Source organism: Hydra viridissima, unplaced genomic scaffold (assembly GCF_058129835.1).
Source record: "Hydra viridissima isolate aposymbiotic clone 2 unplaced genomic scaffold, HvirCarnegie_v1 scaffold_13, whole genome shotgun sequence".
Classification (NCBI taxonomy): domain Eukaryota; kingdom Metazoa; phylum Cnidaria; class Hydrozoa; order Anthoathecata; family Hydridae; genus Hydra; species Hydra viridissima.
The window spans coordinates 4,550,082-4,694,260 of record NW_028324312.1 but is presented as its reverse complement, the minus strand read 5'-3'; the positions used below and the strand labels follow the sequence as shown (position 1 = coordinate 4,694,260).

General features: G+C 34.8%; 4 protein-coding genes, 3 long non-coding RNA genes and 1 pseudogene across 20 annotated transcripts; 4 read left to right on the top strand and 4 right to left on the bottom strand.

Moving 5' to 3' along the window:
- Positions 1–54,925: 54,925 nt before the first annotated feature.
- On the bottom strand, positions 54,926–63,675 carry LOC149880140 (uncharacterized). Of its 2 annotated transcripts, XR_016446430.1 has the most exons (5): positions 60,808–63,675; positions 59,320–59,444; positions 59,098–59,171; positions 58,908–58,948; positions 54,926–55,101 (listed from the first exon to the last, which is right to left on the bottom strand). It is a non-coding gene; the product is annotated as an uncharacterized LOC149880140 (long non-coding RNA). The 2 variants fall into 2 exon arrangements; XR_016446429.1 differs by having other exon boundaries at positions 59,320–63,675.
- Positions 63,676–73,080: 9,405 nt separating this feature from the next.
- Positions 73,081–79,073, bottom strand: LOC149880138 (uncharacterized). The gene is made up of 2 exons (XR_016446443.1): positions 78,565–79,073; positions 73,081–74,159 (listed from the first exon to the last, which is right to left on the bottom strand). It is a non-coding gene; the product is annotated as an uncharacterized LOC149880138 (long non-coding RNA).
- On the bottom strand, positions 74,182–77,775 carry LOC149880139 (uncharacterized). The gene has a single exon (XM_090070894.1). It carries the CDS (start codon positions 76,531–76,533, stop codon positions 74,959–74,961), a length of 1,575 nt encoding a protein of 524 aa, XP_089927020.1. The 5' UTR covers positions 76,534–77,775; the 3' UTR covers positions 74,182–74,958.
- Positions 79,074–79,918: 845 nt separating the features above from the next.
- LOC145194678 (F-actin-capping protein subunit alpha-2-like) lies at positions 79,919–107,672 on the top strand. Its single transcript, XM_090070866.1, has 12 exons — positions 79,919–79,996; positions 81,243–81,929; positions 83,404–83,467; positions 84,430–84,481; positions 86,417–86,480; positions 96,978–97,067; positions 97,161–97,277; positions 98,525–98,604; positions 101,465–101,552; positions 102,402–102,473; positions 107,157–107,219; positions 107,300–107,672. Exons 2-12 carry the CDS (start codon positions 81,891–81,893, stop codon positions 107,438–107,440), a joined length of 870 nt encoding a protein of 289 aa, XP_089926992.1. The 5' UTR covers positions 79,919–79,996; positions 81,243–81,890; the 3' UTR covers positions 107,441–107,672.
- On the top strand, positions 86,487–96,194 carry LOC149880137 (uncharacterized). Its single transcript, XR_016446428.1, has 2 exons — positions 86,487–92,352; positions 96,040–96,194. It is a non-coding gene; the product is annotated as an uncharacterized LOC149880137 (long non-coding RNA).
- LOC149880136 (uncharacterized) lies at positions 105,057–105,886 on the top strand. Its single transcript, XM_090070867.1, has 2 exons — positions 105,057–105,333; positions 105,426–105,886. The coding sequence occupies exons 1-2, from the start codon at positions 105,146–105,148 to the stop codon at positions 105,811–105,813; spliced, it is 576 nt and encodes a 191-aa protein (XP_089926993.1). The 5' UTR covers positions 105,057–105,145; the 3' UTR covers positions 105,814–105,886.
- A 1,794-nt stretch (positions 107,673–109,466) lies between the features above and the next one.
- On the bottom strand, positions 109,467–141,202 carry LOC145194931 (nischarin-like). Of its 12 annotated transcripts, XM_090070858.1 has the most exons (23): positions 140,854–141,202; positions 138,486–138,569; positions 133,939–134,118; positions 133,022–133,070; positions 132,309–132,404; positions 130,676–130,737; positions 130,225–130,314; positions 129,092–129,179; positions 128,197–128,252; positions 126,976–127,009; positions 126,640–126,752; positions 126,278–126,346; positions 126,065–126,191; positions 125,928–125,986; positions 125,362–125,490; positions 125,107–125,145; positions 120,783–120,929; positions 120,657–120,699; positions 118,746–118,870; positions 118,396–118,505; positions 112,073–112,147; positions 110,174–110,307; positions 109,467–110,052 (listed from the first exon to the last, which is right to left on the bottom strand). In XM_090070858.1, exons 1-23 carry the CDS (start codon positions 141,109–141,111, stop codon positions 109,883–109,885), a joined length of 2,337 nt encoding a protein of 778 aa, XP_089926984.1. In that variant the 5' UTR covers positions 141,112–141,202; the 3' UTR covers positions 109,467–109,882. The 12 variants fall into 12 exon arrangements, 8 of the variants coding, with proteins under 8 accessions (XP_089926984.1, XP_089926985.1, XP_089926986.1 ...); XM_090070859.1 differs by lacking the exon at positions 128,197–128,252 and having other exon boundaries at positions 129,084–129,179; XM_090070860.1 differs by lacking the exon at positions 112,073–112,147.
- Positions 114,529–117,626, top strand: LOC149880135 (uncharacterized; annotated as a pseudogene). The gene is made up of 9 exons (XR_016446427.1): positions 114,529–114,613; positions 114,739–114,879; positions 115,272–115,549; positions 115,952–116,060; positions 116,319–116,477; positions 116,583–116,786; positions 116,873–117,060; positions 117,133–117,212; positions 117,339–117,626. The product of XR_016446427.1 is annotated as an uncharacterized LOC149880135 (transcript).
- Positions 141,203–144,179: the final 2,977 nt, after the last annotated feature.

Genomic DNA, 144,179 nt, shown 5'->3' with positions numbered 1-144,179 from the left:
AATATGACAAAGACAGTCAACAGAGAGGCTGGCAAGTACCGGATTTGGCGACAAAACCCCGTTTTTGGCTCAATTTCCATACAAAACGTCGAAATTTGGGCCAAATGTGGCCAAATTCGAGTCTTTCACCGACTCCTCTTGGATCCCTTGGCCATATTTTGTTGTATCCTGTCAGGCTGAGCAAAAAAATGCCCAAGGGCATCAAGCAATTCAGTGGTAAGTACCGAATTTTGCGACAAATGCACAGAAATGCTTAGAATTTGCTTGTAATGTCAATTCTGTGATTATTTCGTCAAATTGGAGCCTTTCACCGAGATTTCTTGGAGCCTTTGGACATATTCTGTTGTAACCTATCAGGCTGAGCACGAATATGACAAAGACAGTCAACAGAGAGGCTGGCAAGTACCGGATTTGGCGACAAAACCCCGTTTTTGGCTCAATTTCCATACAAAACGTCGAAATTTGGGCCAAATGTGGCCAAATTCGAGGCTTTCACCGACTCCTCTTGGATCCCTTGGCCCTATTTTGTTGTATCCTGTCAGGCTGAGCACGAATATGACAAAGACAGTCAACAGAGAGGCTGGCAAGTACCGGATTTGGCGACAAAACCCCGTTTTTGGCTCAATTTCCATACAAAACGTCGAAATTTGGGCCAAATGTGGCCAAATTCGAGTCTTTCACCGACTCCTCTTGGATCCCTTGGCCATATTTTGTTGTATCCTGTCAGGCTGAGCAAAAAAATGCCCAAGGGCATCAAGCAATTCAGTGGTAAGTACCGAATTTTGCGACAAATGCACAGAAATGCTTAGAATTTGCTTGTAATGTCAATTCTGTGATTATTTCGTCAAATTGGAGCCTTTCACCGAGATTTCTTGGAGCCTTTGGACATATTCTGTTGTAACCTATCAGGCTGAGCACGAATATGACAAAGACAGTCAACAGAGAGGCTGGCAAGTACCGGATTTGGCGACAAAACCCCGTTTTTGGCTCAATTTCCATACAAAACGTCGAAATTTGGGCCAAATGTGGCCAAATTCGAGGCTTTCACCGACTCCTCTTGGATCCCTTGGCCCTATTTTGTTGTATCCTGTCAGGCTGAGCACGAATATGACAAAGACAGTCAACAGAGAGGCTGGCAAGTACCGGATTTGGCGACAAAACCCCGTTTTTGGCTCAATTTCCATACAAAACGTCGAAATTTGGGCCAAATGTGGCCAAATTCGAGTCTTTCACCGACTCCTCTTGGATCCCTTGGCCATATTTTGTTGTATCCTGTCAGGCTGAGCAAAAAAATGCCCAAGGGCATCAAGCAATTCAGTGGTAAGTACCGAATTTTGCGACAAATGCACAGAAATGCTTAGAATTTGCTTGTAATGTCAATTCTGTGATTATTTCGTCAAATTGGAGCCTTTCACCGAGATTTCTTGGAGCCTTTGGACATATTCTGTTGTAACCTATCAGGCTGAGCACGAATATGACAAAGACAGTCAACAGAGAGGCTGGCAAGTACCGGATTTGGCGACAAAACCCCGTTTTTGGCTCAATTTCCATACAAAACGTCGAAATTTGGGCCAAATGTGGCCAAATTCGAGGCTTTCACCGACTCCTCTTGGATCCCTTGGCCCTATTTTGTTGTATCCTGTCAGGCTGAGCACGAATATGACAAAGACAGTCAACAGAGAGGCTGGCAAGTACCGGATTTGGCGACAAAACCCCGTTTTTGGCTCAATTTCCATACAAAACGTCGAAATTTGGGCCAAATGTGGCCAAATTCGAGTCTTTCACCGACTCCTCTTGGATCCCTTGGCCATATTTTGTTGTATCCTGTCAGGCTGAGCAAAAAAATGCCCAAGGGCATCAAGCAATTCAGTGGTAAGTACCGAATTTTGCGACAAATGCACAGAAATGCTTAGAATTTGCTTGTAATGTCAATTCTGTGATTATTTCGTCAAATTGGAGCCTTTCACCGAGATTTCTTGGAGCCTTTGGACATATTCTGTTGTAACCTATCAGGCTGAGCACGAATATGACAAAGACAGTCAACAGAGAGGCTGGCAAGTACCGGATTTGGCGACAAAACCCCGTTTTTGGCTCAATTTCCATACAAAACGTCGAAATTTGGGCCAAATGTGGCCAAATTCGAGGCTTTCACCGACTCCTCTTGGATCCCTTGGCCCTATTTTGTTGTATCCTGTCAGGCTGAGCACGAATATGACAAAGACAGTCAACAGAGAGGCTGGCAAGTACCGGATTTGGCGACAAAACCCCGTTTTTGGCTCAATTTCCATACAAAACGTCGAAATTTGGGCCAAATGTGGCCAAATTCGAGTCTTTCACCGACTCCTCTTGGATCCCTTGGCCATATTTTGTTGTATCCTGTCAGGCTGAGCAAAAAAATGCCCAAGGGCATCAAGCAATTCAGTGGTAAGTACCGAATTTTGCGACAAATGCACAGAAATGCTTAGAATTTGCTTGTAATGTCAATTCTGTGATTATTTCGTCAAATTGGAGCCTTTCACCGAGATTTCTTGGAGCCTTTGGACATATTCTGTTGTAACCTATCAGGCTGAGCACGAATATGACAAAGACAGTCAACAGAGAGGCTGGCAAGTACCGGATTTGGCGACAAAACCCCGTTTTTGGCTCAATTTCCATACAAAACGTCGAAATTTGGGCCAAATGTGGCCAAATTCGAGGCTTTCACCGACTCCTCTTGGATCCCTTGGCCCTATTTTGTTGTATCCTGTCAGGCTGAGCACGAATATGACAAAGACAGTCAACAGAGAGGCTGGCAAGTACCGGATTTGGCGACAAAACCCCGTTTTTGGCTCAATTTCCATACAAAACGTCGAAATTTGGGCCAAATGTGGCCAAATTCGAGTCTTTCACCGACTCCTCTTGGATCCCTTGGCCATATTTTGTTGTATCCTGTCAGGCTGAGCAAAAAAATGCCCAAGGGCATCAAGCAATTCAGTGGTAAGTACCGAATTTTGCGACAAATGCACAGAAATGCTTAGAATTTGCTTGTAATGTCAATTCTGTGATTATTTCGTCAAATTGGAGCCTTTCACCGAGATTTCTTGGAGCCTTTGGACATATTCTGTTGTAACCTATCAGGCTGAGCACGAATATGACAAAGACAGTCAACAGAGAGGCTGGCAAGTACCGGATTTGGCGACAAAACCCCGTTTTTGGCTCAATTTCCATACAAAACGTCGAAATTTGGGCCAAATGTGGCCAAATTCGAGGCTTTCACCGACTCCTCTTGGATCCCTTGGCCATATTTTGTTGTATCCTGTCAGGCTGAGCACGAATATGACAAAGACAGTCAACAGAGAGGCTGGCAAGTACCGGATTTGGCGACAAAACCCCGTTTTTGGCTCAATTTCCATACAAAACGTCGAAATTTGGGCCAAATGTGGCCAAATTCGAGTCTTTCACCGACTCCTCTTGGATCCCTTGGCCATATTTTGTTGTATCCTGTCAGGCTGAGCAAAAAAATGCCCAAGGGCATCAAGCAATTCAGTGGTAAGTACCGAATTTTGCGACAAATGCACAGAAATGCTTAGAATTTGCTTGTAATGTCAATTCTGTGATTATTTCGTCAAATTGGAGCCTTTCACCGAGATTTCTTGGAGCCTTTGGACATATTCTGTTGTAACCTATCAGGCTGAGCACGAATATGACAAAGACAGTCAACAGAGAGGCTGGCAAGTACCGGATTTGGCGACAAAACCCCGTTTTTGGCTCAATTTCCATACAAAACGTCGAAATTTGGGCCAAATGTGGCCAAATTCGAGGCTTTCACCGACTCCTCTTGGATCCCTTGGCCCTATTTTGTTGTATCCTGTCAGGCTGAGCACGAATATGACAAAGACAGTCAACAGAGAGGCTGGCAAGTACCGGATTTGGCGACAAAACCCCGTTTTTGGCTCAATTTCCATACAAAACGTCGAAATTTGGGCCAAATGTGGCCAAATTCGAGTCTTTCACCGACTCCTCTTGGATCCCTTGGCCATATTTTGTTGTATCCTGTCAGGCTGAGCAAAAAAATGCCCAAGGGCATCAAGCAATTCAGTGGTAAGTACCGAATTTTGCGACAAATGCACAGAAATGCTTAGAATTTGCTTGTAATGTCAATTCTGTGATTATTTCGTCAAATTGGAGCCTTTCACCGAGATTTCTTGGAGCCTTTGGACATATTCTGTTGTAACCTATCAGGCTGAGCACGAATATGACAAAGACAGTCAACAGAGAGGCTGGCAAGTACCGGATTTGGCGACAAAACCCCGTTTTTGGCTCAATTTCCATACAAAACGTCGAAATTTGGGCCAAATGTGGCCAAATTCGAGGCTTTCACCGACTCCTCTTGGATCCCTTGGCCCTATTTTGTTGTATCCTGTCAGGCTGAGCACGAATATGACAAAGACAGTCAACAGAGAGGCTGGCAAGTACCGGATTTGGCGACAAAACCCCGTTTTTGGCTCAATTTCCATACAAAACGTCGAAATTTGGGCCAAATGTGGCCAAATTCGAGTCTTTCACCGACTCCTCTTGGATCCCTTGGCCATATTTTGTTGTATCCTGTCAGGCTGAGCAAAAAAATGCCCAAGGGCATCAAGCAATTCAGTGGTAAGTACCGAATTTTGCGACAAATGCACAGAAATGCTTAGAATTTGCTTGTAATGTCAATTCTGTGATTATTTCGTCAAATTGGAGCCTTTCACCGAGATTTCTTGGAGCCTTTGGACATATTCTGTTGTAACCTATCAGGCTGAGCACGAATATGACAAAGACAGTCAACAGAGAGGCTGGCAAGTACCGGATTTGGCGACAAAACCCCGTTTTTGGCTCAATTTCCATACAAAACGTCGAAATTTGGGCCAAATGTGGCCAAATTCGAGGCTTTCACCGACTCCTCTTGGATCCCTTGGCCCTATTTTGTTGTATCCTGTCAGGCTGAGCACGAATATGACAAAGACAGTCAACAGAGAGGCTGGCAAGTACCGGATTTGGCGACAAAACCCCGTTTTTGGCTCAATTTCCATACAAAACGTCGAAATTTGGGCCAAATGTGGCCAAATTCGAGTCTTTCACCGACTCCTCTTGGATCCCTTGGCCATATTTTGTTGTATCCTGTCAGGCTGAGCAAAAAAATGCCCAAGGGCATCAAGCAATTCAGTGGTAAGTACCGAATTTTGCGACAAATGCACAGAAATGCTTAGAATTTGCTTGTAATGTCAATTCTGTGATTATTTCGTCAAATTGGAGCCTTTCACCGAGATTTCTTGGAGCCTTTGGACATATTCTGTTGTAACCTATCAGGCTGAGCACGAATATGACAAAGACAGTCAACAGAGAGGCTGGCAAGTACCGGATTTGGCGACAAAACCCCGTTTTTGGCTCAATTTCCATACAAAACGTCGAAATTTGGGCCAAATGTGGCCAAATTCGAGGCTTTCACCGACTCCTCTTGGATCCCTTGGCCCTATTTTGTTGTATCCTGTCAGGCTGAGCACGAATATGACAAAGACAGTCAACAGAGAGGCTGGCAAGTACCGGATTTGGCGACAAAACCCCGTTTTTGGCTCAATTTCCATACAAAACGTCGAAATTTGGGCCAAATGTGGCCAAATTCGAGTCTTTCACCGACTCCTCTTGGATCCCTTGGCCATATTTTGTTGTATCCTGTCAGGCTGAGCAAAAAAATGCCCAAGGGCATCAAGCAATTCAGTGGTAAGTACCGAATTTTGCGACAAATGCACAGAAATGCTTAGAATTTGCTTGTAATGTCAATTCTGTGATTATTTCGTCAAATTGGAGCCTTTCACCGAGATTTCTTGGAGCCTTTGGACATATTCTGTTGTAACCTATCAGGCTGAGCACGAATATGACAAAGACAGTCAACAGAGAGGCTGGCAAGTACCGGATTTGGCGACAAAACCCCGTTTTTGGCTCAATTTCCATACAAAACGTCGAAATTTGGGCCAAATGTGGCCAAATTCGAGGCTTTCACCGACTCCTCTTGGATCCCTTGGCCCTATTTTGTTGTATCCTGTCAGGCTGAGCACGAATATGACAAAGACAGTCAACAGAGAGGCTGGCAAGTACCGGATTTGGCGACAAAACCCCGTTTTTGGCTCAATTTCCATACAAAACGTCGAAATTTGGGCCAAATGTGGCCAAATTCGAGTCTTTCACCGACTCCTCTTGGATCCCTTGGCCATATTTTGTTGTATCCTGTCAGGCTGAGCAAAAAAATGCCCAAGGGCATCAAGCAATTCAGTGGTAAGTACCGAATTTTGCGACAAATGCACAGAAATGCTTAGAATTTGCTTGTAATGTCAATTCTGTGATTATTTCGTCAAATTGGAGCCTTTCACCGAGATTTCTTGGAGCCTTTGGACATATTCTGTTGTAACCTATCAGGCTGAGCACGAATATGACAAAGACAGTCAACAGAGAGGCTGGCAAGTACCGGATTTGGCGACAAAACCCCGTTTTTGGCTCAATTTCCATACAAAACGTCGAAATTTGGGCCAAATGTGGCCAAATTCGAGGCTTTCACCGACTCCTCTTGGATCCCTTGGCCCTATTTTGTTGTATCCTGTCAGGCTGAGCACGAATATGACAAAGACAGTCAACAGAGAGGCTGGCAAGTACCGGATTTGGCGACAAAACCCCGTTTTTGGCTCAATTTCCATACAAAACGTCGAAATTTGGGCCAAATGTGGCCAAATTCGAGGCTTTCACCGACTCCTCTTGGATCCCTTGGCCCTATTTTGTTGTATCCTGTCAGGCTGAGCACGAATATGACAAAGACAGTCAACAGAGAGGCTGGCAAGTACCGGATTTGGCGACAAAACCCCGTTTTTGGCTCAATTTCCATACAAAACGTCGAAATTTGGGCCAAATGTGGCCAAATTCGAGTCTTTCACCGACTCCTCTTGGATCCCTTGGCCATATTTTGTTGTATCCTGTCAGGCTGAGCAAAAAAATGCCCAAGGGCATCAAGCAATTCAGTGGTAAGTACCGAATTTTGCGACAAATGCACAGAAATGCTTAGAATTTGCTTGTAATGTCAATTCTGTGATTATTTCGTCAAATTGGAGCCTTTCACCGAGATTTCTTGGAGCCTTTGGACATATTCTGTTGTAACCTATCAGGCTGAGCACGAATATGACAAAGACAGTCAACAGAGAGGCTGGCAAGTACCGGATTTGGCGACAAAACCCCGTTTTTGGCTCAATTTCCATACAAAACGTCGAAATTTGGGCCAAATGTGGCCAAATTCGAGGCTTTCACCGACTCCTCTTGGATCCCTTGGCCCTATTTTGTTGTATCCTGTCAGGCTGAGCACGAATATGACAAAGACAGTCAACAGAGGGGCTGGCAAGTACCGGATTTGGCGACAAAACCCCGTTTTTGGCTCAATTTCCATACAAAACGTCGAAATTTGGGCCAAATGTGGCCAAATTCGAGTCTTTCACCGACTCCTCTTGGATCCCTTGGCCATATTTTGTTGTATCCTGTCAGGCTGAGCAAAAAAATGCCCAAGGGCATCAAGCAATTCAGTGGTAAGTACCGAATTTTGCGACAAATGCACAGAAATGCTTAGAATTTGCTTGTAATGTCAATTCTGTGATTATTTCGTCAAATTGGAGCCTTTCACCGAGATTTCTTGGAGCCTTTGGACATATTCTGTTGTAACCTATCAGGCTGAGCACGAATATGACAAAGACAGTCAACAGAGAGGCTGGCAAGTACCGGATTTGGCGACAAAACCCCGTTTTTGGCTCAATTTCCATACAAAACGTCGAAATTTGGGCCAAATGTGGCCAAATTCGAGGCTTTCACCGACTCCTCTTGGATCCCTTGGCCCTATTTTGTTGTATCCTGTCAGGCTGAGCACGAATATGACAAAGACAGTCAACAGAGAGGCTGGCAAGTACCGGATTTGGCGACAAAACCCCGTTTTTGGCTCAATTTCCATACAAAACGTCGAAATTTGGGCCAAATGTGGCCAAATTCGAGTCTTTCACCGACTCCTCTTGGATCCCTTGGCCATATTTTGTTGTATCCTGTCAGGCTGAGCAAAAAAATGCCCAAGGGCATCAAGCAATTCAGTGGTAAGTACCGAATTTTGCGACAAATGCACAGAAATGCTTAGAATTTGCTTGTAATGTCAATTCTGTGATTATTTCGTCAAATTGGAGCCTTTCACCGAGATTTCTTGGAGCCTTTGGACATATTCTGTTGTAACCTATCAGGCTGAGCACGAATATGACAAAGACAGTCAACAGAGAGGCTGGCAAGTACCGGATTTGGCGACAAAACCCCGTTTTTGGCTCAATTTCCATACAAAACGTCGAAATTTGGGCCAAATGTGGCCAAATTCGAGGCTTTCACCGACTCCTCTTGGATCCCTTGGCCCTATTTTGTTGTATCCTGTCAGGCTGAGCACGAATATGACAAAGACAGTCAACAGAGAGGCTGGCAAGTACCGGATTTGGCGACAAAACCCCGTTTTTGGCTCAATTTCCATACAAAACGTCGAAATTTGGGCCAAATGTGGCCAAATTCGAGTCTTTCACCGACTCCTCTTGGATCCCTTGGCCATATTTTGTTGTATCCTGTCAGGCTGAGCAAAAAAATGCCCAAGGGCATCAAGCAATTCAGTGGTAAGTACCGAATTTTGCGACAAATGCACAGAAATGCTTAGAATTTGCTTGTAATGTCAATTCTGTGATTATTTCGTCAAATTGGAGCCTTTCACCGAGATTTCTTGGAGCCTTTGGACATATTCTGTTGTAACCTATCAGGCTGAGCACGAATATGACAAAGACAGTCAACAGAGAGGCTGGCAAGTACCGGATTTGGCGACAAAACCCCGTTTTTGGCTCAATTTCCATACAAAACGTCGAAATTTGGGCCAAATGTGGCCAAATTCGAGGCTTTCACCGACTCCTCTTGGATCCCTTGGCCCTATTTTGTTGTATCCTGTCAGGCTGAGCACGAATATGACAAAGACAGTCAACAGAGAGGCTGGCAAGTACCGGATTTGGCGACAAAACCCCGTTTTTGGCTCAATTTCCATACAAAACGTCGAAATTTGGGCCAAATGTGGCCAAATTCGAGTCTTTCACCGACTCCTCTTGGATCCCTTGGCCCTATTTTGTTGTATCCTGTCAGGCTGAGCACGAATATGACAAAGACAGTCAACAGAGAGGCTGGCAAGTACCGGATTTGGCGACAAAACCCCGTTTTTGGCTCAATTTCCATACAAAACGTCGAAATTTGGGCCAAATGTGGCCAAATTCGAGTCTTTCACCGACTCCTCTTGGATCCCTTGGCCATATTTTGTTGTATCCTGTCAGGCTGAGCAAAAAAATGCCCAAGGGCATCAAGCAATTCAGTGGTAAGTACCGAATTTTGCGACAAATGCACAGAAATGCTTAGAATTTGCTTGTAATGTCAATTCTGTGATTATTTCGTCAAATTGGAGCCTTTCACCGAGATTTCTTGGAGCCTTTGGACATATTCTGTTGTAACCTATCAGGCTGAGCACGAATATGACAAAGACAGTCAACAGAGAGGCTGGCAAGTACCGGATTTGGCGACAAAACCCCGTTTTTGGCTCAATTTCCATACAAAACGTCGAAATTTGGGCCAAATGTGGCCAAATTCGAGGCTTTCACCGACTCCTCTTGGATCCCTTGGCCCTATTTTGTTGTATCCTGTCAGGCTGAGCACGAATATGACAAAGACAGTCAACAGAGAGGCTGGCAAGTACCGGATTTGGCGACAAAACCCCGTTTTTGGCTCAATTTCCATACAAAACGTCGAAATTTGGGCCAAATGTGGCCAAATTCGAGTCTTTCACCGACTCCTCTTGGATCCCTTGGCCATATTTTGTTGTATCCTGTCAGGCTGAGCAAAAAAATGCCCAAGGGCATCAAGCAATTCAGTGGTAAGTACCGAATTTTGCGACAAATGCACAGAAATGCTTAGAATTTGCTTGTAATGTCAATTCTGTGATTATTTCGTCAAATTGGAGCCTTTCACCGAGATTTCTTGGAGCCTTTGGACATATTCTGTTGTAACCTATCAGGCTGAGCACGAATATGACAAAGACAGTCAACAGAGAGGCTGGCAAGTACCGGATTTGGCGACAAAACCCCGTTTTTGGCTCAATTTCCATACAAAACGTCGAAATTTGGGCCAAATGTGGCCAAATTCGAGGCTTTCACCGACTCCTCTTGGATCCCTTGGCCCTATTTTGTTGTATCCTGTCAGGCTGAGCACGAATATGACAAAGACAGTCAACAGAGAGGCTGGCAAGTACCGGATTTGGCGACAAAACCCCGTTTTTGGCTCAATTTCCATACAAAACGTCGAAATTTGGGCCAAATGTGGCCAAATTCGAGTCTTTCACCGACTCCTCTTGGATCCCTTGGCCATATTTTGTTGTATCCTGTCAGGCTGAGCAAAAAAATGCCCAAGGGCATCAAGCAATTCAGTGGTAAGTACCGAATTTTGCGACAAATGCACAGAAATGCTTAGAATTTGCTTGTAATGTCAATTCTGTGATTATTTCGTCAAATTGGAGCCTTTCACCGAGATTTCTTGGAGCCTTTGGACATATTCTGTTGTAACCTATCAGGCTGAGCACGAATATGACAAAGACAGTCAACAGAGAGGCTGGCAAGTACCGGATTTGGCGACAAAACCCCGTTTTTGGCTCAATTTCCATACAAAACGTCGAAATTTGGGCCAAATGTGGCCAAATTCGAGTCTTTCACCGACTCCTCTTGGATCCCTTGGCCCTATTTTGTTGTATCCTGTCAGGCTGAGCACGAATATGACAAAGACAGTCAACAGAGAGGCTGGCAAGTACCGGATTTGGCGACAAAACCCCGTTTTTGGCTCAATTTCCATACAAAACGTCGAAATTTGGGCCAAATGTGGCCAAATTCGAGTCTTTCACCGACTCCTCTTGGATCCCTTGGCCATATTTTGTTGTATCCTGTCAGGCTGAGCAAAAAAATGCCCAAGGGCATCAAGCAATTCAGTGGTAAGTACCGAATTTTGCGACAAATGCACAGAAATGCTTAGAATTTGCTTGTAATGTCAATTCTGTGATTATTTCGTCAAATTGGAGCCTTTCACCGAGATTTCTTAGAGCCTTTGGACATATTCTGTTGTAACCTATCAGGCTGAGCACGAATATGACAAAGACAGTCAACAGAGAGGCTGGCAAGTACCGGATTTGGCGACAAAACCCCGTTTTTGGCTCAATTTCCATACAAAACGTCGAAATTTGGGCCAAATGTGGCCAAATTCGAGTCTTTCACCGACTCCTCTTGGATCCCTTGGCCATATTTTGTTGTATCCTGTCAGGCTGAGCAAAAAAATGCCCAAGGGCATCAAGCAATTCAGTGGTAAGTACCGAATTTTGCGACAAATGCACAGAAATGCTTAGAATTTGCTTGTAATGTCAATTCTGTGATTATTTCGTCAAATTGGAGCCTTTCACCGAGATTTCTTGGAGCCTTTGGACATATTCTGTTGTAACCTATCAGGCTGAGCACGAATATGACAAAGACAGTCAACAGAGAGGCTGGCAAGTACCGGATTTGGCGACAAAACCCCGTTTTTGGCTCAATTTCCATACAAAACGTCGAAATTTGGGCCAAATGTGGCCAAATTCGAGGCTTTCACCGACTCCTCTTGGATCCCTTGGCCCTATTTTGTTGTATCCTGTCAGGCTGAGCACGAATATGACAAAGACAGTCAACAGAGAGGCTGGCAAGTACCGGATTTGGCGACAAAACCCCGTTTTTGGCTCAATTTCCATACAAAACGTCGAAATTTGGGCCAAATGTGGCCAAATTCGAGTCTTTCACCGACTCCTCTTGGATCCCTTGGCCATATTTTGTTGTATCCTGTCAGGCTGAGCAAAAAAATGCCCAAGGGCATCAAGCAATTCAGTGGTAAGTACCGAATTTTGCGACAAATGCACAGATATGCTTAGAATTTGCTTGTAATGTCAATTCTGTGATTATTTCGTCAAATTGGAGCCTTTCACCGAGATTTCTTGGAGTCTTTGGACATATTCTGTTGTAACCTATCAGGCTGAGCACGAATATGACAAAGACAGTCAACAGAGAGGCTGGCAAGTACCGGATTTGGCGACAAAACCCCGTTTTTGGCTCAATTTCCATACAAAACGTCGAAATTTGGGCCAAATGTGGCCAAATTCGAGGCTTTCACCGACTCCTCTTGAATCCCTTGGCCCTATTTTGTTGTATCCTGTCAGGCTTAGCACGAATATGACAAAGACAGTCAACAGAGAGGCTGGCAAGTACCGGATTTGGCGACAAAACCCCGTTTTTGGCTCAATTTCCATACAAAACGTCGAAATTTGGGCCAAATGTGGCCAAATTCGAGGCTTTCACCGACTCCTCTTGGTTCCCTTGGCCCTATTTTGTTGTATCCTGTCAGGCTGAGCACGAATATGACAAAGACAGTCAACAGAGAGGCTGGCAAGTAGCGGATTTGGCGACAAAACCCCGTTTTTGGCTCAATTTCCATACAAAACGTCGAAATTTGGGCCAAATGTGGCCAAATTCGAGTCTTTCACCGACTCCTCTTGGATCCCTTGGCCATATTTTGTTGTATCCTGTCAGGCTGAGCAAAAAAATGCCCAAGGGCATCAAGCAATTCAGTGGTAAGTACCGAATTTTGCGACAAATGCACAGAAATGCTTAGAATTTGCTTGTAATGTCAATTCTGTGATTATTTCGTCAAATTGGAGCCTTTCACCGAGATTTCTTGGAGCCTTTGGACATATTCTGTTGTAACCTATCAGGCTGAGCACGAATATGACAAAGACAGTCAACAGAGAGGCTGGCAAGTACCGGATTTGGCGACAAAACCCCGTTTTTGGCTCAATTTCCATACAAAACGTCGAAATTTGGGCCAAATGTGGCCAAATTCGAGGCTTTCACCGACTCCTCTTGGATCCCTTGGCCCTATTTTGTTGTATCCTGTCAGGCTGAGCACGAATATGACAAAGACAGTCAACAGAGAGGCTGGCAAGTACCGGATTTGGCGACAAAACCCCGTTTTTGGCTCAATTTCCATACAAAACGTCGAAATTTGGGCCAAATGTGGCCAAATTCGAGTCTTTCACCGACTCCTCTTGGATCCCTTGGCCATATTTTGTTGTATCCTGTCAGGCTGAGCAAAAAAATGCCCAAGGGCATCAAGCAATTCAGTGGTAAGTACCGAATTTTGCGACAAATGCACAGAAATGCTTAGAATTTGCTTGTAATGTCAATTCTGTGATTATTTCGTCAAATTGGAGCCTTTCACCGAGATTTCTTGGAGCCTTTGGACATATTCTGTTGTAACCTATCAGGCTGAGCACGAATATGACAAAGACAGTCAACAGAGAGGCTGGCAAGTACCGGATTTGGCGACAAAACCCCGTTTTTGGCTCAATTTCCATACAAAACGTCGAAATTTGGGCCAAATGTGGCCAAATTCGAGGCTTTCACCGACTCCTCTTGGATCCCTTGGCCCTATTTTGTTGTATCCTGTCAGGCTGAGCACGAATATGACAAAGACAGTCAACAGAGAGGCTGGCAAGTACCGGATTTGGCGACAAAACCCCGTTTTTGGCTCAATTTCCATACAAAACGTCGAAATTTGGGCCAAATGTGGCCAAATTCGAGTCTTTCACCGACTCCTCTTGGATCCCTTGGCCATATTTTGTTGTATCCTGTCAGGCTGAGCAAAAAAATGCCCAAGGGCATCAAGCAATTCAGTGGTAAGTACCGAATTTTGCGACAAATGCACAGAAATGCTTAGAATTTGCTTGTAATGTCAATTCTGTGATTATTTCGTCAAATTGGAGCCTTTCACCGAGATTTCTTGGAGCCTTTGGACATATTCTGTTGTAACCTATCAGGCTGAGCACGAATATGACAAAGACAGTCAACAGAGAGGCTGGCAAGTACCGGATTTGGCGACAAAACCCCGTTTTTGGCTCAATTTCCATACAAAACGTCGAAATTTGGGCCAAATGTGGCCAAATTCGAGGCTTTCACCGACTCCTCTTGGATCCCTTGGCCCTATTTTGTTGTATCCTGTCAGGCTGAGCACGAATATGACAAAGACAGTCAACAGAGAGGCTGGCAAGTACCGGATTTGGCGACAAAACCCCGTTTTTGGCTCAATTTCCATACAAAACGTCGAAATTTGGGCCAAATGTGGCCAAATTCGAGTCTTTCACCGACTCCTCTTGGATCCCTTGGCCATATTTTGTTGTATCCTGTCAGGCTGAGCAAAAAAATGCCCAAGGGCATCAAGCAATTCAGTGGTAAGTACCGAATTTTGCGACAAATGCACAGAAATGCTTAGAATTTGCTTGTAATGTCAATTCTGTGATTATTTCGTCAAATTGGAGCCTTTCACCGAGATTTCTTGGAGCCTTTGGACATATTCTGTTGTAACCTATCAGGCTGAGCACGAATATGACAAAGACAGTCAACAGAGAGGCTGGCAAGTACCGGATTTGGCGACAAAACCCCGTTTTTGGCTCAATTTCCATACAAAACGTCGAAATTTGGGCCAAATGTGGCCAAATTCGAGGCTTTCACCGACTCCTCTTGGATCCCTTGGCCCTATTTTGTTGTATCCTGTCAGGCTGAGCACGAATATGACAAAGACAGTCAACAGAGAGGCTGGCAAGTACCGGATTTGGCGACAAAACCCCGTTTTTGGCTCAATTTCCATACAAAACGTCGAAATTTGGGCCAAATGTGGCCAAATTCGAGTCTTTCACCGACTCCTCTTGGATCCCTTGGCCATATTTTGTTGTATCCTGTCAGGCTGAGCAAAAAAATGCCCAAGGGCATCAAGCAATTCAGTGGTAAGTACCGAATTTTGCGACAAATGCACAGAAATGCTTAGAATTTGCTTGTAATGTCAATTCTGTGATTATTTCGTCAAATTGGAGCCTTTCACCGAGATTTCTTGGAGCCTTTGGACATATTCTGTTGTAACCTATCAGGCTGAGCACGAATATGACAAAGACAGTCAACAGAGAGGCTGGCAAGTACCGGATTTGGCGACAAAACCCCGTTTTTGGCTCAATTTCCATACAAAACGTCGAAATTTGGGCCAAATGTGGCCAAATTCGAGGCTTTCACCGACTCCTCTTGGATCCCTTGGCCCTATTTTGTTGTATCCTGTCAGGCTGAGCACGAATATGACAAAGACAGTCAACAGAGAGGCTGGCAAGTACCGGATTTGGCGACAAAACCCCGTTTTTGGCTCAATTTCCATACAAAACGTCGAAATTTGGGCCAAATGTGGCCAAATTCGAGTCTTTCACCGACTCCTCTTGGATCCCTTGGCCATATTTTGTTGTATCCTGTCAGGCTGAGCAAAAAAATGCCCAAGGGCATCAAGCAATTCAGTGGTAAGTACCGAATTTTGCGACAAATGCACAGAAATGCTTAGAATTTGCTTGTAATGTCAATTCTGTGATTATTTCGTCAAATTGGAGCCTTTCACCGAGATTTCTTGGAGCCTTTGGACATATTCTGTTGTAACCTATCAGGCTGAGCACGAATATGACAAAGACAGTCAACAGAGAGGCTGGCAAGTACCGGATTTGGCGACAAAACCCCGTTTTTGGCTCAATTTCCATACAAAACGTCGAAATTTGGGCCAAATGTGGCCAAATTCGAGGCTTTCACCGACTCCTCTTGGATCCCTTGGCCCTATTTTGTTGTATCCTGTCAGGCTGAGCACGAATATGACAAAGACAGTCAACAGAGAGGCTGGCAAGTACCGGATTTGGCGACAAAACCCCGTTTTTGGCTCAATTTCCATACAAAACGTCGAAATTTGGGCCAAATGTGGCCAAATTCGAGGCTTTCACCGACTCCTCTTGGATCCCTTGGCCCTATTTTGTTGTATCCTGTCAGGCTGAGCACGAATATGACAAAGACAGTCAACAGAGAGGCTGGCAAGTACCGGATTTGGCGACAAAACCCCGTTTTTGGCTCAATTTCCATACAAAACGTCGAAATTTGGGCCAAATGTGGCCAAATTCGAGTCTTTCACCGACTCCTCTTGGATCCCTTGGCCATATTTTGTTGTATCCAGTCAGGCTGAGCAAAAAAATGCCCAAGGGCATCAAGCAATTCAGTGGTAAGTACCGAATTTTGCGACAAATGCACAGAAATGCTTAGAATTTGCTTGTAATGTCAATTCTGTGATTATTTCGTCAAATTGGAGCCTTTCACCGAGATTTCTTGGAGCCTTTGGACATATTCTGTTGTAACCTATCAGGCTGAGCACGAATATGACAAAGACAGTCAACAGAGAGGCTGGCAAGTACCGGATTTGGCGACAAAACCCCGTTTTTGGCTCAATTTCCATACAAAACGTCGAAATTTGGGCCAAATGTGGCCAAATTCGAGGCTTTCACCGACTCCTCTTGGATCCCTTGGCCCTATTTTGTTGTATCCTGTCAGGCTGAGCACGAATATGACAAAGACAGTCAACAGAGAGGCTGGCAAGTACCGGATTTGGCGACAAAACCCCGTTTTTGGCTCAATTTCCATACAAAACGTCGAAATTTGGGCCAAATGTGGCCAAATTCGAGTCTTTCACCGACTCCTCTTGGATCCCTTGGCCATATTTTGTTGTATCCTGTCAGGCTGAGCAAAAAAATGCCCAAGGGCATCAAGCAATTCAGTGGTAAGTACCGAATTTTGCGACAAATGCACAGAAATGCTTAGAATTTGCTTGTAATGTCAATTCTGTGATTATTTCGTCAAATTGGAGCCTTTCACCGAGATTTCTTGGAGCCTTTGGACATATTCTGTTGTAACCTATCAGGCTGAGCACGAATATGACAAAGACAGTCAACAGAGAGGCTGGCAAGTACCGGATTTGGCGACAAAACCCCGTTTTTGGCTCAATTTCCATACAAAACGTCGAAATTTGGGCCAAATGTGGCCAAATTCGAGTCTTTCACCGACTCCTCTTGGATCCCTTGGCCCTATTTTGTTGTATCCTGTCAGGCTGAGCACGAATATGACAAAGACAGTCAACAGAGAGGCTGGCAAGTACCGGATTTGGCGACAAAACCCCGTTTTTGGCTCAATTTCCATACAAAACGTCGAAATTTGGGCCAAATGTGGCCAAATTCGAGTCTTTCACCGACTCCTCTTGGATCCCTTGGCCATATTTTGTTGTATCCTGTCAGGCTGAGCAAAAAAATGCCCAAGGGCATCAAGCAATTCAGTGGTAAGTACCGAATTTTGCGACAAATGCACAGAAATGCTTAGAATTTGCTTGTAATGTCAATTCTGTGATTATTTCGTCAAATTGGAGCCTTTCACCGAGATTTCTTGGAGCCTTTGGACATATTCTGTTGTAACCTATCAGGCTGAGCACGAATATGACAAAGACAGTCAACAGAGAGGCTGGCAAGTACCGGATTTGGCGACAAAACCCCGTTTTTGGCTCAATTTCCATACAAAACGTCGAAATTTGGGCCAAATGTGGCCAAATTCGAGGCTTTCACCGACTCCTCTTGGATCCCTTGGCCCTATTTTGTTGTATCCTGTCAGGCTGAGCACGAATATGACAAAGACAGTCAACAGAGAGGCTGGCAAGTACCGGATTTGGCGACAAAACCCCGTTTTTGGCTCAATTTCCATACAAAACGTCGAAATTTGGGCCAAATGTGGCCAAATTCGAGTCTTTCACCGACTCCTCTTGGATCCCTTGGCCATATTTTGTTGTATCCTGTCAGGCTGAGCAAAAAAATGCCCAAGGGCATCAAGCAATTCAGTGGTAAGTACCGAATTTTGCGACAAATGCACAGAAATGCTTAGAATTTGCTTGTAATGTCAATTCTGTGATTATTTCGTCAAATTGGAGCCTTTCACCGAGATTTCTTGGAGCCTTTGGACATATTCTGTTGTAACCTATCAGGCTGAGCACGAATATGACAAAGACAGTCAACAGAGAGGCTGGCAAGTACCGGATTTGGCGACAAAACCCCGTTTTTGGCTCAATTTCCATACAAAACGTCGAAATTTGGGCCAAATGTGGCCAAATTCGAGGCTTTCACCGACTCCTCTTGGATCCCTTGGCCCTATTTTGTTGTATCCTGTCAGGCTGAGCACGAATATGACAAAGACAGTCAACAGAGAGGCTGGCAAGTACCGGATTTGGCGACAAAACCCCGTTTTTGGCTCAATTTCCATACAAAACGTCGAAATTTGGGCCAAATGTGGCCAAATTCGAGTCTTTCACCGACTCCTCTTGGATCCCTTGGCCATATTTTGTTGTATCCTGTCAGGCTGAGCAAAAAAATGCCCAAGGGCATCAAGCAATTCAGTGGTAAGTACCGAATTTTGCGACAAATGCACAGAAATGCTTAGAATTTGCTTGTAATGTCAATTCTGTGATTATTTCGTCAAATTGGAGCCTTTCACCGAGATTTCTTGGAGCCTTTGGACATATTCTGTTGTAACCTATCAGGCTGAGCACGAATATGACAAAGACAGTCAACAGAGAGGCTGGCAAGTACCGGATTTGGCGACAAAACCCCGTTTTTGGCTCAATTTCCATACAAAACGTCGAAATTTGGGCCAAATGTGGCCAAATTCGAGGCTTTCACCGACTCCTCTTGGATCCCTTGGCCCTATTTTGTTGTATCCTGTCAGGCTGAGCACGAATATGACAAAGACAGTCAACAGAGAGGCTGGCAAGTACCGGATTTGGCGACAAAACCCCGTTTTTGGCTCAATTTCCATACAAAACGTCGAAATTTGGGCCAAATGTGGCCAAATTCGAGTCTTTCACCGACTCCTCTTGGATCCCTTGGCCATATTTTGTTGTATCCTGTCAGGCTGAGCAAAAAAATGCCCAAGGGCATCAAGCAATTCAGTGGTAAGTACCGAATTTTGCGACAAATGCACAGAAATGCTTAGAATTTGCTTGTAATGTCAATTCTGTGATTATTTCGTCAAATTGGAGCCTTTCACCGAGATTTCTTGGAGCCTTTGGACATATTCTGTTGTAACCTATCAGGCTGAGCACGAATATGACAAAGACAGTCAACAGAGAGGCTGGCAAGTACCGGATTTGGCGACAAAACCCCGTTTTTGGCTCAATTTCCATACAAAACGTCGAAATTTGGGCCAAATGTGGCCAAATTCGAGGCTTTCACCGACTCCTCTTGGATCCCTTGGCCCTATTTTGTTGTATCCTGTCAGGCTGAGCACGAATATGACAAAGACAGTCAACAGAGAGGCTGGCAAGTACCGGATTTGGCGACAAAACCCCGTTTTTGGCTCAATTTCCATACAAAACGTCGAAATTTGGGCCAAATGTGGCCAAATTCGAGTCTTTCACCGACTCCTCTTGGATCCCTTGGCCATATTTTGTTGTATCCTGTCAGGCTGAGCAAAAAAATGCCCAAGGGCATCAAGCAATTCAGTGGTAAGTACCGAATTTTGCGACAAATGCACAGAAATGCTTAGAATTTGCTTGTAATGTCAATTCTGTGATTATTTCGTCAAATTGGAGCCTTTCACCGACATTTCTTGGAGCCTTTGGACATATTCTGTTGTAACCTATCAGGCTGAGCACGAATATGACAAAGACAGTCAACAGAGAGGCTGGCAAGTACCGGATTTGGCGACAAAACCCCGTTTTTGGCTCAATTTCCATACAAAACGTCGAAATTTGGGCCAAATGTGGCCAAATTCGAGGCTTTCACCGACTCCTCTTGGATCCCTTGGCCCTATTTTGTTGTATCCTGTCAGGCTGAGCACGAATATGACAAAGACAGTCAACAGAGAGGCTGGCAAGTACCGGATTTGGCGACAAAACCCCGTTTTTGGCTCAATTTCCATACAAAACGTCGAAATTTGGGCCAAATGTGGCCAAATTCGAGTCTTTCACCGACTCCTCTTGGATCCCTTGGCCATATTTTGTTGTATCCTGTCAGGCTGAGCAAAAAAATGCCCAAGGGCATCAAGCAATTCAGTGGTAAGTACCGAATTTTGCGACAAATGCACAGAAATGCTTAGAATTTGCTTGTAATGTCAATTCTGTGATTATTTCGTCAAATTGGAGCCTTTCACCGAGATTTCTTGGAGCCTTTGGACATATTCTGTTGTAACCTATCAGGCTGAGCACGAATATGACAAAGACAGTCAACAGAGAGGCTGGCAAGTACCGGATTTGGCGACAAAACCCCGTTTTTGGCTCAATTTCCATACAAAACGTCGAAATTTGGGCCAAATGTGGCCAAATTCGAGGCTTTCACCGACTCCTCTTGGATCCCTTGGCCCTATTTTGTTGTATCCTGTCAGGCTGAGCACGAATATGACAAAGACAGTCAACAGAGAGGCTGGCAAGTACCGGATTTGGCGACAAAACCCCGTTTTTGGCTCAATTTCCATACAAAACGTCGAAATTTGGGCCAAATGTGGCCAAATTCGAGTCTTTCACCGACTCCTCTTGGATCCCTTGGCCATATTTTGTTGTATCCTGTCAGGCTGAGCAAAAAAATGCCCAAGGGCATCAAGCAATTCAGTGGTAAGTACCGAATTTTGCGACAAATGCACAGAAATGCTTAGAATTTGCTTGTAATGTCAATTCTGTGATTATTTCGTCAAATTGGAGCCTTTCACCGAGATTTCTTGGAGCCTTTGGACATATTCTGTTGTAACCTATCAGGCTGAGCACGAATATGACAAAGACAGTCAACAGAGAGGCTGGCAAGTACCGGATTTGGCGACAAAACCCCGTTTTTGGCTCAATTTCCATACAAAACGTCGAAATTTGGGCCAAATGTGGCCAAATTCGAGGCTTTCACCGACTCCTCTTGGATCCCTTGGCCCTATTTTGTTGTATCCTGTCAGGCTGAGCACGAATATGACAAAGACAGTCAACAGAGAGGCTGGCAAGTACCGGATTTGGCGACAAAACCCCGTTTTTGGCTCAATTTCCATACAAAACGTCGAAATTTGGGCCAAATGTGGCCAAATTCGAGTCTTTCACCGACTCCTCTTGGATCCCTTGGCCATATTTTGTTGTATCCTGTCAGGCTGAGCAAAAAAATGCCCAAGGGCATCAAGCAATTCAGTGGTAAGTACCGAATTTTGCGACAAATGCACAGAAATGCTTAGAATTTGCTTGTAATGTCAATTCTGTGATTATTTCGTCAAATTGGAGCCTTTCACCGAGATTTCTTGGAGCCTTTGGACATATTCTGTTGTAACCTATCAGGCTGAGCACGAATATGACAAAGACAGTCAACAGAGAGGCTGGCAAGTACCGGATTTGGCGACAAAACCCCGTTTTTGGCTCAATTTCCATACAAAACGTCGAAATTTGGGCCAAATGTGGCCAAATTCGAGGCTTTCACCAACTCCTCTTGGATCCCTTGGCCCTATTTTGTTGTATCCTGTCAGGCTGAGCACGAATATGACAAAGACAGTCAACAGAGAGGCTGGCAAGTAGCGGATTTGGCGACAAAACCCCGTTTTTGGCTCAATTTCCATACAAAACGTCGAAATTTGGGCCAAATGTGGCCAAATTCGAGTCTTTCACCGACTCCTCTTGGATCCCTTGGCCATATTTTGTTGTATCCTGTCAGGCTGAGCAAAAAAATGCCCAAGGGCATCAAGCAATTCAGTGGTAAGTACCGAATTTTGCGACAAATGCACAGAAATGCTTAGAATTTGCTTGTAATGTCAATTCTGTGATTATTTCGTCAAATTGGAGCCTTTCACCGACATTTCTTGGAGCCTTTGGACATATTCTGTTGTAACCTATCAGGCTGAGCACGAATATGACAAAGACAGTCAACAGAGAGGCTGGCAAGTACCGGATTTGGCGACAAAACCCCGTTTTTGGCTCAATTTCCATACAAAACGTCGAAATTTGGGCCAAATGTGGCCAAATTCGAGGCTTTCACCGACTCCTCTTGGATCCCTTGGCCCTATTTTGTTGTATCCTGTCAGGCTGAGCACGAATATGACAAAGACAGTCAACAGAGAGGCTGGCAAGTACCGGATTTGGCGACAAAACCCCGTTTTTGGCTCAATTTCCATACAAAACGTCGAAATTTGGGCCAAATGTGGCCAAATTCGAGTCTTTCACCGACTCCTCTTGGATCCCTTGGCCATATTTTGTTGTATCCTGTCAGGCTGAGCAAAAAAATGCCCAAGGGCATCAAGCAATTCAGTGGTAAGTACCGAATTTTGCGACAAATGCACAGAAATGCTTAGAATTTGCTTGTAATGTCAATTCTGTGATTATTTCGTCAAATTGGAGCCTTTCACCGAGATTTCTTGGAGCCTTTGGACATATTCTGTTGTAACCTATCAGGCTGAGCACGAATATGACAAAGACAGTCAACAGAGAGGCTGGCAAGTACCGGATTTGGCGACAAAACCCCGTTTTTGGCTCAATTTCCATACAAAACGTCGAAATTTGGGCCAAATGTGGCCAAATTCGAGGCTTTCACCGACTCCTCTTGGATCCCTTGGCCCTATTTTGTTGTATCCTGTCAGGCTGAGCACGAATATGACAAAGACAGTCAACAGAGAGGCTGGCAAGTACCGGATTTGGCGACAAAACCCCGTTTTTGGCTCAATTTCCATACAAAACGTCGAAATTTGGGCCAAATGTGGCCAAATTCGAGTCTTTCACCGACTCCTCTTGGATCCCTTGGCCATATTTTGTTGTATCCTGTCAGGCTGAGCAAAAAAATGCCCAAGGGCATCAAGCAATTCAGTGGTAAGTACCGAATTTTGCGACAAATGCACAGAAATGCTTAGAATTTGCTTGTAATGTCAATTCTGTGATTATTTCGTCAAATTGGAGCCTTTCACCGAGATTTCTTGGAGCCTTTGGACATATTCTGTTGTAACCTATCAGGCTGAGCACGAATATGACAAAGACAGTCAACAGAGAGGCTGGCAAGTACCGGATTTGGCGACAAAACCCCGTTTTTGGCTCAATTTCCATACAAAACGTCGAAATTTGGGCCAAATGTGGCCAAATTCGAGGCTTTCACCGACTCCTCTTGGATCCCTTGGCCCTATTTTGTTGTATCCTGTCAGGCTGAGCACGAATATGACAAAGACAGTCAACAGAGAGGCTGGCAAGTACCGGATTTGGCGACAAAACCCCGTTTTTGGCTCAATTTCCATACAAAACGTCGAAATTTGGGCCAAATGTGGCCAAATTCGAGTCTTTCACCGACTCCTCTTGGATCCCTTGGCCATATTTTGTTGTATCCTGTCAGGCTGAGCAAAAAAATGCCCAAGGGCATCAAGCAATTCAGTGGTAAGTACCGAATTTTGCGACAAATGCACAGAAATGCTTAGAATTTGCTTGTAATGTCAATTCTGTGATTATTTCGTCAAATTGGAGCCTTTCACCGAGATTTCTTGGAGCCTTTGGACATATTCTGTTGTAACCTATCAGGCTGAGCACGAATATGACAAAGACAGTCAACAGAGAGGCTGGCAAGTACCGGATTTGGCGACAAAACCCCGTTTTTGGCTCAATTTCCATACAAAACGTCGAAATTTGGGCCAAATGTGGCCAAATTCGAGGCTTTCACCGACTCCTCTTGGATCCCTTGGCCCTATTTTGTTGTATCCTGTCAGGCTGAGCACGAATATGACAAAGACAGTCAACAGAGAGGCTGGCAAGTAGCGGATTTGGCGACAAAACCCCGTTTTTGGCTCAATTTCCATACAAAACGTCGAAATTTGGGCCAAATGTGGCCAAATTCGAGTCTTTCACCGACTCCTCTTGGATCCCTTGGCCATATTTTGTTGTATCCTGTCAGGCTGAGCAAAAAAATGCCCAAGGGCATCAAGCAATTCAGTGGTAAGTACCGAATTTTGCGACAAATGCACAGAAATGCTTAGAATTTGCTTGTAATGTCAATTCTGTGATTATTTCGTCAAATTGGAGCCTTTCACCGACATTTCTTGGAGCCTTTGGACATATTCTGTTGTAACCTATCAGGCTGAGCACGAATATGACAAAGACAGTCAACAGAGAGGCTGGCAAGTACCGGATTTGGCGACAAAACCCCGTTTTTGGCTCAATTTCCATACAAAACGTCGAAATTTGGGCCAAATGTGGCCAAATTCGAGGCTTTCACCGACTCCTCTTGGATCCCTTGGCCCTATTTTGTTGTATCCTGTCAGGCTGAGCACGAATATGACAAAGACAGTCAACAGAGAGGCTGGCAAGTACCGGATTTGGCGACAAAACCCCGTTTTTGGCTCAATTTCCATACAAAACGTCGAAATTTGGGCCAAATGTGGCCAAATTCGAGTCTTTCACCGACTCCTCTTGGATCCCTTGGCCATATTTTGTTGTATCCTGTCAGGCTGAGCAAAAAAATGCCCAAGGGCATCAAGCAATTCAGTGGTAAGTACCGAATTTTGCGACAAATGCACAGAAATGCTTAGAATTTGCTTGTAATGTCAATTCTGTGATTATTTCGTCAAATTGGAGCCTTTCACCGAGATTTCTTGGAGCCTTTGGACATATTCTGTTGTAACCTATCAGGCTGAGCACGAATATGACAAAGACAGTCAACAGAGAGGCTGGCAAGTACCGGATTTGGCGACAAAACCCCGTTTTTGGCTCAATTTCCATACAAAACGTCGAAATTTGGGCCAAATGTGGCCAAATTCGAGGCTTTCACCGACTCCTCTTGGATCCCTTGGCCCTATTTTGTTGTATCCTGTCAGGCTGAGCACGAATATGACAAAGACAGTCAACAGAGAGGCTGGCAAGTACCGGATTTGGCGACAAAACCCCGTTTTTGGCTCAATTTCCATACAAAACGTCGAAATTTGGGCCAAATGTGGCCAAATTCGAGTCTTTCACCGACTCCTCTTGGATCCCTTGGCCATATTTTGTTGTATCCTGTCAGGCTGAGCAAAAAAATGCCCAAGGGCATCAAGCAATTCAGTGGTAAGTACCGAATTTTGCGACAAATGCACAGAAATGCTTAGAATTTGCTTGTAATGTCAATTCTGTGATTATTTCGTCAAATTGGAGCCTTTCACCGAGATTTCTTGGAGCCTTTGGACATATTCTGTTGTAACCTATCAGGCTGAGCACGAATATGACAAAGACAGTCAACAGAGAGGCTGGCAAGTACCGGATTTGGCGACAAAACCCCGTTTTTGGCTCAATTTCCATACAAAACGTCGAAATTTGGGCCAAATGTGGCCAAATTCGAGGCTTTCACCGACTCCTCTTGGATCCCTTGGCCCTATTTTGTTGTATCCTGTCAGGCTGAGCACGAATATGACAAAGACAGTCAACAGAGAGGCTGGCAAGTACCGGATTTGGCGACAAAACCCCGTTTTTGGCTCAATTTCCATACAAAACGTCGAAATTTGGGCCAAATGTGGCCAAATTCGAGTCTTTCACCGACTCCTCTTGGATCCCTTGGCCATATTTTGTTGTATCCTGTCAGGCTGAGCAAAAAAATGCCCAAGGGCATCAAGCAATTCAGTGGTAAGTACCGAATTTTGCGACAAATGCACAGAAATGCTTAGAATTTGCTTGTAATGTCAATTCTGTGATTATTTCGTCAAATTGGAGCCTTTCACCGAGATTTCTTGGAGCCTTTGGACATATTCTGTTGTAACCTATCAGGCTGAGCACGAATATGACAAAGACAGTCAACAGAGAGGCTGGCAAGTACCGGATTTGGCGACAAAACCCCGTTTTTGGCTCAATTTCCATACAAAACGTCGAAATTTGGGCCAAATGTGGCCAAATTCGAGGCTTTCACCGACTCCTCTTGGATCCCTTGGCCCTATTTTGTTGTATCCTGTCAGGCTGAGCACGAATATGACAAAGACAGTCAACAGAGAGGCTGGCAAGTACCGGATTTGGCGACAAAACCCCGTTTTTGGCTCAATTTCCATACAAAACGTCGAAATTTGGGCCAAATGTGGCCAAATTCGAGTCTTTCACCGACTCCTCTTGGATCCCTTGGCCATATTTTGTTGTATCCTGTCAGGCTGAGCAAAAAAATGCCCAAGGGCATCAAGCAATTCAGTGGTAAGTACCGAATTTTGCGACAAATGCACAGAAATGCTTAGAATTTGCTTGTAATGTCAATTCTGTGATTATTTCGTCAAATTGGAGCCTTTCACCGAGATTTCTTGGAGCCTTTGGACATATTCTGTTGTAACCTATCAGGCTGAGCACGAATATGACAAAGACAGTCAACAGAGAGGCTGGCAAGTACCGGATTTGGCGACAAAACCCCGTTTTTGGCTCAATTTCCATACAAAACGTCGAAATTTGGGCCAAATGTGGCCAAATTCGAGGCTTTCACCGACTCCTCTTGGATCCCTTGGCCCTATTTTGTTGTATCCTGTCAGGCTGAGCACGAATATGACAAAGACAGTCAACAGAGAGGCTGGCAAGTACCGGATTTGGCGACAAAACCCCGTTTTTGGCTCAATTTCCATACAAAACGTCGAAATTTGGGCCAAATGTGGCCAAATTCGAGTCTTTCACCGACTCCTCTTGGATCCCTTGGCCATATTTTGTTGTATCCTGTCAGGCTGAGCAAAAAAATGCCCAAGGGCATCAAGCAATTCAGTGGTAAGTACCGAATTTTGCGACAAATGCACAGAAATGCTTAGAATTTGCTTGTAATGTCAATTCTGTGATTATTTCGTCAAATTGGAGCCTTTCACCGAGATTTCTTGGAGCCTTTGGACATATTCTGTTGTAACCTATCAGGCTGAGCACGAATATGACAAAGACAGTCAACAGAGAGGCTGGCAAGTACCGGATTTGGCGACAAAACCCCGTTTTTGGCTCAATTTCCATACAAAACGTCGAAATTTGGGCCAAATGTGGCCAAATTCGAGGCTTTCACCGACTCCTCTTGGATCCCTTGGCCCTATTTTGTTGTATCCTGTCAGGCTGAGCACGAATATGACAAAGACAGTCAACAGAGAGGCTGGCAAGTACCGGATTTGGCGACAAAACCCCGTTTTTGGCTCAATTTCCATACAAAACGTCGAAATTTGGGCCAAATGTGGCCAAATTCGAGTCTTTCACCAACTCCTCTTGGATCCCTTGGCCATATTTTGTTGTATCCCGTCAGGCTGAGCAAAAAAATGCCCAAGGGCATCAAGCAATTCAGTGGTAAGTACCGAATTTTGCGACAAATGCACAGAAATGCTTAGAATTTGCTTGTAATGTCAATTCTGTGATTATTTCGTCAAATTGGAGCCTTTCACCGAGATTTCTTGGAGCCTTTGGACATATTCTGTTGTAACCTATCAGGCTGAGCACGAATATGACAAAGACAGTCAACAGAGAGGCTGGCAAGTACCGGATTTGGCGACAAAACCCCGTTTTTGGCTCAATTTCCATACAAAACGTCGAAATTTGGGCCAAATGTGGCCAAATTCGAGGCTTTCACCGACTCCTCTTGGATCCCTTGGCCCTATTTTGTTGTATCCTGTCAGGCTGAGCACGAATATGACAAAGACAGTCAACAGAGAGGCTGGCAAGTAGCGGATTTGGCGACAAAACCCCGTTTTTGGCTCAATTTCCATACAAAACGTCGAAATTTGGGCCAAATGTGGCCAAATTCGAGTCTTTCACCGACTCCTCTTGGATCCCTTGGCCATATTTTGTTGTATCCTGTCAGGCTGAGCAAAAAAATGCCCAAGGGCATCAAGCAATTCAGTGGTAAGTACCGAATTTTGCGACAAATGCACAGAAATGCTTAGAATTTGCTTGTAATGTCAATTCTGTGATTATTTCGTCAAATTGGAGCCTTTCACCGAGATTTCTTGGAGCCTTTGGACATATTCTGTTGTAACCTATCAGGCTGAGCACGAATATGACAAAGACAGTCAACAGAGAGGCTGGCAAGTACCGGATTTGGCGACAAAACCCCGTTTTTGGCTCAATTTCCATACAAAACGTCGAAATTTGGGCCAAATGTGGCCAAATTCGAGGCTTTCACCGACTCCTCTTGGATCCCTTGGCCCTATTTTGTTGTATCCTGTCAGGCTGAGCACGAATATGACAAAGACAGTCAACAGAGAGGCTGGCAAGTACCGGATTTGGCGACAAAACCCCGTTTTTGGCTCAATTTCCATACAAAACGTCGAAATTTGGGCCAAATGTGGCCAAATTCGAGTCTTTCACCGACTCCTCTTGGATCCCTTGGCCATATTTTGTTGTATCCTGTCAGGCTGAGCAAAAAAATGCCCAAGGGCATCAAGCAATTCAGTGGTAAGTACCGAATTTTGCGACAAATGCACAGAAATGCTTAGAATTTGCTTGTAATGTCAATTCTGTGATTATTTCGTCAAATTGGAGCCTTTCACCGAGATTTCTTGGAGCCTTTGGACATATTCTGTTGTAACCTATCAGGCTGAGCACGAATATGACAAAGACAGTCAACAGAGAGGCTGGCAAGTACCGGATTTGGCGACAAAACCCCGTTTTTGGCTCAATTTCCATACAAAACGTCGAAATTTGGGCCAAATGTGGCCAAATTCGAGGCTTTCACCGACTCCTCTTGGATCCCTTGGCCCTATTTTGTTGTATCCTGTCAGGCTGAGCACGAATATGACAAAGACAGTCAACAGAGAGGCTGGCAAGTACCGGATTTGGCGACAAAACCCCGTTTTTGGCTCAATTTCCATACAAAACGTCGAAATTTGGGCCAAATGTGGCCAAATTCGAGTCTTTCACCGACTCCTCTTGGATCCCTTGGCCATATTTTGTTGTATCCTGTCAGGCTGAGCAAAAAAATGCCCAAGGGCATCAAGCAATTCAGTGGTAAGTACCGAATTTTGCGACAAATGCACAGAAATGCTTAGAATTTGCTTGTAATGTCAATTCTGTGATTATTTCGTCAAATTGGAGCCTTTCACCGAGATTTCTTGGAGCCTTTGGACATATTCTGTTGTAACCTATCAGGCTGAGCACGAATATGACAAAGACAGTCAACAGAGAGGCTGGCAAGTACCGGATTTGGCGACAAAACCCCGTTTTTGGCTCAATTTCCATACAAAACGTCGAAATTTGGGCCAAATGTGGCCAAATTCGAGGCTTTCACCGACTCCTCTTGGATCCCTTGGCCCTATTTTGTTGTATCCTGTCAGGCTGAGCACGAATATGACAAAGACAGTCAACAGAGAGACTGGCAAGTACCGGATTTGGCGACAAAACCCCGTTTTTGGCTCAATTTCCATACAAAACGTCGAAATTTGGGCCAAATGTGGCCAAATTCAAGGCTTTCACCGACTCCTCTTGGATCCCTTGGCCCTATTTTGTTGTATCCTGTCAGGCTGAGCACGAATATGACAAAGACAGTCAACAGAGAGGCTGGCAAGTACCGGATTTGGCGACAAAACCCCGTTTTTGGCTCAATTTCCATACAAAACGTCGAAATTTGGGCCAAATGTGGCCAAATTCGAGTCTTTCACCGACTCCTCTTGGATCCCTTGGCCATATTTTGTTGTATCCTGTCAGGCTGAGCAAAAAAATGCCCAAGGGCATCAAGCAATTCAGTGGTAAGTACCGAATTTTGCGACAAATGCACAGAAATGCTTAGAATTTGCTTGTAATGTCAATTCTGTGATTATTTCGTCAAATTGGAGCCTTTCACCGAGATTTCTTGGAGCCTTTGGACATATTCTGTTGTAACCTATCAGGCTGAGCACGAATATGACAAAGACAGTCAACAGAGAGGCTGGCAAGTACCGGATTTGGCGACAAAACCCCGTTTTTGGCTCAATTTCCATACAAAACGTCGAAATTTGGGCCAAATGTGGCCAAATTCGAGGCTTTCACCGACTCCTCTTGGATCCCTTGGCCCTATTTTGTTGTATCCTGTCAGGCTGAGCACGAATATGACAAAGACAGTCAACAGAGAGGCTGGCAAGTACCGGATTTGGCGACAAAACCCCGTTTTTGGCTCAATTTCCATACAAAACGTCGAAATTTGGGCCAAATGTGGCCAAATTCGAGTCTTTCACCGACTCCTCTTGGATCCCTTGGCCATATTTTGTTGTATCCTGTCAGGCTGAGCAAAAAAATGCCCAAGGGCATCAAGCAATTCAGTGGTAAGTACCGAATTTTGCGACAAATGCACAGAAATGCTTAGAATTTGCTTGTAATGTCAATTCTGTGATTATTTCGTCAAATTGGAGCCTTTCACCGAGATTTCTTGGAGCCTTTGGACATATTCTGTTGTAACCTATCAGGCTGAGCACGAATATGACAAAGACAGTCAACAGAGAGGCTGGCAAGTACCGGATTTGGCGACAAAACCCCGTTTTTGGCTCAATTTCCATACAAAACGTCGAAATTTGGGCCAAATGTGGCCAAATTCGAGGCTTTCACCGACTCCTCTTGGATCCCTTGGCCCTATTTTGTTGTATCCTGTCAGGCTGAGCACGAATATGACAAAGACAGTCAACAGAGAGGCTGGCAAGTACCGGATTTGGCGACAAAACCCCGTTTTTGGCTCAATTTCCATACAAAACGTCGAAATTTGGGCCAAATGTGGCCAAATTCGAGTCTTTCACCGACTCCTCTTGGATCCCTTGGCCATATTTTGTTGTATCCTGTCAGGCTGAGCAAAAAAATGCCCAAGGGCATCAAGCAATTCAGTGGTAAGTACCGAATTTTGCGACAAATGCACAGAAATGCTTAGAATTTGCTTGTAATGTCAATTCTGTGATTATTTCGTCAAATTGGAGCCTTTCACCGAGATTTCTTGGAGCCTTTGGACATATTCTGTTGTAACCTATCAGGCTGAGCACGAATATGACAAAGACAGTCAACAGAGAGGCTGGCAAGTACCGGATTTGGCGACAAAACCCCGTTTTTGGCTCAATTTCCATACAAAACGTCGAAATTTGGGCCAAATGTGGCCAAATTCGAGGCTTTCACCGACTCCTCTTGGATCCCTTGGCCCTATTTTGTTGTATCCTGTCAGGCTGAGCACGAATATGACAAAGACAGTCAACAGAGAGGCTGGCAAGTACCGGATTTGGCGACAAAACCCCGTTTTTGGCTCAATTTCCATACAAAACGTCGAAATTTGGGCCAAATGTGGCCAAATTCGAGTCTTTCACCGACTCCTCTTGGATCCCTTGGCCATATTTTGTTGTATCCTGTCAGGCTGAGCAAAAAAATGCCCAAGGGCATCAAGCAATTCAGTGGTAAGTACCGAATTTTGCGACAAATGCACAGAAATGCTTAGAATTTGCTTGTAATGTCAATTCTGTGATTATTTCGTCAAATTGGAGCCTTTCACCGAGATTTCTTGGAGCCTTTGGACATATTCTGTTGTAACCTATCAGGCTGAGCACGAATATGACAAAGACAGTCAACAGAGAGGCTGGCAAGTACCGGATTTGGCGACAAAACCCCGTTTTTGGCTCAATTTCCATACAAAACGTCGAAATTTGGGCCAAATGTGGCCAAATTCGAGGCTTTCACCGACTCCTCTTGGATCCCTTGGCCCTATTTTGTTGTATCCTGTCAGGCTGAGCACGAATATGACAAAGACAGTCAACAGAGAGGCTGGCAAGTACCGGATTTGGCGACAAAACCCCGTTTTTGGCTCAATTTCCATACAAAACGTCGAAATTTGGGCCAAATGTGGCCAAATTCGAGTCTTTCACCGACTCCTCTTGGATCCCTTGGCCATATTTTGTTGTATCCTGTCAGGCTGAGCAAAAAAATGCCCAAGGGCATCAAGCAATTCAGTGGTAAGTACCGAATTTTGCGACAAATGCACAGAAATGCTTAGAATTTGCTTGTAATGTCAATTCTGTGATTATTTCGTCAAATTGGAGCCTTTCACCGAGATTTCTTGGAGCCTTTGGACATATTCTGTTGTAACCTATCAGGCTGAGCACGAATATGACAAAGACAGTCAACAGAGAGGCTGGCAAGTACCGGATTTGGCGACAAAACCCCGTTTTTGGCTCAATTTCCATACAAAACGTCGAAATTTGGGCCAAATGTGGCCAAATTCGAGGCTTTCACCGACTCCTCTTGGATCCCTTGGCCCTATTTTGTTGTATCCTGTCAGGCTGAGCACGAATATGACAAAGACAGTCAACAGAGAGGCTGGCAAGTACCGGATTTGGCGACAAAACCCCGTTTTTGGCTCAATTTCCATACAAAACGTCGAAATTTGGGCCAAATGTGGCCAAATTCGAGTCTTTCACCGACTCCTCTTGGATCCCTTGGCCATATTTTGTTGTATCCTGTCAGGCTGAGCAAAAAAATGCCCAAGGGCATCAAGCAATTCAGTGGTAAGTACCGAATTTTGCGACAAATGCACAGAAATGCTTAGAATTTGCTTGTAATGTCAATTCTGTGATTATTTCGTCAAATTGGAGCCTTTCACCGAGATTTCTTGGAGCCTTTGGACATATTCTGTTGTAACCTATCAGGCTGAGCACGAATATGACAAAGACAGTCAACAGAGAGGCTGGCAAGTACCGGATTTGGCGACAAAACCCCGTTTTTGGCTCAATTTCCATACAAAACGTCGAAATTTGGGCCAAATGTGGCCAAATTCGAGGCTTTCACCGACTCCTCTTGGATCCCTTGGCCCTATTTTGTTGTATCCTGTCAGGCTGAGCACGAATATGACAAAGACAGTCAACAGAGAGGCTGGCAAGTACCGGATTTGGCGACAAAACCCCGTTTTTGGCTCAATTTCCATACAAAACGTCGAAATTTGGGCCAAATGTGGCCAAATTCGAGTCTTTCACCGACTCCTCTTGGATCCCTTGGCCATATTTTGTTGTATCCTGTCAGGCTGAGCAAAAAAATGCCCAAGGGCATCAAGCAATTCAGTGGTAAGTACCGAATTTTGCGACAAATGCACAGAAATGCTTAGAATTTGCTTGTAATGTCAATTCTGTGATTATTTCGTCAAATTGGAGCCTTTCACCGAGATTTCTTGGAGCCTTTGGACATATTCTGTTGTAACCTATCAGGCTGAGCACGAATATGACAAAGACAGTCAACAGAGAGGCTGGCAAGTACCGGATTTGGCGACAAAACCCCGTTTTTGGCTCAATTTCCATACAAAACGTCGAAATTTGGGCCAAATGTGGCCAAATTCGAGGCTTTCACCGACTCCTCTTGGATCCCTTGGCCCTATTTTGTTGTATCCTGTCAGGCTGAGCAAAAAAATGCCCAAGGGCATCAAGCAATTCAGTGGTAAGTACCGAATTTTGCGACAAATGCACAGAAATGCTTAGAATTTGCTTGTAATGTCAATTCTGTGATTATTTCGTCAAATTGGAGCCTTTCACCGAGATTTCTTGGAGCCTTTGGACATATTCTGTTGTAACCTATCAGGCTGAGCACGAATATGACAAAGACAGTCAACAGAGAGGCTGGCAAGTACCGGATTTGGCGACAAAACCCCGTTTTTGGCTCAATTTCCATACAAAACGTCGAAATTTGGGCCAAATGTGGCCAAATTCGAGGCTTTCACCGACTCCTCTTGGATCCCTTGGCCCTATTTTGTTGTATCCTGTCAGGCTGAGCACGAATATGACAAAGACAGTCAACAGAGAGGCTGGCAAGTACCGGATTTGGCGACAAAACCCCGTTTTTGGCTCAATTTCCATACAAAACGTCGAAATTTGGGCCAAATGTGGCCAAATTCGAGGCTTTCACCGACTCCTCTTGGATCCCTTGGCCCTATTTTGTTGTATCCTGTCAGGCTGAGCACGAATATGACAAAGACAGTCAACAGAGAGGCTGGCAAGTACCGGATTTGGCGACAAAACCCCGTTTTTGGCTCAATTTCCATACAAAACGTCGAAATTTGGGCCAAATGTGGCCAAATTCGAGTCTTTCACCGACTCCTCTTGGATCCCTTGGCCATATTTTGTTGTATCCTGTCAGGCTGAGCAAAAAAATGCCCAAGGGCATCAAGCAATTCAGTGGTAAGTACCGAATTTTGCGACAAATGCACAGAAATGCTTAGAATTTGCTTGTAATGTCAATTCTGTGATTATTTCGTCAAATTGGAGCCTTTCACCGAGATTTCTTGGAGCCTTTGGACATATTCTGTTGTAACCTATCAGGCTGAGCACGAATATGACAAAGACAGTCAACAGAGAGGCTGGCAAGTACCGGATTTGGCGACAAAACCCCGTTTTTGGCTCAATTTCCATACAAAACGTCGAAATTTGGGCCAAATGTGGCCAAATTCGAGGCTTTCACCGACTCCTCTTGGATCCCTTGGCCCTATTTTGTTGTATCCTGTCAGGCTGAGCACGAATATGACAAAGACAGTCAACAGAGAGGCTGGCAAGTACCGGATTTGGCGACAAAACCCCGTTTTTGGCTCAATTTCCATACAAAACGTCGAAATTTGGGCCAAATGTGGCCAAATTCGAGTCTTTCACCGACTCCTCTTGGATCCCTTGGCCATATTTTGTTGTATCCTGTCAGGCTGAGCAAAAAAATGCCCAAGGGCATCAAGCAATTCAGTGGTAAGTACCGAATTTTGCGACAAATGCACAGAAATGCTTAGAATTTGCTTGTAATGTCAATTCTGTGATTATTTCGTCAAATTGGAGCCTTTCACCGAGATTTCTTGGAGCCTTTGGACATATTCTGTTGTAACCTATCAGGCTGAGCACGAATATGACAAAGACAGTCAACAGAGAGGCTGGCAAGTACCGGATTTGGCGACAAAACCCCGTTTTTGGCTCAATTTCCATACAAAACGTCGAAATTTGGACCAAATGTGGCCAAATTCGAGGCTTTCACCGACTCCTCTTGGATCCCTTGGCCCTATTTTGTTGTATCCTGTCAGGCTGAGCACGAATATGACAAAGACAGTCAACAGAGAGGCTGGCAAGTACCGGATTTGGCGACAAAACCCCGTTTTTGGCTCAATTTCCATACAAAACGTCGAAATTTGGGCCAAATGTGGCCAAATTCGAGTCTTTCACCGACTCCTCTTGGATCCCTTGGCCATATTTTGTTGTATCCTGTCAGGCTGAGCAAAAAAATGCCCAAGGGCATCAAGCAATTCAGTGGTAAGTACCGAATTTTGCGACAAATGCACAGAAATGCTTAGAATTTGCTTGTAATGTCAATTCTGTGATTATTTCGTCAAATTGGAGCCTTTCACCGAGATTTCTTGGAGCCTTTGGACATATTCTGTTGTAACCTATCAGGCTGAGCACGAATATGACAAAGACAGTCAACAGAGAGGCTGGCAAGTACCGGATTTGGCGACAAAACCCCGTTTTTGGCTCAATTTCCATACAAAACGTCGAAATTTGGGCCAAATGTGGCCAAATTCGAGGCTTTCACCGACTCCTCTTGGATCCCTTGGCCCTATTTTGTTGTATCCTGTCAGGCTGAGCACGAATATGACAAAGACAGTCAACAGAGAGGCTGGCAAGTACCGGATTTGGCGACAAAACCCCGTTTTTGGCTCAATTTCCATACAAAACGTCGAAATTTTAGGTTAAATGTGGCCAAATTCGAGTCTTTCACCAACTCCTCTTGGATCCCTTGGCCATATTTTGTTGTATCCTGTCAGGCTGAGCAAAAAAATGCCCAAGGGCATCAAGCAATTCAGTGGTAAGTACCGAATTTTGCGACAAATGCACAGAAATGCTTAGAATTTGCTTGTAATGTCAATTCTGTGATTATTTCGTCAAATTGGAGCCTTTCACCGAGATTTCTTGGAGCCTTTGGACATATTCTGTTGTAACCTATCAGGCTGAGCACGAATATGACAAAGACAGTCAACAGAGAGGCTGGCAAGTACCGGATTTGGCGACAAAACCCCGTTTTTGGCTCAATTTCCATACAAAACGTCGAAATTTGGGCCAAATGTGGCCAAATTCGAGTCTTTCACCGACTCCTCTTGGATCCCTTGGCCATATTTTGTTGTATCCCGTCAGGCTGAGCAAAAAAATGCCCAAGGGCATCAAGCAATTCAGTGGTAAGTACCGAATTTTGCGACAAATGCACAGAAATGCTTAGAATTTGCTTGTAATGTCAATTCTGTGATTATTTCGTCAAATTGGAGCCTTTCACCGAGATTTCTTGGAGCCTTTGGACATATTCTGTTGTAACCTATCAGGCTGAGCACGAATATGACAAAGACAGTCAACAGAGAGGCTGGCAAGTACCGGATTTGGCGACAAAACCCCGTTTTTGGCTCAATTTCCATACAAAACGTCGAAATTTGGGCCAAATGTGGCCAAATTCGAGGCTTTCACCGACTCCTCTTGGATCCCTTGGCCCTATTTTGTTGTATCCTGTCAGGCTGAGCACGAATATGACAAAGACAGTCAACAGAGAGGCTGGCAAGTACCGGATTTGGCGACAAAACCCCGTTTTTGGCTCAATTTCCATACAAAACGTCGAAATTTGGGCCAAATGTGGCCAAATTCGAGTCTTTCACCGACTCCTCTTGGATCCCTTGGCCATATTTTGTTGTATCCTGTCAGGCTGAGCAAAAAAATGCCCAAGGGCATCAAGCAATTCGGTGGTAAGTACCGAATTTTGCGACAAGTGCACAGAAATGCTTAGAATTTGCTTGTAATGTCAATTCTGTGATTATTTCGTCAAATTGGAGCCTTTCACCGAGATTTCTTGGAGCCTTTGGACATATTCTGTTGTAACCTATCAGGCTGAGCACGAATATGACAAAGACAGTCAACAGAGAGGCTGGCAAGTACCGGATTTGGCGACAAAACCCCGTTTTTGGCTCAATTTCCATACAAAACGTCGAAATTTGGGCCAAATGTGGCCAAATTCGAGGCTTTCACCGACTCCTCTTGGATCCCTTGGCCCTATTTTGTTGTATCCTGTCAGGCTGAGCACGAATATGACAAAGACAGTCAACAGAGAGGCTGGCAAGTACCGGATTTGGCGACAAAACCCCGTTTTTGGCTCAATTTCCATACAAAACGTCGAAATTTGGGCCAAATGTGGCCAAATTCGAGTCTTTCACCGACTCCTCTTGGATCCCTTGGCCATATTTTGTTGTATCCTGTCAGGCTGAGCAAAAAAATGCCCAAGGGCATCAAGCAATTTAGTGGTAAGTACCGAATTTTGCGACAAATGCACAGAAATGCTTAGAATTTGCTTGTAATGTCAATTCTGTGATTATTTCGTCAAATTGGAGCCTTTCACCGAGATTTCTTGGAGCCTTTGGACATATTCTGTTGTAACCTATCAGGCTGAGCACGAATATGACAAAGACAGTCAACAGAGAGGCTGGCAAGTACCGGATTTGGCGACAAAACCCCGTTTTTGGCTCAATTTCCATACAAAACGTCGAAATTTGGGCCAAATGTGGCCAAATTCGAGTCTTTCACCGACTCCTCTTGGATCCCTTGGCCATATTTTGTTGTATCCTGTCAGGCTGAGCAAAAAAATGCCCAAGGGCATCAAGCAATTTAGTGGTAAGTACCGAATTTTGCGACAAATGCACAGAAATGCTTAGAATTTGCTTGTAATGTCAATTCTGTGATTATTTCGTCAAATTGGAGCCTTTCACCGAGATTTCTTGGAGCCTTTGGACATATTCTGTTGTAACCTATCAGGCTGAGCACGAATATGACAAAGACAGTCAACAGAGAGGCTGGCAAGTACCGGATTTGGCGACAAAACCCCGTTTTTGGCTCAATTTCCATACAAAACGTCGAAATTTGGGCCAAATGTGGCCAAATTCGAGGCTTTCACCGACTCCTCTTGGATCCCTTGGCCCTATTTTGTTGTATCCTGTCAGGCTGAGCACGAATATGACAAAGACAGTCAACAGAGAGGCTGGCAAGTACCGGATTTGGCGACAAAACCCCGTTTTTGGCTCAATTTCCATACAAAACGTCGAAATTTGGGCCAAATGTGGCCAAATTCGAGTCTTTCACCGACTCCTCTTGGATCCCTTGGCCATATTTTGTTGTATCCTGTCAGGCTGAGCAAAAAAATGCCCAAGGGCATCAAGCAATTCAGTGGTAAGTACCGAATTTTGCGACAAATGCACAGAAATGCTTAGAATTTGCTTGTAATGTCAATTCTGTGATTATTTCGTCAAATTGGAGCCTTTCACCGAGATTTCTTGGAGCCTTTGGACATATTCTGTTGTAACCTATCAGGCTGAGCACGAATATGACAAAGACAGTCAACAGAGAGGCTGGCAAGTACCGGATTTGGCGACAAAACCCCGTTTTTGGCTCAATTTCCATACAAAACGTCGAAATTTGGGCCAAATGTGGCCAAATTCGAGGCTTTCACCGACTCCTCTTGGATCCCTTGGCCCTATTTTGTTGTATCCTGTCAGGCTGAGCACGAATATGACAAAGACAGTCAACAGAGAGGCTGGCAAGTACCGGATTTGGCGACAAAACCCCGTTTTTGGCTCAATTTCCATACAAAACGTCGAAATTTGGGCCAAATGTGGCCAAATTCGAGTCTTTCACCGACTCCTCTTGGATCCCTTGGCCATATTTTGTTGTATCCTGTCAGGCTGAGCAAAAAAATGCCCAAGGGCATCAAGCAATTCAGTGGTAAGTACCGAATTTTGCGACAAATGCACAGAAATGCTTAGAATTTGCTTGTAATGTCAATTCTGTGATTATTTCGTCAAATTGGAGCCTTTCACCGAGATTTCTTGGAGCCTTTGGACATATTCTGTTGTAACCTATCAGGCTGAGCACGAATATGACAAAGACAGTCAACAGAGAGGCTGGCAAGTACCGGATTTGGCGACAAAACCCCGTTTTTGGCTCAATTTCCATACAAAACGTCGAAATTTGGGCCAAATGTGGCCAAATTCGAGGCTTTCACCGACTCCTCTTGGATCCCTTGGCCCTATTTTGTTGTATCCTGTCAGGCTGAGCACGAATATGACAAAGACAGTCAACAGAGAGGCTGGCAAGTACCGGATTTGGCGACAAAACCCCGTTTTTGGCTCAATTTCCATACAAAACGTCGAAATTTGGGCCAAATGTGGCCAAATTCGAGTCTTTCACCGACTCCTCTTGGATCCCTTGGCCATATTTTGTTGTATCCTGTCAGGCTGAGCAAAAAAATGCCCAAGGGCATCAAGCAATTCAGTGGTAAGTACCGAATTTTGCGACAAATGCACAGAAATGCTTAGAATTTGCTTGTAATGTCAATTCTGTGATTATTTCGTCAAATTGGAGCCTTTCACCGAGATTTCTTGGAGCCTTTGGACATATTCTGTTGTAACCTATCAGGCTGAGCACGAATATGACAAAGACAGTCAACAGAGAGGCTGGCAAGTACCGGATTTGGCGACAAAACCCCGTTTTTGGCTCAATTTCCATACAAAACGTCGAAATTTGGGCCAAATGTGGCCAAATTCGAGGCTTTCACCGACTCCTCTTGGATCCCTTGGCCCTATTTTGTTGTATCCTGTCAGGCTGAGCACGAATATGACAAAGACAGTCAACAGAGAGGCTGGCAAGTACCGGATTTGGCGACAAAACCCCGTTTTTGGCTCAATTTCCATACAAAACGTCGAAATTTGGGCCAAATGTGGCCAAATTCGAGTCTTTCACCGACTCCTCTTGGATCCCTTGGCCATATTTTGTTGTATCCTGTCAGGCTGAGCAAAAAAATGCCCAAGGGCATCAAGCAATTTAGTGGTAAGTACCGAATTTTGCGACAAATGCACAGAAATGCTTAGAATTTGCTTGTAATGTCAATTCTGTGATTATTTCGTCAAATTGGAGCCTTTCACCAAGATTTCTTGGAGCCTTTGGACATATTCTGTTGTAACCTATCAGGCTGAGCACGAATATGACAAAGACAGTCAACAGAGAGGCTGGCAAGTACCGGATTTGGCGACAAAACCCCGTTTTTGGCTCAATTTCCATACAAAACGTCGAAATTTGGGCCAAATGTGGCCAAATTCGAGGCTTTCACCGACTCCTCTTGGATCCCTTGGCCCTATTTTGTTGTATCCTGTCAGGCTGAGCACGAATATGACAAAGACAGTCAACAGAGGGGCTGGCAAGTACCGGATTTGGCGACAAAACCCCGTTTTTGGCTCAATTTCCATACAAAACGTCGAAATTTGGGCCAAATGTGGCCAAATTCGAGTCTTTCACCGACTCCTCTTGGATCCCTTGGCCATATTTTGTTGTATCCTGTCAGGCTGAGCAAAAAAATGCCCAAGGGCATCAAGCAATTCAGTGGTAAGTACCGAATTTTGCGACAAATGCACAGAAATGCTTAGAATTTGCTTGTAATGTCAATTCTGTGATTATTTCGTCAAATTGGAGCCTTTCACCGAGATTTCTTGGAGCCTTTGGACATATTCTGTTGTAACCTATCAGGCTGAGCACGAATATGACAAAGACAGTCAACAGAGAGGCTGGCAAGTACCGGATTTGGCGACAAAACCCCGTTTTTGGCTCAATTTCCATACAAAACGTCGAAATTTGGGCCAAATGTGGCCAAATTCGAGGCTTTCACCGACTCCTCTTGGATCCCTTGGCCCTATTTTGTTGTATCCTGTCAGGCTGAGCACGAATATGACAAAGACAGTCAACAGAGAGGCTGGCAAGTACCGGATTTGGCGACAAAACCCCGTTTTTGGCTCAATTTCCATACAAAACGTCGAAATTTGGGCCAAATGTGGCCAAATTCGAGTCTTTCACCGACTCCTCTTGGATCCCTTGGCCATATTTTGTTGTATCCTGTCAGGCTGAGCAAAAAAATGCCCAAGGGCATCAAGCAATTCAGTGGTAAGTACCGAATTTTGCGACAAATGCACAGAAATGCTTAGAATTTGCTTGTAATGTCAATTCTGTGATTATTTCGTCAAATTGGAGCCTTTCACCGAGATTTCTTGGAGCCTTTGGACATATTCTGTTGTAACCTATCAGGCTGAGCACGAATATGACAAAGACAGTCAACAGAGAGGCTGGCAAGTACCGGATTTGGCGACAAAACCCCGTTTTTGGCTCAATTTCCATACAAAACGTCGAAATTTGGGCCAAATGTGGCCAAATTCGAGTCTTTCACCGACTCCTCTTGGATCCCTTGGCCCTATTTTGTTGTATCCTGTCAGGCTGAGCACGAATATGACAAAGACAGTCAACAGAGAGGCTGGCAAGTACCGGATTTGGCGACAAAACCCCGTTTTTGGCTCAATTTCCATACAAAACGTCGAAATTTGGGCCAAATGTGGCCAAATTCGAGTCTTTCACCGACTCCTCTTGGATCCCTTGGCCATATTTTGTTGTATCCTGTCAGGCTGAGCAAAAAAATGCCCAAGGGCATCAAGCAATTCAGTGGTAAGTACCGAATTTTGCGACAAATGCACAGAAATGCTTAGAATTTGCTTGTAATGTCAATTCTGTGATTATTTCGTCAAATTGGAGCCTTTCACCGAGATTTCTTGGAGCCTTTGGACATATTCTGTTGTAACCTATCAGGCTGAGCACGAATATGACAAAGACAGTCAACAGAGAGGCTGGCAAGTACCGGATTTGGCGACAAAACCCCGTTTTTGGCTCAATTTCCATACAAAACGTCGAAATTTGGGCCAAATGTGGCCAAATTCGAGGCTTTCACCGACTCCTCTTGGATCCCTTGGCCCTATTTTGTTGTATCCTGTCAGGCTGAGCACGAATATGACAAAGACAGTCAACAGAGAGGCTGGCAAGTAGCGGATTTGGCGACAAAACCCCGTTTTTGGCTCAATTTCCATACAAAACGTCGAAGTTTGGGCCAAATGTGGCCAAATTCGAGTCTTTCACCGACTCCTCTTGGATCCCTTGGCCATATTTTGTTGTATCCTGTCAGGCTGAGCAAAAAAATGCCCAAGGGCATCAAGCAATTCAGTGGTAAGTACCGAATTTTGCGACAAATGCACAGAAATGCTTAGAATTTGCTTGTAATGTCAATTCTGTGATTATTTCGTCAAATTGGAGCCTTTCACCGAGATTTCTTGGAGCCTTTGGACATATTCTGTTGTAACCTATCAGGCTGAGCACGAATATGACAAAGACAGTCAACAGAGAGGCTGGCAAGTACCGGATTTGGCGACAAAACCCCGTTTTTGGCTCAATTTCCATACAAAACGTCGAAATTTGGGCCAAATGTGGCCAAATTCGAGGCTTTCACCGACTCCTCTTGGATCCCTTGGCCCTATTTTGTTGTATCCTGTCAGGCTGAGCACGAATATGACAAAGACAGTCAACAGAGAGGCTGGCAAGTACCGGATTTGGCGACAAAACCCCGTTTTTGGCTCAATTTCCATACAAAACGTCGAAATTTGGGCCAAATGTGGCCAAATTCGAGTCTTTCACCGACTCCTCTTGGATCCCTTGGCCATATTTTGTTGTATCCTGTCAGGCTGAGCAAAAAAATGCCCAAGGGCATCAAGCAATTCAGTGGTAAGTACCGAATTTTGCGACAAATGCACAGAAATGCTTAGAATTTGCTTGTAATGTCAATTCTGTGATTATTTCGTCAAATTGGAGCCTTTCACCGAGATTTCTTGGAGCCTTTGGACATATTCTGTTGTAACCTATCAGGCTGAGCACGAATATGACAAAGACAGTCAACAGAGAGGCTGGCAAGTACCGGATTTGGCGACAAAACCCCGTTTTTGGCTCAATTTCCATACAAAACGTCGAAATTTGGGCCAAATGTGGCCAAATTCGAGTCTTTCACCGACTCCTCTTGGATCCCTTGGCCATATTTTGTTGTATCCTGTCAGGCTGAGCAAAAAAATGCCCAAGGGCATCAAGCAATTCAGTGGTAAGTACCGAATTTTGCGACAAATGCACAGAAATGCTTAGAATTTGCTTGTAATGTCAATTCTGTGATTATTTCGTCAAATTGGAGCCTTTCACCGAGATTTCTTGGAGCCTTTGGACATATTCTGTTGTAACCTATCAGGCTGAGCACGAATATGACAAAGACAGTCAACAGAGAGGCTGGCAAGTACCGGATTTGGCGACAAAACCCCGTTTTTGGCTCAATTTCCATACAAAACGTCGAAATTTGGGCCAAATGTGGCCAAATTCGAGGCTTTCACCGACTCCTCTTGGATCCCTTGGCCCTATTTTGTTGTATCCTGTCAGGCTGAGCACGAATATGACAAAGACAGTCAACAGAGAGGCTGGCAAGTAGCGGATTTGGCGACAAAACCCCGTTTTTGGCTCAATTTCCATACAAAACGTCGAAATTTGGGCCAAATGTGGCCAAATTCGAGTCTTTCACCGACTCCTCTTGGATCCCTTGGCCATATTTTGTTGTATCCTGTCAGGCTGAGCAAAAAAATGCCCAAGGGCATCAAGCAATTCAGTGGTAAGTACCGAATTTTGCGACAAATGCACAGAAATGCTTAGAATTTGCTTGTAATGTCAATTCTGTGATTATTTCGTCAAATTGGAGCCTTTCACCGAGATTTCTTGGAGCCTTTGGACATATTCTGTTGTAACCTATCAGGCTGAGCACGAATATGACAAAGACAGTCAACAGAGAGGCTGGCAAGTACCGGATTTGGCGACAAAACCCCGTTTTTGGCTCAATTTCCATACAAAACGTCGAAATTTGGGCCAAATGTGGCCAAATTCGAGTCTTTCACCGACTCCTCTTGGATCCCTTGGCCCTATTTTGTTGTATCCTGTCAGGCTGAGCACGAATATGACAAAGACAGTCAACAGAGAGGCTGGCAAGTACCGGATTTGGCGACAAAACCCCGTTTTTGGCTCAATTTCCATACAAAACGTCGAAATTTGGGCCAAATGTGGCCAAATTCGAGGCTTTCACCGACTCCTCTTGGATCCCTTGGCCCTATTTTGTTGTATCCTGTCAGGCTGAGCACGAATATGACAAAGACAGTCAACAGAGAGGCTGGCAAGTACCGGATTTGGCGACAAAACCCCGTTTTTGGCTCAATTTCCATACAAAACGTCGAAATTTGGGCCAAATGTGGCCAAATTCGAGGCTTTCACCGACTCCTCTTGGATCCCTTGGCCCTATTTTGTTGTATCCTGTCAGGCTGAGCACGAATATGACAAAGACAGTCAACAGAGAGGCTGGCAAGTAGCGGATTTGGCGACAAAACCCCGTTTTTGGCTCAATTTCCATACAAAACGTCGAAATTTGGGCCAAATGTGGCCAAATTCGAGTCTTTCACCGACTCCTCTTGGATCCCTTGGCCATATTTTGTTGTATCCTGTCAGGCTGAGCAAAAAAATGCCCAAGGGCATCAAGCAATTCAGTGGTAAGTACCGAATTTTGCGACAAATGCACAGAAATGCTTAGAATTTGCTTGTAATGTCAATTCTGTGATTATTTCGTCAAATTGGAGCCTTTCACCGAGATTTCTTGGAGCCTTTGGACATATTCTGTTGTAACCTATCAGGCTGAGCACGAATATGACAAAGACAGTCAACAGAGAGGCTGGCAAGTACCGGATTTGGCGACAAAACCCCGTTTTTGGCTCAATTTCCATACAAAACGTCGAAATTTGGGCCAAATGTGGCCAAATTCGAGGCTTTCACCGACTCCTCTTGGATCCCTTGGCCCTATTTTGTTGTATCCTGTCAGGCTGAGCACGAATATGACAAAGACAGTCAACAGAGAGGCTGGCAAGTACCGGATTTGGCGACAAAACCCCGTTTTTGGCTCAATTTCCATACAAAACGTCGAAATTTGGGCCAAATGTGGCCAAATTCGAGTCTTTCACCGACTCCTCTTGGATCCCTTGGCCATATTTTGTTGTATCCTGTCAGGCTGAGCACGAATATGACAAAGACAGTCAACAGAGAGGCTGGCAAGTAGCGGATTTGGCGACAAAACCCCGTTTTTGGCTCAATTTCCATACAAAACGTCGAAATTTGGGCCAAATGTGGCCAAATTCGAGTCTTTCACCGACTCCTCTTGGATCCCTTGGCCATATTTTGTTGTATCCTGTCAGGCTGAGCAAAAAAATGCCCAAGGGCATCAAGCAATTCAGTGGTATGTACCGAATTTTGCGACAAATGCACAGAAATGCTTAGAATTTGCTTGTAATGTCAATTCTGTGATTATTTCGTCAAATTGGAGCCTTTCACCGAGATTTCTTGGAGCCTTTGGACATATTCTGTTGTAACCTATCAGGCTGAGCACGAATATGACAAAGACAGTCAACAGAGAGGCTGGCAAGTACCGGATTTGGCGACAAAACCCCGTTTTTGGCTCAATTTCCATACAAAACGTCGAAATTTGGGCCAAATGTGGCCAAATTCGAGGCTTTCACCGACTCCTCTTGGATCCCTTGGCCCTATTTTGTTGTATCCTGTCAGGCTGAGCACGAATATGACAAAGACAGTCAACAGAGAGGCTGGCAAGTACCGGATTTGGCGACAAAACCCCGTTTTTGGCTCAATTTCCATACAAAACGTCGAAATTTGGGCCAAATGTGGCCAAATTCGAGTCTTTCACCGACTCCTCTTGGATCCCTTGGCCATATTTTGTTGTATCCTGTCAGGCTGAGCAAAAAAATGCCCAAGGGCATCAAGCAATTCAGTGGTAAGTACCGAATTTTGCGACAAATGCACAGAAATGATAAGAATTTGCTTGTAATGTCAATTCTGTGATTATTTCGTCAAATTGGAGCCTTTCACCGTGATTTCTTGGAGCCTTTGGACATATTCTAATGTAACCTATCAGGCTGAGCACGAATATGACAAAGACAGTCAACAGAGAGGCTGGCAAGTACCGGATTTGGCGACAAAACCCCGTTTTTGGCTCAATTTCCATACAAAACGTCGAAATTTGGGCCAAATGTGGCCAAATTCGAGGCTTTCACCGACTCCTCTTGGATCCCTTGGCCCTATTTTGTTGTATCCTGTCAGGCTGAGCACGAATATGACAAAGACAGTCAACAGAGAGGCTGGCAAGTAGCGGATTTGGCGACAAAACCCCGTTTTTGGCTCAATTTCCATACAAAACGTCGAAATTTGGGCCAAATGTGGCCAAATTCGAGTCTTTCACCGACTCCTCTTGGATCCCTTGGCCATATTTTGTTGTATCCTGTCAGGCTGAGCAAAAAAATGCCCAAGGGCATCAAGCAATTCAGTGGTAAGTACCGAATTTTGCGACAAATGCACAGAAATGCTTAGAATTTGCTTGTAATGTCAATTCTGTGATTATTTCGTCAAATTGGAGCCTTTCACCGAGATTTCTTGGAGCCTTTGCACATATTCTGTTGTAACCTATCAGGCTGAGCACGAATATGACAAAGACAGTCAACAGAGAGGCTGGCAAGTACCGGATTTGGCGACAAAACCCCGTTTTTGGCTCAATTTCCATACAAAACGTCGAAATTTGGGCCAAATGTGGCCAAATTCGAGGCTTTCACCGACTCCTCTTGGATCCCTTGGCCCTATTTTGTTGTATCCTGTCAGGCTGAGCACGAATATGACAAAGACAGTCAACAGAGAGGCTGGCAAGTAGCGGATTTGGCGACAAAACCCCGCTTTTGGCTCAATTTCCATACAAAACGTCGAAATTTGGGCCAAATGTGGCCAAATTCGAGTCTTTCACCGACTCCTCTTGGATCCCTTGGCCATATTTTGTTGTATCCTGTCAGGCTGAGCAAAAAAATGCCCAAGGGCATCAAGCAATTCAGTGGTAAGTACCGAATTTTGCGACAAATGCACAGAAATGCTTAGAATTTGCTTGTAATGTCAATTCTGTGATTATTTCGTCAAATTGGAGCCTTTCACCGAGATTTCTTGGAGCCTTTGGACATATTCTGTTGTAACCTATCAGGCTGAGCACGAATATGACAAAGACAGTCAACAGAGAGGCTGGCAAGTACCGGATTTGGCGACAAAACCCCGTTTTTGGCTCAATTTCCATACAAAACGTCGAAATTTGGGCCAAATGTGGCCAAATTCGAGGCTTTCACCGACTCCTCTTGGATCCCTTGGCCCTATTTTGTTGTATCCTGTCAGGCTGAGCACGAATATGACAAAGACAGTCAACAGAGAGGCTGGCAAGTACCGGATTTGGCGACAAAACCCCGTTTTTGGCTCAATTTCCATACAAAACGTCGAAATTTGGGCCAAATGTGGCCAAATTCGAGTCTTTCACCGACTCCTCTTGGATCCCTTGGCCATATTTTGTTGTATCCTGTCAGGCTGAGCAAAAAAATGCCCAAGGGCATCAAGCAATTCAGTGGTAAGTACCGAATTTTGCGACAAATGCACAGAAATGCTTAGAATTTGCTTGTAATGTCAATTCTGTGATTATTTCGTCAAATTGGAGCCTTTCACCGAGATTTCTTGGAGCCTTTGGACATATTCTGTTGTAACCTATCAGGCTGAGCACGAATATGACAAAGACAGTCAACAGAGAGGCTGGCAAGTACCGGATTTGGCGACAAAACCCCGTTTTTGGCTCAATTTCCATACAAAACGTCGAAATTTGGGCCAAATGTGGCCAAATTCGAGTCTTTCACCGACTCCTCTTGGATCCCTTGGCCCTATTTTGTTGTATCCTGTCAGGCTGAGCACGAATATGACAAAGACAGTCAACAGAGAGGCTGGCAAGTACCGGATTTGGCGACAAAACCCCGTTTTTGGCTCAATTTCCATACAAAACGTCGAAATTTGGGCCAAATGTGGCCAAATTCGAGTCTTTCACCGACTCCTCTTGGATCCCTTGGCCATATTTTGTTGTATCCTGTCAGGCTGAGCAAAAAAATGCCCAAGGGCATCAAGCAATTCAGTGGTAAGTACCGAATTTTGCGACAAATGCACAGAAATGCTTAGAATTTGCTTGTAATGTCAATTCTGTGATTATTTCGTCAAATTGGAGCCTTTCACCGAGATTTCTTGGAGCCTTTGGACATATTCTGTTGTAACCTATCAGGCTGAGCACGAATATGACAAAGACAGTCAACAGAGAGGCTGGCAAGTACCGGATTTGGCGACAAAACCCCGTTTTTGGCTCAATTTCCATACAAAACGTCGAAATTTGGGCCAAATGTGGCCAAATTCGAGGCTTTCACCGACTCCTCTTGGATCCCTTGGCCCTATTTTGTTGTATCCTGTCAGGCTGAGCACGAATATGACAAAGACAGTCAACAGAGAGGCTGGCAAGTACCGGATTTGGCGACAAAACCCCGTTTTTGGCTCAATTTCCATACAAAACGTCGAAATTTGGGCCAAATGTGGCCAAATTCGAGTCTTTCACCGACTCCTCTTGGATCCCTTGGCCCTATTTTGTTGTATCCTGTCAGGCTGAGCACGAATATGACAAAGACAGTCAACAGAGAGGCTGGCAAGTACCGGATTTGGCGACAAAACCCCGTTTTTGGCTCAATTTCCATACAAAACGTCGAAATTTGGGCCAAATGTGGCCAAATTCGAGTCTTTCACTGACTCCTCTTGGATCCCTTGGCCATATTTTGTTGTATCCTGTCAGGCTGAGCAAAAAAATGCCCAAGGGCATCAAGCAATTCAGTGGTAAGTACCGAATTTTGCGACAAATGCACAGAAATGCTTAGAATTTGCTTGTAATGTCAATTCTGTGATTATTTCGTCAAATTGGAGCCTTTCACCGAGATTTCTTGGAGCCTTTGGACATATTCTGTTGTAACCTATCAGGCTGAGCACGAATATGACAAAGACAGTCAACAGAGAGGCTGGCAAGTACCGGATTTGGCGACAAAACCCCGTTTTTGGCTCAATTTCCATACAAAACGTCGAAATTTGGGCCAAATGTGGCCAAATTCGAGTCTTTCACCGACTCCTCTTGGATCCCTTGGCCCTATTTTGTTGTATCCTGTCAGGCTGAGCACGAATATGACAAAGACAGTCAACAGAGAGGCTGGCAAGTACCGGATTTGGCGACAAAACCCCGTTTTTGGCTCAATTTCCTTACAAAACGTCGAAATTTGGGCCAAATGTGGCCAAATTCGAGTCTTTCACCGACTCCTCTTGGATCCCTTGGCCATATTTTGTTGTATCCTGTCAGGCTGAGCAAAAAAATGCCCAAGGGCATCAAGCAATTCAGTGGTAAGTACCGAATTTTGCGACAAATGCACAGAAATGCTTAGAATTTGCTTGTAATGTCAATTCTGTGATTATTTCGTCAAATTGGAGCCTTTCACCGAGATTTCTTGGAGCCTTTGGACATATTCTGTTGTAACCTATCAGGCTGAGCACGAATATGACAAAGACAGTCAACAGAGAGGCTGGCAAGTACCGGATTTGGCGACAAAACCCCGTTTTTGGCTCAATTTCCATACAAAACGTCGAAATTTGGGCCAAATGTGGCCAAATTCGAGGCTTTCACCGACTCCTCTTGGATCCCTTGGCCCTATTTTGTTGTATCCTGTCAGGCTGAGCACGAATATGACAAAGACAGTCAACAGAGAGGCTGGCAAGTACCGGATTTGGCGACAAAACCCCGTTTTTGGCTCAATTTCCATACAAAACGTCGAAATTTGGGCCAAATGTGGCCAAATTCGAGTCTTTCACCGACTCCTCTTGGATCCCTTGGCCATATTTTGTTGTATCCTGTCAGGCTGAGCAAAAATATGCCCAAGGGCCTCAAGCAATTCAGTTGTAAGTACCGAATTTTGCGACAAATGCACAGAAATGCTCAGAATTTGCTTGTAATGTCAATTCTGTGATTATTTCGTCAAATTGGAGCCTTTCACCGAGATTTCTTGGAGCCTTTGGACATATTCTGTTGTAACCTATCAGGCTGAGCACGAAAATGACAAATACAACCAACAGAGAGGCTGGCAAGTACCGGATTTGGCGACAAAACCCCGTTTTTGGCTCAATTTCCATACAAAACGTCGAAATTTGGGCCAAATGTGGCCAAATTCGAGGCTTTCACCGACTCCTCTTGGATCCCTTGGCCATATTTTGTTGTATCCTGTCAGGCTGAGCAAAATAATGCCCAAGGGCATCAAGCAATTCAGTGGTAAGTACCGAATTTTGCGACAAATGCACAGAAATGCTTAGAATTTGCTTGTAATGTCAATTCTGTGATTATTTCGTCAAATTGGAGCCTTTCACCGAGATTTCTTGGAGCCTTTGCACATATTCTGTTGTAACCTATCAGGCTGAGCACGAATATGACAAAGACAGTCAACAGAGAGGCTGGCAAGTACCGGATTTGGCGACAAAACCCCGTTTTTGGCTCAATTTCCATACAAAACGTCGAAATTTGGGCCAAATGTGGCCAAATTCGAGGCTTTCACCGACTCCTCTTGGATCCCTTGGCCCTATTTTGTTGTATCCTGTCAGGCTGAGCACGAATATGACAAAGACAGTCAACAGAGAGGCTGGCAAGTAGCGGATTTGGCGACAAAACCCCGCTTTTGGCTCAATTTCCATACAAAACGTCGAAATTTGGGCCAAATGTGGCCAAATTCGAGTCTTTCACCGACTCCTCTTGGATCCCTTGGCCATATTTTGTTGTATCCTGTCAGGCTGAGCAAAAAAATGCCCAAGGGCATCAAGCAATTCAGTGGTAAGTACCGAATTTTGCGACAAATGCACAGAAATGCTTAGAATTTGCTTGTAATGTCAATTCTGTGATTATTTCGTCAAATTGGAGCCTTTCACCGAGATTTCTTGGAGCCTTTGGACATATTCTGTTGTAACCTATCAGGCTGAGCACGAATATGACAAAGACAGTCAACAGAGAGGCTGGCAAGTACCGGATTTGGCGACAAAACCCCGTTTTTGGCTCAATTTCCATACAAAACGTCGAAATTTGGGCCAAATGTGGCCAAATTCGAGGCTTTCACCGACTCCTCTTGGATCCCTTGGCCCTATTTTGTTGTATCCTGTCAGGCTGAGCACGAATATGACAAAGACAGTCAACAGAGAGGCTGGCAAGTACCGGATTTGGCGACAAAACCCCGTTTTTGGCTCAATTTCCATACAAAACGTCGAAATTTGGGCCAAATGTGGCCAAATTCGAGTCTTTCACCGACTCCTCTTGGATCCCTTGGCCATATTTTGTTGTATCCTGTCAGGCTGAGCAAAAAAATGCCCAAGGGCATCAAGCAATTCAGTGGTAAGTACCGAATTTTGCGACAAATGCACAGAAATGCTTAGAATTTGCTTGTAATGTCAATTCTGTGATTATTTCGTCAAATTGGAGCCTTTCACCGAGATTTCTTGGAGCCTTTGGACATATTCTGTTGTAACCTATCAGGCTGAGCACGAATATGACAAAGACAGTCAACAGAGAGGCTGGCAAGTACCGGATTTGGCGACAAAACCCCGTTTTTGGCTCAATTTCCATACAAAACGTCGAAATTTGGGCCAAATGTGGCCAAATTCGAGTCTTTCACCGACTCCTCTTGGATCCCTTGGCCCTATTTTGTTGTATCCTGTCAGGCTGAGCACGAATATGACAAAGACAGTCAACAGAGAGGCTGGCAAGTACCGGATTTGGCGACAAAACCCCGTTTTTGGCTCAATTTCCATACAAAACGTCGAAATTTGGGCCAAATGTGGCCAAATTCGAGTCTTTCACCGACTCCTCTTGGATCCCTTGGCCATATTTTGTTGTATCCTGTCAGGCTGAGCAAAAAAATGCCCAAGGGCATCAAGCAATTCAGTGGTAAGTACCGAATTTTGCGACAAATGCACAGAAATGCTTAGAATTTGCTTGTAATGTCAATTCTGTGATTATTTCGTCAAATTGGAGCCTTTCACCGAGATTTCTTGGAGCCTTTGGACATATTCTGTTGTAACCTATCAGGCTGAGCACGAATATGACAAAGACAGTCAACAGAGAGGCTGGCAAGTACCGGATTTGGCGACAAAACCCCGTTTTTGGCTCAATTTCCATACAAAACGTCGAAATTTGGGCCAAATGTGGCCAAATTCGAGGCTTTCACCGACTCCTCTTGGATCCCTTGGCCCTATTTTGTTGTATCCTGTCAGGCTGAGCACGAATATGACAAAGACAGTCAACAGAGAGGCTGGCAAGTACCGGATTTGGCGACAAAACCCCGTTTTTGGCTCAATTTCCATACAAAACGTCGAAATTTGGGCCAAATGTGGCCAAATTCGAGTCTTTCACCGACTCCTCTTGGATCCCTTGGCCCTATTTTGTTGTATCCTGTCAGGCTGAGCACGAATATGACAAAGACAGTCAACAGAGAGGCTGGCAAGTACCGGATTTGGCGACAAAACCCCGTTTTTGGCTCAATTTCCATACAAAACGTCGAAATTTGGGCCAAATGTGGCCAAATTCGAGTCTTTCACTGACTCCTCTTGGATCCCTTGGCCATATTTTGTTGTATCCTGTCAGGCTGAGCAAAAAAATGCCCAAGGGCATCAAGCAATTCAGTGGTAAGTACCGAATTTTGCGACAAATGCACAGAAATGCTTAGAATTTGCTTGTAATGTCAATTCTGTGATTATTTCGTCAAATTGGAGCCTTTCACCGAGATTTCTTGGAGCCTTTGGACATATTCTGTTGTAACCTATCAGGCTGAGCACGAATATGACAAAGACAGTCAACAGAGAGGCTGGCAAGTACCGGATTTGGCGACAAAACCCCGTTTTTGGCTCAATTTCCATACAAAACGTCGAAATTTGGGCCAAATGTGGCCAAATTCGAGTCTTTCACCGACTCCTCTTGGATCCCTTGGCCCTATTTTGTTGTATCCTGTCAGGCTGAGCACGAATATGACAAAGACAGTCAACAGAGAGGCTGGCAAGTACCGGATTTGGCGACAAAACCCCGTTTTTGGCTCAATTTCCTTACAAAACGTCGAAATTTGGGCCAAATGTGGCCAAATTCGAGTCTTTCACCGACTCCTCTTGGATCCCTTGGCCATATTTTGTTGTATCCTGTCAGGCTGAGCAAAAAAATGCCCAAGGGCATCAAGCAATTCAGTGGTAAGTACCGAATTTTGCGACAAATGCACAGAAATGCTTAGAATTTGCTTGTAATGTCAATTCTGTGATTATTTCGTCAAATTGGAGCCTTTCACCGAGATTTCTTGGAGCCTTTGGACATATTCTGTTGTAACCTATCAGGCTGAGCACGAATATGACAAAGACAGTCAACAGAGAGGCTGGCAAGTACCGGATTTGGCGACAAAACCCCGTTTTTGGCTCAATTTCCATACAAAACGTCGAAATTTGGGCCAAATGTGGCCAAATTCGAGGCTTTCACCGACTCCTCTTGGATCCCTTGGCCCTATTTTGTTGTATCCTGTCAGGCTGAGCACGAATATGACAAAGACAGTCAACAGAGAGGCTGGCAAGTACCGGATTTGGCGACAAAACCCCGTTTTTGGCTCAATTTCCATACAAAACGTCGAAATTTGGGCCAAATGTGGCCAAATTCGAGTCTTTCACCGACTCCTCTTGGATCCCTTGGCCATATTTTGTTGTATCCTGTCAGGCTGAGCAAAAATATGCCCAAGGGCCTCAAGCAATTCAGTTGTAAGTACCGAATTTTGCGACAAATGCACAGAAATGCTCAGAATTTGCTTGTAATGTCAATTCTGTGATTATTTCGTCAAATTGGAGCCTTTCACCGAGATTTCTTGGAGCCTTTGGACATATTCTGTTGTAACCTATCAGGCTGAGCACGAAAATGACAAATACAACCAACAGAGAGGCTGGCAAGTACCGGATTTGGCGACAAAACCCCGTTTTTGGCTCAATTTCCATACAAAACGTCGAAATTTGGGCCAAATGTGGCCAAATTCGAGGCTTTCACCGACTCCTCTTGGATCCCTTGGCCATATTTTGTTGTATCCTGTCAGGCTGAGCAAAATAATGCCCAAGGGCATCAAGCAATTCAGTGGTAAGTACCGAATTTTGCGACAAATGCACAGAAATGCTTAGAATTTGCTTGTAATGTCAATTCTGTGATTATTTCGTCAAATTGGAGCCTTTCACCGAGATTTCTTGGAGCCTTTGGACATATTCTGTTGTAACCTATCAGGTTGGGCACGAAAAAGACAATTAATAGAGTGGAAGGCAAGTTCCGTATATGGTTGTGTAATGTTTTTTTTTGTCAATGTTTATACAAATTCATCCTATTTGTGCCTAATGTCTCGATGGAAGTTATTTTCACCGATTTCTCATTAATTTTTTTTTCTGTTTTGTTTTAATTTGTTAGGTTGAGCACAAAAAGGCTAAGACTCTCAGTAGATTGGTTGGTAGGTGCAGGTATCGGCGACAAATGCGCTTTAGTAGGTCAGTATTCAATCAAAACGTCAACATTTAGGCTTAGTGATTCGGTTTTTGGATACTTTTTCCGTGCTCTCTTGAATTTTCTGTATTCCCATTTTTAACCTTCTAAATTGTTTGTAATATATGGTTATTTCTTTATAGGTTTTTAATTCTTTATGTTTAGCAAAAATTATTTCCTTAATATTCTTTGAGTCTTCGCTATTTTCAATCCCAGCCAACATTGACAGACGGGTACCGTACGGGGCCCATACGGGTCCGCAACTGGGTCTCGTATGGGAAGACCAACGGTATCCCGCCGGATCTTGGCCGCGGTTTCCATATGGAGCCCATATGGGTATGCCCGCTGGGTATCCCGTATGGGTCCTAGTCAAATCCCGTACTTTAAAACCGTAAGGGGCCCATTTGGGTTTGCAACTGGGACCCATATGGGAAACCCATCGGGAACCCGCCGGATCTTGGCCGCGGTTTTCCTCTGGGGCCCATATGGGTATGCCCGGTGAGTAACCCGTATAGTTCCCACAAAGTTTGCCAATTGCAAATCTTGCAAATCTACGTTTATAATTTACATATAAAATAAAATTGTATATGATTTGACTGTTTGTTTCAAACAAAATAAAAATTAAAATTACAATGTGAAAATTGAGAGAATTTTTAACCATTCTTTAATCGCGTTTCATCTGATTTCACGGTTGTTTCGCGAATTGGAAGCTTTTCCATCGTTTTATTCTCGTTTCGAAGCTTTTTCTTGTTTCAATATAAGCTGTAAAAAAAAAAATTTAACTGTTAGTCTGAAAGGTAACACACCTGGTTCTATTCATTTAATATATTATAAAACTCTCTACTCAACACTATTTTTTATCTTCAGATAAAAAATTGTTGTGATAGTAATTGTATAAGATTCCTTTAGTTACTGATAAATAAATTATAATTTTATATTGATATTGTATATATTTTTAAATAAATAGATAAACATATATATATATATATATATATATATATATATATATATATATATATATATATATATATATATATATATATATATATATATATATATATATATATATATATATATATATATATATATATACACACACACACTATATATATATACAATAACCACAACAACAGGGGGTGGGGGTGGGTGGGAGGGGACAAAGACCCCCTTGATTTTTTTAAAAGGACCTCTTATAATATTTTTTCTCACTAAGAACTTAAAAAGTATTTTAGGTTTTTTTTGGTACTTCGGTCCCCCACTAAAATGTCACGCCATGGCCCATATATATATATATATATATAATTAGTAAAAACACTTATCTACAAACAACATCATTCGACTGAAACACTTTTACTTAAACTAACCAATGATATATTTGAACATTTTTAGTTAACCGTACCCAAAAAGTTAAAATTGGTAATTCATGTTCATCTAACCAAAATGTAAAAATATGGAGCACCCCAAGGGACAGTCCTGGGTCCAAATCTCTTTAATATCTAGTTGTGGATATACCAAAATGTATTGAATACATTTCTAAATGGATGTGTGAATCATTCATAAACCAATCAAAAACAAAAATATTAATTATGGCACCACCTAACATTCAAAAAGATATTATTAAGGGTACTTTTGTTAACAAGAAATGCATTTGATTTGTTGATTCCGCAAAAAGTCTAGATGTGATACTCGACAATCAATTATCTTTAAAAACACAAACAAATAAGTTTGTTAAAAACTGTTACAATATAATGAGAAAAATACCCAAAATAAAACAATTCCTATCCCATAAAGATCTGTGCACCAAGTATGTTCATTATTATTTTCACAACTATATTATTGTAACTCCCTCTACTTTGGAATTGATAAGACACTATTAAAAAAACAGCAGTCTGTTCAGAATTGTGCAGCAAGACTGGTATTTAAAACCAGAATAGAAACTCAAGTAAATAACAAAGAATATAACAACTTGCATTGGCTAAAAATTAGAGAAATAATATATATCAAGGTCGTTTTAATAATGCAGAAATCTATTAAACAGGAAGCACTAATGTCGTTATGCAATTTAATTCAATACTCTATGTCAGAAAGAACACTAAAACTAAAAGAAACAAAATACAATAATCATTTCAGCAATCAAGCATTATCCCAGTATGGTCTTAAACTTTGGAATATACTTCTAAACACCATCAGTGACAAAAAAAACAACTATTTTTAATGAAAAACTAAAATCATATTTAATGGTGAATGGAGAACTCTTCCACCAGAAAACTCTTGATTATTAAAATTTCTATTTTTGTTTAATTTGTTGCACAGCTGAGCAAGTGTTTTGCCAACTTCTGGCAAAACACAGTTGCTGTGGGTAAACCCATGTATTTATTATTTATTTATTTACATATATAAAAGCTTGTCTAACTTATCTCAATCTACAAACTCTAGAACAAAGAAGGCAGTTAGGGGATATGATACAATAATTTAAAGCATTCAAGGGGGTTAATGAAGTAAATTGGTTTCATATCAATGCACACCACATTCCCTTTTAGCACAAGAACCTGCAAAGGCTCTAAATTATATACATATATATACATAGTAAATATATATATATACCCTGTTAAGTTGAACACTGGATAAGTCAGACTTTTATTAAATCGGACAGATTTTCAATTCCCCTTGAACACTCTATACATACGTAAAGCTTGCTTAATTCTGACATTTTCTAAGTCTAGATATCTATCTATTCCATTTGATATTTCATATATATATATATATATATATATATATATATATATATATATATATATATATATATATATATATATATATATATATATATATATATATATACAGTAGCGTCCAAAAGTAATTGGACAAACACCTTTTTGGTTATATTTTCTCATCAAGTTAACATTTTTAAATGAAATTTTGCATAAGCATGTCAAATTATACTACAATTATGAAAAAGAAAACACAAATCCTAACTTGGGAGTAATTACTCAAAATTTTGCTAAAGCTTTCTCAACAAAGGATAAATTTTCAGCATTTTTTATGAAGATTTCTGTTAAATAATATATTTAATGTTACATAGTATTATATTCTGTTACATAATGTATATAATCTGAGCATAATCCTAGTACTTTGTTGGAAAACCTTTTGCCGCAACGACAGCATTACATCTGCGTGGCATTGAATCAACCGAATTAATTAAAACATCAATTGGTATTTCTTCCTAAGTGCGCTTAATCAACTCAAACAAATCATGCTGATTAGATGGTTTCCAAGCACTAATTTTTCTCTCAATATGTTCCCAAAGATGTTCGATTGGGTTCAGGTCCGGGGATTGTGACGGCCATTCCAAGATACGAACTTTCTTTTGAGCTAAAAATTCCGTGACTAGCTTGGAGGTGTGTTTTGGATTGTTGTGGCGTTGGAAAGTCCAACCACGCAACATTTTGTCTTTTGCATGTGGCAGCATTATATCTTTGATTATTCCTTTATACATGTTTTGGTCCATAATGCCTTGAACTCGATAGATTGGACCTACTCCATCATGACCAAACCATTACTGCACCACCGCCATGCTTTACTGTAGGAACTTGGTACTTAACATCATTTCGAAGACCTATTGGACGTCGAACATATTTAATACCATCAGAACCAAACATATTAAACTTTGACTCATCACTCCATAGTATTTTCGACCATTGATTTGCTGTCCAATTTAGATGTTCTTTAGCGAATTTTAACCGTGCTCTACAATTTTTTGCAGAAGCAAAAGGTTTTTTAACAGGACGACGGCCAAAAAGGTTGTTTTGTCATAAGCGACGCTTTACTGTTGCATAAAAGCAAGAAATTTGATTTGACTGTGTAAGTTCTCTATGAATTTCTTTAGCACTCTTGCACGGATCTGCCTTTGACGATCTTACTACAACATTATCTTGGCGAAAAGTTGTTGATTTTGGGCGTCCTGACTTTATTGAAACTTGGACGTGACTCCGTTGTTGAAAAACTTTTAATGTATAACCAACTGTTGATCGTGGAATGTTCATATCTATTGAAATTTGTCGCACAGTCTTACCGTTATTAAATGCTTGTACAATCAACTTTTTAACTGCCTCGCTTAAATATTTATAATGTCCCATTATAAATTATTGATCATTAAATGTTTTTATAAAAATCTGCTTTCAGGAAAAGAAGTTAAAATAGTCTAAGTTATATCAACATTGTTAGAATTTAGTTTGTCCAATTACTTTTGAGCCAATCATTTCCATTCTTTTAGCAAAATTTTGAGTAATTACTCCAAAAAGGGAATTTTTGTTTTGTTTTTCATGATTGTTGTATAATTTGACACGCTTACGAGAAATTTCATTTAAAAATGTTTACTTAATGAGAAAATATAACAAAAAATGTGTTTGTCCAATTACTTTTGGACGCTACTGTATATATATATATATATATGCAAATTGCATATACATATATATATGCAATTTATAAATGAAAAATATTAAATTGGAACCTAACATTATAATAGATAACAATTATTAAAACAAATATTAAACCAATATCTTACTCACTTTTCTCAAAAGGCTTTTCTTGTTTATCTCTAAAGGATTGGCTAAATATCAAAAGTATTTTTTTTTTTTGAAATTTTAATGATTCATAAATGTACAAGTTTTAAGCCACATAATGTTACATAAACATAAGCGGAGTAACACTAACATAAGCATCTTTTGTATGTTAAATTAAAATTATGTAACTATATACCTATTTTTTTGGTTTTGATATACTTCATCAACATTTGAGGTATCTGCATTTTTCTTTTGCTTCAGATTCTGTGTCTAAATTTTAAAAAGTACTTATGATAATTATTGATGTATCAAAATTTCATTTTCAAATTTCAATAATTATGATTAAATGCTTAAATAAATTTACAAAAAGTTATCAAAATTATTACTTTACTATCTTTGAGAATATTATATAAACTACCTGCAGTTGACAAAATTCTTCCTGAAAACCTAAGCCATCCAACCTCAGGTTCTTGACATATTGATTTAGCTAAGTCTATTTTTTAAATATTTGTCCAGCAAGGCCAATAAAAATCTGTAGATTTTCTAGAGGAAATTATTGATAACACATTTTCACTCATAGCATTCACTAACCAAATTAGTGGAACGTAATCTGTATTGTTTTCTTAATCGAATGCGACAATTGCATACAACATCTTACTCAGTAACACAATACAGAAATTACACAGTAAGTTACTCTGCCACAAAATGTAAACGAAAATAGAAAAAATCCATACTCCGCAATCTCCTTTATATAGGAATAAATATTACTAAATTGCACTTTTGGTTTTACAGAAAAACGTTCAATGGTCTTCAAAAACCATTCATGATTCTAAGAAAATATGCCACAAGGAAGTAAGACAATAATGAAAACCCTCACATCAACTTTATAATATTATATGCATTTCCTTGTGGCGTTACTTTTCATAAACGTAAATATTAATGAATTCTTTAAAGTATTTGTTGTTCAAATTGCATGTAAAACTTTGTAAAATTTTCAACTTTTTACTAAATAAAGAAAAAGAGAAAAAATTATGTATAAAAAATAAAAATAGTTATAACAACTTTTTATATAGAGTTTCATAAAAAACATAAAACGAGAAAACGATTGTAACTTTAATTTATACGTTACATTGTAAAAATTTTTTTTGCACAAGGTAAGTTGCAAATGGCAATAATGGTCTGATTGCATAGATTTTTCCACATATTACTTTCACCAGATGTAGGTATGTGTGCAAAATTTATAAATTATTCAGCTATTTAATTATTTTACATCATTGTAAAGAGCTTTAAATCAGTATAACGATGGTGAAAATTTCATAAAAATCTAATGATTCTACTAAAAGTTATGGTTAGTTTTTAGCCCATTACTTTGCCTCGGTTATATTTTTATTCAACTAATAACAGAATATGGTTTTTTTTGTGTGTTTTTGTGTGTAAATCATGTTTTGAATACTTTAAAAAAATCACAAATATTTTAAATAAAGTTTCATTCTTCTAAAAAAACAATTTTTTAATGAATAAAAAAGTCAAATATACAAAAGGTTCATAATCTTGAATCCCCCCCCCCCTCCAACCTCTCCAACAGAAGAATATTTGGTACCTTTACTGCGTGCAAAAATAGAATATGAGCGTGTCATTATTTTTTAATAAAATTTGGCAGGTACATAGAAAATAGATATATAAAATTGATTCAAAAGTTAGAAAAAAAACCCATCATCCCTTTAATGTCAATTCACTTCCAGAACAGGAATGAAGTTTTCAATACAATGAAATCACTAAAAACGTTAGTAACTGCAAATAAAAACAGATTGCAATAAGCTTACAACACTCTACTTTTAAAATATTATCTAAGTCAGTATAAAATTCTAAAAAAAAGACGAGAAAAATCCATCCTTACGACACCTACCTCGAGCACGCGGTGAAAAAATGGTCACAGATTTTAACATTAAAATCGGTGCCGTAAATCGCTGATACGCACATACCTACCAGATGGGTCCCTAAGGGGAAACCCGTAAAAATCCCAGTTTTCTTTGCCCTTATAATCACCACATGCGGCCCATATTACTATTTTTGCTTAATTTTTCAACCGTACGGGACCCGTCTGGAAACCAAAACACAAACCCTTCTAAATCCCGTTCCCGTAAGCCCAGTTAAAAACCATACGGTACCCATCTGTCAATGTTGGTTGGGATATGGGGTTTTTTGAAAAGTGAAACTATTGCATGTGGCGTTTTGGAGTTATTCGCTATCTTTTTTTATCACTGACGGTTGAAACGATATTCTGACGGATACTTATACATTTTATGACGCGCATTCTTTTCCCGGTTTATGAACAAATGGAATATTTACTTCGTTTCAGGTGTTCTCACGTATATTCGGAAAATTGAATTGCAGAACATTACCATCGAGCAGTCGAATGAACGGCGAAGAGATTTCAGTGCAGCATACTTGAGGCAGTTTATTTGTATAATACCGATAATTTTTGTTTTATGTCCAAAAGATTGTTGTAAGTCTTCTACTGCATTCGCAAAGAAGTTATACTCATTAGAGTAAGAGGAATTGACAACGATTAAAATGCACATGATCCTCATAGGATGTTCACCAACAATTTTAAACTTGGTGATAAAGTATGGGTAAAGCTCGCGGATAACCAATGAGACTCTCGGTCAAGTATTAGAAGAATTACAGGAATCATCTCGGAGCAAATGTAAAAAGTGTGCCGAAACATCTATGATCTAAGTGCTGACAATCAATCGAAGATGATGAACTGTTCGTTGTGTTGCCTGAAGACAAGACAAACCAGACGCCAATGTTGCGAGAAGCACCCAAAAGAGGAAGGTACCTGAGCTATATAGTTCGTGAGGAGAAAAGGTCGTTATGACCAAGGAGTAGTGTAATTATAGCATTACTTGTGAATAATTTTATGCCTAAAAAGATGTGTGAATGTCATGGGAATTAATTTTTATGTAAACTGGTCAATTTTCTGGATTGGAACATTTGCTATGCTATACCCTTCAGTTTGTAGTGTGTGATATACTTTATTCTCCCATAATTGATTCTAATATGAATGAAGAAGACACAGGTTTTAGATGATGGTGATGAAAATATATACAATGATGATGGTAATAAAAATATCCACTATGATGACTTTCATATTAATCAGATTGATGTCAAAATACCAAGCCTAGTCTGTGAATTTAAATGTGTTATAAAAAAAAATGCTTTCACTAGACAAACTATTTAGAAAAGTCCTATTAAAAAAGACATCCAGCAGAATTATGTCAAACTAGAACATGGAAAAAAACATACATTAATAAGAGATTGCAAGACAGGATGGAATTCAATGTTAGCCATGATTGATAGGGTCCTTTTCTTCCAAAAAGCATTTAGAAAAGCCCTTGTTGATCTGTCAATAAGAAAAACTTATCGCAGGATGATTTTGTTCTTCTTGAACAAGTTCAGTTTGCTTTAGAACCACTGAAAATAGGTGTTGGAGCTTTGTGTCAGCAAGATTCAACACTCCTTTCTACTGATGCCATTTTTCATTTCATATTTGCTCAGTTAGAAATTTGTCTTTCCAAATTTTCAAAACAACTAGCAGCAGCAGTTAAAAAATGAGTCATAGAAAGGCAAAAAGGCTTGCTACAATTACTTCATGTTTCCAAATGCTTAAAGGAACAAAATGATTAGTTTCCTATACGTTCTAAAAAAGTAATGCAAAAAAAGGCAAAAGAACTTCTTCGCCAACTGTTTCCAAACCAAACTGATCAAGATGGTATATGTCAAGTAGTTAGTGATCAAATTACAAAGATTGGACAAGAAAAAATTTTTTCAAAAAAATTGCAAAACTTCATACAAGAGTCAGCTTGTGTAACCAGCAAGAAACTGCCTAATATTTCATCATTGATTGACAAAGAGTTCAATGTTTTTGTAGCAACAGAGATTCCAATTCCAAGTCTGGAGTTACTCTACAATACCCTGCTGACCATTCCACCAACTTTTGTGGAGGCAGAATGAGCTTTTTCTGCTGCTGGATTATTTATTACAGAGCTTTGTAGTTGTTTAAGTGATAAGTCTATTGATACCCTTTGCTTTCTTTGAGCATACTATATTCAAAAAGGAAAGATAAATGCATGAATTTGTTTAAAACTTTTTCTAGTTTTGATCTCGGTTCTTTGGTGAATTTATCACATTCCAGTTTTTTAAAATAACCAGGGAAATTAGAAACCCTAGTTAAATGTGAAATTAGTTTAGGAAATTATTTTTTTTAGTTAAAGACCCCTAAAACCAAAAAAAATTAAATTTCCTCTTACTCTATATAGTAATATAAGTATTAAAACATAAATCTTTTTTTGTTTTTGTTTTGGTATATAATGCAACAATAAAAAACAACTTTGAATCATTATACTCTTGTAACTGAAACCACATTTAAATTTGAATTATAAAAGCTATTTGAAAATCAGAGTACCTTCTTAACGTACTTGCTAAACCAACAAAATATTGATGTCATATAAATATCATTCAAAAATGTTTTTCCGTAAATATAGTTACTAAAAAAATCACTAGATTTTTTCTAATCAAAGAGAAAACAAATAATGGACAACAAGTATAAAGTTAAAGAATTTCTTAAATAAACCATAAACGAATATACTGCAGTGAAAAAGAATAATTTTTTGTCTGTATCTCTATTCAAATTTAGTTTTTCTTGTGTTGCACCTTTTTTGTGTCAGCTTTTTGTCAACTAAAGCTTTGGGAGGTTTCGGTAATGACATATTTACAGCTAAGATGTCTATTTGACATCTTAGCTGTAAATATGTCAATTGAATGAATTATTTCAGAGTTTTACGCACGTTTTATGCGCATTTTTTTCAGGTTTATCCGTCCATGGTATTTGTGTGACGTTTTATGAACGTGAATAAAATGTTGGTAAAAGCACGTCATATTTGAAGCGTAAAAAAAAAGTTTTATTAATTAGTTTGCCTATATTTTCTAATTTCTAAGAAGCATACGCTAAATATATATTCAAATATACCTCTTAAAAGTTAGAAAATATAGGTAGACAAATTAAAATAACAGTTTTTACCAACTTTTTATTCACGTTCAAAAAACGTCACACAAATACCATTAACGGATTTTTTTGAAAATACAAAAATATCAGGAGTATTAGAATAAAAAATGGCGGAATTTATTGCAACTAGTAAGGGTCTGCGTCTCGGAATCGTTTTCTCGAAATGAACCGGGAAACGCGTAACTAGACGAGAAATATACCCGGAAAAAAATAACGAGACAAAGGAAACAATTATCCCGGAATAAAGTTATAAATCGGGACATAATTTTTTTCTCGGAATTTAAAAACTGTGTCCCGGATAATAACGAAACGTTACGAGACAGATCAATTATATTAACTAAGGGTCTGCGTCTCGGAATCGTTTTCTTGAAATGAAACGGGAAAAGCGTAACGAGACGAGAAGTTTCCTGGAAAAAAATAACGAGACGCAGACCCTTAATATTAACTAGATATCTTACTCGCGCTTTCCCAGTGAAGAAAATTTTTTGCTAACCAAGTTTGTTTTGCCAGCCAAATGGCACTAAAACCCTCACAGTTTTTTGGTAAATATAGTGCTCTTTTTTAAATAATATTAAATTAGAATGATCAATTATTTAAAAAGTAAAAACAGTTTTTTAATAAAACTTATATTTTACATTTTATGATTAAAAGAAGTTAAAAATTTTAATATTATTTTCAAAGAAATCTAAAAAGTTAGAGATTTTTAGTTTGTAAAAATGGAGAACTTTTAATTTAAGTTAAAGTCTATATTTACTTTGAAGATAATCTTGTAACTTTATATATTTTTTGAATTTGAGTTTTTTACTTGTATCTTGAATTTGAGTTTTTTACTTGTATGACTTGTTTCAACATATCAAATATAGTTTCAAGAAACATTTTTATCATCATATGCTACTTAGAAATTTGTTTAAATGTTTTAATTTGAATAATGATTTACTATTCAAGAGGTGCTAGATATTTGAAATAGCATTACTTAACAACTTCAATATTTCCTGTATAATATACAAGTAACATTATTTACTTAAACATTATAGGGAACGTAATGTGGTAATTGTCAAAGAAGTTATAACATAAAATCTTAAACAGTGTAAAGTGAAAAATGATATAGAGTACTTAAAAATGTTTCTGATATATATTAATGATTTTAAAAACAACAATAACGAAAAGGTTAGATCTTATCCCGAATATACGTGAATTAGGAGTGGATAAATTACCATTTTGGAAGGATTTACTTAACGAAATCAAATAAAACTGAAGAAATTAGCAAATAGAACATAAATTAATGCTACTTTAGATAGATTTATTTCAAAAGTGAAGAAAAAAACTAAAACAATGTGAAATTATGATTCTTTTATAGAAAAAGAAGACCAATGGCTTCAAGAAAATCTTATGACCAATAAAAGTAGCCATTTTGGTTCTGGAAAACCCCATAAACAATGGGTGGTCCTTAGAGAGCAAAGGAAAAGAGAAAAAATAAAAGAACTAGGTATTGAACATCATGCTCTCTTGTTAGTCTCTGCAAAAAGTACACTTTTTAAAAAAAGTCAAACGTTTTATAGATCAAAAAAGTTGAAGACACTTTGGATAAAATCTTTCCCTTAAATATGAGTGTAAAACAAACTCTTGCATTAGAAGTGAATACTGACCTTGGTGGTAAACAATATTAAATGATCAGAAACTTAGCCCTTGGACATATATTTATCCACTTCTTACACGATATTTTAGTGGAAAAAGTTAAATACTATCCCAAAAATATTTTTTTCCCCCTGATTTCAGTTGCTACCATTAACTTTTATAAAGCTGTGTTTATGTAGATGGTATAACAATATCAATAATAGCAGCTGAAATAAATAATGGTAATTGTGTCAGAAATTCATTATTTAAATTTCACATTAAAGATTAACTAGTATATCTCGTTATGTCTCGTTATGTCTCGTTAAAAAGATGTAAATTCCGGGAAATTGTAAAGCTCCTTTTTTGTCCGGGACATCTCGTCTCGTCTCGGTATCGTCCCGGATTTCGACTGAAAATTGAAAATTGTCTCGATATTTGTCGCTAATTGGGACAAAGCTTTTAGGATCGTCTCGTCTCGTCTCGATTTAAAAAAATAACGAGACGCAGACCCTTAGCAACTAGAAAAAGAACTAATCCTAATACAAGGTATGCAAATATAAGTTTAACAGATTGCTGTACAGCAATCTGTTAAATCTATATTAGATTGCAAAGAAATCTATATTTGATATCTAAATATCTATATTTGATATCTAAATTTCTAAATAATCTATATAAAGCCATGAGTATTTTGTTGTTTTGCAATCTTACAGTAGATAGCTGTCTGTAGCAATAAAAATTAACTTTGTTTTACCTCACGTACACAACAGATTGCTGTACATTAACCTGTTAAATCTATATTTGATTGCAAAGAAATCTTTACTTGATGTCTAAATATCTGTATTTTATATCTAAATTTCTAAACAATCTTTATATATAAATTATTTAGCAATTTAGATATCAAATATAGATATTTAGACATCTATATATATATATATATATATATATATATATATATATATATATATATATATATATATATATATATATATATATATATATATATATATATTAGGGTGGTTCAAAAATGGGTCATTGTAAAATTTCAACTAGAGTGGAAGCTTATAAGGTGCCCAGATATTGGTTTTATATATAAAATTTTTTTTTTTTTTCGTTCATGTTCAAGGGTGGCCCACGGGCCCTAAACTTTTTAATTTTGATGATTTTTATCGATTTTTCAGAAATTTCAACGCCCGTGGGCCACCCTAAAACAATGGGGAAAAAAAAAATCATCAGTAAACTCAGAATGAGTAATAGAAACAAATAAAAATGCACTCTTAATAAAGTTTTTTATGTAAAATTTCTGAATGAACCTGAAAAATTTAGGAAAACCGAATATTTTGCTTTTTCAATCATTTTCTTTTGTAATTTCAATCATTTTCTTATGATGACATTTTTATTATTTTTTACAGTTAAACCACCAAAAGTTTTAAATATCATACCACAATATTGCATTTTATATATAAATTTGAGAAAATATTTCCTACATAAATATGTAAAACTTATCAACATATATGACAAACGGGCGCTACTCACACTTTCTCTTCTCTTCCCCCCCCCCCCCCCTATTGATTCAGGGACTGGAGAACAGCAGTTCATTGGTATTTATGATCTTCTAGAGAATTATGGTCTCACTAACCAAGTACAATGTATCTGTTTTGATACCACTGTATCAAACACTGGAAGGCTCCAAGGTGTAAATACCAGAATGTCAGAAAAGTTAGGACGGCCACTTCTTCTCCTTGCCTGCCAACACCATGTTCTGGAGCATCATATTACTCACTTCTGTAAGATGTACCCAAGTAGTAAATTTACAGGACCAGATAATCAGCTGTTCAAAAATATCAAGTCAGTCTGGAATGATTTAGAGAAAGATATACTGCCCCTGAAGAGGATTGAAACTCCACCTGAAACCTGGATAAACCAACAGCAACAGGAATCTGAACAGTTCTACAGAGATTTAATTAACAATAAGACATACAAGAAGGTAAAATGAACCATTCATTCTAGTACATTATTTTTCTGTTAACTATTTTTGCATGTATTTTAATGTTTAAAATCAATAATTAATAAAATACAGGATTGGAAATCAAGAAAAGATTACCAGGAGTTAGTTGAGCTCTCTTTGATGATTGTTACTAAGGAGGAGAGGTTCAGTTTTTATATGCCTGGACCTGTACACCATGCCAGGTTCATGGCTAAAGCCTTGTACTATCTGAAAATGTACCTTCTACTCGATCACATTCCTGGTCTAAAGAGAACAAAAAGGAAATATCTGATATGGCTATGTTTGTCAGTATGTTTTATGCTAAATGGTTCCTTAGAGCTGAGTAGCCAGCTGCTTCTCCATATCAGGTAAAAACAATAAAGGTTTAGAATAAAGATAAAAATAAAAACATGTAAACTATAATGATAGAATATTGCTTATTTACATTAAATTTTCTATAGGATATAAAAGCCCTCTGAGAAATGAAGAGGTTTATGGAAATAAATCTTCTTGGATCTACTGAAGTAGTCCGATCAATGTCAAAGCATGACTGCTACTTAAGTCCAGTTCTAGTTGTGTTTGCTTTAGATGATAAGAATTACCCTGATAGAGACGAGTTAGCTCAGAAACTCTATAATACTCATTTGGACAGACCCAATATCTTCAAACTGGAGTGTATTGAAGTAGATAAGAAGGCTCTTCACTCACTAGACTACTCCCAAGATCAGCCTCCATCCCTAGCATCTCTTGTTACTGAGCAATCTTGGCTAATCTTTGATAAGATTGGCCATGGGATGGGGGAAGTGCAGTGGCTTAAAACCCCTTCACAGTTCTGGGAGCTAAATGATTTTTATCTAGAGTTTGAGACTACCATCAAATTTCTAGATGTAGTCAATGATTCTTCTGAGAGAGCTATCAAATTGGTTTAGAAGCTTATTGTGAAATCCAATAAGGAGGAAAAGAGGCAAAATATGTTCTTGTTTAACCATGTCTACAAGAGAAGTAAACAAGGATCCAAGAAGAGCGATCAGAAGCAGCAAATGCTACTTCCAGCATTATTTTACTTTTTAGTCAACAAAACTGTACCATGATCAACAAAAAAAAGGATTTTTTTAAAATATTTTCTCAAATTTATATATAAAATGCAATAAAACTTTTAAAACTTTTGATGGTTTAACTGTAAAAAATGATAAAAATGCCATCATAAGAAAATGATTGAAATTACAAAAGAAAATGATTGAAAAAGCAAAATATTCGGTTTTCCTAAATTTTTCAGGTTCATTCAGAATTTTTACATAAAAAATTTTATTAAGAGTGCATTTTTATTTGTTTCTATTACTCATTCTGAGTTTACTGATGATTTTTTTTTTCCCATTGTTTTAGGGTGGCCCACGGCGTTGAAATTTCTGAAGAATCGATAAAAATCATCAAAATTAAAAAGTTTAGGGCCCGTGGGCCACCCTTGAACATGAACGAAAAAAAAAAAAAATTTTATATATAAAACCAATATCTGGGCACCTTATAAGCTTCCACTCTAGTTGAAATTTTACAATGATATTAATTGCATATTGTTCTAATTTTTCTTCAAAAACATTTTTTTGGTGTTGTTTTGTTCTTGTCGCTATTTTCATTTTTGTTTCGCCGATGTATATTTGTTTACACTCGCATTCTATTAGGTATACTCCGGGATGGCTATTTGATGGTAGTTTTGTTTTGTTGCGCGAAGTTAGTAAAGATTTAAGATTTGCACTGGATTTAAAGACTGCCTTGTAACCTGCTTTCCTAAAGATTTTTCGAAGTTTTGGTGATAATACTGGGATCCACGGTAGTGATATAGTTGGCATAGTTGCTTTGTTGTTAGATAAAACTATTTCATTATTTGAGTGTCGTTTTTTTATAACAATATTTGCAAGGTCTTGTAATTTCTTCTTTTCGTATCCATTTTCAGCAAACACATTTATTAGGAAATCGATTACCTAACCTGAGGTAAAAAAAGTTAATTTTTATTGCTATAGCTAGCTATTTACTGTAGATTGAAAAACAACAAAATACTCATAGACTTACATACATACATACATATATATATATATATATATATATATATATATATATATATATATATATATATATATATATATATATATATATATATATATATATATATATATATATATATATATATATATATATATATACAGAATCCACTGCGTTAAAACTAGAGTATTGCAACAAAATTGAGAGTTTACAAGACTTACGCAGAAACGTGTTGAGGCAACTTAAAATGCTTAAACCGCAAAAAAACAATAACTTAAATTATAAACAGAGGGAAGCATTAAAACAAATAAAAGAGGACAGAAACATTGATATATACTCTTTTGATAAAGGAGCAGGCTTTGTTAGAATAGAACACAACAAAGCCATTGACAAAATTCGTCAAGAGATTGGCAAAACAAAGATAATTAAAGAGGACCCTACCATTTCATTTGCTACTAAAATTAGAACTTACCTATCAAAATTGAATAAAAAAGGGCGATTTACCAAAAAAGAATATGAAAGTCTTTACCCAAGCGAACCAGTACCGCCACGTATGTATGGTGTAATTAAAGCGCACAAACCGGAAAAATCATACCATATGCGATTAGTAGTTTCAACCATCGGGACACCAAGTTATGGAATATCAAAATATCTAGTAAATATATTTTTATCAATCTTATATAAAAACATAACAAAGTTAAAAAATTCGTCAACTTTTGTAAAAACAACTAAACTTTGGAATGTATCAAATGATGAAATACAAGTATCTTGTGACGTTGTCAACTTATATCCATCAATTCCTCTGGGAGAGGCTACAAAAAAGCACTTCTCAAATTTAAATAAACTAACAAAACTAAGCGTTTCAGAAATAAAATCACTAATAGAACTGTGTTTATATAAATGTTATTTTTTATGGAATGAAGAAATTCATGAACTTGTAGATTCAGGTCCAATAGGACTTTCACTCATGGTAGTACTTGCGGAAGGTTTCCTATAATTTTTTGAAAATAAAGCAATCAATATTGCGCTTCATTCTAATCCATCGTTAGAAATAAAATCGTTTTTCAGGTATGTAGATAATAGCCACGCAAGATTTACAAATAAAGATAATGCCATCCGTTTTCAACAAATATTAAACAGTCAACATCATGCCATCAAATACACAATTGTATTGGAAGATGAAAACAAAAGATTAAATTTTTTAGACATCTAAATAACAAATAATCAAAAAGGTAAATATGATTTTAACATACATCGAAAAAAAGCAATAACAAATATTCAGGTTAAGCCCAATTCAAACCACGATCCAAAAATCTTGGAAGGAATATTTAAAGGATTTATTCATAGAGCTTTATCAATTTGCTCTGAAAAATTTTTAAATAAAGAAATCGATTTCCTAATAAATGTGTTTGCTGAAAATGGATACGAAAAGAAGAAATTACAAGACCTTGCAAATATTGTTATAAAAAAACGACACTCAAATAATGAAATAGTTTTATCTAACAACAAAGCAACTATGCCAACTATATCACTACCGTGGATCCCAGTATTATCACCAAAACTTCGAAAAATCTTTAGGAAAGCAGGTTACAAGGCAGTCTTTAAATCCAGTGCAAATCTTAAATCTTTACTAACTTCGCGCAACAAAACAAAACTACCATCAAATAGCCATCCCGGAGTATACCTAATAGAATGTGAGTGTAAACAAATATACATCGGCGAAACAAAAATGAAAATAGCAACAAGAACAAAACAACACTAAAAAAATGTTTTTGAAGAAAAATTAGAACAATATGCAATTGGCCATCATAAAATTAAATGTTCATGTAATATAAAATGGGATCAAGTAAAGGCGCTAAAAGTAGAACCCAAAAAGTTTGAAAGAAAAGTTCGAGAGGCAATCGAAATTCAGTTCAACAAATGCGGACCTAAAAATGGAGGTATGAATTTAGATGACGGTCAATATGTAAAAACGCAATTCTGGACGCCATACTTTTTATACCTACGAAATATTAAAGAAGCCCAACTAAAGCGAAGTTTAAAGAAGCCATTAAAAAGTGACATTACCGTTAATGTTTGTTTGTAATTTAATTTAATAAATATTTGTAATTAAAGCTGAAGATGCTAGTATCAATAATCTAGCAAAAATTTCTTAGATAAAATAAAAAATTAGTATTGAGAGAATTCGTATTTATTGAAGTTCATATATCAAATATATATATATATATATATATATATATATATATATATATATATATATATATATATATATATATATATATATATATATGTAAGTCTATGAGTATTTTGTTGTTTTTCAATCTACAGTAGATAGCTAGCTATAGCAATAAAAATTAACTTTTTTTACCTCAGGTTAGGTAATATATTATTAAAATGTTATCACATAGACCATTTTAATTATTGCTTTAAATTTTTTTTTTGGGGGTTTAAATTTTTTTTACTTTAAATAAACCCCATTACAATTTTATCAAACACCAGGTTTTGCAAGTTAAGTTTAAATTAATGTTTTGTTGAGTCTACTTAACATAACTAACTATCAAATGATTTAAACAAAAATTTACTAAAAGAAAGAAGGTGTGTGAAATAACTATAAACTTTTTAGTTCGCTTTCTTCTTGGCGTGCACGTAGATGGGCAGTTGTACAAATGTATGATATATCCATGTTAAATTTTTCAGTGAATCTAGAGCCCCTAGAGAATTTTCTTTTAATGTCCCTAAAGACTCTAGGACGTTGTTAAATACTAAGCGAAACATAATTTGCACTAATCTTGATAATGGAGATTTCATCTACTTGGGTTTAAGGCAGAAGTTACAAAACAAATTATTCTTCACTATATTTCAGTATTTAAGTTTTAATATCGATGGAATGCCATTATTCAAATCAAGTTCTACTCAGTTGTGGCCTATTCGGCGCTACTGCAGTTTCTCCCCCCCCCTCACTCCCTTCCCTTTTTTTTTTTTTGTGATTGATTTTGATAGAGAATTTTATGCTGATTCAGAAAAATATAAAAACGTAGACCTGAAAATTAACGGAAAGTGCTCTAATTCATAGACCTGAAAATTAACGGAAAGTGCTCTGATCAAAGTTGTAAAAAATCCCACTAAAAACCCTAATATTCGCCATTTGGAAAATAATAAGTTAATGATCTTTTTGCTGACAAAAGCAATGATTAATAGCATAGTTTTTATGTTAAAAAAGTCGCTAAAGTATGTTTATCTTGCGCAATTTTTTGTGGCAATGAAAATAGCCGTTTTTTGTTTTATTAGAAAATAAACTATATTGCAAGTAATGTACTTTTGTAATAAATTTTAAAAAAGAATTCAACAGTTTTTTTTTCCTTAAAGAAGAACTTTTGTAAAATTTAGAAAAATATGAAGGGCTCAGCGGAAAAGTTGTCTAAGCCACAATTACTTCATTTTTAGTAAACTGTAAAAGACTTTAAGGATCTTTTTAAAAATAACAGGAAAAATAGTATTTATTATAAAGACAGGTGAAAAAAATACACTGGTATATCTACTAAAAAATTAGAACACTATATTATTGTGTTCTGCAATAACAAAAATGTTAGGCAACTTTGCCACTTCAAAATTTTTAAAATATTGTTAATAGAGTTGTTTAGGCTAAATGGATGTTTTGTTTATGACTTGTTAATGATTCTTTTATATATGTAGCATGCACTAATTTATGTCTTCGTCACCAGAATCATCTGTTAGACCCAAATCAGTTGCCTCCTCGTCACCTTTAAGAGCAAGATAATAGGGATGATGGACAGGTGGTATGAATTGTATTAGCTCAAAAAGATCACTTAGCTTTTCTCTTGTGAGTTTTCTATCATTGTGGTACAAGGGCTCAAGTTCAACATTGATAGTGGTAGATGGCCGTCCACGATTTCGCTTTGTTACGTCCAGCAACATGAATGTGTCACTTTCTAAATGTGTTTGCTTCATTTGAAATGAGCGTGGTGATCTTTTTTCCAATTTTATCCAGCATGTCTTTAGTCATGAAACTTTTTCGCCATTTGTTAATTTTTTTCTATTTGTTATCCCACTCTCCAATGATTTTGTGCAGAGAAATTCATGGGTCTCCATTTTTCTTACAATAAATATTGGGGCCCTCTTCTTTGCATTTTTAATAAGGTCTATCCAATGATCTGGAACAAAAATTTGGTCCTTCATTTTTTTGGCTTTTTCAATCACCGTAATCAAATTTTTTCTAACTTTTACACCATGAACTGGGATTTAAAAAACGCCTTTGTGATGGGTTCTGTTGATGCAAAAGAAAAACACAGGACGTATACTGCATCAAATAACTCCTGTAGGACAAATAGTCGTTCCTATAAACTAACTGATGAATGTGGAAATGTTTTTGTGAACCCTGTTAAGTCAAAAACATTTAACCTTTTCCTGTTAAGAACAGTGCATGCTCAGAAAGGTCAAAGTAAACAACTGAACAAATCTAAGTTCATCAGAAAGTGTGTATGTTTACCAGAAGAAAGAGGATATTCAATATTCCCACTACTGCATGCCATAGAAAGATCTAAAGTTATAAAATATTTTTTTATCTTTTAGTAAATTCTTGTAATGCCTGTTAGAAAGTGTTATAACTGTTTGTAGAAAAACTTTGTCTTTTTCTCAAGCTTAGCTTATGTGTATGTTTGTATGTATGTATGTATGTATGTATGTATGTATGTATGTATGTATGTATGTATGTATGTATGTATGTATGTATGTATGTATGTATGTATGTATGTATGTATGTATGTATGTATGTATGTATGTATGTATGTATGTATGTATGTATGTATGTATGTATGTTAGGGGTGTTCAAAAAAAAAAATTTCGAAAACGCGAATACACAACAAGCTAGATTTGGGGCAAATGTAAAAAAAATACGTTTACAAAAAAAAAAAGTCAAAAATATTGAGATTTACCTTGTGCTCAAGCGTCAAAACCCCCCTAAAAATACCCCAAATAGTTCCCTCGTAGCAAGGCTTTGAGCACAAGGTAAATCTTAATATTTTTAATTTTTTTTTTTTTAATGTGCTCATAATAATCTATACTTTTTTTTAAAATTGATGTGTATCTGTGATTTTTCTTAAAAGTTCTTTAAATTTAAAACGATTTTATGCAAAAAAACGAAAATATGAGCATTTAACAAAAAAGAATGCACAATAATTCGTACTTATTTTATTTGTTTATATTCACATCGTTTGGTTTTCATTTTATTTGTATTAAGCTTTTTAGAAAAACATTTTTTTAAAGGCTGATTGAATAATACAAACTTAAATTACGTGCAACTTATATCTTTAAAAAATTTTTTATGTAAATACTAAAGTTCAAGCTATCTTCTGAATTTTGGAGCGTAAGCTAAGTAATCCCTTTGCGATTCTTTTCTTGCTTATAACTTTGTTATTTTGTTTCTTGGTTAATAAAGATTCACTGCCTGATGCCTTAAAAATTGAGCGAACTTTGTCCACAGCAATAAGCCTATTTTGTTTTTCTTCCTCGTCTCTGTAGCGGTGAACAAATTGTTGCATCATTCCAATTGCCCTTTCAGCGTGGTCGTTTACACAAACAATACTTTTTGCAAAATTTAAAAATAATCTATATGTTGATCGCGTGTGCCAATACTGAGGTGGCAAGGTCAGCCAATCATCAATTCGTTGATCTTTTATTCCGATCATATCAAACATTAACCAGGAGAACTCATCAACCAAAGAAGCTAAGCTAGGAATTTGCTGATGAATGTTAAGTTCAATTTTCAACAATTTTTCTATATCTTTTTTTTGCTTATTTTCAGTTTTAAAGTAACATGACTTAGGTTTTGGAAATGATAATATTGCAGCAGCAATTTTTTTCTTTTCTTCGAGTGCAACACCATGATCCAGCAAGGCTAAAGGAATCAGAGTTGAGTCAAGATACCATGTATGTTTAAATAAAGAATTCAACACAGCATCAACAGCAAATGGTTCTGCATATACTGCTTTATACTGATGCATTTGATGAATAGCAGTTACATCCATAAAAGGAGCTTTGATTGTATCATTTGATTGCAGGTACCACTTTGCATAAAAACAAGCTATAAATTCAGTTATTACCTTAATATGTTCTCTATTTTTTTGAATAAAATCAATTTGAGTTGAAAGAATTTGCATTTTTAAATAATATATAGATTTCCCAAGAAATCTTGCATGATGAACCGCTCCAGTTTTTCGAATTTTAATGATAGAAGGAGAAAGATAGCTGACCACTTGCTCTGCAAGTTCTTTTCTATTTTCCCTTACAATATTATTTCTCAATAAGTAAGATCTACAATACTCAAGAGATTCTGTAGCAGCTTTTTCAACAACGGTTCCTTTAATTTCTTCCCAACCAAATTTAACTAACATAGATGGGTTGTACTCAAAATTAGGCTGCTCAAACAAGTTTTTGAAATGTTTAAACAAAGGGTTATCGGGGGCCGTAGTTTTTTCATTTGTTATAGCCTCACAAAAGTGTGTGATTCTCAACTCAGAAACATGATGTCTGCAAGCTAAAAGAATTAGATACTTACTTAACTCAGTAGATATTCTTATTAAAGATCCTTTATGTATTCCTGTATTGCTTGATGTGGTATCAAAACAAAGTAATCCAATCTTTGATTCGAGATTGTACTCTTTTAGGACTTTCATTACACCATTGTACTGATCTTCTCCAGATGAAGAGGGTAATGGCGTAAATCCGAGAAGATGGGAGTCATTACCAATAGTTGCCAGAACAGCAAGTCTATCATGCTTTAATTTTTTTCCATTATTAATTTCAAAAAGTGTCTTTCCGTCAAAATGTATAATGCATGGGTAGGGAGAAGCTCGGATGCTAAGTTCGACATCTTCTTTAGCAACAACTGCCATTTCATGAGCTGTTTGTTTCATCTTTCTAGATGCTGTTGACCTACTGCAATTTACATTTGTAAGATCAACCCCAGAACTATCAAGGATTGCAGCAGTAACTTTTGTCAAAACGTTAGGAGAAATATCAGTAATTGTGGCAATTAGAGCAACATTACCAGAAATAATATCTTTTGGGATCTCAGCTTTTATAAGACTACTTGACTCTATAGAACGCCGATATCCTGGTTCAAAATCGGAATCAAAGGATGAATCTTCGCTGGTGTCCGTACCAAATTCTAACTCTGAACTTATTTCTACTGATTTAGCAGCATTTTTTATAGATGGATTTCTCTTTCTTGTATTCTCCAAAATCTAAACAGCATACATTATAAAATAAAAATTAATGTACCCAAAATAAAAACCAATGAAAAGTTGGAGAAGAGTAAGCAATGATAGGAGAGTTTTTAAATTCAGAAAAAAGGTTTATAATATGGATTTATATTATAATATATAATACCTTCTCGCTATATTTTTTGTCTTCAGGCCCTAGAAATACCTTTCTGTTGTGTTCTTGATCGTATAAAAAATCTAGGTCCTCTTTCCTATCTTGGTCTGATCTATTCTTGTCCTTCTTTATCCAGTTTTGTAAGTCAGCTATTCCTGCCAAAAAGATTTTTCCCAGATCCTTTCTAAAGTCTTGTTGCTTTTTTAATTCTAAAGGCAACCTCCTGAGCATGTTTTTTTTCAAATTCAAATATTTTTTGTTCAACTTATTCAGCTTTTGTATCAAGTTATTATCTGATTGAAGAGGGAATCCAGCTTTAAGCCAGGGACCCTTGATTTTGCTTAGAATACACCTACAATGCAGTTCAACACATCTCTTATATTTTCTGTCTTTTTTTACCGAGCATGCAATTATCATTGACTTTTTTGATGTTTTAGAAAGCGTCGACTTATTAAAAGCTATGTGTTGTAAAATATCTAATCCAGTTGGCAGTTGATCAACTAAAGTTGCTCTTGTACAATGTGAAATCTTATAGTCATTAGATTTCACATTATAAACTATAATCTTATATCCTAAACTAGATATTTAAAATTAAAAAAAGCTCAAAACAAATTTGTTACTTGGTATTGCTGGTTTCACTTTCTCAATAATAAAATGTTTGTTTTTTTTCATTTTTATATTTCGCTTTTCATTGTCACTTTTTAATAGTTTCTTACTTTTATTTGTACTTGAAACTTTCATTTTTTTGTGGCTCTCCTTTGTTTTCTATTAAATTTTCCATTATAATTTTTAAAACTATTTTAAAAGAAATGACATTCACTAACTTCAAAATATGAGATGAAACTAAAATGTTTACTGCAGAATTTTGCAATATACATTAACGTTAATTTACAATTGTCAGTTTTTTCTTTTTACAAGTTTTAGACAGGTAATAAAATTGTTTATTAAGTGAGAACAAAAGAAAAATGCAAACAAAGTACACAAATCAAATAACAAAAGAAACATTAATAATTAAAAAACCAAACGATGTGAATATAAACAAATAAAATAAGTACGAATTATTTTTTGTTAAATGCTCATATCTTCGTTTTTTTGCATAAAATCGTTTTAAATGTAAAGAACTTTTAAGAAAAATCACAGATACACATCAATTTTAAAAAAAAGTATAGATTATTATGAGCACATTAAAAAAAAAAAAAAATTTAAAATATTAAGATTTACCTTGTGCTCAAAGCCTTGCTACGAGGGAACTATTTGGGGCATTTTTAGGGGGGTTTTGACGCTTGAGCACAAGGTAAATCTCAATATTTTTGACTTTTTTTTTTTTGTAAATGTATTTTTTTTACATTTGCCCCAAATCTAGCTTGTTGTGTATTTGCGTTTTCGAAATTTTTTTTTTGAACACCCCTAATGTATGTATGTATGTATGTATGTATGTATGTATGTATGTATGTATGTATGTATGTATGTATGTATGTGTCTGTGTGTATATTTCTTTTAGACAGCTCAAGAATCATATACAGAGTTGGGTGTCTATGCAATAATTGCAAATTTGTTAAAGCGGGTACCTTTTACTCATGTAAATGTGTCTCGAAGCAACCAGAAGTTATCTTTACGATGTTAACGTATTTAAGATTTGTAAATTTGCTTTTTTAAGAAAATAAAATGATTCCTTTTATCTTTCTTGTTGCTTTAACCATTAGAAATGATTCCTTTTATCTTTCTTGTGCTTACTGGGATTGCTCCTCGCATTCCTGTATACAGAGACTGCTATAAAGTAGTGCCAAGTATTATGCTGTTTATCACCATTGCCAAGTGACCTTCAAGCCGTTTTGAAGGATGGAAGCCCTACAATTTTTTTTTATTTGTGACCTGCTTCACAAAGTTCAGTTGGGTGACGATGAGTTATTATCAGAACTGTTCGAGCAAGGTGTTGTGATCCTCCTAAGCATACAACCCTTTTATATGTTTGATTATATATATTATTTTAAGATCATTCAATAAAGTTAGTTTTATACAACTTTTTAAAATAACGCGAATTCTAACCTCCTTTAATGTCTCTATTTCTCATTTTTATGCACAATTTTATAATGCGTTTTACATGAACGCATTTACGTAATTCGCATTGCATAATTACGTAGTTATTCTCAACACAAGGGTGAAAATTAAATTGCAAATACAGATAATTTAATAAGCAACGTGTATTGTGTATACTATGCATGAATCAAAATATCTTTTTTTTTTTTTTTAATCTAATGACTTCTTAAAACGATGTCTTTTTTTCTTTTTAGCTTTTATATCGCTATCTGAGGGTTTATTTGTTCTAAATCCATAAAACATGTTTTGAGGAAATTGAGTAGGTAAATTTGAATCTTGTTTTCTCAATATTTACACACATGTTTAACTCTCTGTGCATTTTAATTGAAACATATTAACTTAGATATACTTTCATCCTTACTTTAATGAAAAATAATTTAAAAAAAGAAAAATATTGGAATGAAGATAGTATTTATCTAATGTGCCATTCCATAGAAGTGCTTAATTATTCTATCTCCAAGTGACCAAAAATTTCATCGGTTCTTTGTGAATTTGAACAAATAAGCATTAAAAAGTAAAAGCGTGAAGTTAGAGCAAAATAAAATTAAACTGTAACAATCCAGGGGATATTAATCACTAATATAACTAATTGAATATATCTACGTAGCCACTAAGTTGTCATTGAAATAAAAAATAATTTATTTTTTATTTCAATGACAACTTGGTGGCTACGTTAAATTTTCACAAAGTTGGAGTTTAGAACAGATCAGCTTTCAGGCCCCGATATATTGTATTTATTCACGGAAGAAGTGTGAGAGTTTAAGCGAGGATCTGGGGGAACAAACCAAAAGCAAAATGATTAAAATAAAAGATAAGTAAAATTTGTAAACAAAGTATTATAGTAGACATAACAAAATAAATTTAACATAACAATTAAACCAAGATGTGGAGTGGAATGTAAAGGTGAGAGGAGCTATGGCTCTTTTGTCTTAAACCTTAAACATGCTTATGTTTGAATTATGCTCGGCGATTCAACTTTACAGCTGTACTATTCAAGTCATTATAAGCAATAGATTGAACGTTATTTTGAAACACACACACATACACACAAACACACATCCTTCCAAGACTTTTCCGCTTAAGCTTATTCACATGTTACATTAATATTTGCCTTTTAATAATCATACAAGCAATTTTAAGTTAAATAATTTTAAAGTTTCGTATCTGCTGGAAAGGTTGATAGATTATTTGTGTTAGTGACAATTTTTATGAAAGTAACATTTTTACCCTTTAATACCCTTCTATTCACCCGGAGGATATAAAAATCTATTCAATTGTATCTTTTTTTAAGTATATATAGAATAGCTTTCTAAGAGTATATGTAGTGTCTCAATTGTTAAATAACTGATACAAGTGAAGTCTTATAAAACCTCAAAATAAGACCAAGTGACAATTGTTTTTCACTTTTAATTTAAAAATATTCATCACATTTTAAAATTGGGTTATTTTCTCAACCTAAATAGTAAAATCGCCAAAATAGAATTAAGAACTTTTTGCCATAAATATATTAATTTTTAAATGTAATAAAAAATTTTTTGAAACATATTTTACCAATTTATTTTTGTTTTCCTGAATAATTTACGCATCATTGAGGTTTATCATTAAGGTTCATCATTTGATTCTTTGATTTATTTTGTTCTTGGCAAATAACACTTAGACAGCTTGAAAATAAACTAGCTAAATGAATATCCGGCCGCCACACAAGTATAATTTTCAAGAAAAGAAAAAGAAAGGGAAGTATATTCTGAAGAATGGAATAAATGGAACCTTTTTCCTCATTATCTAAAAGAAAAAAAAATGACATAAAAGAAATATGAAATTTTATAATAAACTTTACATCATATATTTCGTACGCTGAAGAAGGATGTAATTTTCTAAAAAAATAATATCTCTTAAAAATAGACTAATTCTTTTAACTAGCCAACTGTCTAATTGACTGTTTCATAAATTGAGCTCAGCCTAAGAAAAATTAGATTTGGGTGCATCAAACGCCCCTTCCGAAAAAAAGTTTATTGTCCCTCTGTTTGAAACATTCAATTGGTTTTTAAAAGTGTGAATCAGTTGAAGCTGTAAATGTCAGTTTTTCAACTCCATCAACAAGAACCAAAGGTGCTGTTTAACTGTTAGTTCGTTTTTATTTTTCTTTTAGTAAAACAGCACAAAGTGTAGTTGAAAACAGTAGATCTGGTATTCACTAACTTACTGAATCAGAATTTTTGATTCGAAGAAAAGACATCCCAGGGATTATAGCGTGCACTGTATTCCTTGATGGAGAATTAGCAGGCCACTAAGTCATCACCGGACGCAAAATTTACACTTACTTGTTTTTTGGTAATTAGTATAAAAAGTTTACAAAATTACTAATATTTTGGAGAGCTACATTTTTACATAAAAGTACAAATACTTTCCAAACAACACATCTATTCATTTTAATTGCTTATGTTTTGGAGGACACTTTAATATTAACTAATTCAGAAATAAGGCAAAGGGAGCACATACGCATAAAGAATCTCAAAAATGAGGGTTTCGGTGTTTACTTTAGAGTCTTATATACCATCTTCGAAGATATTTTACAAAAAAAACAAACACGATAACAAACAAAAAAAAAAAAAAAAAAAAAAAGCAAGTATCAAAATTTTGTTGGTTTTTTGAACGTTGAAGTCCTGGGTTGAATTTTCGCTTAGTTCTAAAACCAGCTTTTGCGCTTTGCGGCCATTTTATAGGTTGGTCCAAAATCATAAACAAACCGTCAGATCTGGTGAAGTACATTGTCTCAAACTCAAATACAACAAGTGTTATGGCAGATATACATGAACCCATATCTGATGCTGATAAGGTATAATATACTTTCTTAGTTTAAATTCTAAAATGATTTTGATTGTATTAAGTATCGCCAACCTTAATTTGTCTGTGAAGTTGTACTTACACTGATTGTTAAGAAATTATAACTTGTGATAAAATTGAAAAAAAAAGTAAATTCGTCAAAATTTTACTACATGTTCTTTTATATAAGGAAAATGTGATAAAATTTATAAGAAACTAGTATCAGAAGCCCTAACTATTAGAACTAAGTTACTTTTCGATTAGAAACTTATTTTATTAAAGAGTTAGAGGTATATTTCCAAATTTCTGTTCTCTTCAGAGACTTATCTGAGGATTATATTAAACTGAATGATATTGATGGAATTCAATTAATTTTAGTTGACTAGCTGTAAAAAATTTTATCTTGTTAACATGTTTTCAAATTGCATTTGATGTACTTTTTCTCTCTTTTGGTTATCTAAAACTTAAGAAACTCTTCAGAAACTTTTAGTACTAAAGTTGTAAAAAAGTACCCTTAAAATAAGAAACTATAACTTGTGATAAAATTGAAAAAAAAATAAATAAAAAAATAACTTTCTAGTACTAGCCCTTCTCTTGGCTTCTTACTTTAAAACAAAAAAAAAACAAACAAAACAAAACAAAAAAAAAACAATGTGTATTTGCAAAACAAGTTTAATTTTTTAAAATTTCTTTTTATTTTTGCATTATTCTCAAATTTAAAATAATAAATTCACCAGAAATGTTACCAATACACTTTGAATAAGTAAAATTTTCAAACAGTTTAGTTAAATAAAAAACAGTAAAAAAAAATCTTATTTTAATGAACTTTATCTTATTATTAATGAATCTTATCTTATTTTAATGAATTTTATCTTATTGTTAATGAATATATAAATATGATGACCAGCCAAAGATTCAAAAATGCAAACATATTAAAGTTTTTGAACTGGAAGACAGTCTACATATATTGTGGAAGTTAAATCTGGCGTATACTTGCCATTCCAGTTGTTGCTAAAAGTACAACATCTGGGAACTCAGATTTTAGACTTTTTTGGCAGTTTTGATGATCATTTTTTTCTCACCTAAATCACCTTTAACTCAGATGTAAAATCATTAGTTGTATGGAAAACTTAAGGAAATTGACATGCAAAATCATGAAATTTTAGGGGAGATTAACATGCAAGAGCATGTCATTTTCATAAAAATAGAATAGCTACATAGTTTAAAAAAAAGCAATAACTCAATGCCATTTAATAGTTAACTTTTAAAACCATTACCTTTATAGAATTATGTAAAAGCATATTAGAAGCATATGTTCATATTAGATGATTTTTTATTCATTTTTACTAAAACAATTTGCTGTTTCTTATTTAAAATTTCTATTATGAAATATTTATTTTGTCTTCTATACTTGAAATTTAATATACATACTGTATGCATAATTTTTTTTTTAACTTTTTTTTTAATTTTTCAGTAATTCTTTATAGGTAAGAATAGCATCTGGTTTTATCAAAAATGCACCTCCTGGTGAATTCAATGAGGTTTTTAATGGTGAGTTGCTTATCAAAAATAATTTGAAAGTATGCTCTTTTCTCTATTACAAAAACTATGCACAGTTGGTATGTGTTTGTCTGTAGGTAAATTCTCTTGTAAGATATTTGAATACTTTTAGTTTATTTCAAAGAATTCTAAATATTTACTCTCAAAAATATGAACTTTATTAAAGCAATTATTAAAACAATTCAAATCCATAAAAATGTTCAATATGTTTATTTTTAATACAGTAAATATGAACTTGCTCTATCCTGTGTATTAATTTATCTCTTCATGCATACTCAATTATGCTGGAAATTACATTTTTCTTTGTAGATAAATGTAATATTATCATATCTGTATCTTTGTAATATTATCATAGCTTTGTAGATAAATGTAGTTCTATCTTTCCAATCATTGTTCAAAACTAAGAATTTGCTGATAAAGTTTTATTGCTGAATCGTAATTGGTGTGTATGTCATAAGCAAGTGTGGAATTATGGTTTTATTTTTGTATTCTAAAAATAAACGCTTGATTCTTTTGATATCTTTAAAAAGAGCAACAAAAATGTTAAAGAGAATTACCAGGTTTCTTAGGAAATGTTGTTGATATCTTTGGTTAACTGGAAGATTTTGCACTAGGAACTTGTTAGTAAAGCTTTGCTGCAGAATTGAAATGATTGAGGTAAATGTTGTTTTAAGCCATCTTAATCTAACAAAATTTCATTTTTCATTCCTGGATGCATGAGCTATGCACAATGGATGGCAAGGGCTACATATGCCTCCAATATTTTTCTCATGACCCTGGTTCCTCTTTTCTGATTTATCAACACAACCTTTTTTTAACCTTGGTTTCACCATTTAACAGTGTACCTTAACTCTCTATCAAAATTAAAAGTTCTGCAAATTTTTAGTGCTGTTCCATTTGATTTTAATTTACTTTTTTGTTTTGTTGTTTTAATTGACTTTTTATTTGTCTAGATGTACGAATTTTACTTGATAATGATCGTCTTTTAAAAGAAGAAGCAGCTCAGTAAGATTTTAAATTGAGAAATTTTATTAATTCTGATAAAAAAGAGATGTTTTTTAATTTGATTCTATGAAAATAATCTATATTGGCTAAATAAGAATATTGCTGAAAAGCATAGTCATTGTATCTTGTCTTTCCATAAATACATGTAACACATATTTTTAAAATGAATTTGTTGTTGTTTTCTTATGTATTTTTTTTTATTTGAGTTTAAAAAAATCCTTATTTTTCCTTTATCATTTAAATTTTCAGAGATAATTATTTTCACTCTATATGTAACTTTACATTGAGGTCTAGATATTGGGTTCAAATTTTTTGGGAGATATTGTGAGAAAATTTAATCAAAATGTTTTACTTGCTCATAGTTCTCTAAATAATTGATACTAATAAAATATTATAATTGGCGACCTCAGAAAATAGGGTGAATATTAATAGTTAAAAGTGAAGATCACACAATTCTTTTGTAAAATATTTTATCTTTTCTAATCAGCAATCATATCTAGTCTCCTACCATAGAAGCATCATAAATTTAGAACCTGTCATGCTTTAATGTGCTATCTGCTTAGTTAAAGATAATCTATGTGCAATCTGTTTTAGCCTAAATGTAGCAGAAATCTGGCAAAAAGTAGCTGTAAATCTGGAAAATTTTTATATCTTTATGCATGCTTTAAAAAGTTATAGCATGCATTACTAGAAATTGTTTTGAGTTAGAAAGTTGTGATTTTAAGCAATAAAATATAGTTTGAGAAAAAATATGATTTGAGAAAACAAAGAATATTTCAGAACCAGTCCCCTAAATTTAGAATATAACACTGAAAATATCATGATAAACAAAGCGTATTAAAAAATTTGTTACCTAGTTTTAAAATGCACATCAAATTTTTTTTTTTTTAAATATTGTTCTCACATATATCATATCAAATAAGAATAAATGTGTGAGTTTCCAGCAATTGCTAAATGAATTTTGCTCTGTGAGCTAAAGCAGAATCGTGCTGGATGATATAATTATCAGAACTATATATGGTGATTGAGTTGTTCATTACGTTGCTTGAAATCGCCCTAACTATTTTTCAAGATATTCCAAATATCCTCCTGTGATGATGAACACCAGTTGCAAGCCTTTCTCTCCAACTTATCCCATAGAGTTGAGATCAGGGTTTTGTGGAGGGTAATTCAAGTTCATCAAAAAATTTTCACACAAATAACCTCTGCATAGTTTAAAGCTATACTTTGGAGCATTTTCCTGCTGGCAAATAAATCCAGTGCTATTTAATTGCAGCCCAAACAAAACTTTATTTTGTTCTTTTATATTCTTTTTTTACTGTACCATTTATTTTAATTAAATCTTATGTTCCAGAGTTTGAGAAACAACCCCAAACTATGTTTAACTATTGGTACCACATATTCTGGTAACATTTTATTTTTTTGCTTCAGCAAATAGAAACTCTTTTTGAAAATATTTCAAACAAATGATATGGTTTTTTAGCATCAAATAATAACCATTCAAACTTACCCTTAAAATACACAAAGTGGCGACAGGTATTCAAAGTTTTTAAAGAAATTAAAATGTAAATTTTAAAACAACAGAAATATCTTTTTCTTTATCATCATACTTAGCATTTCGATTTTTACTCTATATTTAATTTTCAATTAATAACTGATTGTAGCAATATGACTTAAGAGTGGGGATTACCAAAAGTGACACTAAAAGTGAATTGTTTTGATTGTATGATTCAATGAGTGTGTGTAACAGTATTTATGACAAGACTAGGCAAAATGCTTTTTAATTAAAGAAAGATACAGTAACAACAAAGAAATTTCCAACTATCCATTTGTTAAAATGCTTGTTTATAAACAATACTAAATTTTTTTCTTAACTTTTATGTATGCATACTATATATTTATATATAATATATATTATTAAGTTCTCTTTTATAGTGCTTTTGCTGATTATAACACAGAGCAATTTACCCCATGCAAGTTAGATGGTTTTGAGGATGCTGTAAGTTATCATTTAATTGAATGGATGGAAAGCCTAATTAATTATCCCAGTTCTACAGTTTTAAATAGGAAATTCAAAACATCTATTTTTAAATTAATACCTGGGTTTGTTTAAGGTTGGTTGTTACAGTCAAGACCAAAACCAAAATTCAAATTTTTCATTTTTTTTTTCAAAATCTTATGCTATTTTGGATTTTCATACTTTTTTTAAACTTATAAATCATTTTTCCAATTGATGGGTTGAGAATCAGAAAATGGCTTTAAACCATTTTGTCACTTAAACTACATAGATTGCAGATCTATAATTATCATTATTATTGTTATCTTTTATCTTCAATAGATTCTATGAATCTCATTTTCTAATTTTTAGTAAATGTTTCCATTCTAATCCCTTAACCTTTCTACTTTTAATAGATTCTGTCTGTATATCTGTCCTGTATCAGCTCACATGATATATATGGTTTACCTTGCTCAAAACAAAAATGACACCTGGAATTACAAGTTTTAATAGTGCAAAATTACTAAATAATTTTACTTACATATCTGAAGACCCACTACTGCAAGTAAAAAAAGAAAAATGTCTCTTAGGAAGTTTTTTTGGTGAGCCACTTTAGTAGCTAGACTAGCCTTTTTAATAGGCTCTAATAGATTTCCATTATATGTGCTACTTCTCAAACTTAAGATTGAGAAGTGGCACATATAATGAAGATCTATTAGAGGTTCTTAAGGTTATCTATTTAGAGCACTTGAATCTAGACAGTTATTGCTCCTGAAAAAAGTTACAACTGGATATATCAACTGATCAGCTCGAGATTTTGTTCTTCAATTTAGTACACCTGACAGCTGAAGTGTTTAAGTGACAAAAATATGACCCTCAAATGATTAGTTTGCATTTCAGTATATGCAATTAATTAATCATAATTACATGCAACTGACAAATTATCTATAAGCTGTTTGTAAATAGCAGTTTGGTTTTAAATATATGGGTTTACTCCCAATCCAATTAAAAGTTTAATCTAAAATATTCACTATTTGATATTTATAATTGAAATAATTTTTAAAAAGTTAATTTTTGTATATGCTTGTTATTAAATTGTAATAAATGGAGAACTATTTAAAAATTTTATATCAATCTACAATCACAAATGCTTTAAATTTGTCATAATAGGTAGGACAATAAAAAGTGTAATTATTATTAATGCATGCACATTAGGGTGACAAAAAAAAATCAAAGTGCTCAAAATTCGACTCTCAATCCTTTATTGTGTTCCTTTTAACTAAAAAAAAAACTGTGCAAAATATTGTTAGGATATTTTCATATCTAGGGATTGCTCAATGAGTATGATATTATCAGATTTAAGGGTTAGCATAAAACAAAAGCGAATGTACTTTTTTTATTATTATTAAAAAGTTTTAATTATTTTATTCAAATGTTATTCAAGTGTTATTTATACCATTTTAATCAATGTTTGAATCAGGTTGTGTTTGCTTGTTTTCACTTGTTGATTGTTCATTTGTTTTTATTAATTTGTTCACAATTGTGGACTTTTGCTTATTTGGAATTTGATGTTGATATTCTTCCACAGTTTGTAAAATATATTGCAGTTGAGTTTCATCTTTTGTCAAGATTTTTGTGTGACCTGAAATGAATTTCACTGATCATTCAGCTGTGTCATTCACAACTATGTGCATCCTGGTATTTGGTTATGGTACTCCACTTGTCTGGGCAATGTTCCTTCATAAATATCCAATTTCTTCCAAGCAATTCAAATACATATTTTGATCTCTTTGTTAAAAAGTCATCTAAGTACATGCTTACAATTTTATCTATTAATCCTTAACCTCCATACCTTGTTAGCTGGGTTTTTGTGGTTGGCATTTTATGTGCAATCAACATTTTTTCTTTAGTTTGGTTATCAACATCATTGCTGAAAAAAGAGAGACTCACAAGGTCTTCAGTTAATTACCATAAATTTCCTGTAATGGCTTTTATGGCAGATTCAGCCACTTCTTTGTCAAATATTTTAAAATGATTCGATTTCCTAATCAGTGTCAGGTCATTGTGATGACCAGATGAAAAGATGGTAGCCCGAAACCAATGTTCCATGTAAATCAATATTGAAAAAATCAAAAGTTTTAGAAGATTCTTCTTTTCATTTTTTGCTAACTAAAATTGATGTTGAAACAAGTAGATTTTAAGAGAGTACAGTGCTTTTGCCATCCATCATGCTTGGTGCATAGCACCAGGAGAACAAAAAGTTATTCCCCTTTGACCTGGAGGAGTTTTTCCTAAAAAAATTATTGAGAGTTGCTAAAGTTCTTTGTAATTGTTGCAAGGTTGTTTTGATCCTTGCATCATATTTACAGCAAATTCTACTGCTGGTGGTACAAGTGAATCATATACTTTGAGATCTAAATCAGTTAAGAGCCATGATTCAGAATTAAGTTTGCTCCACTGATCACGAAATCATTGAAACAACTTAACCTCTGGATCAGAAGATGCTCTAAAACAAGTTTTGTAAACATGGGGTAAAATCACTTCATGAACATGGTGTCGACAGGCTGTTTATAATAAAGACTTTCCAATTAATTTTTTCAGCAAGGTACAAGCACCTGAATGTATATCTGTATGGTTGAAGTAGTATCAAAACAGAGTGCCACAATTCTGTCATATTACATATAAAATATTGATCACATTCGCAACTTAATTAGTAAAATAGAAAAGATAAATGATAAAATATGAAAAATGTGGGTTCAAGCAGCCTTACAAAATTAAAAAACTGGATTGTATCAACCCCTAGACATTAACAATATGTATCCAAAATTTCCCGATATCATTTTTTCACTAAATGGAACCAGAGGTTGAGAGCATAAGAAAAAGAAAAAAAATTTTTTTTAATGCATTTATTTGTCACCCTAATGCACATCTTACTTTAATTAACAGTATGGAAAACATCCACAACAAAACAGTATTAACATAATCAAAACTGAAAGAAGGTTTGTGCTGTTTGTATAAAGAGAAAGAAAAATATAAAACTTCTAATGCTGTTCTTAAACAAATACTTTCTTGATTGAAAATTTTAACATTCAAAATGCATGCTAGCCATGCGGAATATGTGGAAGATTCTTTCAGATTTACTTGATATCAATAATAGCAATAAAAATAGCACTATGCTGCTGGATTTTTTGATTTTGCTAAAATAATCCCAAAATACTTACGTTCTATCAACACAAATTTAAATTGTTTTTATCATTTTCATATGTACGAAACAGCAACTTTACAGTACAGAAATCCCTCAATGCAAAAAAGGTTGATCTAATCATATTTGGATACCAGTGTTAAAGCAAAATCAACCATTAGTACTATTGGACCCTGTTGCATAAATGCAATCTCACGAGTCTATGAGGAAATATTTCCTCAATTTTTGATAATTCTAATGAAAGAACACCAGAAATATTGGTAGTAGAGTCATCAAAAAGACATTGTAATCTGAAAGAATGTTATTAAGTTTGCCCAAAGATGACACAATCCATTGTCTCTCAATTGTGTGATGATGAAAAAATTACTCTTACGTTTTTAGCTGCAAGCCTTAAGGTGCTATAGACCTCTATGCAACCATTAAATAATAATATAACGTGTAAACTTATCCCCTTTTTTGGAGTGTTGCTAGAAAAGAAAAGAAAAAAATTGTTGAATCATTGTCCGAGAAGTTTTTTCAATCAAGGTACAGAAGTCTGGCTAATTTTTTCATGTATTATTTCTTCCATTTGAGAATGCAGAAAATCAAAACTAAACTCCAGCTGTTTATTTTAATGAAATTGAAAGTTTCATCAATTATCTATACACAGAGAGAACAATGAGTTTAGACCATATTGATATAAAATTTGGCATTGATGGAGGTGGAGGGTTTTTCAAAGTTTGTTTAGCCATCTATGATAAAAATCAACTTTTTATGGACAATGTACAAAATAAAAATGCTTGATCAGTTGATTGTTGACACAAGTGTGAAGAAAATATTATTGCCATAATGCCCGAGGTGACAGAGACCAATAGAAATGTAAAGACTGTGATGAATTTGCTGAGAAAAATTGAATATGCTTTGTACTGCATGCTTTTCAGTAAATTTTAAGTTGGAAAATATGATTGGTGGCATCCAAGCTCATGGTTGTACCTATCTGTGCATCTAGTCTAAATATTCTTAAAACTATGTTTATGATCCACAAAACTGAAAATCATTTTCTTTTCAGACAATTAGTTCTGTGAAGAAGTATTCTAATGCATTTAACGAAGCAAACTTGAAGCTCATGAAAAGGAAAAACTCTGTTGAAGTGTGAGATTTCAAGAGTTGTGTCCATGAACCCTTACTTCAATTTGATAGCAGTTAACTACTTACCTGCCTTCCTACATCTGAACCACACCTACTTTTAAAAGTTACCAAATAAATTATTTGTTGAACTACAGAAAGTGTCCCCTGATATTGCCAACAAATGGATAGAAGGACTTAGAAAACATTGCATTCTGCAGATTGCATGTGTAAATGGCTGACATTTAAAGCATTAAATGATGTCACTTTCTCTTGTTTTGGGGAAGAGCTTGCTCCAGGCTTTGTAGAGCTGATTAAAAATTTCTAACATGCATATTTGAAACTGAATATCATTTTGACTACTGCTGTTTATGTGGTCTTACAGCAATTTCCACAATTCTGCCTGCTCATGGAACCTGGTCTGGTAAAACTTACTGAACAAGTCTTTGAGTCTGTTCACTTGGACTTTTTACAATATGTGGGAGAAGAGTGGATAAGTCAGTCTTCTTTATGACACATATGAAATGAATTTATTTCAAGCAATCATTCGATATATAATGGTTAACATATTTAAAATAAAATCTAGTTTCGTTTATTTGATACATTTTGTTTTAAGGAATGCACCAATGTCCCATCAAAATAATTAATACATATAGAAGTAAAGAGAAAAATGGGAAAATGTTAACTGTTGATTAATATGCAAGTAGCTCATAAATAATTTGTCAGGTCCGTGTAATCATGATTAATCACATATACAAAAATGTAATTACTCATTTTGGGGTTGTATTTTGTGTCACTTAAATCCTTCAGCCATCAGGTGTGTTGTTTATTAAAGTATTTAGTATTGGCACTGGTGTGATAACCCTACCCTACAAATATGATGGAAGTGAAGAAAATGCTGTGTTGGAAAATGAAATATTAGGAGACTAAGGGGGTAACCCTCACACCACTCTTTAGGTGCTCGACACCAAACGTTATGGAAACTATGTGCATCAGAGTACTTAACACTTTCGCTGCCAACTACGAGTATACTCGTAGTAAGTTGGCGTCATTTATTTGCCAACTACGAGTATACTCGTAGTAAGTTGGCGTCATTTATTTGCCAACTACGAGAATACTCGTAGTTATACTAACTTATTTCAAATAACATTTGTGCATGACTGGCTTTGTCTGTTCTTTTTTTTTTTTTTTTCTTAGCTTCACATTTGATTTCAGAAAATATTACATTCAAGTTTTTATTTAAAAAATCCAGGGAACCTAACAAAAAATGCGGATAAAGATAGAAATAGCTTAAAACAGATAAAAATAAAACATTGATATTGATTTAATTTTATTTCATGAAAATTCAAGTGTAAACCTATTCTGTTGAATGATACATTCTGAAACATTCGCCAATACATAACGGAGGTCTATTTTCACAAACAGCACATTCATATCGTGTTTCTTTACGTTTTATTTTAGAGCAGACTTGACATGGTTTGGTTGGGAATTTTTTCTTTTCATTTGGTGGTATTGAAGACAATTAGTGGAAGCTATTATTGGTGATTCGAGGCACAATTTCATTCAAACGTTCACCCAATAAGTCCGTAGCAACTAATTCTCTAAACTTAAGCAAGGAAATTGTGTGATCTACCCCATATTTGCTGTTTAGACAGTAAGCATTAAACAAAAAAGTATCAAAGAGATGAAGTGCTACTTTTTTATACCATCTGATTGTCTTTCTTAGGCAATCATAATATGATACCATTTGTTCTGCCCTATCTACTCCTGACATATATTGATTGTAATCTTTGATAATGTTGGGTTTCATTTTCTTCTCTCCTCTCCTGTTTGTCACTTCAATCATTTGCAACGAATGCAAGTTGCTAATCAATAGCACGTCTCTTTTGTCTTTCCATTTAGCAACCACTACACCCTCTCTGCTTCTGCTTATAACGTCTCCCTGTTTTAGTTTTGCTTTTGTACACTCTTTTGGATTTGACTTTCGATCAAGTACCACAAATATGTGTTTTTTGATTTATCATGTGCTTTGTTAATTCAAAGGAATTGTAAAAGCTATTGGTGTACAGGTGATAACCTTTTCCCAGAAATTTTTCCATTAAATCTAAAACAATAGCTCCCGTTTGACCCAATAAATGTTTATCGAGAGTTGTCTCGCCAGAGTAGATTTTTACTTTTAGTACAATACCATCTGATTCGCAAAGCTCATAGAACTTGATACCATACTTATGTCTTTTATTTTTTACATACTGCCTGAATACAAGACGTCCCTTCCAAAGCATCATCGACTCATTGATTGATATATTTTTATTAGGACAGTAGATGTTATCTATTGCATTATTTAAGTGATCGAGAAGTCCAATAATTTTACACAAGCGTCCACTACCCGAATCTTCATTGTTAATAAAATGCCAAAACCGTAATATTAGTTGGAATTTATTTCGTGACATTATTCTAGAAAATAAGGGAAATCTATAGAGACTGTTCTTAGACCAATAGTGTTCTAAAGATGGCATTTTGACACACCCCATATGAAGAAGAACTCCAAGGAACTGCCGCATATCTTCTGAATTTATTGGTTTCCAATCTTTAAAACGTGAGCTTCTTCTGAGGGGACGCTGCTTATTTATTTCTCGCGTTGCGTAGCAATTAGTTTCAACTACCATAGTATTTATAAGCTCTTCTGTAACAAATAGTCTAAAGAAATCTAATGGTTTCTTGCTCTCCATGTTTATCTTCAAACCAGGATCCGCAGAAAATTGAATTTGTTTTACAATATTCGGCTCATCTTTCCATTGGCTTGAATTTCTAGATGGACCACCCGTTGTTCTAGCTCTTTTCAACAGCATTAAAAAATCTTCTGCAGTGGCTGCTAGATGAACGTCTGTGTACTGATTGTCATCACTTTCTTCAGCGTTATTATCTTCAGAACCTGATTCTGATGCAGTCAAGCTCGAAGATGTAGTAGTATAAGCGAAAAATGAATCCGAATCTTCAATATCATCATCTTCACTATCCTCACAGTCTTCCATAATCATATGTGCTGATCCAATAGTGGAATATCTGTGTTGAGCTAATAGGAGATAGATAAATTTATAAATTATCAGTTTATAAAAAAGAAATTACTCATCTATAAAACACATTAATTAGTATACTGTGTAAAAAATTCGAAGTGCACACTAAAATGTTTTTTAATGTATTAAAAAACATCTTACTGTGTACTTCAAGTTTTTTTTCACATTTTCAATAACATACAGTATAATGTAGTTATCAAATATATTTTAGCTTCTAGTCTAAAAAACACAACAATTTAGAATTAAGAAAACAAAATATAAATTACCTTGTTTACTCATGATAACTGCCAATTTGCATGTGCAAAAAAAAATTGAAACACTATTTATAATAATAATGCATAAAATAAGCTACATTACTACACCTTTTCAAGATGTAAGTGAGAACTTGAAAGTTGTAATTAAGAACTTGAAAGTTGTAATTAAGAAACATAAGATGTAATTGAGAAATACAAAATGTAATTTAAAAGTCGCAATATGTAATTTAGAACATGGAAGATGTAATTAGGAAACGAAAGATGTAATTGAGAAGATGAAAGTTGTAATTGAGAAAAGCTTATAATATATGTTTCAAATTACATATTGCGATTACTTATTTACATGTTGGGTTTCTCAGTTACATTTTAAAATTTCTTAATTACATGTTGTGTTTCTTAATTACATTTTGCGACTTCTAAATTACCTGTTGTATTTCTCAATTACATCTTACGTTTCTTAATTACAACTTTCAAGCTCTCAATTACATCTTGAAAAGATGTAGTCACCACAATGAGTTATACTCATTACAGTGTTACGAGTACTTCGGCGCTGGAGAAAAAAATTCCTTCGCCATTGCCAAACTACGAGTATACTCGTAGTGCTTTTTTTTTTGTCAGTTATATTCAGAATAAAAAATAGTATAGAATTATTTCAGATTAAAAATATTTTTTTTATTGAAATGTTGATATCTAGCCTTGGCAATGAGAATGAAACCACGCAAAACGGCCTCAGCAAAAATTAATCATTGCAGATATTATGGCTCGGCAAAGAAATAATGCGTAGTTAAAAATAGCTCGGCAGCGAACGTGTTAAAAATACTGTTTATGATTGTAGAAGAAACACCCTTTGAGAACCCCTACTCAGGTGCATTAAATGTATCATAAATTGTATAGTGTCATCATGCAAGTGTAGCTTTAATTTAAAAAAGAAAGTTCATCATCTATTTTTCTAGATGATGAACTTTCTGTTATAGCAGTTGAAGGATCTCCTGGGCTGCCTTTCTCTAAAGAAAAAGCAATAGTTTCTTTTTTTTTAATTTTTTGCATAACTTGATATTAATGTATCAGTTTTTTAAAGTAATTGGCATGGGAGCAGCCTGAGTTTAAGTTGAAGAAGTTGGTTTATCAATTTTATTCAAAAGGGTACTTAAACCTTTTACTCCCACTGCTTCTTGGATAAAGAAAAATTAACGGCACTACCTTGAGCTATTACCAGTCATGTAATTAATTGTAATAGTTTTTAAAACTGAGGGTCTCCAATGAACCATGGGTTTTTCGGGGTTTCTCAAGTCTCTTGATTTTAACCACAAACTCACTCAAGGTTTTTGATTATCAAAGCTTCCTTATTTTTATCTAAGTACCTTTTTTTTGCTTTACAAACATTTGGACTATCCACTGATGCTGTCTACACAAATTATTGCTTTTGTGTAGCTTCTATTTTGATATTTGCTTCTCCAATTTTTTGCTCAATACTCCCACAGGCTGGCCTACAACGTTTAGTTGAATCAATAAAGGTTGCTAATTTGATAGCCAAAGTTAAAGAAGTGATTTTTGGTTTTCTGTGATGTTAGTAAGCTATTGTTGAAAGATTCAATCAAATTCTTGGGGAATGGATTTTCAGCATGCATTATGCTCAGGAACTACTCCTTGCATCAAATTGACACTCCAGTCTATCTTAAAGACTCTGTGGAGGCTCCTTTAAGTAAAATATGGATTTGGTTGACAGATAAAAAGCCCTATATTTAGCAGAGTTTTATGCACCATCACTGCCTGCTAGTCGTATTATTGGCATTGACAAAATATTGTTATCTACCTATGTAATTCTTTGTTACTTACATGCACCAGGAGAATTAGAAGTTGAAAGTTGTCAAGTCACTGATCCTATTTGGTCTTAAACAACTCATAAAGGGAATGATAAAGTTTATTAGATAGAAAAGTCTTTACTAGCCCATCTTTTTGATTGAGCTAAATCCTCTTTTGTTTGCAAAGAATTCCTCCAGAAAAAAAAAGAAAAGATCTTTAATTTCTGGATTGTGGAAGTCTTTAATTCCTTGTCTGCCTGACCAGTATAAAAAATGAAAAAGTTAAATTATTGTATAGTATATATAGGATGGTTAAGTGTCAGCTTAAAATTTATGCTGTGTATTACCACAAGGTTATCATTAAGTAATCAATGATATATGCAGGATTAGCCACCAACCTTATCACTCCATTATATTCATTTGAGTTTACCTGATCAACTCTTATTTCTCTGGCAAGGTTTTCTAATATTTTTAACTAACACTGCATTACTTAACAAAAACCTTTTAAAATTCTGTTGTTGCAAGCAACTGATTGCTGAGTTTTTAAATCTATATATATAACTTCATCCATTTTTTAGATTACTTTTTCTCTAAACACCCAACTACTATTGGATGTCTTTATGACCCACAGTTCTGATTGATTAAGTGACATTAAATGATTTTTTGGATTTAATTATTCAACTTCTGTTTTAAGTGTGTCAGAATGCTGTAAATATTTTTTTTTAAACTTTATAAAAAAGCTATCTTTAAGGATCTAAGCTTTTGTGTTCTGCTTTTATGACAACAACTGTTGTATGGCTTTTTAATTCATGACTCAGTTATCTGTTATTAATTATATAAAAGATAGGTTACAATAACTTTAGTCAAAGTATTAATTAGTAATTCAGAAATGATAAATCTTCATATTAAGTACATAAGCTTTTTAATTATAACAGTTCAACTTTAATTTATTGTTATAATTGATTTATCTTAAGTAGTTTCAGTATTATTTTCAAACACTATTTAATAGGGGGTGGTTGATCAATATTTCATATTAAAAACTTGTATAAAAACTTTTTTTTTAGGTACTTATTACAAAATATGGAAATCTTGAAAATGGAATCTTTTATGATCCTAGGAGTAAACAAAAGTTTCGATATGATCATCTTCGAAAAGTATGTCATACTGAAAAATTTGAATTGTAATCAATTGTTTTTTTTATATCATGTTTTAATGAGCCAAATAGTGATTATTCATTACTGTTTTAGGAAGCTAGTGAGTTAGAATCATTCAGTTATGATGAAAGATCTGAAAAATGGAGGTCTGCAGTTGATGATTCAGTTAGAAAATATGTAAAAGGACACTATCCAAATGGCACTGTTTCAGTAAAAAAATACTCTTTTTTTTTTAAGTTAAAGTTAATGCAAACTTTTATTTTGTTTTAGAATTGACTTACCTAATAAACTTCCTATTATATCAACACAATTAAAAAGTGATTTATTAAAATTAGTTATAAATTTTTTCTCCTCTACCTCTATCTTTTCCTATGAGAGTTAATGTGGTATTTTGCAGCATTGAAACTTAAAATGTTAACCTTGAATGAATATACTAGTCATGCCAGATTAAATGTTAATTTACTTGAAGATTAAAGCTTCAAGTAAGTTGACCATCAATCCAGCAAAGTGTCAGTAAATTTAAATTGCTTCAGAACTTGGCAAGTAATGTTGTGCCAAGGTATTAAATATATGTGCATTAGGGTGGTCTTGAAATAAAATGTCTACTATTCTGCTAAGCTGCTAATTCAGATTTAGATTAACTTGAAAATTTCTGCCAAATTTCCCCTAAAATAGACCTGGAATAGCTGATGGAGTCTATCTTGGATGCTACTGGATAATTCCTTTAATGTAGAATGTTATCATTTTCTTTCTAATGGTTTTAGTAACAGTGCTGAGGATCTTGTGCTGGAGAGCAATATGTTTGTTGAATAAGTCCATTTCTTCTGTAACTTTTTCAACAAACCTACTTCAGGTCATTTGGTTTCACTAAAGCTGTGAAAAGATTGCTAAGTACAACTTCCAGAATATGGTGATGACAGCCAACATGGATAAGCTCACAACCAAGGGCCTCCACTTTGAGGGGCTCCACTAAGAAAGCCAATATTAGATTGAAAATATTTCATGATTAACTCACCACAATTAATGGATTCTAAATTTTGCTGACAAATTGTAAACATTGATTCAGTAATGTGCTCAAACTTATATTATTACAGATACTGTGAAGTGAGTAACTTTGTGGATATGTCATAACAAAGTGTGACATTAAATGATCATTGTAACAAAGTAACACAATGAAAATTAGTTACTTCAAAAAATTGATAAATCATAGCTATCACTAAACATAACTCCATATATCTGGTGGGAAAAAGTTAGACTTGTGGAGAGAATTTAGACTTTTTTTAATTTTTTTTTTCACATAGTTGTGACCACCCTAATGAATGTCAATGTTGCAGAATCCTGTAAGGCACTACAGTGTATGTAAATAGTGCTTAAATATACTATTTTCACTTCTTTTTTTAAAGATCAGTTTATGGAGTTATTGTTTATTTTTTTTATTTTTTAAATTGTTTCTTTAGGTATTCAGCAGTAGCTCCAATCAAGATATTACATTAGCAGTTTGTATTGAAGACCACCTATTTCAACCACACAATTTTTGGTATGTTTCAAACAATTAAAAAAATTTAGAAAATTTTGGGGTCATGTTTCAATTTTTATAATTGGGGCTAGATAAAGTGGTAAAACATTATATCCTAACCATTCATATATCAGGCTGATAAATGACATTTGTCTGATTTATTTGGAAAGCCATTATTAGGAATGAATAATAGCAGAGTATGTAATTTTATTAGACATAACCCTTTTGGTCAGATTTTGTGTGTGGCATTTTTTCAGTTTTTTTTTGCATATCAAAATCTCCTGCTTTAGTATGAATGATAATTTTTTTGTCTATTCCTATGAACAGACAAAGAAAGTGAAAAAAAAAAAAAAACCAAAACAGCATAATTTTATGTATGTTGCAAAGCACACAGAAAAAAACACATCATTAACATTTTTATCAATGAGAATTGACCTACAACTTGAGATTTGATTGTTACTTGATGTTTTGCTCCATCACCACTATCATTAAAACACATGTTATACTCATTGCAATCAGCAGTGATGAAAAAAAGAAACTTTAATAACTTTTAATTAATAATTTGTTTTATATATGCTCGCTGCTTATTGTAAAAATTTGTCAGCATACACCTGCTGAAAGTCAACTCATTTGCAAAATTAGTAGGTCAAAAAATGCTACAAGGTGATACACATTGATAATCACTTATTAAAATTTTATGTAATACTTTCATGTATACTCATTTCATGTCACAAGTCTCTCTCTAGAAAAAACCCTCCCCATTACCTATAAATATTAGGGAAATACCTCATGTATTGAGTTAATTTTGTATAATTGAAAACCCGCATAAAATCAAAAATAATGAAAATTTTTGCTATCTCCTAACCTAAGCTTAAAAAGAGAGCAAAATAAAGTTCACAATTGACAGGTTGTAAAGAAATATTTTGACTACTAAGTCCCAAAGTTGAATTGGTAAATTTATCTTCAAAGATAAAGGCTTTTTAGTCAGCATTTTACTACCCTATTTTACTATACTAGTTAAATTAGCTTAAATTAATAATCTAAACAAAGGATATTGTTTTTGCAAAACTGAGTAAATTTTGCAGTGAGCTCAAAATATTGAGAAAACAGCTCAACTAGGCTTATAAATAAAACAAAATTGCCAAATATAAATACAAAAACACTAAATACAATCAGAATAATTTATCTTGTATAGTAAGCCCTGAAAGAATTTTTTGAATAAAGTTTTTGCTCTGATGGATAAATCAGAACAAACAAAGTCCTTAGACTCAAACCACTGTTGGTCCTTTTTCCTTGAGCATAACATGCATTTAATGCCATCATAGCTTTTAACACTAATAACATTTGATAAGTGCACTTTATCTCTATCTGAAGTTGAAATATCATCACTGTTTCAGAGTTTAGTTTCAGTAAAGTTTCCAGTCACTGGATCGTTAATTGGTTCAACTTCATCATCTTGAACAGTGATTTCAAGGGTATTTGCAAAAAGTAAAGAATTGTTTAAGTAAAATACAATAATTTGAAAGCTAACCAATAATAAAAAAGAGCAGATGAAAGTTACACTAGCTATAAAAGCTAATCAATTTATTCAAAACACAACATAGGCAAACCAATAATTTGGTTTCAACCTCACTTACATAAACAAACAAACAAAAAATACAATATTAGATAAAGATTACTAAAAACAAAAAAATGAAAAAATCCACATTCATATTAAATACAATCGATGAATTTGATTCATAGTGTATTACTGATTTGTTCATACATGAGTAAGATTCAAAAAGAACTCAAAAATTTAAACTCTTTAAACAAACCATAAAAAAAACAAAAAACTGCTAAACAACCCATAAAGTTAAGGAAGATTTGTTTTTATTAGCAATTGAGAAATCCCAAATAGAAACACAATGCAAACATTTGAAGATAATAATGTATGCATGAGCATCACCAAAATATCTGTTTCAATTAAAAACTCTGATTATCTTTAGCAGCTTGAAGTTCATCTTTTGTTTGTTAAACTAAACAGTGTGCAATCTGTGTTTCACCTACCACAAAACTGATGTAGAGTATAAACTGTGGTATAAAAAAGGTGGTTAGTTGATGGTCACTAGAAAGATCAAGCAGCCCTTGCCCATAGCATTTGCAACTTGAATAATACATGTTTGCATTAAGTTCATAAAACTTTAGTTCTTTAAATGTGTTCATTTTTAAAACACAGCTAGCAAAAATCACCACTTAAAGATTGACAACATTTTGAAGACAGTAACTCCTCCTTTTCTTCTTCTCAATGAACTTTTTTTCTCAATGAATATTTCTATTTTAAATCACCAACTGAAATCAACATTTTGCTGTTTGCAAGAGGGTTAAAAGATGACAACTTTTCTCCAAAGTTTACTTTTTTTAACTGTTAGCTTAACTAGTTAGGCACATTTTGGTATAGTTTTCAGGGAGAGGGAGTTGAAGAGTTTTTAGTAAAGTCAGGTAAGGCTATGCATCTTCTTAAACAAATATAAAATAAAATTGAGCAACAAAAGATTTGAGCTAATTGCACTTCCATCAATCTGATTTATTATCATATTGAAATTGAAAGAAAAGAAAAAGAAAAAAAAATTAATTATTTTGTAGTATTTATTTGAACTTCCTTGGTAACCATGCTCAGAAACTTGAACTATGCAGATTGTATAATGAATTAGATTTGAAGTTAATCTTGAAAAGAATTTGAATGAAAATGTTAAAGATAATACTAAGATTACAGAAAACATTTAGACAAAATGTTAAACAAGTTTTTTTTAAAAAAAAGACATTCACCTGGAATATTTTTTGGCGAATAATGTATTTTTTTCTCTGATTTTTAAGAATATATAATTTTTTTCATTTTGTGTAGGAATGGTCGTTGGCGATCAGAATGGACTGTCACTTTCAATTCATCTGTAGCAAACTCTGCTCAGTTAAAGGGTGTTTTTAAAGTGCAAGTATGAGTAGTTTTATTTTACAGAAATAAAAATTTAGTTAAATTCAATAATTTGACTCTTTCTCAGACCTTTTTTTTTTTTTAGTTAATTATTGATGCAATATTTACTTATTAAATAAATTTTTCCTTGTGATTGTCTTTTTTAAAAAACCCTTTTCCTTTAAACGTGTTTCCTTAAAATTACTATTTGATGTAGAGTAGTTTAGTTTTAAGTTTGCAATGAAAAATGTCTTTGAAATATTTACTTTTTATATTAACTAAGTTGTTTTTGAAATATTTACATTGTTTTGGGTTGATTAAAAATTAATTATATACTATAATTACATAATGAATAGTGACTGAACATCTGAAAAGTCTGCCTTGAAACTGAGGAAGTATGTAGAAAACATTGGTACAATGGACTCATTAATGTTGTCTTATTTTCTTTGGTTTTGAGCTCAAAATAAGTTATTTAAAAGTAAATAAAATAGTTCTAGGTAAGTATTCATAAGCAAAATAAACAACTCAGAATGTTAGAATGTTAAAAAGGAGTAATTTTATACCAATGATTAGCAAAAAATAACTTTTTACTGATTACTAAGTTACTATATTATAAATATACATGTTTAACTTTAGTTAGATATTTATTTTTGGGCATACTTGGTGAGACATTTTTACTTGGTCTTGGTTTGTGATAAATTATCCCTCATGTATTGCTTGAATATTCTTATAATTGTTTAAAACACAATATTTTAATTAAAATTATTGACATTAAATTTAACTTTAATGATACTTTTAAATTTTTTGCATAAAAACATATTTGACATTTTTGTATTAACTCTGAACACATTAAAGTTTAAATAATTTTCAGGTTCATTACTATGAAGATGGAAATGTTCAGCTTGTTTCTAATAAAGAAGTTTCCAAAGAACTCAATATTACGGTATTATAAGTTGTGTTTCATAAATTTGTGTGTGTGGGTATATAATATACATACATACATACATACATACATACATACATACATACATACATACATACATACATACATACATACATACATACATACATACATACATACATACATACATACATGCATGCATACATACATACATACATACATATATATATATATATATATATATATATATATATATATATATATATATATATATATATATATATATATTTTAAATGACGACATCTTGTATGAGAGTTGAATAAATTTAATAGATGAACTTCAATAAATACGAATTCTCTCAATACTAATTTTTTATTTTATCTAAGAAATTTTCGCTAGATTATTGATACTAGCATCTTCAGCTTTAATTACAAATTATTAATTAAATTAAATTACAAACAAACTTTAACGGTAATGTCACTTTTTAATGGCTTCTTTAAACTTCGCTTTAATTGGGCTTCTTTAATATTACGTAAGTATAAAAAGTATGGCGTCCAGAATTGCGTTTTTACATATTGACCGTCATCTAAATTCATACCTCCATTTTTAGGTCCGCATTTGTTAAACTGAATTTCGATTGCCTCTCGAACTTTTCTTTCAAATTTTTTGGGTTCTACTTTTAGCGTCTTTACCTGATCCCATTTTATATTACATGAACATTTAATTTTATGATGGCCAATTGCAGATTGTTCTAATTTTTCTTCAAAAACATTTTTTTGGTGTTGTTTTGTTCTTGTTGCTATTTTCATTTTTGTTTCGCCGATGTATTTTTGTTTACACTCGCATTCTATTAGGTATACTCCGGGATGGCTATTTGATGGTAGTTTTGTTTTGTTGCGCGAAGTTAGCAAAGATTTAAGATTTGCACTGGATTTAAAGACTGCCCTGTAACCTGCTTTCCTAAAGATTTTTCGAAGTTTTGGTGATAATATTGGGATCCACGGTAGTGATATAGTTGGCATAGTTGCTTCGTTGTTAAATAAAACTATTTCATTATTTGAGTGTCGTTTTTTTATAACAGTATTTGCAAGGTCTTGTAATTTCTTCTTTTCGTATCCATTTTCAGCAAACACATTTATTAGGAAATCGATTTCTTTATTTAAAAATTTTTCAGAGCAAATTGATAAAGCTCTATGAATAAATCCTTTAAATATTCCTTCTAAGATTTTTGGATCGTGGTTTGAATTGGGCTTAACCTGAATATTTGTTATTGCTTTTTTTCGATGTATGTTAAAATCATATTTACCTTTTTGATTATTTGTTATTTGGATGTCTAAAAAATTTAATCTTTTGTTTTCATCTTCCAATTCAATTGTGTATTTGATTATTTAAATTTTTAAATAAAGAAATCGATTTCCTAATAAATGTGTTTGCTGAAAATGGATACGAAAAGAAGAAATTACAAGACCTTGCAAATACTGTTATAAAAAAACGACACTCAAATAATGAAATAGTTTTATTTAACAACGAAGCAACTATGCCAACTATATCACTACCGTGGATCCCAATATTATCACCAAAACTTCGAAAAATCTTTAGGAAAGCAGGTTACAGGGCAGTCTTTAAATCCAGTGCAAATCTTAAATCTTTGCTAACTTCGCGCAACAAAACAAAACTACCATCAAATAGCCATCCCGGAGTATACCTAATAGAATGCGAGTGTAAACAAAAATACATCGGCGAAACAAAAATGAAAATAGCAACAAGAACAAAACAACACCAAAAAAATGTTTTTGAAGAAAAATTAGAACAATCTGCAATTGGCCATCATAAAATTAAATGTTCATGTAATATAAAATGGGATCAGGTAAAGACGCTAAAAGTAGAACCCAAAAAATTTGAAAGAAAAGTTCGAGAGGCAATCGAAATTCAGTTTAACAAATGCGGACCTAAAAATGGAGGTATGAATTTAGATGACGGTCAATATGTAAAAACGCAATTCTGGACGCCATACTTTTTATACTTACGTAATATTAAAGAAGCCCAATTAAAGCGAAGTTTAAAGAAGCCATTAAAAAGTGACATTACCGTTAAAGTTTGTTTGTAATTTAATTTAATTAATAATTTGTAATTAAAGCTGAAGATGCTAGTATCAATAATCTAGCGAAAATTTCTTAGATAAAATAAAAAATTAGTATTGAGAGAATTCGTATTTATTGAAGTTCATCTATTAAATATATATATATATATATATATATATATATATATATATATATATATATATATATATATATATATATATATATATATATATATATATATATATATACAGCTGCGGATAAAACTACGTGAACGATTGCAAATAGTTTTTTTTAATGAAATTTTCAATGTCTTAAAATAAGTTTATAGTTTAATACTATATATGGTTGGATAGAGCGTTTTTTGCTCTATAAGACTGTGTAAAGTGTATTCTCTAATAATTTGTTTAAAATTAAACATATCTAAATGTTCAAAAAGCATCAAATATTTTGCGCGACAAAACCACGTGAACGATTTATAAAAGCGTCATTTTTAATGAAAATTATTATATTCATATCGAAATTAGTGCTTTTAAAAATCGTTCATGTGGTTTTGGTATTCTAAGAACTTACAATCATTTAAATTTCTCAAGATTATTCTGTTTAACATCAAAAAATTAAAAAAATTAAACTATAATGGTTCGTCAAACTGATTCAAAAATTGAAAGCTTGGTTTTGCGTTTGCGCAAAGAAGAAAAATGGTCCATTGGGCAAATTGCAGCTCATGTGAAGATGTCAAAAGGTGGAATACATAAATATATACACCGAGAAAAGAGCAAAAAGATCGTTAAGAAAGGTGGTCGTCCACGTATTACGGATAAGCGGTAATATTCCTTTAATTTTATTTTTTTTAATATTTAATCTTAATAATATTAATGTTAATGTTAATTTTAATGTTTAACATTTTATTTTTTAGTACTGATCGAAAAATTGTGCGAAAATCTCTTGAGAATCCACATTTGACAGCCCCTGAAATTCGTCTGCAAACAGGCATGGAAAACGTAAGCACACGAACGATTCAAAGGCGTTTAAACGAAGGAGGTCTTTATGGGCGCAGACCTGCAAAGAAACCGGTTTTGAAGCGGCCTGCCCAATCTCCCGACTTAAATCCAATCGAAAATTTATGGATTGAAGTTGAGCGACGCTTGGGAGGTCACAAATTTCAAAAACCGGATGAACTTTTTCGAGCCGTACAGTATGAATGGGAGGCATTACCAAAACAGTTACTAGAAACTCTTGTAGAATCTATGCTAAGACGGTGCAAGGCCGTTATCGATTCTAAAGGTTATGCAACTAATTATTAATGTTTGTTTTTTTTTAGAATCTATTATTTGTTGATGTTAGTAAAATTATTCTTTTACGTTTGTATAATCGTTCACGTGGTTTTGTCGCGCAAAATATTTGATGCTTTTTGAACATATAGATATGTTTAATTTTAAACAAAATATTAGAGAATACACTTTACACAGTCTTATAGAGCAAAAAACGCTCTATCCAACCATATATAGTATTAAACTATAAACTTATTTTAAGACATTGAAAATTTCATTAAAAAAAACTATTTGCAATCGTTCACGTAGTTTTGTCCGCAGCTGTATATATATATATATATATATATATATATATATATATATATATATATATATATATATATATATATATATATATATATATATATATATATATATATATATATATATATATATATATATATATGAAGGAATCCATCTCCAATATACGATGCAAAAGGTACCAAAAAATGGTTTTAAATTGTCTGATATGTATCGTTGAGAAGTCAGACGCCCACCATCAACAATAAAAAGCTCTGTGCGAGCTGTTACAGATATTCCGCTCATACCATCAATGAGCCGCCTCCATATAAAGTGATTTTTCGAATGTTACAAGCGAAATGTCTTTTATTTGGTCTTCTCTACACTCTTGGGCGGCGATCAGATCCTAAAAGGCAAAACCTTGACTCATCTGTAAATAAGACCTATCCCCAATCACGTATTTCCCAATTCATATGCCTCCTTGCAAAAGCCTTTAGTGTAAATTCTTGAAGAACTTTTTGTTTAGAGAAGGTGCAGTATATAAATTTTCAATCTTGTAGAAATATTACTTAAAGTTAAAGGAAAATCAACAAAAATTTTTGTCTGTAACAGAGCTTAAATTAAATTAAAAAAACTATTTTGCTAATTCTTGCTGATTGCTGATTCAGTTTAATGCAGTTTGATAAAGACGTTTTACAATTTTATAGAAAAGTCCTTAAATATATCAGGTTGACTTCTTTTAACCTGGGTTTTAAAATAAAGATAGGAGGGTTTACTATGATTCAGAGTTTTCAATCAACATCAAAAACCTGTAATTGATTTTGAACCGCAACCCTTACTTGTTTTCCTTTAAAATAAGTACAAGGTTGTGCAATTATGTGCAATTATTAGCTAATTATAAAGCTAATCTAGTTATACAAAAAACAGTGGTCGAATATAAATTCTCTAGACAAGTTAACGAAAACCAAGCCTTTTTCTATGGCTATATTTTCTTCTAATATGTACTGAAAATTCTACAAAGCATTATCTATTGATATATATTTATAAGAGAATCTCTTTAATTTAATTGACCTGTTTAAATTTCTAAATAATTCTAGGATGCAGAAAGTCTAGGCAAAGATATTTCCAAGATAGCTGAAGAAACTGAATCAGCTTACCAGGTTGGTAAAAGTGAAACATTTATAAGTTTATTTAATAAGTTTTTTTATTTTTACTTTTTTTTTTTTTTTTTAAATAATAGAGAGCTATTGGCGAAAATTACCAAACAATGTCTGAAACTACATTCAAGGCTTTAAGACGTCAGTTGCCAATTACGCGTACCAAAATTGACTGGAGCAAAATTGTCTCTTATAAAATTGGGGCTGAACTATCAAAAAGCTAATTTACATAATTTATTTGAGCTTTTTTACTTTCATAATTAAACTTTGATTTTGCTTTAAAATTTAGACACAAATAGAAATTTAAATAAGTTACTTCAAAAAAATTGCTTTAAGAGAATGTAAGCGTGAAAATTATTTTTTGGTTTCTTTTTTTTTTTTTTTTTTGTTCGTTTTGTTTTGTTTTTAATTGTAATAGGTTTGATGAAGAAGTTTTCTTGTAAAAAATATCTACTGCTTTTGTAGTCTTTTTTTTTTTTTTTCTTTTTTTCTTGTTAATAAATGTTTCAAACTTTGTTGCTTTGACTCAAAAAAAAAATTTCCTCAGATTTTGTCCCGGCCTACTTGGTGATTCCATCAGTTGGAGTCACCAAGTAGGCCGGAACAAAATCATCAGTTTGGAATCATCCAAGTTTAAGTAATGAAAAGCTGTGCATTTTTGTTAACAAGTAAAATTTTAAATATATATATATATATTTTTTTTAATAGGAAAAAGCATGATTTTATGTAAGGGTTTGCGTATCGTTTCATATTCATATCGTTATCATTCCGATATGATACCGGAAAAAAAAAATCTTCGGAATGACGAGAGTTCCGGAATAAATCGATATTTAAGCTAATTACAATACCGGTTAAAGTTTTTATAACGACATTACGTCGTAATCATTCCGATGACACTTTTTTTTCCAATATCATATCGGTATGATAACAATATGGAAATGAAACGATACGGAGACCCTTAGTTTTATGGATGTTTTTCATTTGAAAGTCATATTGTGAAACAATAACAAGCCACAAAAACGAATATTTGAGAAAAATGACTTCTTAGTTTTAAATCTATAAAATCAGAGCTTATCTATTTTTCTCTTAAATTTATGCATCATAATACTGATGGATATCATTTAATGGACAAAAAATAAATAAAAATGCTAAGTAATGTGGAGAAATTGAATTTTATTGAAAAGAAAAAAAACTGTGGCTTGTAATACTAATGCAAAAAAAAAAAATAAGTAAATAAAATAACTAATCTAATTAACAATAAAAATTACTTAAATCTAAATTAATTTCAGATTCTTTTTGTTATGGGTTCTCCAACTATGGGTTAAAATTGTTGAAAAGTCGGTTGTGTATGAAGTTTCATACGGTACTAGTGTTTTAATATTGTACCGTATGAAACTTCATAACTTTGATATTTTTTATTTGAAATTTCTCTAACTCAGCAAGTGATGTCTACAGCGTCTTCCTTTCTTTGCAATATTTACTTCTTTGTACTCATCTTCATCAACGTAGTGTTTGATATAGAAATCCTTAGTATTTTCTGGATTAAAGTGAACTGCGTTAGCGAAATTGAATCTTTTACCATCGTCTGCATGTGTGGTTCTTTTAATATTTGCAAGAAAAACTTGATTGGAATGTTACTCTAAATTAAATATATTTTAATATAACAACCCATTATGATAAACTATTTTTTATGTATTATAATATTAAATGCAATGTAATAACACAAAATAAAAATGTTTAACTGTTGATTTGAAGCTATATGTCATCAGGGACATAGTCTTTATCAGCATCACTATCATCAAAATCACTACATGTATAAATGTTATCCTCTCAAAATTTTTCTGAAATCAGCAGAAACGGTTTACACGTTTCAGCGCCATTTTGTATCATTGTGCGACCTCAAAATATCGTAATTAACACATTTAGTAGATTTTAAGATAGCGCCTACAGGTTTAATAATTGCACTTAAATATCTTTTTATCTACTGCGTATATTTATGTTTATAAAAATGATAAATGATTTTTGAAAAAAGCGCGGCTTGTCATTGTTTCACAATGAGCCATTTATTTATAAACATTTTTTAACTTGCACCCTAAACTCACAACAAAAATTAACCCCATAAAAATTTCTGCAGGAGTGGCGATCAGAAAGCTCCTCTCCCATTCCACCTGGGATCAAAAGCCCTATTAAAGTAATGTTAAGGAGTTTTCGAAATAAATTACATGAAAATTTATAAAAAAGTTATGGCAATTTTTAAGCTTTTCAACAAATTTGTTTCACTTCAAACACATTTAAAAATGTAAAAAGTACATGTAACAAACACTAAATACCACATAATAAAAACTTAATAGCAAAATCTAACTAGAGAATTTATCTTTTAATATTATTTTATTTGTATCAGCATCTCATACATAATTTTTAGAAAAAAATTGTAGCAAAAACATAACCCAGCACCTAGGCTTTAAAACTCGTAGGATTTGCTAACGAAAAAAAAAAGGTAAATGCTGACACGCTCCTAATAAACAATATTGATAGTAAACCAACTAATGAATAATTATTCACATTTGCATTCTTTATAATACTGCCTTTGTTGTAAAAATAGAATGAAGAAGAATTCGATAGTTTTTAAAACTTTTCATTGGTTTTGAAAACATCTGCTTCCGGAATTATCTGGTTTTTTGACTGAGACTGTAGCTTTTTAAAATAGCATATAAACCAACCATGTCGTGAATAGATTGCGCATGAAGTTTCACAGTAACAAAAGACTTATCACTAGACTGCTTAGTATTGAAAGAAAGAATATGCGAACTCTCTACATTTAGATTTTGAACGCAACCTAAAAGCAACATTGACATTCAAGGAAGAAATTATATATTGATAATAAAGGAACATTAATAGAATCTTATATTTTCAGACAACGTATTCTCAAGATTTTTAACTAGTAACAATATATTTACCTAAATCATAACTATTAACAGGTGATCCTGAAAGCAAGTCTGTTTCAATAATGAGCATGCTTTCCAAATCAAATGTGATCATTCGCTCTTTAACACTGTGATTTTTATTAATAACTAAAAATGTTTCCTCTTTCCTAAATAGATATAAAATAAGTAACGTTAGCATGATGATATATAGAAAGTAAAAATCATTATAAATCTGATCAATTAAATAGTTGCTGTCCAGATAACAAGTAGCATTCTACAGATCCGAAATATCTCTACGCCGACTTTTATAGAAATTTTTATGGCCTAAAAAATACGGACTAATAATATACGACATATTTATAAAAATAGAAGCCCAAATTTGTGCTAAAAGGCTTTCAAAGAACTCCAACATTAACTCAGTTTTAGCTGTAAAAAAAAAACATTGCTATGTAACATGTTTTCACATTTGTCACATTTTGAGCAATTTGAATGTGTAAAGTTTGTATTGAAGAAATTTTTTATTTTGAAAAGTTTTGAGTTCTGTATCGTTTAAATTATGAAGGAGAAGAAATATTCCCTGAGTTTTCATTTCCACATAATGTCAATTGAAAAGATTGACAGTGTACCATTTTGAACATAAATTTAAAAAAGAGAGAGAATAACAAAAAAGGTTTTGTTTGATAAAAGCCCATATTTATTAATATAATTAGTCCCATAGTTCATAATCTACGGACTTTCAATCCCAATGATTTTGTACCTAGGAATTTTCCAAAGCAAGGAACTTTTCAAGAAGATAGCTTTAAAAGAATCAGCAAAAGAAACAACATTAGTTTAGAATGTATAAATGAATTGGGCTGTACATATGCTTACACACTAAAAAAAAAAAGGTATAATAGAGGTATGTTATTCTACCCGAAGGTAGAAACTAATATTTTTAGGGTAGAATAATCGTTTCTTAAGTTTAAGCGGTTAAAATGGTAGAAACTTCTACCCCTGAAGAGTTTTCTACCTTTGCGTTAGGTGTCACCAGAATGCGGCTCGCAAAGCATAAATTTCTTTATTTTTATGAAAAGCTCTTAACTTAAAAATAAACAAAGGTGAGAATAAATAAATATATTTTATAGTTTATAAAATTTATTTTTCATTGGTTTTTATATTAACCAAAAAACCTTAAAAAAAAAAACAACTTAGACAAATAAAAAAACAAATTAAATATATTATTACTAGATTTATAGCTGCACCTGGTTTTAATGATACATGCGGCATTGTAGCATGTTACTGCAGTTAAAAATTTCAAATTTCGGTATGGAGTATTATTGTCAAGTTGAGTTTTGCAGAAAAGGGTTTTATAATGCACGAGGGTTAATCAATTACATGATGCTGCAGCATGGTCATGAAAAACATCTGAATTTGTTGTGTAGTTTAGATGGTTGTGTTTATTGCTATAACACTGTTAATACATATAGATATCATGTTTTAAAATTTCATCAGTCTCATCTAGTTTCCATAACTTCCGATAAACTAAGTTTATCTAAAGATAGAGAAGAAAATGTTGAAAATATTGTGGAAGTGGAAGCAGAAAACATAGCAATTATTGAAAGTGTGGATGAAAATGCAAAAAAATTAATGACAGAATTTTCTGATTTTTTAGAACCTTTTGGAAACAATTTATGTATAACACAGCTGCAGTTGCGCGAAAAGCACATGCTGCCACTTTCAACAGCTTCTTCAATATGTAATAAAATTAAATGTTTGCTTGATTTGTTCCAGAACAGTATTGTATCATTAACAAGAAAAAGGCTTAAAGCGCTAAATATTGAATCAGATGAGGACTCTGTGTTGAATCAATTATTATCATTTTCCTCAATTTATGACAGTGTCTCTCAACTGTTTGCAACTGATCATCTTAGAAAATTATATATGCTAAATAACCTTGAGTTTGTTTCCCAATAGATCTTGATGTCCAGACTAATGAACTTCATCAAGTAACTGAAAGTCTTGGTGGTTCTAACAATGTAATAAACAATGAAACATTGCCTTTGCCTGTTGTAGTAGCAAACACAGATAATAATATTTATGCAATAGAAAATGAAAAAAATCTTAAAAAAAATAAAAAAGTTGGTTATTATATTCCAATTCTTCAAACTTTGAAAACCTGGCTTCAAAAAGATGATATATGGGCTAGTTGTGAAAGGAACTGTTAAAAGACAGTTAAAAGTGATGGCATTATGCGAGATTATTCTGATGGTACACATTTTAAATCCTTAAATGGTAATAGGAACAATTTTATTCGTTTACATTTGTATAATGATGAGTTAGAAATCTGTAATGCACTTGGAAGCAGAAGGGGTACTCACAAGGTTTCAATTTTTTATTTTATAGTTGGAAATATTGAAACTCATTTATGGACAAACCTTGACCATATTCACTTGGTATTAGTTGCACAATATAGTGCTGTCAAAATGTATGGATATGATAGAATTTTAAATAAACTAAGGAATGATATTAAATTGCTTGAGATAGATGGGCTTGATTTAAATATTCTTGGCAAAATTGAACATATCAATGGTACTATCGCTACATTCTCTGGAGATAACTTATCCTCTCATTTTTTTAGTGGTTTTTCTACTTGCTTCTCATCTGGTAGAGTTTGTCGTTACTGCATGATTTCGTTTAAGTTTCTTTCAAAAGTTCATTCAGAATCTTCATGCCAGTTGAGAACATTAGATTTACATAATTATCATGTTCAAGAAGTAAAGACAGATAAATCACTCAGTGGTGTGTACGGTGTTTACAGCCATTGTTCTTTATCTAGTTTGCAGTATTTCAATGCAAGTGAATGTTTCCCGCCTGACTTTATGCATGATGGACTAGAAGGGCTTTTGAGTGTGAATTTTTCAATTGTTGTGGGAAATCTTATCAAAGAAAAATTATTCACTATTATTCAGTTGAAAGAAGAAATAGCGAACTTCAAGTATGGCATTCCAGATATTTGTGATAAACCTGCTATATCATGTGTTCCAAAAAATTTGGCAGCATCTAATAAAGCAATCCATGGAAAAGCAGTGGAGCGATGGTCACTATTTCATTTTTTACCCATATTTGTCAGTCATCTTGTAAAAAATCATGATATACTCCTAAACAATAACTTTTGGCAGCTTCATTTGCTTTGTCGACAAATTGTGCAAATCATTTTGGCACCAGAAATTGATATAAATTGAATCCCTATTCTTGAGCATCTGATTCAAAGACATCATTCTCTACTTGAGCGAATTAGCCCAGTATCATTTATACCTAAAATACATTTTTTAGTAAATTATCCTAGATTACTATTGCATTTTGGACCTTTGAGACACCTCTGGGTAATGAGATTTGAAGCTAAACATCAATATTTTAAACAAATTGCACGTCGTGTAAAAACTTTTAAAAATATAACATTTACTTTGGCACAACCACATGAAATGCGCAAGTGCGTTATGAATTTTGGACGAAGCCCATACTATAAGGGTCCAGATATTTTAAGCTGTCAAAAAATATTATCTATAGATTCACTTCCATTTGAACTTATTGATGCCATAAAAAAAAAGTTTGTTAATACCCATCAAGTATATCAACATGAGCAGTTTATATCTACTGCAAAATTTAGAATTAATGGACAGATCTTTTATACAAGTACAAGTATTATTTGTCAAATAAAAGGTTGCGATGACATGCCTTTATTCGGAAAAGTTGAATATATATTATTGTTTCAAGGTACTTGGATTATTGGCTGTGTGTTGCAAATGGTAAAACAATATATAGAGTTTGTGGATTTTTACAATATAGAGCAGTCCAACAATTGGGTTGTGGTAATACCTGGTGAACAAGCCAATCATCCATCTATGGGTTCCTATTTTGTAAATAATCAGGAAGGCATTTTATTTCGTCATCGTGTTTGCATAAAGGATGAATAAGAAAATTAAAACATTTATAACTTATTAAAATTTAGTTTTCACAAATATTTATACTTTTAGTTTTATATATTTTACTTCGGTGGGTGTCTGCCAGATAAGGAAAAGTCTGGTAATTCAGATATCTGCAAAGAAAAAAAAAAAAGAAAAATCATGGAGCAATCTGGAAAATTAGGTAATTAAAAAAAAATCAGGGTAATTTACCTTAAAATATTGGCAGACATCCTTATAAACTTATTTGCAGTTTTGAATTTACTTAAACTTGTATTTAATTAGTTTGATGATAATGCTTTTTTGGTATTTTCTGTTTTTTAATTTACTATACTATTTATAATTTACTAGTTTAATCTAGTTTTACAAAGATCTTGCGGAAAAAAAATTATTATAAATGTTTTATTATTTTAAAGTTTTTCATAATTCAAAGTGATCAAATTTAAAATGCCTCTTTTCAAGATATAGTCTGGTGATCGCTTAGTAAAAAAGGCAGTTATTGCTGAAGATTTTGATATGCTGAAAGTGAAGGGTAAGAAATTTTATAATGCTATAACATTATAAATACATTATTTTAAGTAATCTTGTTGAGAGTTAATCCTAAAAAATATAAATTTAACTACTCTTATTAAATTAATTTTTCAATTTTAATTCCAGTGTTTGAGAAGTTCCAATTTTCACCTGCTAAAATTGTTGTAAATAGTGGTGGAACAGAAATAGATGAAAGTGATGTTTTACTCAGTCTTTCGGGTGAAGTGTTGTTAGCTCTTCGTGATGGTAAAGAATGGCAAGTTTACAGTGTGTTTTTATTATTAATGGTATTAGTACATTTAATTATTAAAATGCAGAGTATTTAAAAAAGACTACGTGTTAATTGGATTTTTTTATTTTTATTTTTGTAGGCTTCAAAATTGTTGCAAGAGAAAAATTTTTGTTTTTAAGAAAAGTTCATAATTATCCTTTGGATTATAATGGACTTTTTGCTTCTTTTTTTTTCTTGGCCTTTAGTGAAAAAAAATTTTAAACAGTTTTGATTTTGTGATTGCAATTTTTTGCTTGTTTTTGGTGTAAAAATAAAATTCTATCTTGTAACGCCTTATTCGATCATTTACGCCTTAAGTTACGTTATAAATAGGTAATAAAGTTATAAATATTATGTTATTTATTGCTAAATAGTTTATATTGCATAGATTCTGTAACTGTCACAACGTCTCCTGAAAAATTGCCATCGTGTATTCAGTCATTGTCTTCTTCACAACTTTTGCTGTTACAGGAAGGTGAATCTAGTAGCACTGAGCATATGCTTAATACGTCTGGACTGAAGACATTCTCAACAGTATACTGTCTACCAATGCTTCCAAAGCACTTAACAGCAGCACTAGAGAAAGCCTCCTCTAAAGCGGATCTAGATGTTGAGTGAACGACAGTTAATTAAAATTGTTTATGATGATCTGCTGCAATATTCTTTGTAAGTAGTAATTTTTTTGAACAATTGATCTTTTTTTTTTTTTTTCTTCTTTTTTTTTAGTTGTAAAAGGAAAATTTCAATAAAAATTCCGAATATTTTGGGGAACAATAACAATAAAAATTGCCAATATTGCAAAAATGCGGTATAAAAATTCTCCTGGCTAATGTCTGATATATATATATATATATATATATATATATATATATATATATATATATATATATATATATATATATATATATATATATTATATATATACATATATATACACATGCACACATATATATATAGAGAGAGTTTTTTTGTTTAAAGTCTTTTATTTTACCTACTTACATGATTGCTTTGACTATCTCCGACTGCTCTATTACTGGGTTATACAAAAATAAATTTTTCGCTTTTTAGATATCCAACCTCTCTGATGTATCAGGCTGTATGTCAAGCTATTGTGTGAACCTATCCTAAGTTACAAGATAGAATTGTATTTTTACGTCAAAAGGCATCAAAGCCTTATGTAAGTTTTGCAAAACTGTGTTTTATTTTGTATGAAGCTTTTATATAAAAACATATGTAGTGCTTTTAAAAACTGTTTGATATTTAATAAGGGATAATATATGCATTTGGCTAAGATATATATATATATATATATATATATATATATATATATATATATATATATATATATATATATATATATATATCTGCGTGTATGGATATATGCATATTAAAATTAATTATCTATAATTAATTTCAATAAGTAATTTCTTTCAAGGCAAAATGGTTAGACAACTTAAAAACAAGATTCAAGTCTGAAAGGTCTAAAATGCATAATGTACCTTCAGTGCAAGAGCATAAAAAGTTTGGTACAACGCTGAAAAGAAAGCAACTTTATATTGAATGTGCAGTAACTCCAAAACAGAAGCGGTCAGAGGTAAGTATCTCAGAGATTAGTTATTTAAATTCTGCACTATTTAACATATGGTTATAAAAAACTAAAAAGTAGTATCCTTTTTTTAATTTTATTACATTTTTAAAGATGCAAACAAACTCTATGGAGGATTTGCTAAGCTGCATTGCTCACAAAAAAACCATTTCAAATGAGTTAAAAAAAAGTCTTCCTGATATGTCAAAGATTAGAGATCGAATGGCAAAGACCTTTGTACATAGAAGGAGAATAATACTTCATTCTACCACAACACAAATACTAGAAGAGTATCCAGCATTAAAGATTGCTTCAGAGGTGTGTTTTAACTTGAGTTTATAAATCAATGGAGTAAGAATAACTCATAGTTGATAAATTTTAATATGTATAATTATATTTTGTAGCTGTTAGAAGAGGCAAATCTCATAACTGGAAATGAAGGAACCAGTAAAATAAACCAGTTCTTTACAGCTGAAAGATCTAAAAAAGATACTGGAGATGGCCAAGTCAGGGAAAAGAAATGCCAAAAAAAATGAATTGGTGACTAACATTGTGGCTGCCATAGGATCTGAGTCTAATGTCAATATTGAAGGTTTATAATATATCTGTTTGTCTTTAATTTATTTTGTGTTTATTTATGTAAAAAAGTTATAAATATTTTTAGCACAGCAGATAAGAGCATCGATGTTGTACTTGCCCGCCATGTTTGGTAAAAAAATTGAAAGATGACTTGTGATAAATAAGGTCTCAATAGTGTTTTGAAGCTAACATTCTTCAATGAGGCTTATGATTTTTCGATTTTTAAAGTGTTTTTTTTTACTTTTGTCAATATAAATGTAATATTTAAATTGACAATTCTGATTTTTTTAGGAATCATCTCTAAGCACACCAACAATAAGAATCACTTGTTCAAATCAAGCCAATATTCTGCATTTTGAAGATGTGCATATACCAATCTACCTCGATGGTTTAGTTATTTATAACGTTCAATCCATCGATGAAGCATTAAAAGTCTTGATAGCATCTTACTGGGTTTTTGAAATAGCCTTCGATCCGCGACTGCAAAAAACATTGACATTTCTAGCCAACTATATTTGTGGACTTAGTGAGTTCCGTGTCAGTCTACCGGTTCAGCGATTGCTGAACAAATTGTTGTAAACTTATTATAATAATCAAAATAGTTTTTTTTTTAAATGTGTTGTTTTCACTGTCGTTGTAAATTTTTAAACCTTAACAAAAGCAAAAAAAAATATGCAAAAAGCAAAAAAATATTAAAAAAAACTAAGCCTGCCTTTAAGGGTGGAGGAAAATACCTTACATATAGGGGTATAATAAAATACCTTAGTAATATTCTACCTTAAAGGGTAGGATATATGATATACCTTTGAAGGTAGGCGAAATGGTAGACAAATATACCTTTTAAGGGTAAAATTGTATACCTTGCTTAAAGTAGTAAGTTATACCTTGAGGTGTTTTTTTCTACCTTAGATAAAGGTAGACTAAAATACCTTACTATGTAGGGTATATTTTTCTACCTTAAAGGGTAGGATATGTGATATACCTTTAAAGGTAGAAATTCCTACCTTTTTTTTTTAGTGTGTATGGTTATACAAAGTATGAAGATCATGCTGCTTTTCACTAAAAAGTTACGGATTGCGTGAGAGTAGACAATGAATTACAAGAAAAACTATTTTTAAGCCTCACCTGAATATTTTATAAGATTGACAATATTGTCTATCTTATAAAATCTTCAAAAAGGAAAACTAGAACAACAGCAGAACATCTTTTCAATAATTTTGCATTTTATCAACTTTTTTATGTTTTATGTAACAACTAACGACTCACAGAACAACTACAAATATGTTTTAACAACAAAAGTATAACAACTGATTTAGTTTAAAAAAAAACAACATGTTTTATGACTTACAGCTCTAAATGAGAATTAACATAATCTTTCACTTCTTTTCTTAGCTCTTCATTTAACTCCAAAAACGCATCATCATTATCTATATACCAAGTGTTTTTTCGTGATAAAGTCTAAACAATAAAAAAAAACTTGATTATCATCTTCATACCAATTGTTCAATCATTACAATTTTGAACAGTAAAATAAGTTCATTTGTGTTTTGAATCCTACAGACAAGTTGTTCGATGGAAAGAGACTTCTAATAAATTACTTAACATAAATTATGCAACACTTAACAAATAATGCTCTTTTTAAAAATGAGAAAATTTTTTCTCAAAAAAATTCCCTCATCTAAAAAATTTTTAACGTGCCTCTTCTTTGCCATCTAGCATTTCATTATAGACTGTGAGCCATGAGTCACCAGCTTGTGTACGAAGTTTTTCAATCTGATCACGCAAGAATCCATCATCAGCTGCTTTTTTATTTGAAAAATCGGCTAAAAATTTTTAAACTGATATGTTTGTGCTTTTAGTACAAAAACTTAATTTTATTCAAAACCAAATCACATATGATCATTAGTTAAATAACTTCAAAGGAATAAAAAAAGAATTCCAGAAAAAAATATGGACTAGACAAATAGTAATTGTAAGTCATTTCCAGGCATCAATCACTATCAGGTTTTGATTGGCAAACTGGATTTATTTCAAATAGTGCAATTGTATATAATCTTTGATGATACCTTCCACTAAGTTCCTCAATATGATTTTGATAATGAATTTAAAAAAATAACAGTGGTTTCTTACTCTCATTATCTTTTTTTTTTTTTTTCTTCTTTTTCTTATAACATTTATAATTTGCATTAAGAAAGTCAACTTAATTAAAAAGGTTTATTACTTTTTTTATTGAAACACAAGATTACAGAAAATATGGAATAAATTCCAAGGTACCTGACATACTCAATCTGTCAGGAAAAGCTTGGTCATAGCTGTCTTCAGAGGTCTTCTAAACAGAATCCACTGTTTTTAAAAAAATACTTCACATTCTAAAATAACAAGAAACAATTGCACAAAACAGTTGCAATTGATCTTTGAAAAGCATGGAAACCAAGATCATGAAGATTATGCTTAAAGAAAATTAAAACGCTTTGAAATCAAAGTGGTGGAAGGAGTGAAGTTTGTAACATATTGGTCTAAAATCCATATATAAAATCCAATTACAAGAGTTTAAAAAACAAAAACTACCAGCAACACACATATTTTAATGATATCCCAAAAAATTCACTGGCTGCTGACACTTAAAGATACAACAAAATTAAAAGATAATTAATAAACCTTTGTAAAACATTTAAGTAAGAACTCATTTAAGAAATTGGTTAGAGAAAAAAAGCTTTATTCTTATAGAAACAAATGAAATCATCTGTAGCCAAGATATGCTTTAAAAAAATGTTAATTTATTAGTTTTAGGTAATCAAAAACTGTTTTTGCTGGGTTGAGATTCTTTTTATAGATGATCTTAAGAATATAAAATTGTGAACCCCTATATATACCTCAAGTTTTTCAAAAATACTTGGCTTGAAAATTCTGCAATTTATACTCAATGTCTAAAAACTTATTTAAAGTTTAATTATAACATTTATTCAATAAGTGTATATTTTACAATTCAATTACTTTCTCATTTTAATGGTAATTTCTACCAAAGAGAACATACAAAAAAACTAAAACATTTGCTGATAGCAGAATTTTTAAAAACACCTCAAGTTGAGATTAATCATTAAAAGATGGCTTTATCATAAACATCTATTTTCATATTAAAAAGTCATTTTAAAGAATGTATAAAAATGATATTATAGTATGTTAAAAGCAAAGTTTTTCTTTTATGAGATAAAATCTCTTTTAAGTATCTCCTTAAGTGCAATGGAAACTTTTCTGCAGCTCATAAAAGTAATTTGAAAGAGCAGGTACACACTAAAATATTGGAATTATTTTTTTTTTCAAAGATATTTGCCAAGCAAAACCTTTAGTTTAAAAGGAAAAAATAAAATTCAAATTTTTTTTTTTAAATTTTGTTGCAACATATTTTTTAAGCATTTTACATACTTTAGTCAATATATACTATGTTATATATTATAACTATTTATTTAACACTATATATTTTTAATATATATTTTTATAATTGCACTATAGATTATTTATAATAATCGTAATTTTAAAATTGTTTTAAAATACTTTTAAAATTAAGAAGATTTTAAATGTAAGATTTGTTGAAAATGAAGAGTCACTTACACTTTTTACTTTCTGACTGACCAATTTTTACAATACGATCTTTCTAAAAAAATAATACAACAAGAAAAAATTTAATGTTAAATTAATGAAAATAAAAAAAAAAAACATTAAAACTTTTTTCAAAACCTTTTTAACTCTTGGAGAAGCGGATATGTCAAGTGGATATGTCAACTTTGAATTTTCTGCAGGAGAAGCACATGGCTCTTTTGAAAAAATATTGTCTGGAATAATGACATACTGTTCTTCCATGTCCAAAATTTTAGAGACTTTTAACTTAAAAAAGAAAACAATTGAACCATTGAAATTGTTCTCTTTTTACTTAATAACTAAATAAAAATGATGATAAAAGATCTCAAGAACATCTTAAAACTTGGAAATATTTACTCTGATTATGCTACAATAGTTAAAGGATTATCTTTAGCTGATTTGATAAGCTACTATTACTAAGGTTACTTGTGTGTAACTGTATAATAGAATACTTTGCTAAAATGATTTTTAAGCTTATTATAATAATAATTCAGGTATTTTTAGCAACAACAAAAAAACAATATTACTGGTTGGTTTGCAAAAATTGTTTTGTAAAACCTGAATAATCATTATGAAAACAAACCAATCAAATTATCATTATTAAAATAAACCAATCAAACAATTTTTGATGCTTCGTTCTTTTTTTATGCAGTTATAAAACTTGATTTTATAATATTTTTTGTTAGCAAAAAAATTATAAAACTGTTGATTAATTATAAAATAAAAAAATTGCTGTATACTTAACCTTTTACTTAAAAAAAATTTACAAATACATTTGAAATTTTGAAAATATAGATTTACATCCAAAAAAGAAAAAAAAAACTCTTTTTCTTAATACAAAATCTAGTATCCTTAAAAAAAAAAAAAAAATCCTCTGTCTCTTGAACATAAATGCAAAAGTTATTTAAAAAAGCAAATTCATTTTCAAAAATGTTTAAAAAGTGTAAACCACTTATTAAAAGAAGACTTTACAAAATACTTCACTGCTATTTAAAAAATACTACAAATCCATTTCAGAAATTCCAAACCACTTGCCATAAAATGATCTATATAAATTGGCATAAGCAAGATGGGAAAATGGGGAAAGGTTAAATATCCTTTCCCACCTACACTCCACCCACATCTTTCCCAATTCCCAATTGTTTTTAAGGATACTAGATTTTATATTGCTTAAAAAAAAGATATTAAGTTCTAAATTTATTAATCTTTTTGGGTAAGGGCAAGAACTGTTAGTGCCTGAACTGCCAACTGTCAGGGATACCCAGAGGTGCAGGATTTACTTAAGGAAGCAATCAGATAAATGGAGACTCCTAATTGAAACAGCTATTGAAGGACATTTACCTTCTATCAGAAGGTCAGGTAACTGTCATTCATAACAGGTATAGAATATAAAATTTCAAAGTCTAGAATCTGGAAGAAAATCTAGAAACTGTTCTCTCTTGAAAATTTACTTGATATCAAAGAAAGGTTCATGGCCAAATTAGAAAACTTTTTACTACTTTGAAACGTAATTTTGGTTGATCAAGGTATTTTTTTTTTGGTTGATCAAGGTAGATTTAAGAAAGCAGTTATGAAGTTATTTATCCATAAAACTATCAGAAGGCTCTAGATATTTAATAAATAGATAGATAAAAAAAAAAAAAAACTTTTCTGCTTCTGAGTATCAAAATACAAATGGAAGGATAAGAATAAAACTTAAATAATCTGCAAGAAAGAACCAGAAAGACACCTGAGTTGCTAATTTAATCAGTTGGTAAGAATGTATGTGTGTGTGTGTGTGTATATATATATATATATATATATATATATATATATATATATATATATATATATATATATATATATATATATATATATATATATATATATATATATATATATATTGGAGTAGGTTTTTTTCAAAAATGTTGTTTTAAGAGTCACCCTAATATATATATATATATATATATATATATATATATATATATATATATATATATACATATATATATATATATATATATATATATATATATATATATATATATATATATATATATATATATATATATATATATATATATATATATATTAGGGTGACTCTTAAAACAACATTTTTGAAAAAAACCTACTCCAACCCCTTTAATTTGTTTTGTATAATACTAAAACACTAGGGTTAAAATTTTTTTGAACAAAAAATATATTTAGGGGTAGCTCAAGACCCTTAAAAACTTGACGGGTCCCTAATTTATTGAAAAAAAAGTTTTTCTAAAAAATGTCAACCTGATACTCAAAAGAAGCGAAATTATATAAAAACTTCAAAAATAATAACTAATTAACCTAAAAAATTTGTTTTAAAAAATTATTCTCAAAAAACTTTAAAAATTTGACTTTTTTTTTCCAGCTAAAAAACAATAGTTTTTATGCATTTATATCTGTAAAAATTATTTTTATGAAACATGATTTTCATTTTTGAACTTTTTATATAATTTTGCTTATTTTGAATACCAGGTTGACATACTTTAGAAGAACTTTTTTTTTCAATATATTAGGGACCCGTCAAATTTTTAAGGGTCTTGCGCTACCCCTAAATATATTTTTTGTTCAAAAAAATTTTAATCCTAGTGTTTTAGTATTATATATCGGGTCCGCCAAATAACTTTTTTTTTTGAAAATGCTATAAAAAAAAACTATTGAATATTTTCTTAAATGTCTTTTTTTATTTGAAAGTACAATCCTTCCGGTTAATAATGGAAAAGACTTTCATTCAAATGGCTGCCTCGGCTGGCCATGCAGTAGCCTACACGATCGGTCCAATTTTTAAGCACATTATCGATTGTGTGCAGCTGTATTTTACCAATGGCTTCACGAATATTATCCTTTAAAGCGTCAATTGTCTCTGGCTTGTCGGCATAACACTTATCTTTGAGGGCACCCCACAAATAATAGCCCAACGGTGTCAAATCGCAGCTCTGAGGTGGCCAAACGACATCAGCTCCGCGGCTGATAATGCGATCTTCAAAAACAGGGCGCAAAACATCGAGTGTAGCTTCGGCTGTGTGGCACATAGCGCCGTCCTGTTGAAACCAAATGTTGCCAATATCCTCCTCTTCAATTTTTGTGAACAAAAATTCCATCAACATGGCCCGATAACGATCGCCATTGACTGTAACAGCCACTCCTTGCTCATTTTCAAAGAAAAATGGCCCAATTATGCCTCTGGACCAAAATCCGCACCAAACAGTGACTCGTTTTGGCTGCATCGGCTTTTCAATGTATGCGTGCAGGTTTTCTGTGCCCCAAATGCGACAATTTTGCTTGTTTACATACCCTCCAAGATCAAAATGAGCTTCATCTGAAAAGATGATTTTTTTGGCAAAATTGGCATCTTCTGTAAGTCGATCGCAGGCCCACTTAGCGAAGCGAAAACGCATTGGATGGTCAGTTGGCTTCAACTCCTGAACCAATTGGACTTTGTATGGTGTCATACCAAGGTCTTAATGCAAAATTCGTCTCAATGATCTCTCCGAAATGTTCAATTGTTGAGAACGACGGTGAATTGATGTTGATGGCGTTTCACGCACACTTTCTGCCACAGCAGCAATATTCTTGGGTATACGCACTGTTTTTGGCTTTTCACGCTTTGGTTTATCGATGAGGATGCCAGTTTCTTTCACTTTTTTCACAAGATAACAAACATACGGAGCTGACGGTGCTTCTCTTCTTCCAAAATCCGTACGCAATTTTCGCACACATTCTGCAACATTACCATGATTTTCAAAGTAATGTTGCAATATTTCCCAGCGTTGTTCAAGTGTATACACAACCATATTTGTTCAACGGAAGGATAAAACAAATTATCTGTCAAATCAGACATGAGCTAAGTGTTACCATTCACAAAATAAGCACTAGTTGAAAAAAAAAAAGTTAGATGGCGGACCCGTTAGAACAAATTAAAGGAGTAGGAGAAGGTTTTTTTCAAAAATGTTGTTTTAAGAGTCATGCTAACATATATATATATATATATATATATATATATATATATATATATATATATATATATATATATATATACACACACACATACATATATATACACACACACACACACACACATATATATATATATATATATATATATCAGTTGGGAAGATTTTGATCCCCTCATATTTTTAAAATTACCAGACAAGTTTTACAAATTTTAACTAAAATTAGTAATTTTTAATATAAAAAAGATGCATCAAAAAAACTCCACTCATACTTGAAGTAAAAAAATTCATAATTTTAACACTCCTTTTATTAAGATTTACTTCAGTACCAAGGTACTGAGGTAAATCTCATTGTGTCAATTCTCATTCCACCTTGCCCTTACAGGCAAACCTTTTAAAATTCAAACACTATATAAAAAGAATCAACAACAAAGTCATTATTTACTAATGCTTACAAGTTCTTTTTTGTTTGGAGTGTGGCCATCTAAGGACACCTGTAGCAGAAAAAGAAAATCACTATCATTAATGTTTCATTTCCAAAATGGATTTGATTAAAAAATCAAAAAGGTTATTCTTAACTTACTTAAAAAGAAAAATTAAATTGGTTTTGTGTAATGTTATGTACACAATTACATAACATATAGTTGAAAAAGTTTTAATCTAAAACAACTTTAAAAAAACTTTAAAGCTCAGCTCAATTTGCTTTAAACCTCAAAAGCTCTTTTAGAAAATGATGCCCATATCATCTCTCTATAATTATGGATATCTGTAAATGGATTACTATGCACAAACAATGTATGTAGCAATGGTAATTTTCCAAGTGAAATAACATCTGTCACCTATATAATTGACAACAAAGTTTTTGATAAGAAAAATATTTAAAACAACTTATTTAAACATTAAGTAAAAATAGAACTGTACAATATTTTAGAGAACTTGAAACTTATATTTTAATTTAGGTTAATTTAAAAAAACAACTGTTTTATGTTACAAAAAAGTGTTGCATTTTAAAGTTATTTTCTTAAGGAAAGAACAACCTACAATAATAAGCCTAAGATTAATAAAATTATAAGATGATAAAATTATAAGATGATAAAATTATAAGATGATAAAATTATAAGATGATAAAATTATAAGATGATAAAATTATAAGATGATAAAATTATAAGATGATAAAATTATAAGATGATAAAATTATAAGATGCCTTGAACATGATATTTTTATCATTTATTCAAATTATCTTTTTAATTATTAAAAGCTGTAAAATTTACTTACTTTTTGCAGCTGATTTTGAGAAACATTTAGCACTTCAAGAGAATATAATTTTTCGAGGCCTGATCATAAAATATATGTTTCAAGCAAAATTCACTGAGAAATTAAAACACCATCAAAACATTAATAATTTTACTAACCTATAATATTCGTAAGTTGGTTTGCAGATATGTTTAATGATGTAATACAAGGTAGCTTGTAAGAAAACTCATCCACATTGCGAATTACATTAAATGATAGATCTAAATCAGTTAGGGATAGTAATTCCTAAAATATATAAAACATCAAATATACAAAAAGTCAATGAAATTTAACATTAAAATAGTAAGACTTGTATTCAATGGTGCTCATACCTCTAAGGATTCTACTTCAGATATGCTATTGTGACTTAAGTCTAGATGCATAAGCGATGGAAACAATCGCTGAAATAAACATAAAAAACTTTAAAATATTAATAAAAAAAACAAAAATTAGATTTTATTGTGAAATCTAATTTTTGTTTTTTTAATTAATATTTCATCAAAAATTAGATTTCAAGTGTTACTACTTTTATATAACCCAATAAATATATGAAAATATATAACCCAATAAATATATGAAAATATATAACCCAATAAATATATGAAAATATATAACCCAATACATATATGAAAATATATAAACCAATAAATATATGAAAATATATAACCCAATAAATATATGAAAATATACATACAAGCGAAGAATCTAGATGAAGTATATTATTATAGCTAAATGTTGCTTTCTTTAACATAATCCATGAATTAAACTGATACTCTATCTTTTGACTTGATTTAATCTCTGCATAAACTATATAAAGCACAGAAAAAACTACTTAATATTTAAAATTTTAGTATCTTATAATACAAAGGCAAAAAGTATTGCAGAAAACACAAAAATATACATTTGTTTCAGAAAACTCCAATCAAAGACTTAATGAACAAAAACTATGGAAAATAGATTATTTGATTAATATCTCTGAAACTATAATACATATCACAGAATTTAACTAAATTTTAGAGTAAAGAATTACCTTGAGACCAAGTAACATTTGTCAGTGCTAAATCCTAAACCATTAATTTTTAAAAGCTTTTATAGCATTAATTTTAAAACAAATAACTTTTCTTTTTTTTAAAACAAATAACTTTTCTTTTTTTTTTTTTTTTTTCTTTTCTTTCTTTTTGACAAGAACATCATACTGGGACAACTACAAACTACATTTATAAACAATTAAAATGAGATCAAAAAAGTGATCTTGAACATTAAGAAATCTAAACAAAATAGAATCTGCTTTTTTAAGTACAGTGACACTTCTTTCATAAAATACTTGTATATATTTAGTTTATTTGCTATATTTAGGAAGGCTTTTGAGTGAATTATCTTTACTAATTTATAAAATAAAAGTAAACTCAGAAATGTACAGTTGCATAAATTTTTAGAAGTAGCTTCAGTTCATATTTTGGAAAACCTTGAAATAAATGAAAAACTTACAAAACTTGTTTACCAATAAATTTGGTTTTTAAGTTTTTCTTAGAGATATAGGACAATTTTGATATGCAGAATCATAAAATCACATTTTGGGCAATCAGGTTAGCATTTTGATTGTTACATGTCCTTTTTTATATTTTTAAATAGGAATCCACCTCAAAAAACAAGTAATATATTTTGATGCTCTTGCTGTACTCAAAGTTTTTGAAAACAGTTTACATATTGGTGACAAGTTCTTCATAGTATCTAACCTTTTTGTTACCATCCACACTCCACTGGCTTTCATATTTCACTGGCTTTACTGAGTTCTTAATCTCTGGATCTCTTATGAGGTGTTGAGGTTATTAAAATTTTTTTTCCAGGTTTGACTAAGAAAAAGCTAAAAATTTTCAAAGATTACAGCTTTCAACTTTTTCATACTGAAACACTCAATTCTAAGATAGCAGTAAGTTTATTCAATCCTCATTTTTTATTAGTCTGGTGAACCAAACACATTTTCATATTTTTGATTTAAGACTAGAACTTGCCTTTACATTAGTAATGTTCATGGAAGCCATCATCAAGTACAAAATGATGCAATTTCCTTTTAGCCCTAGAAATTTGTTTCTTGTACATCAAAGAAGTCCATTACAACATTATCTTTAATGACTAACTTTTTATTGATACTAGCCTTAAATAACCTACTTCCTCTCACCATCTAAAAATTCCTTTAAATTTATTAAACTTTTTAATTACTGAGTCCCAAAGTATTCTTGTAACAACTGACCTCGATTGCTGTGATTGGATCACTTTCAATCAATTTTCTCCAGGATATAACTGCACCTGGAACATATTAGTTTATATTAAAGCCTAGAATAAAGTACTCTTTGATTCCTTTTAATACAAGTTTTTCACCATTTCAAAGCTATACATAGAATGTTTTTTCTATAAATATATTGTACAAAAAGTGTACTCTAAGTAATTTTATTACATAATGACATTTATTAAGGATTTACTGAGGAGATTCCTTTTAGATAAAATATTGATAGAAAGAAAAAGAAAGTAATTAAAATGGAGGAAGGTTTTACTTTTTATCACTTAACTTTTCATTCTTCCACTATTCTATTACTTTTCTAACTATAAAAATAAAAAAAAATGTATTTTTCTTAGTTAACTACTTTTTAACCTTGTAAATAGTGCATAGCTATTTTATATCAATATATTTTTGTATTAAGTATTCAGAGACACACCATAAACAGTTTAGCATAACTTTCAACTAATAACTTTAAATTTGCTAACTTTTTACACCATAAATATCTTAAGCTTTTATAATGATAGTTAGATCTCCATCAGTGCATAAGTTCTTCTTGATTTGTACTGTTTCAAAGGTTTTGATTCAGGGCCAGTTTTACATTCTTGAGCATGCTATTTATGAACTTATCTTTTTAAATATGTAAAATTAGATAATTTTATACTTAAATATAAAACATTTTATGTCTTAGATAGTCAAGAGATGTTATAAGTTTTAATATTGTGTATCAGGGTGTATAAAAAGTTTATGATTTTTCATTTAGGAATGGTGTTATCATTATTATCAGTATTATTACAAAAAGAAGGACATTAACTTTACCAAAAAGAGAAACTTAAAGTAAAAGAAAAACTTAAATTCCAAACCTTTATACCAGTTATGGAGTTATGGATATAAATTTCTTCCAGATTTTCTTGAAGGTGTTCAAAGCCTTGCAAAAGACCAATATCACAATCACAAATCTAGAAAATATATTATATTGAATTTGTAAATTAAACTATATATTCAGTTTCATTAAATTAACAATCATAACAATATCATTAGTATGGTTATTAATTTGGTAATTATGATTAGAAAATCCATTTATAAGGCATTTTTTTCTTTCTGTGTGGCAGTACCATTTTGCTTTTTTATTCTTAACTGATGTCAATTATTTCTCTTAGAGATGTCTTCCAAATAGATTTGCTGCATTCATAGGACATTTCATAACTGAAATACTTCAGCTTACACTATAATTGGTTTTCAAATCAGAAAATAGAGACTGCATTCAATCTTGGATCAGGCTTAACAAACAATGAACAAGTAATTTAATGATTAATGAAAGTAATTTGTCTTCTTTTTCTGTTGTATTTTTGGTCAGTCAGACTTCTTTGGTTTGTGAACAGATCCGGTAGAAAAAATTTGCTTCAAAATTCAATTAATTCTTCTTTTTCAAACTTAATACTTTTACAATTTTACTATAGGTCTGGAGTTTCTGCATTAAATCTCAATTGTTTAACAGGCAATGTCAATTGTTTTCAGCAAGACATCTGTTCAAATAATTGCAGATTCTTATAACTGTTTACTTAATTTCATCCAAAAAAATGTTTTAAAAATTTTTTTGATTAAAAAAAAACTGATAAAATAAAAACTGAAAGGGGTTGTCAACACACTTTTGAACTTTGGGTTTTCTGTTATCTAAGTAAAAAATTTTGTAATATAGCATTAAAATTAACATTTAATATTGCTTAAATTGGTTTTATCTCTTACTAACAGCATAACAAATAATTGGTGAAATTTTTAAGAACTTAGCAGAGTTATTTAAGAAAACATGATTGTTAACATCATTTTGAGCACTACTGTAAATTAAGAAAATTGTAAATTAAAAAACTGAGCATTATTTTTGTAAAAAAATGAGTAGTAAGTATGAGCATAAAAAAACTTAATGAAATCAAATTTTTTCCCCTTTAAACAGTTTTTAACTGTTTATCAAGTTGAAATCTTTTTTAAAAACTGCTGTTAATTTACCTCAAGATACTTTATTACTCTGAAAATATTGAGGTTGCATTGAAGATCCTTTTGACCAATCAAAACTCTTTTCAGAATGCCAGGATAGATCTAAAAGACAATTTTTCAAAACTTATTAAGTCTATAAGACCTAATGCATTAGAAAATTCCTTTTTTTTATATTTTGTTAGATTGACAGAAGCTGTAAATTTCTTTTGAAGGCTTCTTCTACTTTTCTAATATTTAATACTTAACTTATTTTCAGATATAAAACTTAAAGTAATATTTCTTCTAAAATCTTGATCAAGCCTTTCATAAAAAAGAAAAAGAAATTTTTGTTGAAAGTTAAAACTTCTTATAAATTTACTCATGAAATAATACATTAAATAAAACTTGAAGCAATGAAAGCAAATGAATTAAACTGATAGCAAATATAAGTCAAAATCTTTCTTCGATAAAGAACATTATTTACCAATAGTTTTTCCAAATTTTGGACAAAAGAATATAAATTACCAATGTCAGCTCTTTTGTCATCTAAAAATAATTTGTGTTAGCTACAAATGCAAATTACTGTGAAAAATTATTCAAACTAAAAGTAGACAAAGCTGATCACTATTTCAATTTTGTGGTGACTCATTTTTAACATTATGATAGAGAATTTCTGATTAGGAATAAAAAGCATCTAAAAATTAACATTTGGAAGTTATTGGCTGTTAAAAGCAACAAAGTTTACTGTATTTATTGTGTCTAATCCACCAATTTTCTATTCTGTCTATGGTTTCTACTTGTGAATATTTTATTTTTTTATAGGAAACTATTTTAATAACTAAATTTATGCATTAAGCTACATATTTTAGGATTACCTTCTCTTAAAAAGTAAAGATATAGGTTAAAAACCAAATATTAAATTCTTATTTAGAACTTTCCATGGATGTGTTATGAAATATTTAATTATTTCTTCATAGACAACTAAATGTTCTGAATCAAGTTATTGTAAATGAATCGAGTTGCTCCATGGTTGTGTGTGATCTCATCTAAATTGATAGTCTCCACCAAAGTCTCAACCAAAGATCTTAAAAACATTATAAGCCAACACAATATGATAATTCAAAACATTGATGTTTTCTTTCATAAATATATATTTTGAATACACAATATATCTAATAGTAGAACTTTTGATGTTTCTGTCATAATAAGTTTTTTTTACAAAAGATACAATATATCCACAAGTTAAACTTTTAATGTTTTCTGCTATTGCAAGTTCTTTTGACTTAAACGGAAAAGAGTTTCTTATTACTATAAAGCCCACTTTTCTAGGTTCTTCAATCTAACTCATCATTTTTCTTCAAATAAAAGCCACTTGAGTGATTTCATCATTAATTTCTGCTCTTGTTTTCTCTAATCAGTAACAGACTTTTCATTAACTTGAAAATCTCTTCCAGCTCCAAAACTATAACACCTTTCCAAATATTAACCACTTTGAATTTAAAATATTTACTGTTAATGAAACACTGTAAATAGATTAAAACCTTCCATAAAGAATGGGAGGTCTCAACATGCATTTTTGAAAAAATAAATTTTTTCATAAAGACAAATCGGAAATGTATGGCAAATGGGAAAATATTTTTCCCTCTCCAGCTTGCACTTTTATTTAGTTTTTTCCATACAATTAGAAAAGTAGAATAAAAACTCAGTACAAAGATCATTTATTTTTTAACTCAATTGTTCACTGATTATGATTGACTTTGGGATAATAGTTGTTAATTTATTTAAAGATTTAACAAAGTTATTTTTACTATTTTACTTTATTTTAACTATGTTTTTCAAAATGAAAGTTTGAAGAAAAAATATCCACTTTTTGTTTAACTCAAAGCACTTAACAAGTGCTAACCTATTTCTCTAATTGGATATCTCATTTCACCAAGTTTTAACGTATTTCTCTATTTGGATATCTCATTTCACCAAACTCAACCAAAATGTGAAGCTTAAGATTAAGTCAATTATGTTTTGTAACAACATATACAAATAAATAATTACTATATTATATTTTTTTGATTTAATTTACAATTAAGTAAATCTTAATTCTTCAAATTGAAACTTTATACCAATTAATGATTGAGGAAGACACAAATTTCTGTTAAGTGCATGGAGTTGTATCATATTGATTTTGAAAACATTATTTCTTGATAAGACAATATTTCCTAAATAAAAAGAAAATGTAATTTTACTTTCAAATCAAATTTAACATATGTTCTAGAAAAAACATCTCTCAGTTTATATAAATAAAAAAACACAAACTAAAACAGAAAGCTAATTAAAGAAACTACACCGAAACTGAAATATGAATAAATAAACTTAGTTTTAAGTATTTATGGCATTATTTATTAGTTTAAACACAGGTACATTCAAAGGGGATCAGCAGTTAAGATAGCCAATAATTGCAAGTGCAAAAGACAAGGGCAGTCTGGGGTCAATTTTAAAAAATTTGTAAAAATGGAATAATATTCAGCAGTAAGAATATTGGAACAACAAGAAAAAAATCTACTTGTATAAAATAACTGCAGAAAATTATAATGGTAATAGATATAATAGAGAGTTATAATAGTATAATTCACAAAGCATATAGGCAGGTTACTTGGCACATGCACTGTAATGGAGTTTGCAGTTTATAGAGTTTTAATTTTCAAATAACAAAATCTTATGCAGTCATACTGATAATGTTTAAAAAGCAAAAGTGGCATTTCAAAAAATTGCTGATATGCCATGATTCTCCTACTGTTCCTTGATTTTGTGGCAAAATTGCATACCAATAACATACCAGTATTAAAGACATCAATTGCTAATTGCTGACAAATATGGTGCACATCCTAAAACAACATGAAGTTTTAGAGTAATGGAATTGAAAAAAAGTTTTAGAGATAAGAAAATCTAAAAAATTTATATTATATCAATCATACTGGTAAAAAGTCACCAAAATTAAATTTTTGAAAAGGTGAGAAGAGCGAAATAGTTGAACATCTGCTTCATAATTATCTACCATATGCATGCTAATACTTGGCACTTTTCTGAGACAAAACAGGGCCCAGAGATACTGAGTTGACAAAAGATAAAGGAAAAGCTTTATTTCATCAAATAAATATACCAATAAGGTTTAGTTTAGATCAATTTTAATTCCTTTTGCTGTGAACACTGCTATCCAAGATCAGAACTTTGAGCAGGTTTTTTTATGTGTTTTCTGTTAGCCCAGTCCAGGTCCGAGTTACTGAGCTGATGAATGGTCAGTGTTAGGGTTCTGCTATGCTTGAACTTTAGCTTAGATACTGAAGTCCAAAGTATTAAAGTCAGGTGAGCTAGGTGTCCAGATATTTTTGGGCCATAGTTTCAGGTGATTAGGCAGCATTATTATTTTTAATTATAAAAATTTGCTTTAAAACAATTTTCAAAAATCAGATTTTTTTCAGGTTACAATTATGATTTGATATTTATGGATATACAATGTTTGCAAAATAATCTTTATGAAGTAGAAAATATCAAGAACCTAAAAATATTTACTGTGCTTTAACATATCTTGAAAGAAGCTGAACTTATTTTAAAATCCAAATCTCTTTAAGAAATGATTTAGCTGACTACTTTTCTTGATTTTGTCAAATGATTGCAGCAAACTCTGTATTTTATCAGAAATGTTTTAAACAGGTAAATGATAAAGTGACAAAAAAACTTCAAATATATACTTACAAACTTTTCAATCTCTAAAAATTGCTCCAACACTTGAGGTATGTTTGGAAGAAGAAGAACTACCTCCCTCAAATATTTTTCAAGAAGCTTTTTCCTTTCATCAATAAAATGCAGATCTAGTTTTGGAGCAACTTTCTTTGGAGGAATTAATTCATTGGGGATTCCAAATAGTTGAACCAACTAGAAAAAAACTGAGAGATTAATAAAGATATGACATTTCATTCATAAGATTTTGAGGATTAAAAATAAATAACATTAAAAAAAATCACAAAGATTTAAACCATGGGAGTGGTTCTAGTAAGTCTGAGCCAGTGGTTCTAGTACATGTATAGATGATATTTATAAACATTAGATCACTCCAAATTACTGTGTTTAATTTTTTTTTAACTAATATAAATTTGGGAGCCCTTAAACTAAAAAAAACAGATTTGTTCAGTAATATTTAGAAGTGTTAATAAATTGAACAAATTTAGCAGAGGCTAAAAATATTATGTAAGTTTTAAATTTTTGGCTTATCTGATGTTATATAATTTTTGATGGTTTTTTTTTTATGTATTTAAACCTCTAAGTTTGAGAGTAAGTACTAATAAACGAAACTTACTAATGGTAGTAAGAGATGAGTCAAAATGTCTTGGAACTACCACTGAACCTGATGTAGGTTTTATCAAATGATTTCAAAAAGAATAGCCAACATTTGACCAAAGCAAATAAGGCTCTGCGGATGAAACACTCTTCAGCGGATCCATGATTGATCTCTGCAATGAAATGGTTGCATACTACAAAGAAGCAGTAAGAACCATCATCATAGCTAAGATTATGGCAAGCTTCTACAAGTGTTTCTTGTCATTCTTGGTGGTTGCTCAAAAGAAGAAGTGACATTTTAAACACCTGGAACCATGCACCACATCAGGTGGGTGGCGAAGAACATCTATTTTGTAAAAATCCTTCTTTTCAAAAATCAAATGACTCTTACCACTCTTGAAAGAAAAGCTTTGATTGACATCAGCCTGTTTGTTATACAAGATTTTTGAACGAAGCTTACTTTCATGACGGAAAGATCCCCATAAAATGTTTTGAGACTGTTCAGACTTCTAATTGATTTTACTTGCAATCTTAACAACTATGGTATTTCTTTGACCATTCGGTTGGTTTGGCTATTTTGACCTCAGTGCTGATATTCATACAAAAACCGTCATGGTTGAGAATCTTAAACAAGCCAGAGTCATCCAAGAGAATTGAAGACAAAACATTCAACTTAAAAAACCCACTTGGATCATATGTTTACAAGTCGATTGATGCCACCTGACTGTGCAGAGAAAGCGGTTGCTTTAATCCAGACCTTCAACTTTTATATAACAAAAGATGAAAAACAAAAGCAATACCTCTTGCAGGTTGTCAGCACTCATCTGAAAGCTTTTCTAGAGCCATAAATACATCTGTTGAAAAAAGTCTCAAAATAAACAATCCATTACATAAAAATATGTGAATTAAGTTCAGAACAACTGCAACCTCTTTAAGTCATGATGTTATGATATTTTATTTTGATTTTGCTTTGTAACAACTTTACGAAAAAAAGAAAGTTTATATTATTTCTCTTTTTTTCTATCAAAACAAGACTTATTGTTCAAATTTATTGCTTCTGCTACATTTAGGGTTTAAGAACCAGGTTTATGGAATTGGGAAAAACTGGGAAATCACTCATAAAATCCTGTCTCAGTATTGGTTTTTTTTTACAATTAAAAACTACTGCTACTGCAAATTGTATAAAGTGTAATAAGATTTTAACTTGCAAATAATGGTCTACTAAAGAAATTTTTGAAAATAAACGTGAAAGTAAAGAACCAACTCAAAAACATTTCATCATTCTTCTAGAAGGAATCAGACACCTTAAAAGAAATTGTCCCAAAACTTGCAGCTGAAGATGGAATATCTATTTATTCAATTTGCAACAGTAAATTTATTTTTCAATCAGCCCTATTGGATTAAGGACTAAAATTACATAAAGATGAATAAATAGTAATTGCAATAGTCTATCACCAACATTATTTGTTTCAGGATGAATTTAAAAGTAAAACTGAAGAAAAGAAGCAAAAAAATAAGCATTTCAGTATTTCAATGGATGATTACATCTTCAAGAAATCATGAATATAAATGTTCATGAGCAAAACTGCCATTTCAATCTTGGTATAGTCAAAATACTGAGCCTTGTCTGTGAATTTGATTGTGCTATAAAAAAAAGTGTGATATTTGTCAACTAATTTAGAAAAAGTACTATTAAAAAGAAGTCCTGCAGAGATATGTCAAACTAGAACATGGAAAAAAACATACATTAATAAGAGATTGCAAGACAGGATGGAATTCAATGTTAGCCATGATTGATAGGGTCCTTTTCTTCCAAAAAGCATTTAGAAAAGCCCTTGTTGATCTGTCAATAAGAAAAACTTATCGCAGGATGATTTTGTTCTTCTTGAACAAGTTCAGTTTGCTTTAGAACCACTGAAAATAGGTGTTGGAGCTTTGTGTCAGCAAGATTCAACACTCCTTTCTACTGATGCCATTTTTCATTTCATATTTGCTCAGTTAGAAATTTGTCTTTCCAAATTTTCAAAACAACTAGCAGCAGCAGTTAAAAAATGAGTCATAGAAAGGCAAAAAGGCTTGCTACAATTACTTCATGTTTCCAAATGCTTAAAGGAACAAAATGATTAGTTTCCTATACGTTCTAAAAAAGTAATGCAAAAAAAGGCAAAAGAACTTCTTCGCCAACTGTTTTCAAACCAAACTGATCAAGATGGTATATGTCAAGTAGTTAGTGATCAAATTACAAAGATTGGACAAGAAAAATTTTTTTCAAAAAAATTGCAAAACTTCATACAAGAGTCAGCTTGTGTAACCAGCAAGAAACTGCCTAATATTTCATCATTGATTGACAAAGAGTTCAATGTTTTTGTAGCAACAGAGATTCCAATTCCAAGTCTGGAGTTACTCTACAATACCCTGCTGACCATTCCACCAACTTTTGTGGAGGCAGAATGAGCTTTTTCTGCTGCTGGATTATTTATTACAGAGCTTTGTAGTTGTTTAAGTGATAAGTCTATTGATACCCTTTGCTTTCTTTGAGCATACTATATTCAAAAAGGAAAGATAAATGCATGAATTTGTTTAAAACTTTTTCTAGTTTTGATCTCGGTTCTTTGGTGAATTTATCACATTCCAGTTTTTTAAAATAACCAGGGAAATTAGAAACCCTAGTTAAATGTGAAATTAGTTTAGGAAATTATTTTTTTTAGTTAAAGACCCCTAAAACCAAAAAAAATTAAATTTCCTCTTACTCTATATAGTAATATAAGTATTAAAACATAAATCTTTTTTTGTTTTTGTTTTGGTATATAATGCAACAATAAAAAACAACTTTGAATCATTATACTCTTGTAACTGAAACCACATTTAAATTTGAATTATAAAAGCTATTTGAAAATCAGAGTACCTTCTTAACGTACTTGCTAAACCAACAAAATATTGATGTCATATAAATATCATTCAAAAATGTTTTTCCGTAAATATAGTTACTAAAAAAATCACTAGATTTTTTCTAATCAAAGAGAAAACAAATAATGGACAACAAGTATAAAGTTAAAGAATTTCTTAAATAAACCATAAACGAATATACTGCAGTGAAAAAGAATAATTTTTTGTCTGTATCTCTATTCAAATTTAGTTTTTCTTGTGTTGCACCTTTTTTGTGTCAGCTTTTTGTCAACTAAAGCTTTGGGAGGTTTCGGTAATGACATATTTACAGCTAAGATGTCTATTTGACATCTTAGCTGTAAATATGTCAATTGAATGAATTATTTCAGAGTTTTACGCACGTTTTATGCGCGTTTTTTTCAGGTTTATCCGTCCATGGTATTTGTGTGACGTTTTATGAACGTGAATAAAATGTTGGTAAAAGCACGTCATATTTGTTTAAAACTTTTTCTCTTTTTTTTCCCGCAATCTTGGTTCTTTGGTGAATATTTACCAGTTCTTGGTTTTTCAAAATAACTAGGGAATTCAGAAACTCTAGCTACATTTAAGTAAAAGAGTACTCCCCAAAAATAGAAATGGTCTTGGAAATCAAATATCTGAGTAAAAATATATATACTTTTAATGCTGAAAAAGTTCATTATTATATCAACGAAATTTATTTCTTTTTCAGCAATAATTTAATGCATAGACATATCATAAGTTGACTACCAAAGTAAACTTTACTTTACCCCTATAAATATTTAAGAACTTTAACCTATCTGTTACTATAACCATACATGTACAGTTGGACCATTCCATTTAAAAAATACTTTGATTGTACAAGTACATTCCCACTTGTATTTGATACAGTGCTTTATCAAATATAAGTAGAAATGTACATGTATGGTCATATCAATTTTTATATACCAGTACTAAACAGATTAATTTTATTTTTTTTATTTGGTTTTCAAGCAACATTAAAGTCTGATATGTTTCAATAACAAAAACACAGTATATTAGCAAAAAAAATTTGAAATTACGTTTTCATGCAGCTTATAAAATTCCTTATATCTTCTCAATATATACCAACTAAGCTCTGGTATATGAACTTCAACTTTGTATACCTAAAATACAAAACATAATGCAGAAACAATAACATTGGGAAAAGAATAAAATTTAGTATAGGATGTCAGTGATATAAAATTATGTTAAGTCAGTGATAAATAAAATGTTGAGAATAGTATTTCTTTGATACCAACTTGACTTTTGTAAGATAATTCTCAAGTCTTGAGTGGAAATAGTAACTCCACTTTTAGACTTGTTGAGTTCTTTTAAGTTGTTTTTAAAATTTAATGAGAAAACTTTTAAGAGCAAATAGATTTGTTCTCCAACATCAAACATCCAACATTAGACTTAAAAACAGACAACAACAAAAACTGAATAATTAGTTGCAGTGGCTGAGATTTTAAGACTAAACAGTCTTTTCTAGCTTTTTCACTTACTGACTATTGAACTAAAAAAGCATTATAATAAGACCTGTCTTCTACAAAAATGTCTTAGGCACTGGCAATCGTTCAGAATTTTGACTTTAAACTTTACAAACTTTATAACTTTGTAATATTTATAACTTTAAACTATATTTATTCTTGACAAATGTAACATGTCTGTTCCCAAAATATTACAGGATCCTTTTATCTACATATTAGAACTGTACAAAGTAATGCTTGTTATCAAAAAAGACAAATTTCACTGAAGCTTCTTTATTTGAAATTGGCACAGTTTGTTTATATGAGAAAAATAAGAAAAAACCATCTTAAATTTTTTTACGCCATTAGAGTGATCTTGAAGGATGTTCTCTGAATTATCATTAACTACTTATTGTATATGTTAAACAGCTCAAACAAATAATCTATTTTTGTGAATTTTTCAGTCAATATTGAGAAACAATAATTTTAGAATATGCAAGTAAATTAAATGATTGCTTTTCTTTTGTATTATTTCTCCAAGATGAGTACTTTCAGAATTTAAATGAATTTAATATAAATTTATGTAGCTTGTTCTTATTATTTAGCTCTGAAAATGAGTTTTTGCTAATCACATACATTTTTTTATGATTTCAGAATAATGGTATATTTATATAAAATAAATTCAAAACCTTTTTCTAACAGTATCCTAAAAACATGATAATTTAAATTTTTAATTGAAATTTTCTGATTCTTAAGTGATTAAATATGAGGTCAAAGTTTTTTGCACCAAATATTAACAAGAATAACTTTTAGTAAACTTCAAAAGATTCCATATAAATCTAGAATAGTCATGTCAAGAATACACTTTAGAAAGCGATAACAAAGGACTCAAACTTAAAGAGTAAACCCTAACTAAATTAAATATTATTTTTCAATTATCACTAGTTGAATCTTTCATAGAGCTTTTTAAAAGTTTGAAAAATAAATTCTTATCTTCTACTTATCATAACATCAATTTTTTTTGATATCTTTTGCAGAGGTTTGTGAAGGCATAGGCAGCTATTGATAATTGATAAATGAGGAGCATCAACAAAAAAAGATCATCATAATGGCCATCAAACATAATTGCTTAACCCTTTCATGCACCAATTATTTTTCCTTAACTAACTTAACCCATAAAAAGTCATCTACGAAATGACAGCGGTACTATGAAATGTTAAAGTAGACTTTTTCTACAGCCTTTTTCAACTCTTCTTTTTAAAATAATATTGTTTTCAATCAGTTAGAATGCACCATTTGAATTGGGGAACCTTAGTTTAATTTGCTGTTATAGAACAACCCAGCGCATGAAAGGGTTAAAGGCTACATATATGTAATATATATTGAAATACCAATAAACTAAATTCCATTTCAATCTAAAATACACATTTGTTTAGAAGTATAGTGAACTATTTTGATACTTAAATAAAAATTCTCCTTTGACTAGCTAATTGTAATTTGAAGAACTTAGTACACAAACTTAGTACACAATCTTTTTTGAGGTCATTTAAAAGTTGTTATAGAACATTCAGACAATATATTATCTGATCGGAAAGATACTAAAACAAGTTGAAGACATGAGTTTTTTTAACTATTCTTGTGGTTCCCTATAGCTGTTGGACATTCGAAAAAAATTCATTAGCAATAAACTAATTGGTGAATCTTTTAAATCAATTATATAAAATTTTGAAAAAATTTCAGTTCTTAAATGTTTTGAGCAAATAAAGTTAACAATAATGATTTTTTTAAAGCAGTACTGCAATATGTAGCAGTTGAAAAGCAGTAGGAACTTCTTTAATCTTTATTTGTGCAATAAACCTTTTTAGCTCTTCAGATAATTCAGAAAAGATATTATTTTTTAAACATTTTAAAAAATAATTTATTCAAAAATAAGTTCACTTACAATAAATTCTCCTTTCTTAGAGAAGCTAGTTATAGATATATCATTAATTTTTGGATTTTTGAACTGAAAACTTTCTTTAAAAATAGCTGTTTCACTACTTTTTTCATTAGTATTGGTTTTTGCCGTTGTTAATTTAAAGTTATGTACTGGTGCGGCAGCAATAGCTCCTGATACTTCTACAGGCAACATATCATGTTGAAAACTTGGAGGATAACTATACCATTCACCAACTGAGCCTTTTAAATTCAAATTACTCATGGTTTTAGATTCATATTTTATGTCATATTTTAAGTGTTTTCCGTCTAATAGTGTAGCCAGATTTCTTTCCTAAAAAACCGGACACTTTCTCATTCACTTGACCCCCCCCCCCCCCCCCTCTCAAAACTTTTCGTGAAAATCCATTTTGCTTCATTTGGAGAACTTAAGACGAAACAATATACATATATATACTAATACTACAATATATTTTATGAGGATATACAAGGAATAATGAGCCGAGGGACCCCCTACTTCTTTCTAAACTTTAGTAATAAAATATGAAAAGGTATATAGAAACTTTTGTGACCCCCGTCACTTCTGCTCGAATTTGATAAAAGTAATCAAAGTTAAAAGTACTTTTACCAATACTTTTATACTACAATATAATACTAATTTTCAAATTTAATTTGAAAATCGTAACCTTTTAAAAACAAGCCTTGAAGTAAATTAGTACAGAAAAGTACATTTACTATTACTTTTACACTACAATACTAATTTTTAATTTCTTTTTTAGTTTTTCATAGTGCTATTAAACATCCTACCTTCTAGTATATTTTATCTTTTACTTTCATAGTTATATTTAATGTTAGTCTCGACTGCTTTTAGTAGTTTCTTTTTTTTTTGAAATTTCAAAAAACTAAAAATTTAACAGTTTTTAATAAATTTTTGTTTGCGTTTATTTTATTATTTACACAAACTTTCAATACTCCAATAAAAATTCTAAAATTTGAACGATACCGAGACGAAATCCTGGACGATACCGAGACGAGGCGAGATGTCCCGGACAAAATAGGAGCTTCACAATTTCCCGGAATTTACATCTTTTAACGGGACATAACTAGACATAATGAGACATAACGAGACATAACGAGACATAACGAGACATACTAGCTAATCCTTAATGTGAAATTTAGTATTCTGCTGGGGGATTCGGCCATTATAATTGTTTTGGTTACTTTATCGTAATTAAACTTTTTACCAAGACTTAACAAGACAAATAAAAATTGAAGTGAAAATTTGCATGTGTTTCATTTATTTTATTTGTGATTGTTGTACTGTAATGCACATTAACTAAATTTTATTGGCAATAAATAAAAGTTTTAATTACAAACTTTGTCAAACAATTCATTTACTTGTGTCACTAGTTGAAGGTGCATCAGTTGGAGCTTTGGATGGTCCAGCAAAAGGAGCTGGAGCAGAACCCCTTGAACTGGTGATCAGTGGTGTAAGATCTGGTACATGAGATGTTGTAGCAGTAGAGATTCTAGAGGAGGCCATACTTGCTCGTGACATCGGCTGACTTGACAGTCTTGGATTAAGCAGAATTTCAACCACATCATCAGATTCAACAACATTGGCTTGATCACTCTCTTGAGACAACAAATTTTTTTTAAACTGAGTAAAATTTCAGTTTGAAAAGAATTTAAAAGTTTAAAGTTAAAACAAAAAACATAGAAACAAAAAATGGAAGTGGCAAAACTTAAGATTTTACTAAAGGCAAAAATAAAGTTAATCAATCAATCAATCAATCAATCAATCAATTAAGATCTCTCTTTAGAATTTTTGTGAATGCCCTACCAGAATCTTTGTCATCTTCTGAGGTCAGTTTCCAGGACTTGATTTGTACAAAGTCATAGTTCTGTTGGATATAGAGCAACTTTTCCACATTTTTCGGCTGAAGCTTGGTCTTTTTGTGTGTGACTATGTTTCCTCCTACAGAGAAGGCCCTCTCAGAAGTGGCCGAACATGCTGGAATTGCCAGGTAACGCCGTGCTGTTTCAGCTAAAAGAGGTAAAGTCATTTCATGTTTTTTCCAAAACCCAAGAACATTTTCCTGGGCCTCTTTCCTTGGCCAGGGATGCATACTCTTGTAGACATCCCATTCCTTGGCAATGTCGGACCTGTCCGAAATTACTGTGTGTTGAGAATGAAATTCAATCACGTCTTGAGCCAACAAATCTGTTTCCTCCTCCAAGTTTGCAGTGGCCGTTGGTTGGTCCATTATTTTGTTGAGCCATTCATGATGATTGGTGTGGTTTTCAATCAAGTACTTGTAGGTTTTATCATAGGTTCCAAATTTTTTGGATGCCACACCCTTGTAGTAAGGATTAAGGAGATGACCAACACCAAGAAACATGGTATGAGCGCCAGCAATGGGAAACCTTTTATCAAGCTTGGCTGAAAAAGTTCTAAAAAAAAGATTTGCTTGTAATTGAAAAAGCTCTAACAAAAGATTTGCTTGTGATCGACAAGTAATTTAACTTACTTGTCGATCTTTTTGGCAATGTTGTCTGCTGTGTGCCTCTCCCTGAACGGACTGGCAGAAACGACAAACTTGTTCAGGGTCCACTCCTTGTCAATATAACGAACAGACAATGATTGGTATGGATCAAAATTCCTTGAAGTCCAAATATCCGTGCTCAGAGCCATTCCCGGACTTTCCGGTTGATCAGTTTCCAAAACTTTATCCACAGCCGTCTTGACATTGTCATACAACAAAGGCAGCTTGTACCTAGAATAAGTTGTGGCAGCTTTAATTTTCAGCTTTGAATCTAAGTAGTGCATAAACTCCTTGAAAGGTTTTGCCCTAACAAAGCTGAATGGAAGATTCATCCTTGCCAGAAGTTTCATAATTTCCAAGTCACCTCGAAGTGGCTTTGGATCTCTGGATTTGTACTTCAAACACTGACTCAGTCTTGTCTGGCTTGACTTGCGCTTTATAAGACAATCTGGGATGGAAAGTCGTCTTTTCTTAATGGAGCGTTTGAGAACTTGAGGAGATTTTTTGCCTGGAAAAAATCTTAAAATAGTTTAGTATTGCTAAGTCTCGTTATGCTTTTCCCGGTCCATTTCGAGAAAACGATTCCGAGACGCAGACCCTTAATATCTAGTTAATATAATTGCTCTGTCTCGTAAAGTTTCCTAATTATCCGGGACACAGTTTTTAAATTCCGAGAAAAAATTTATGTCCCAATTTATTACTTTATTCCGGGATAATCGTTTCCTTTGTCTCGTTATTTTTTTCCGGGAAATTTTGGTCGTCTCATTACGCTTTTCCCGGTTCATTT

Excerpts from the sequence above, each read along its gene's own strand:
- LOC145194931 (XM_090070858.1), bottom strand. The coding sequence starts at position 141,111 with ATGAGTAATTTGAATTTAAAAGGCTCAGTTGGTGAATGGTATAGTTAT. Across the intron at positions 129,180-130,224 it reads GAGTAATAAAGTATCTTGAG|ATTTGTGATTGTGATATTGG; the intron begins GTAAATTAACAG and ends TATATTTTCTAG. Across the intron at positions 126,347-126,639 it reads TTCATCTAGATTCTTCGCTT|CGATTGTTTCCATCGCTTAT; the intron begins GTATGTATATTT and ends TGTTTATTTCAG.
- LOC149880136 (XM_090070867.1), top strand. The coding sequence starts at position 105,146 with ATGGTTCGTCAAACTGATTCAAAAATTGAAAGCTTGGTTTTGCGTTTG. Across the intron at positions 105,334-105,425 it reads CCACGTATTACGGATAAGCG|TACTGATCGAAAAATTGTGC; the intron begins GTAATATTCCTT and ends TTTATTTTTTAG.
- LOC149880139 (XM_090070894.1), bottom strand. The coding sequence starts at position 76,533 with ATGAAACAAACAGCTCATGAAATGGCAGTTGTTGCTAAAGAAGATGTC.
- LOC145194678 (XM_090070866.1), top strand. The coding sequence starts at position 81,891 with ATGGCAGATATACATGAACCCATATCTGATGCTGATAAG. Across the intron at positions 83,468-84,429 it reads ATTCAATGAGGTTTTTAATG|ATGTACGAATTTTACTTGAT; the intron begins GTGAGTTGCTTA and ends TTATTTGTCTAG. Across the intron at positions 97,068-97,160 it reads GATATGATCATCTTCGAAAA|GAAGCTAGTGAGTTAGAATC; the intron begins GTATGTCATACT and ends TTACTGTTTTAG.